The sequence below is a fragment of the Nyctereutes procyonoides genome, unplaced genomic scaffold (genome assembly GCF_905146905.1).
Source record: "Nyctereutes procyonoides isolate TBG_1078 unplaced genomic scaffold, NYPRO_anot_genome, whole genome shotgun sequence".
Lineage (NCBI taxonomy): Eukaryota > Metazoa > Chordata > Mammalia > Carnivora > Canidae > Nyctereutes > Nyctereutes procyonoides.
In genome coordinates, this window is record NW_026575042.1 from 31,599,829 (window position 1) to 31,733,990 (window position 134,162).

General features: G+C 41.8%; 2 protein-coding genes and 1 pseudogene across 10 annotated transcripts; 1 reads left to right on the top strand and 2 right to left on the bottom strand.

Annotated features, from left to right (window-relative positions):
* Positions 1-30,770: 30,770 nt before the first annotated feature.
* On the bottom strand, positions 30,771-37,934 carry LOC129506955 (60S ribosomal protein L7a-like; annotated as a pseudogene).
* A 9,056-nt stretch (positions 37,935-46,990) lies between these two features.
* Positions 46,991-54,826, bottom strand: ANAPC13 (anaphase promoting complex subunit 13). 3 transcript variants are annotated; one of them, XM_055321124.1, is made up of 3 exons: positions 54,749-54,826; positions 51,524-51,649; positions 46,991-47,172 (listed from the first exon to the last, which is right to left on the bottom strand). In XM_055321124.1, exons 2-3 carry the CDS (start codon positions 51,620-51,622, stop codon positions 47,047-47,049), a joined length of 225 nt encoding a protein of 74 aa, XP_055177099.1. In that variant the 5' UTR covers positions 51,623-51,649; positions 54,749-54,826; the 3' UTR covers positions 46,991-47,046. The 3 variants fall into 3 exon arrangements, with proteins under 3 accessions (XP_055177099.1, XP_055177100.1, XP_055177101.1); XM_055321125.1 differs by lacking the exon at positions 54,749-54,826 and adding an exon at positions 54,140-54,738; XM_055321126.1 differs by lacking the exon at positions 54,749-54,826 and adding an exon at positions 53,023-53,308.
* On the top strand, positions 54,756-118,934 carry CEP63 (centrosomal protein 63). 7 transcript variants are annotated; one of them, XM_055321123.1, is made up of 15 exons: positions 54,847-54,917; positions 65,061-65,129; positions 66,221-66,398; positions 73,920-74,015; positions 74,755-74,877; positions 79,219-79,332; positions 90,429-90,662; positions 99,889-100,028; positions 100,871-101,008; positions 102,982-103,096; positions 104,160-104,357; positions 106,823-106,909; positions 111,755-111,960; positions 112,762-113,041; positions 115,222-115,616. In XM_055321123.1, the coding sequence occupies exons 1-15, from the start codon at positions 54,874-54,876 to the stop codon at positions 115,378-115,380; spliced, it is 2,181 nt and encodes a 726-aa protein (XP_055177098.1). In that variant the 5' UTR covers positions 54,847-54,873; the 3' UTR covers positions 115,381-115,616. The 7 variants fall into 7 exon arrangements, 6 of the variants coding, with proteins under 6 accessions (XP_055177094.1, XP_055177098.1, XP_055177093.1 ...); XR_008663911.1 differs by lacking the exons at positions 111,755-111,960; positions 112,762-113,041 and adding an exon at positions 118,470-118,934 and having other exon boundaries at positions 115,222-115,587; XM_055321119.1 differs by lacking the exons at positions 111,755-111,960; positions 112,762-113,041 and having other exon boundaries at positions 54,756-54,859.
* The last annotated feature ends 15,228 nt before the right edge of the window (positions 118,935-134,162 follow it).

A 134,162-nucleotide genomic window follows, 5' to 3' on the forward strand; every position in this document is an offset into this window, starting at 1 on the left:
CTGTAGCTAACAATACTGTACTACTTAAAACTTTTAAGGGGCAGATCTTATGTGAAGTGTTCTTACCACACACATAATAGTAGCAATAACAATAGTAGTAACAATAAAAGGGCAAGAGAAAACTTTGGAAGGTGATGTCTATGGCCTAGGGGGTGATGATTTCACAGGTGTAAACTTATCCCCAGACTTACTGAGTTGTGTATGTTAAAAAATTGTACATGTCGATTACACCTCATTGAAGCATTTCAAAGAAAATCAGGGCCTGAGAACTGGGACCTGAGTGAGGGTAAGGGTGAGTGCTGAGGCAAGAGCACCTATAGGTTATAGCAGGAAGGAAGGCGCTGCAGACAGAGAGCAGAGCCCTGGCCAGAGCGGCTCTGGGTGGCCAAGAGTGGCCTCCTGCCCTCTCCCAGGCTCTTTCTGTGTCCCTGGAGGTAGCTCTCCCCCATGGTAAAATGCTTTCTTATGTACCTTCTGGGAGGAGAGTGAGGGGTGAGCAGTGACACACAAGGCCGTTGCCCTGCTGAGCACTGTCAGGAACAGTCCAGCAAGGGTCAAGGGTGGGTTTTTTCATACTGTGAGTCACCATTCACTAGATGTTCATCAAATCACCTAAATGTAGAATCTTAAAGCACTTTTTAAAATAAAATAGAGAACAAAATAGCCTAGAATAGAGAACAGCAAAGTGCTTTGCGCATAATGAAAGTTTTATGTTATTAAACTTTTGTATCAAGAGTGTGTGTGTGTGTGTAATTGTACTACACTAGGTTGCAATATAAAATGCCTTTTTTTTTTTTTTATTATAGACTGTGGTCAAAGGGTTTGAAGAAACCAAACCGCTGGTCTCAAGATCTTTCTTTGTTTGTTATGTTTGCTTTTCAGAAATGTGGGAAAGTGCCAGCTGAATATAAGCACATTTTATTCTATCAGTCAAGTGAGCACGTACTGAACAGCTGCTACTGTTGGAGACTCAGAAGGGATGTCTGCCCCGAAGGAGTTCATGCTGGGGCTGGAATAAGAACCAACACAGAAGGCAATGTGACGAAAGGGGTGCCATACTAAGGGGCCAGGGTGGGGCTAGATGAGAAGCCAAATATTTTAGTGTGGCCACTCTGAGGCCACCTTCTTGACACGTTGGCAGGTTATGTCAGAGTGTAAAACACTTTTTAAAATCATCAAAATTTGCAAAACAGGATCTTACCACGCCTACTCCATTCCTGATTCCCACCCCAGCCAGGAGGTCTGGCTCAGGAATAGGATAAGAATGTCTCTGTACTTGGCTTTTTTTTTTTTTTTTTTTTTTTTTTTTTTTTTTTTACATCTAAAGTGTAATGGCTGGGTTTTGGACTGAGTCAAAATGTCCCCGCATCAAGACAACTGTGTGCAGCAGCTGCTGTTGTGGCACTCAAGATGCTGCAGGAAAATCCCATGGACCTTCCCTGTGGGCCCCCCTCACACAAACTCTCATTTCTCCACTCTGCCAATTTGAGGTCAGGGTGCCTTAAAAAGGGTGGCATTTGTGTCAGCTGGTCCTGGCCTCCTGGGCGAGAGCTAAGTAAACAGGAGTCCTGGGGAAGACCATTTCTTCACGAGGGCCCACGGTGGATTTTTCCAGGGGAATGAAAGGTTGCCTTTGTACCGAGGAGCAGGGAAACAGAATCTGCTATTTCATGGCTGCCCATTCTCCATGACCTCATCGGTGTTGACTCTCTCGCCATTTCGTCTCTGTTGGAGCCACAGAGAAGGCAGGGAGGAGCCTGGCAACAGTGTCACCTTCCCTGTAGAGAGCAGTCAGGGAAGGTGGAGAAGCCACTGATGGCTGCCCCTCACGCCAGGTGACACGGGCTGAAGGAAGGAGGGGTCAGCCCAGGAGGCCCCAAAACAAAGCTGCCTTGCCTTGGACAAGGTGTGTCCAGGTTCCAAATGCCTACTGGCCAGACATCGATTTTTTGGCTTGCATTATTTTTCTCAGGAGGAAGCAACATGGAAATGACACCTGCCCTGTAATTTAGGCACTTCCTGGAAAACCATAATTACCCATCACATTATAATTACCCGCCACTGCCCTCTTCCATTTGGAAGCCTTGCTTCCGTGAGTTCTATTCTTAAATTCCTTCCCCACCCTGAGAAATGAGACAAAGCATTTGAAATGGTTTCTTGAATATTTTTCTCCTCCCAGGACCTTTATATATTCCATGCTTCCCCTTGAAAATCTATTTTAATTTTCATATAAGTGAGATTATTTTTCTAAGTGAGTGAAAGGAAAAAGAGCAAGGGGTTATTTTTTGTGACCAGCAAAGAATAGAACTGAACATCATCTCCTGATTTTGTTTCTTCTTTAAAATGTCTAGAGAGAATCCGGCTTCTTCAGGTGGAGCCAGCCTGGTGTGGCAGTCAGGACACACTACCACCCAGCTCTTTGACCTTGCACGAGGCACCCATCTTTCCAGGGGTTGGCTTTCCAATGGGAGAAATGAGGTTTAGACTAAATCGGCATTTCCCAAGGGCTGGCGCTCCAACACCAGGGATTTTCGGTGACATAAGAGCAGAGCATCAAAGGACATGGAAGCAAGAACTGAAAGAGTGCTTTCCTTTGGGGTAACCTTTCGGTTTTTTAACCCTATAGAATAGAAGGTCTCCGTTTGATGCTGGCAGGCCTTTAATGCTTCTCTAATGACTTGGATCTTCCTTTATGACAGGTTGTGTAGGTCTTAGGTCCTAGCCATCTGCTGGCAATAGCAGCTGGAATTTAGTAACTTCATTTTCATTTTATTCTTTTTATTTTTTCTGCCTCCCTCCACTTATTTTAACTATATCTAATTTTCTATGGTGAAAATATAGCTTCCTTTTAGTTTTTATTTTCTTGTTGAAAAGGGCTTCCCATTTTAACATGGGTGGGGGAAGCAGGGCCTGAGGTAGGGAGGGGTTTTAAGCAAACCTGTCAGGATTAACCTCTCCAAATATTAAAAAAGACCAAGGAAAAATATACAAAGGGTTTTTTTTTTTAAAGTTTTTATTTATTTATTTTAGAGAGAGACAGACAGAGAGCACAAGTGTGGGGAGGGGTAGAGGGAGAGAATCTTCAAGCAGATTTCCTGGTGAGCATGGAGCCCATGGAGCTCCATCCCAGGATCCATGAGATCAGCACCTGAGCCGAAACCAAGAGTCAGTCATTATATATATATATATAAATGTCCTATAAAAGGACATTTATTATAGGAACTGACTCATGCTGTTAGGGAGGCTGAGAAGTCCCACCGTCTGCCATCTGCAAGGCAGAAACCAGGAAAGCTGGTGGCTTCAGTTCAAGTCTAAAGGACTGAGTGAGGAGCAGGGGAGCACTGGTATAGATCCAGAGAACCAGGAGCTCCTATATCTAAGGGCAGGAAAAGATGGATGTCTCAACTCAAGAAGAGAGCATATTGACCCTTCCTTCACCTTTTTGTTCCAATTTGGCCCTAAATGGAGTGAATGATGCCTGCCCCTGTGGGTGAGGGTGCATCTCGTTACTCAGTCTACTGAATCAAATGCTAATCTCTTCAGGAAACACTCTCACAGGCACGTCCAGAAATAATGTTTTACCAGCCATCTGGACATCCCTTAACACAGTCAAATGGACACATAAAAGTAACCATCACATCCATACATGTTGTTGCAAACAGCAGGATTTTTTTCTTTTAAAGCCAAATAATGTTCCATTGTATGTATATGTTACATTTCCATTATTCACTCACTCATCTGTCAATGGATATTTAGGTTGTTTCCATTGCTTAGCTATTGTGAATCTCAGCCCCAGATTCAGCCTATCCAAGCCCACAGTGCCCCATGTAATAAAGGTCCTGATGAACTGGACCTTGGACCAGAATATGGTGCCCATGCCCTCCAGATAAGGTCCAGCTGTTGTGAAGGAGACACTGTTTTGGCACCTCAGAACTAGAAGGGATTTGAGCCATTATCTACTTGAAGCCTGCCTTTGTTTATTTTTTAATATTTAATTAGTTTACTTATTTAGAGAATGAGTAGGGGGAGGGGCAGAGGAAGAAGGGAAGAGAGAATCTCTTTTTTTTTTAACATATTCATTCATGAGACACACACACACACACACACACACAGAGAGAGAGAGAGAGAGAGAGAGAGAGAGAGAGGCAGAGACACAGGCAGAGGGAGAAGCAGGCTCCATGCAGGGAGCCCGACGTGGGACTCGATCCTGGGTCTCCAGGATCATACCCCGGGCTGGTGGTGCTAAACCGCTGTGCCACTGGGGCTGCCCCAGGAGAGAGAATCTCAAGCAGACTCCTTGCTGAGCATGGAGCCAGATAGGGGGCTCGATCTCATGACCTGAGCTGAAACCAAGAGTTGGACATTTAACCAACTGAGCTATCCAGGTTCCCCTTGAAGACTTCATTTTATAGACAAGAAGGTTGGGGCTCAGGGCCTCCCCCAGATCTTCATGTTCCAGCCGCATGTACTTGCCTGACATTGCTTAACCCCTATCTGGGCTGACTAGGATGCCAGCATTGGGCCCTGTCTGGGGCTCTCACACCACTGGTAGTTGATCCTTGGGCAAAGCTATTAGCCCCCATGACGTTAGCATACTAATCCGTAAAAATGGGGATAATAATCCCTGTCAAAAACAATTGTTACTGTGATAATTTTACTCATTGATTCATTGAACAAACATTTATTAAATTATGAACTATTATATGCCAAGCTCTGTTCTAGATGTTAGGAAAACAGCAATGAATAAGAAATACAGAATCTGTCATCATGGGATGTTTGTCCTACTGGGGGAGAGAGTTCATAAGCAAATCAATAGGTGCACATATAAGCTAATATTCAGGAGTGATAAGCCTATAAAAAATGAGAGACAGAGAAAGGAAGAGACTGATTGAAAGAAAGTACTGGGTAAATCATACAGCACCAAAAAACTGCCTGGCACTTAGAAGGTGCTCAATAAATGCTAATTGCCTTTTCCTGTCTATATTTCTTATTTCCACTGTCCTTAGGCAATTCCATGCTGCTTGTTATTCTCGGGATACCCATAACCCCTATTTGGATTCCTTGCCATGTCCTTCAGCCACCTGCCCAGCCATGCTGTGTTGTTTTCACATCCCACTGCTTGCAGACCCTGTGCCACCCAGCAACAGTAGGGTACCAACAGCAGTAAGAAGTCTGGCAGAGGGAAGGCGAGGGAAGAGATACACATAATATAGTTGTGAGAAAAAAAAATTAAAACAAATACAGCTGTGAGGCATTCCCCTTGGTGTCGGGGCAGCTGCTTACCTGCTGGGGCCTTGTCTTTGCAGGACTGGGAGCTCCTCCTGGACAGAGGTCTCACTTTAGAAAATAAAAGATCCTCTGAAAAATACCACACTGATGACCAAGGGGCAAGCCCAAATTTATATATAATAATAAAACTGAACATTGTTAATTTATCTTGCCCTTTGAAGAGCGTAAAGAGCAGTTCTAAAATATAGAGCAAGGACATGGAAAAAAATTTTTTCTATTTTATTAAAAAATAACAAGGAAAGAAAATGTAAGAAAATTATATTTTTCCACTTGTAAATATCTACTCTGTTTCATTGTACTCTGTCACTTAATTATGAATAACTCCAGAAGTGAATCACTTGTCTGGTCTGTTTTAGAGTTCAAGGTTGAGAATGTCCTTGATCGGTACTGCTCAGAGTTTCAGAGGGACTGCTTACCTTTTGGGAGGAGGAGAGTCTAAACCAACCTCCCTTCTGGCAAAGCCTCCTTTTTGCCTTTTTCTTCTTTCCAGAACGGCCATCTCAAGCCCCCTCTCTGGGCCAGGCACCTACGATCCATCTCTGAGCAAGGCTGGGAGCTGGCCCTGGAGGCCACGCAGGGATGAGAGACAGGGAGTTCTCAGGGAGACCTTGCAATCAGAAGCTCCACTGTCAAGTCCAGCTCAGCCTATAACCACCAGTATGACCCAGGCCTTGGTTTCTCCATTTGTAAACTGAGGGGCTGGCACAGATCCGCATTCGTCCAAACATTGTCCATGTACAGCAGTCCCATGAGATGTTCTGGGGACAATGGTACTCTGGCAGTAAGCTTGCCAGCCGCCAGTGCCTCTAGGAGCAACCCGGGAAGGTCTGTGGTGAAAGGCTAGCGACGCTGCATGGCACCCAGCCCAGGCCACCTGCCCTGGCTGGGACATGGGCCCTTCACTGCTGGGTTCCCTCAGGCAGCTTTCTGGGAAGAGCCAGCTGTGGGTTTCTCCAGGCCTTTCACATCAGAGAGGCCTGGGATATGAGAACACCATCCTGGGGAGGTGGGGGTCTGAGCACCCTCTCGGACCTGTGGCCTGTGGCCGCATGCCGCCCCCAGCTGACTTCTTTGCAGGCCGGTGGTTATGTGGGCAGACACGTCTGGGTGTGCAGCCACTGCCGGCCCAGCCGCAGCCATGAGCAAGCGGGTGTTCCACTGCCTGCTGCCTCACACTCATCCTGGGCTTTCTCACACTCTCTCCCAGTTTTTCCAAAATTCCCTGGGGCAGGTGAGACTCACAGTGAAGCTCAGACTATACCATGGAGGGGAGGGCCTGCCTCGCCTGGTGGGGCCCCGTGTCAAGGTCACTGGCATCTTCTGGCTTCTAGAACTGGAAGAGGGGCAGGACTGTCAGAGTAGATAGCGTTTATCTTTGGTTCTCTTCCTTCTCCTTTTGGTTCCTGGCCAGTCTACAGTTGCATCCTTCCAGAAAGAGGTGACAAATTAGCCATCTTGGCGAAGGAGAGAAAGGACAGCGTACCAAGCTCCCTGTCACCGAGGCAGTGGTGGTGAAGGTCAGTCAGGGAGGGACAGTGACCTCAGCCTGAGCGTGTGCGGTGTCAGGGCCTGGGAGCCCAGCTGGCATGACCAGCGGGAGACGGCGGGAAGTCTGGCTGGAGTGTAGACTGAGTCATCTCAGCACGGCGGAGTCCAGGGTAGTCACGCCTGTGAGTGATGAGCATCTTGAGGAAAGACAACGTCTCTGACGTGTCTGGAAGGTGACTCAGGGAGCCACAGGATAGAGGTCTCTGCATTCCTGGGGAAGGCTTCCTCTGACTGCCTGCTTCTGATAGGTTTTCTCCTCCAAGTGACCTCAAAGGAATGATAGCTTTGTAATTGGCTTTTCTATAGCAAAAATGAGCTAGTCGGTGTCAGAGCTCCAAAGGGTGGAACCTGTGGGCTTTCGGAGGCTGACAGCCCTTCTCTTTACCCTCCTAACCTTTCTGTCCCTCGTTTTTTTCCCTCCTTCCTCCCTCCCTCCTGTCTTCCTTCCTTCCTTCCTTCCTCCCCTCCAGCATGTCTATATTCATCTTACAAGTATTTACTAAACAGCTACTATGTGCCAAGCAGTGTGGACTGGGGACACGGTGATGAATGAGACACAGAGGTCCCTGCTCTCACGCATCCTGTAGTCTAGGCTAGTAGAAGGACACCAAACAATCACGGATGATTACCTGCTATTTGAATCTAGTCCAGGGGCTATGAATGCACCTAACAGAGGTCTTGACAGGACCTGGAGGGCCAGGGAGGTCTTCCTTGAGGACAGTAGAGTTAGGATGAGACAGGGAGGATGGGAAGTTCACCAGGGAAGAGCATTCCTAGCAGAGGGGATGGGGGAAGTGGGGAGCTCGATGACTTTGAGAAACAGGGTAATAAATGTGGCCTAAGCAGGATGGGGTAGAGGGTGAAGGGCTGAGGCAGGATTCAGGTCAGGCAGGGCCTGGAGGCCTATGTTGAGGATCCGGGGCTCTATCCTCAGACTGCTTCTTAGGCAGAGATGGGCGGAGGACTGGTCCCCGTGGGCCCTGCAGGGGACAGGTGAAATCCTGCTTATGGAGTGTTCTGATCCCTCCCCGCCATCAGCCACACCACATACGGTCAGGGAGAGGCTCAGGACCATATTCCTGCTCTAGGAGGCTGGCTTCTAGGCATCATTCAGCTCAGACCCACCATGGCTGACTGTGGGCAGGAGATTTCTGCTCCCCTCACTGTTTCTAAGGATGAACCATAGCAGTGGTTGCCAGGGAGACTTTTGTTTTTTTAAATGGATAGGCCAGGCCCAGAGGGAGGCTGCTGACTACCCCGCTCCGGGCCAGAAAACCCTGGGGTCACAGTTGCATAGCAGCCTGTTCATTCTGAGGTGGCACCTTACTCTAGGAATGGGAAAATCCCAAGGAAGAATCAAGTAGTTCACAGATACTGATACAGTGGAAGGAGTCCAGGCTCTGGAGGCAGAAAGACTTGGCCATGCATTCTGGATCTGCCACCAGCTGTGTGTCCTTGGATGGATCCCTTAGCCTCTCTGAGTCTCATGAGCCCATCTGTAAACAGGGGACACCTGCAACAAGCTACCCTCACCCTGCTGTAGCAGGATTACTCGTGGTGTTTGTAAGATGTTCAGTTCAGTGGAAATAGCCCTTCAGTATCTGGCTGAGTTAGGAAATGCTTAAACCTTCTTAGAGAGGTGGCTTTTCACTCGTATCCTAAAAAAGGATAAGCCTCATCTGCCGTCACTGTTTTGTAACAGTCCTCTGTGAGTCAAACTGGTACTGCTAGGACATCCGACCTGTTGTCTCTCTGAATGGCATCTGGACCCCATCTCCCTTGGTCCACCCAGAATTGAGCTTGGCAGGATCAGGACAGAGAGAGAAGTACCCAGACCCCTGGCCACTTATAGGACCTCTCCCCTAGTTCCCACTAAAGGACTCACAGGTGACATGCAACACTGGTCCTGTTGAAAGAGCAGATAAGCCGCCTGGGCTAAATCACGTTACACACGGGGACAGGTGTCCCTTTCCTTATCACTGTTCCTGGGCCATACACCAAGGCTGATCACTTCAGGCACTAACACTTCCCGGGACCAGGGCAGGAGAGATCAATCCTGAGGTGAGCAAGGGATCAGGATGAGGTTACAGGGTTTCTTGAGCTACGCACGCACACACACACACCAACATGGATGTAACACGATTATGTAACACACATACACAGATGCATAAGGTAACCCCAAGCCCAGAGATACCCAGATACTTGAGTACATGATAACATTGTTTAACTTTTCCATTGGGTCTCTTGCCTGTGACAAGGATGATAATAAAAGGATAATGTCAGATTGTCACAATTATACATAAGGTATGGGGAACACGGCCTGACCCAGACTGAGCACTCAGTGTCAGCTAGCTATGATTTATTACAGCTGGACATCCTCACAGGACACAGGGGAACACAAATACACCCAGACTCAGGATCAGATCCCAGAGGCACACATACCCCATGTCTGACCATAGACAGAATGTGCAGGTGCCCATCCAAGGGAAGCCCACTGGTGGCCAGTGTGGTAGGGCTCACATGGTTTGGCCTGGGCTGAGTTAGGCCCGATCGATTTCAGCCACTCTGCAGCAAAGGGAACGAAATTGCTCTGTACATTCAAATGAGTAGCGTTTTGAGATGGAGCATGGAGGGAGGCCAGGGGGAGAAAGGAGGGTTTGCAGAGAGGCAGGAAGCTGGGTCCAAGAGGTCAAATAGTGTCTTTTAAGCTGTCTGGTGGTTGGGCCTGCAGTGTAGATCTCATCTGTCTCTGACTCTTTAGTGGAAGGTGTTTTGCTAGCAGCATCAGACATGACAGGTGCTTGTCTGAGTTAACGTACCACTGACCACACTCAGAGGCAAGCGACAAGAGACGTGAAATTCAGTGGGAGCAGGAATGAGAGCCAGCAGACCAGGAGAGAGGAAGAGACCTGAGGCCACTACTATTGTAAGATGAGTGTCAGAGCCATTACAATGGCTGAGGGTGCAGGACCCTCCAGGTGGCCAACTCCTGGGTGACAAGCTGCAGAAATATGAGCACTCACGTCCAGATCTTTTTAAAACAATATCCCCACCTGCTAGGGGAGGTCAGAGGGAGGGGCGTGGGAATTGTGTGGATTTAGTAAGAGGAGGCTCAGTGAAAAGTGGGTGTGGGGCAGAGAAAAAAAGCTGCATTGTGGTCAACTTGAAAGCAGCTCACGGTATATCTTGAGCAAAGCCCTCCAGGAACTTTCCCTGCAATTCATCAAGAGATTTCCTGTGACTACACTGAATTCTATTTAAGAGGAGTCTGTGAGTGGCCCTCAGATGATTAGTCCCTATCACCTTTCTTTAGAGGGGGAAACTACCCCTTAACTCCATGATTGACACACAAGGACTCTGGAAGTCAGGGGAGTTTAAGGAGGAGATTGATTGCTTTGGAAGAAAAGGTGGCCATCTGGATGGTGCAGGTGCAAGGTAGCCGGGCTGCAAGGTGGCAGATGGTTTGGTCCTCTGAAGACAAATTGGGCAACCCACATGATGATAGATGGGCAGATGTTGGGTCATTGTGAAAGGGGTTTGCCCAGGCGAAACAGATTTTTTTTTTCTATTTAAATTTGAGCTGAACATAAGGATTTCATCACTATTTATTAACTGCCTTTCAAACTTTGCCCACAAACACAGTAGGAATCTCTTTGTGGCAGATTAGCTTGGAAATTACCTCAAACAATAAAAAGAAGAGAAAGGAGAGGTCAAGCAGATCTATCATCCCTTATCTGCAATTCCAAAAGGAAAAACAGTTCTGAAAACTTCTATTTTTTTTTTTTTTAGGATCTTATTTTTAAGTAATCTCTACAACCAGCGTGCGGCTTGAATTTAAAACCCAGAGATCAACTGGCATGCTCTCCTTCCTGATTGAGCCTGCCAGTCCCCCTGAAAGCTTTAAGCTTTTAAAAATCTCATTTGGCAGCACAACCGGACCTGAGTTGACCTGAAGCTCTTTTTCATCTTTATCCTGGGTAGTGGAAATGTTTTGGTGCAGAAATATTGATGCAATTGACTGTTGAGTACTGCCTCCGGGCTCCACTGGGGTTTTACACAGGATGGGGAATAGGCGCTAGATGATCTATCTAAAATCCAGAACGTTTTGGATTCTGAAACACATTGGGCCCCCAGGGCTTATGGATGGGTCCTGCCCATCTCCAGGGACAACTGAGAATGAGTGTTCCACAGGCTGCGGCATAGTGCAAGTGTGAGAGCCCAAGAGGCTCCAAGGGAAAGCTAGGGCTCTTGGGTACACCTGGGGAGAGGGGAGGGGGCATATGCCTGGGGAGGAGGGAGCTGGGGTATCCCTGGGGAGGGCGGGCCAGGAGTGCATGTCCAGGCTGGTTCCTCTGGATTTAGGATGTGAAACTAATGAAGAGGGAGAAAAGCCCTTAGGAAAGCCATTCTGTTGGATGAAATGATACTTTGAAATAGAGCTAATAATGAAAACATTTTTGATGGCAATCTTTTTATTTCTTATTTTTAAAAAGATTTTATTTACTCATTCATGAGAGACACAAAGAGAGAGGCAGAGACATAGGCAGAGGGAGAGAGCCCAATGCTGGGATCACAACCTGAGCCAAAGGCACATGCTCAATCACTGAGCCACCCAGTGACAATCTTTTTTAAGGACTCCTTCAATTAGGCCTGCCTGCAAAGCCACTCCCCCTCTTTTCAAAACACATTTCAGAAACCTGGAGTGCGACTTTGCTGTCAGTTGACTCACTTTTCTTGTCTCCATCACGTGTGTCCGGGTCCTGTAGCCCCTGCAATGTCCCTTGCAGGGGACCAGTGAAGAGGAGGGCTGAGGTGGGAGGAAACAGAGCTGGGAGGATGGACAGAAGTAGATTCCTCTGTCCCCATTCTCACTGAGGCATCTTTGCGAGCTTCCCTAGACAAGCTGAAGTAGCAGCACAGCCATGAAAGTGTCACTCAGGACACAGCATCAGGTAAGAGAAGGGCTGGCTGCAAAGGAGGGGCAAAGTCAGAGTTGGGTCAGAGCCCCAGAGGGCTTGATGGGCTAGGCTAAATAAATAAATAGCAGACACACACCCACAGAGTTCTCATAATAAAGGAGGAAGCATTTTGGGGACCATTTTTAAGAACAGCTTAATTTAAAAATAAATGTCTCATGTAAGGTTTATACAGAGAACCCTAAGTGATTTGCATCTTTAATAATGGTTTTGCCAGGATACAGAGGTGGATTTTTAATGATTTTTTTGTTGATGTCACCAACAAGAGAAGACTTTAAATGAGGCTCCAGATCAGTGATTCTGTGGGGGCCACTGAGAACGTTTATTTACAAGCACTTCCTAGAACAAAGAGTGCAAGAGCTGGCCATGCTAGGGTCTCCCACAGTGGGCAGCCCCCTTGTTTGGTAGGAGAGACTAAGACTGGATAGGGGACCTGGAGTCCTCTTCACAGATACCACGAACTTCCAAAAGCAGAAGGAATCAGTGAACTGGGAGCAATGGGTGGGGACCCCATAGTCACCTTCTGTCTGACTCCATTGAGGAAAGAATGCGACCTAATGACAGAATGGGCTGTTGTGGTGGTGGTGGTGGTGGGGTAATGCGCACTCCTCATCACCAGAGGGACTTCAAATAGAGGCTGGTAACTCCTTGATGGGCATGCTGCAGAGCGGATTCATGCAGCAGATGGGGTTCAAAATAGACAAGTTATTCTCATCAGGAAAGGAGAGAGAGACAGAGACAGAGACAGAGAGAGAGGTACCAACTCTGAAGGTGGAGGGTGGGCAGAAAATGACCCTTTTCTTCTGGAGCCATCGATCTACCCTCCCCCACCCAAATCTCAGATCCAGTGTAGCTGAAGCCAGTGGGCAAGCTTGTCCCTCTAGCTATTGGGAGGACGGTTGCCAGAGGGTTGAGAGCCTCTGGACTGATGCTCTTACCCGGGGTACCAGGAGCAACAGCAAACACTTGGGTAAACTGTAATGGACTAGAGAAATACTGAGCCAGAGCTTTCTAGGAGGGTTTTAGCCCAGAAAGGCAAGCTGAGCTCACATTTGCAAAAAAGCAGACTTTCCAAGGCAGAAAGTCCCCAAATCTCCTGAAACCGCCTCACCTGGTTATGGGGCTGCTTCTGGTTTGTAGGTTATAGAAAGCAAAAGACCATGGTGTCAGCAAGTATTTAAAACCAGGAGAAATGTGGAACTATCTAATTTATGTCTATGTCTCCCTGCCTGTCCCCATGCCCAGCACAATCCAACTGAACTTTCTGCAATGAAGGAAGATGTTCTCTGCTGTCCAATCACCACCAGCCACAGGTGGCTATTAAGCATTTGCAACGTGGCTAGTGTGAATAAGGAACTGAATTCTTTATTTTATTTAGTTTTTGCTGATGCAATTTAGCCACATGTAAAGTCCACTATATTGTACAGCCTAGCTAGACTATTCTTTGAGAGCTGAAATTGTCTTTTTAAAAATCTTTGCATCTCTGCTCCTTGTATAATGACCATAAGCAGAGATCCGATGAATAAAGCAATGGCCGAAGGTGAGGAAGTTCTGGGAAGTTTCTAGAGAGGGCATGGTTGAAATCTGAACATAAAAGGGTTCTTTTTAGTAGGTTGGTAGAGACAGAAAGTCACAGGTTTTGCAGTTTTGTTCTCCTCCATTGTTTTGGGAATTCATGCCATTTTAACCTCAATTTGATATGTTTTGGCAAATGTACACAAATGTGTAACCAGCACCCAAATCAAGATATAGGACATTTGCGTCTCCACAAAGAGAGTGCCCTTGAACCTGGGGTTGGTTTCATGGGTGTGCAAGCAGTGCTATCACATGGGGGCTCATGCTCAGTGGGGCCCACGTACTTGCTTTACTGCTCTGAGGACACTGCCTTGAAATATTTACTTTTTGAATAAGGGGTTCCCTGTTTTCATTTCACACTAGGCCCTGAAAATTATGTAACCTGTACTACTAGTCCTCCTTTTGACCATCCTACCCGCAGGCAACCACTGATCTGCTCTGTAGCTGGTAGGTGAAATTTATCTTTTTTAGCGTTTTATATAAAATGACTTGTAAAATATGTACTCCTCCAAGTATGATTTCTTTTAGAATGATGCTCTTGAGATTCATTGTGGATCTGTGTGTGTGTGTGTGTGTGTGTGTGTGTGTTTAGCGGTAGTTTGTCCTTTTTTTATTATTAAGTAGTATCCTGTTGTGTGGATATGCCACATAAGTTTATCCACTCATTTGTCCATGGACATTTAGGATGTTTATAGTATTTGTCTATTATAAACAAAGGTGTTTTAAACTTGGGTGTACAAGTCTTTGTGTGCTTCTAGACCTTTTTTATTTTCTAATATAAACATATAAGGCTATTAGTTTTTCTCTCAGTACGCTCTAATTGCATTATGTAAATTTTGATATGTTTTGTATTCATTTTCATCCACTTTGAGATGTTATCATGATTTCTTTGACCCATAGATTATTAAGAAGTTTTTTTCTTTAATTTCAAAATATCTGGGGATTTCTTTTCTAGATATCTTTTTGTTGTTGACTTCTAATTTAATTTTAAGTGGGCAGCGAACATATAATCCAATATTTTTATATATTGATATTTGTTTTATGGCCCAGAATATGGTCTATCTTGGTCAATGTTCCCTCTGCATTTGAAAAGAATATGTGAAAAAAAAAGAGAAAAGAATATGTGGTCTACTGTTTTTGGTAGAGTGTTCTATAAATGTTAATAAGATCATGTTGGTTGATTATTGTTCAAATCTCTTATATACTAGCTAGTTTTCTGTCTACTTGTTCCATAAATTAATGAGAGGAGTGTTGAAATATCCAACTATAATTATGGATAAAATCTATTTCTCTTTCCAGTTCCATTTTATGATTCATGCATTTTGAAGTTTTGTTGTTAGGTATATACATGTCTAGGATTGTCATGTCCTCTTGGTGAATCGACTTATCACAACGAAATATTCATCTTTATCTTTGGTAATATTCTTTTAATGAAAGTCTACTTTGTCTAATAAAATATCTACTAATAGTAGATACCTTCTTATAATTAGTGTTAGCATGGAATATCATTTTCTATAAGAGTTCTTTTTACTTTTAACTTTTCCTTTTCTGTGTCTTAGTAATTAAGGTGAGGTCCTTTAAAACATCATATCGTTGGGTCTGTTTGTTTTTTTTAATTGAGCTCTACTTTGTTTTATCTCCATTTTTAGTTTTTAGCTAAGTGTCTTTGTTTTATTTTTAAATAAAATAACAATAGGTTTAAAACGTATGTGTACCTTTAGGGACACCTGGGTGGCTCAGCAGTTGAGCATCTGCCTTTGGCTCAGGGTGTGATCCCAAGGTCTAGGGATTGAGTCCCACGTCAGGCTCCCTGCATGCTTCTCCCTCTGCCTATGTCTCTGCCTCTCTCTGTGTGTCTCTCATGAATAAATAAATAAAATCTTTTAAAAGAGGTACGTGTACATTTAAATACTATTATATTACTTCTGTATATTATAGAACTTTACAGCAATAAATAATCCTTTGTTCTATTGTTATCACATATTTTACTTCTGTTATAAATCCCTTAATATAATGATATTATTTTTTTCTTTGAACAGATATCTTTTAAGTACATTTTTAAAGGGAAAGATCTTACATATTTATTCAGTCATTTGCTGTATCTGACACATTTCATTCCCTTATGTAGGTACAAGATTCCATCAGAATATTTTTTCTTCAGTTTGAAAAAGTTCTATTCATATTTATAAAATTTTTCCATTTGTATTTGTAAGAAATATTATGTTGTAGAATAGGTCTATTTATAATGAATTCTTTCAGCTTTTGTTGTCTGAAAACATCTTTACTTCATTTTCAGTTTTGAAGTATATTTTCACTTATAGAATTCTAGATTAATTTTTTGCTTTTCAGCATTTTATTTTTAAAGATTTATCTATTTATTTGAGAGAGAGGGAGAGGGAGAGAGGGAAGGGAGAGGAGAAAGCAGGGGCGGGAGGGGGGCGTGGAGAGAACAGACTCCCTGCTGAGCATAGAGCCCTACATGTGGCTCAATCTCATGACCCTGAGATCATGACTGGAGCCAAAATCAAGAGTCAGAGGCTTAACCAACTAAACCACCCAGGAGAATCTCCTCTTAACATTTTAAAGATGTCACTGCATTGTCTTCTTGCTTGCATTCTTTCTGAGGATAAATCTATGGTAATTCTCATTTTGGTTCCTTTATGTTGTATGACTCTTTTTTCTCTATTTGCCTTTAAGTTTTTCTCCTTATCCTTGGTTTTCAGCAATGTACCCTCATGTAGTTTTGTATGTGTATGCTCTTCTTGGGATTAGCTGAGTTTATTAGATATGTGGTTTGAAAATTTTATCAAATTTGGACACATTACAGGCATTATTTCCCCAAGTACTTTTCTGCTCCCTACACCCTTAAGTGTATGCTCAACTACTTGACTTCTTTTCACAGTTTACTCATGGTTTCCATGATTCCAGGTTCTTTTTTTTTTTTTTTTGAATTTTTTTTCTCTATGTGTCAATTTAGAAAATTTCTATTGTTATATTGTCAAATTCATTTGCCTTTTATTCTGCTGGTAATTCCATCCACTAAACTTTTCATTACAGATATTGTATTTTTTATTCCTGGAGTTTTTGTTTTCTTTTATTCTTCTATTTCTTTTCTCTGTATTTCTGTTTACATTAACATATTTATAATACTGTTTTAAGACACCTATTTGCTTGTTTCAAAATCTCTATTATTTCTGGGTATGTTTCTATTTGATTTTTTTTTTTTTTTTGTCCTAGGTGTGGGTCATGTTTCCCTGTATCTTTCTATGTCTAGTAATTTTTTATTGGGTTCTAGGCATTGTCATAGCTACTTTTTTGAGTAAATGATTTCTGTTTTTCTCTTTAAACAAATATTGTACTTTGTTTTGGAACTGAGGATCTCGTAAGGAACTTAGGATCAGCTCAATTTTTTGAATGGTTGCTTTTAAACTGTTAAGGCAAATCTTGTTAAGGGAGCTTTTACTTTGGATATATTTTAGCTCTACTATGAAAATGTAACCCTTCTGGGTTACTGAGTGCCCCAGGTGTCCACTGAGACCCCTCCTCTCTGGCTGGATCCCTGCTATCTCACAGCTGTGTGTAAGCTTTGAAGATTGTTCTACATAGATTCCCAGTGCTTCTTTGCATAGCCTCTTGGAGTTTTACACTGAGCATCTACAGAAGTTTGCAACAATAGACTCAAGGCGATCCCTGTGTGGATTTCTGGAATTCTTTCTCTGCATAGTTCTTTCCTCTCCAGTACTCTGCTCATGGATTCCAGCTGCTTCTGCCTCTCTGAACTCTGATCTTGGCTTAACTTGGCAAAATTTTAATGCTATGCTTGTGTTTTGTCTTCCATGCCACTGCCTGGAAAAGTGGCTCCTGGCAGAAAGCCAGGGCAATTGTAGGGCTTGATCATAGTCATGCTTTGCTTGTTGTCCAGTATTTGGAAACAGCTGTTTCATACATTTTGTCCAATTTTTTCATTTTTTTATAGTGGGAAGACAAGTCTGGTTACTCTATAATAACAAGAAGAGAAAGATTTTAAAGATTTTATTTATTTATTCATGAGAGAGAGAGAGAGAGAGAGGCAGAGACATAGGCAGAGGGAGAAGCAGGCTCCATGCAGGGAGCCCAATGTGGGACTCGATCCTGGGATTCTGGGATCATGCCCTGAGCTGAAGGCAAATGCTCAACCACTGAGTCACCCAGGTGTCCCAGATTTTTTTTTTTAAGATTACATTCTCAGCAGTAGTTACTCTAAATATTTTTCATACAGCCACATACCAAGAGACTTTGGGAACTGGAAAGGAATTTATAGAACCTGAGGTATAGAGACCTGATGGTGGTAGTAGAAGTGAAAGCAGGATGCCAGGAAAAGGACCTCAGTAGAAAATCTGACTGTTCAGGCTAGAACAATGATAATTTCTGGTATGTGGGCTGAGAATAGGATGGGAAAAAAAATTTGAGTATTTTCTATTTAAACATTATTTGCTTCTTTTTGAAGTGGGGAACCCAATATGAGATGGACCAGGGCCTTTTCTTCTAAGAACTAGATCTCAACCTTGGCTACATATTAGAATATCAAGAGAGCTCTTACAAGTCCTAATGCTTAGGCTGTACTGAAAAAAATAAGTCAGTCTTTGGAGTGGGCCCAGGTATCTGTATTTTTTAAAGCTCCTTAGATAATTTCAGTGCGTTGCCAAGGTTGAAAACCACTGCTCCAATGTGCTGTACAGCTAGCCTGAGGGCTGTAGATCTTTCTCTTTGGGGAGCTGTATTGCTGTATCAGATGTGTATCTCACCTACTTATCAACAGCTTCTTTTATTTTCCCAAGCATCTTCTCTCCTTATACTTGTTCTGCTCAGAATCTCAGTTGGTGACAGTTCAATGTCTTCTGCTTACACATCCTGGCTACAATCCAATCCTCCTTTGGGGTGATAAAAAAGGCCCTGGAAGTCTCTTCCTATTTACTGAGGAAGCATGGGCTTGTCTCCTGGGAACAGAAATTACAGCCTTTCTGGAAAGTGCTGTAGGTCAGAGCTCCTGTCCTGCCACCAACTTTCAGAGTGACATGGGTCAGTCACTTCTCTTGTATGTACCCAATTTCCTAACCTGTAAAATTAGGGAATCAAGCTGCATGATCTTCTATCTCTGACAATCTGGACAAGTGAAGACAGCCTTGCATTCCTTTGAGATGGCTCTAGCAGTAGGCTGTAAGACTTCTCCTCAGAGATGTGTCATGTCTGGTAGGTGTTGCCTCTGACCTCCCCTCCTGAGTGTGTCCAACTGTGAGAGGCAGGTTGCAAATGGAGAACTTTGGTGCTGAGATGTTAGGTGGCTTGTTAGATGTATAACAAAGTATGCCGTGGAATTAGACACTAGAATGGCCTTTCCATTATTTTCCTTTGAAACTGAGAAAAATGGCCATTTTGAAAGAGTTATGTTAGGGGCAGACTAAATGTCTATTTTGAAAGAGACCACTCAGCACTCCCACTGGTGGCATGGGAAAAGAAAGACCTGCTCTCTCTGGGCTGAGGGTGTTGTATGCTACAGAGACTCCTGGGGATTTGGTCAGCCATGTGGACAGCCAGATGGAGGATGCTGCCAGAGGACCCTGTCCTTGAAGGTATCTGAGAACCAGGAGAAACCAGAATCACTAGGGACTCTGTGGAAGGGCTGAGCCTGGGAACTCTCTGAGGAAATACATGGAGCAGAAGTGGGAGAGATACCTGCTCATGCAGTAAGGGGCCAATGGGAGGGCTAGGTCTTCAGGCAGGGGCCCCTGGAGTAGTGCTCTGGCAGGGCTCAGCCCAGCCACTAGCAAGAGATACCCGCACAAGGACATTGGGTAGAAGGGATAGCACTGCTATGGCTGAGCGAGGAGGCTATCGGGAAGCTTGTGTCAGGCCTGGCTCCAGAGCCCACCAAAGGTGGCACCTTGATGTTTATAGAGAACAGACCTATAGATAGACCAGATTCCCTGCATTGAGAGGGCAAGGGCTGGGGTAGAAGAAGAAGTGGTCCCTCTTTTAAACTAAAGGACTGCTAAGGCTGGACACATGAGGGCTGCTCTTCATAGCATTTGCACTGCAGCACACAAGGATACTTCACAGAATGGGGCAAAGAGCTGATTACAAGAGCAAAATGTACAGGACTCATGCTTCTGGTATATTCAAGGAACTGCTACTGTGATTATCATCATTGCTAATGATCCACCATGGGAATGTGTTCATGAGCTGTGGCCCAATTTATACGGATCCTTCTGTTGATTTCTGCTTGGTAACTAGGGTACCATTGTCCAGGCCTATCCTTCACATTTGTGGGGCCCAGGCCAAGAGTGCAAAAAGAGGCCTACCTATTTAAACATCATAAATTCAGCTAACAACCAATTTCATAGCCATGTGAATTATTTAATATTGCAAAATGCTCCTTAGCCACCATACATATACAACTACTGTGAGTGCAGTACTAATTAATGACAGTATCTGGAAGCACACATTGGGACACAAAGAGAAGCGAGAAAGTGGATGCTCAGCACTACTGGGAAATTATATTCTGTTATGCAAGAATCTATTGTCTTCATGCTCTCTGAGAAGAAGGGTTGGGTAAGTCTTCCTGTAGTCTTTCTTGATCTAAGTATACTGCCTACCTCCTGTGCCTCACCTTCACAGCCATCAGCAATCACCTTTGTTTTGAGGCTACAGAGCAAAATGTTTGGAATAGTTTTTATTGGGCTCTCAGTGGTGTTCATATCAAGAAGTGGATGTTTAGGTCTTATGTTTGTAATGTGTAGGGCACTTGAAAGCATGGAGTCCCCTTGTTGGATTAACATTATTTTATTTAATTTTGGACCTTAGATACAGAGATTTTAGTTCAGCAAACTGCTCAGTTCATGATACAACATAACCTTCAGTGTATCCCTTTAACACTGGATGTTCACAGTTCAGGGTTAGTTTTTCAGAGAACTACTAAATTAGACTAAATGTACCACTAAGATGATGGTTTGCATCTATTTGAGAAATCCAACTTAAAATCAGTTTAAGATAGATTCAGTTTAACTCTTGGATTTTTTAAATCAAAACAGGTTTCAGGTTTTTTCTTCAATATCAGATAATAAATGATTGAGGATCAAAAGGATTGATACTGTGGATATAGATAAGTGTTTATAGAGATAGGTATCTGGGTCCCCATGAGGAGAATATAGGGGACCAAGGAAAAGGTGTTGGACTTGTGGGTTGGGCTGCCTATGTGTGAGGAGCATGTGGTACAGCTCATCCTGCATCCCCATCACTGGCTTGTCCACTGTGGCTATCCTTGCAGCCAGCCACTTTTTGTCTCCCTGGCCAGTACTCACAGGCCTTCCAATCCCTGTATTGCCTGCCCCCAGCTGTCCATTCAGCCATTGTAGCTGGCACCATTTGAGTCTTTTTTTTTTTTTTTTTTTTTTTTTTTACCATTTGAGTCTTGATCAAGGTTTCTGGTGATTCCTTAAACCCCCCAGGGGACTGTGTGTGCCCTGTGTGCCCACCTTCCCAGTCTCATCACTACTGTCTTTCCTAGAGGCCAAGGCTCTGCTTGTGGAAACTCTTCCTCAGCTGTCAATCACAGTAGACACTGTGAGTGAGAGCACTACCACAGCTGGACTTGGGTGACAGTTATGGTGGTGGTAGAAGGTGTGTGCAACTCACCTCCCCTACAGAAGGGAGCCAGTCTGTAGGAGCTTCCAGCTACAGTACTCTCAGGATCTGTGTCTGTGTTTGAGCCATGGCCACACTCTCCCAGGTGGCGACAACCAATGACTGTGTCCAAGAGGGGCATTAGGGCCTGACAATTTTAGTTCAGTGCAAGACTTCTTTAAAAGCCAATCTTTGTTCTAGAGCTCCCAGTGGGTTGGCCAAGATTTTCTTGGGGCTGGATAGCTCCAAGGCTCTTCCTATTTAATTCTCCTTTGACCCATCACCTTTCAGAAGTACACTGTGGTCTGAAGGCTCTCCTTGCCAACTCCTGCTCATTCCTCCCTGTCCTCCATCATCATCCCCCCAAGTAAATCTCTTGCACTGCTAACTCCATCTTGCTGTCTGCTTCCTGGAGGACTGAACTGACATAACTTGTGAGAAAGTCTGTGTTACAAAGACCATGTGTGGCTTTTCAGCTGTTGGCAGAGAGGGGGAAAATGGTTTGAGGGTAGGGTGAGTCAACAGGGGCCTTCCCAGAGCCACTTGCCTAAAGAGCATGGCTTGAGCAGAAAATGAAATGCAGGAAAGGTGTGGACAGCCTTGGTTTCTGTGCTTTCCTGGATCTAGCCTCTTTTCTGTGCAGAGTATAAGAAGTTTGGGATTCAGGTCTGGTGCTCATCTCCTTCCTTTGCCATCTTCCCCACCACTTGTGGCTTTCACAGGTAGGGTCCAATAGGGAAGAAATAGGCATGGAGGCCGTCTTTTCATTTGACTTTCCTATAAATAAGTTTATATCTGTTGTTAATTACTTGTGCAAGTATCTCTTAAATATTGCCTTCCTCTCTAGAATGTAAGCCCTACTAGCAAAGGGACTCTATTTAATTTTCAGTATTGAATCTCTAGTGTTTCAGACACTCAAAAATAGTGTCTGAAACATAACAGCTACTGAATAATACTGGTTAATGAATACATGAGTGAATGAACAGAGGGTGGACCACATTCTTGTGCTTTCAGCAGCTAAAAAAGCAACCCAAGAAATAAAAGGTGTCTCAACAGTTTAGTGTTTGAGCCAAAAATTAGACCTCCCACAGCCACCTTTCTAATGAATATGGTTCCTGGGGTTTATCTATCCACTCCCTCACTCTGTCACTGAGCAATCCCTCTTGCCCAAATAGTGACCCCAGTCCTGGAGATGCCATTTCCATCCAGATGCTTTTTAAAAAATTCCTTTTAGGAGGCCTATTTTCCTATGCCTGGTATCCAGAGTTTTCCAGTATGCTAAAGCCTCTAGCTGTGTTAGCCAATATGTTTGGGGTGCCCTGCAATTGCTCCCAACTCAGGGAAGCCTGTGAGATGACATTCCAAAGAGTACTCCTCCCACCTTCTTTTATTTAAATAATTACAAGTCTCTTCCTTCTGAAAGAAGTTCACCATGGGGCAAAGTCCTTCGGAAGGCGATCCAAGCCTGGCTTTGCTGATGTTCACGCAGCCTTTAAAAGCCATCCTTTTTCAATTTTCTCAGGCATTGGACACACTAGCAAGTAATTATTTGTCTACACCAAGGGAAAAACAATAGCCAGGCTCAAGGGTTGAGTTTGACTCAAGACTCACTGGCTCTCACAGAGTAGAGGAAGGAGGACTCCATTTATGCTCATGTTCACCAAGGACCAAAGGAGAGACAAGGAATTGAAAAGGCAATAAATCCCAATGGCGAGCTGTTGCTGAGCAGTGGCTCCTTTAAAAAATAAACTTAGCTCCCTCTTACAGAGTATATTAGGTGTGCTCACCAGGGAGGCTGGGCTCTGGATGAAGTCCGGTGTTCCTTTCCTCCTTGGTCACCTCAGGACACTAAGCCAATTAAAGGGCAAGTTCCCATACCAGGGACAAGTCCTTTCAACAAAAGAATCTCTTTCTACTTCAGTCACTCACTTGCTCTGTCTTCCAGAAAACATTATATTATATAGGAGATCTCTCCAAAATCAGGGTGGCAAAGAGGAGGTTTACTCAACCATTTATTCATTCAACAACTTCCATGACAGATGAACCAAGTGCTTGGAATTGTTGTAAGAGCTGAGGATGTGTCAATGGACAGAACAGACAAGATCCCTACTCTCACAGAACTTATGCTTTAATGGAAAGGAAGGACTATAAACAAGCTACAAATCAATAAGTAAGACAATTTCCACTAGTAATGAGTTCTAAGAAGACAATGAAAGAGATCATGTGATACAGAGGATGGGTTCTCTTTAGGTAGGGATGTGTTGAGGATAGGGTTGCTAATTTGGATTAGTGGTCAGGAAAGAACTTACCAAGGATTTGCCATTTGAGCAATACTTGAACAACCCCAAGAAATTGGTCCTAGAGGTAGAGCTTTCTGGGTAGATGGAAAAATAAGAGCCAAGGTTCTAAGATGGGATGAACTAGGTGTGCTTGAAGAATCAAAAGAAAGTCCAAGTGACTGTAGTGTAATATCCTGGAGGAGGAGGTAGAGGTCAGAGAAAGAGGTTATATGGTGAAAATAACCAACCTGCCATAATAATAAAACCGTAGTGGTTTGTGCCCATTTCAATCTCTGGGCACCTGACACTATGTGTGTCTTGATGCACTGATCACAGATTGGCAATAGGATATGGGACCTGAGCTGACTTTAGTCACTTCCACAGCCACACAAACATGCAGGTATATCCAGAATCCTCCATTCCCACCAAACTTCTGGATGGCCTCTTCCATGTTTTGCTCTTATCTTGGCCAAATCAAAGGAAGTGGCTTTGCAAACTCAGTATTCTGTACCAACTACAGAATTCCTACTTAAATAGTTCATGTTTTATGAGAGAGAAGTGTTCAGGTCTCAGTGTTTTCCAATGATTTCTCTGACTTTTGAATTGATTCTGTGGCTATGCAGCATTGAGCTACAGACCAAATCCAATTCAAATAATTAGCACCAGAGCACCTGATCAGGCCAGGGCTCTGCAGAGTTTTACAGTACCTCCACTCACTTTCCCTAGTGATTGTTCCAACTCTTAATGTCTGTTGACTGTTAGAGTTAGTAGAGTCATTTGAGATTCACACTTCCCACCCAGTGAAAGAATCTCACTGCCAACATCCTTGTCAGGCGGTCATCCATCCTGGACTGGATTGTTCCTCTAATGGAGGGTTCACCTTCATCTGAAGGAGTTGGTCCCTTTGTTGGACAACTTTAGTTATTTGCAAGTTCATCTACCTATTGAGTGGAAATTTATCTTCTAGTAACATTTACTTAGGGGATATTTGAAGAGAGTTATTTTGTAGTCTTAGAGTCTTATCATCTCAGAATTATATAACCAATTAATTCCTCACCTTTCTCCCTGATGAAGTTTCTGGATTATTCTAAGCTCTCAGATCTACTTGTATCAGTTAGGACTCCTTTGGTAACCAATGACAGCAAATTCATATCAAATTGACATAAGACAAAAAGATAATTATTGGCTCACGTAACTGAAAAATCCAAGAAAAGCTCCAAGACTGTCTTGGTCCAGCGTCTGTTCTCCCCATGTCTTAGACCACAGGCTCAGTTTTTCTTTGTGTTGTGGTCATTCTAGTGGCCTTTGGAACTCCAGGGTCACAGCAGTTTACAAATCATTACCTGATTGGCTGTTCCTGATCCCATTCCCATTGGTAACACAGGCAGTAGGGGTCAGAGGTACTAGAACAAATGTATTGACAATGAGGAAAGGTGTTCCTCCAGAAGAGAAGCGCAATACAGCTACCTAGGGGGAAAAATGAATAGATTCTTGGAGGTAGAGCAATAGCTCTCCAACTGAACCACAGATTTAAATGCAACCAATATGTCCCACTTTATCTGCTTGGGGTACAATTAAGGTTATATCTCTTTTTGCAGTAACCTAGTTAAAGACCTCAGGTCTCCAATCTCAACTCATCTTTTCTCTCCTCCTGGGGTCTACCCTTCCAGGATAAACAGAGAAGTGTCCAAGTTGTTAATTTGTGTTTACTTGTGTGTTATCCTGCCTCATGGCGAAGTAGAATTCAGACCTATTCCAGAAGCCAGCAATCAGGCATCACAGTGGATGCCTTTGAGGTCCCTAGAGGCTCCTGTTCTGGTTCTGCTGCTGCTGTAGCCCTTACCACAAAGGGTGTCACCCTACTGGTCACAGGTGAAAATCTGTGGCCACTGGGACTGAGTCTCCTATTCAGGTGCTGCTCTGGCAGAGGCAGGGTTGAGGGGAGGTCCTCAGGTTGGAATGGAGGCTGACTGCCTATGCCATTCCCTTTGCATGCCCTGAGCCGTGGGCTCAGCCAACAGGGTCCTCAACAAAGTATGGCCTGGCTTCCAAGCTTGTACATGGACGATTCTTTAATGTTTGAGGGCTTTGAAGATGGAGAAGAATTAGTACTTTTATACTTTGTTTAATGGTTCATTTGTCAATGTTCCAAATTTCTCAAATGACTAACATTCCATTAACTTTAACTGCTCTATATTTCTCTGCATATCCACACAGCACTTACACAGTTATAAATCAAAACTCATTGACTCACAAATTAAATTGCCCCAGTCATTTTCCCACTGATGGAAAATACTTAATCCTATAAACATTTGTCATATTCTAAATCATATTTTAAATCCATTATACCAGACTTTCTTTTTTTTTTAAGGATGTTTTATTTTATTTTTTAAGTTTTTTATTTATTTATGATAGTCACACAGAGAGAGAGAGAGAGAGAGGCAGAGACACAGGCAGAGGGAGAAGCAGGCTCCATGCACTGGGAGCCCGGTGTGGGATTCGATCCCGGGTCTCCAGGATCGCGCCCTGGGCCAAAGGCAGGCGCCAAACCGCTGCGCCACCCAGGGATCCCTATACCAGACTTTCTTAAATGCTTCAAATACATTAAGAAATAAAAACACTCCAAATATTGCAGTCATTATAAAACTGATCACTAGACTTTTATTAAAACCATTTACAAAAGTGCTAATACCTGGATTTATTTATTATTTTTATTCTTAACCTCATTCTTACTTTTATTCTAATTATTTCATAGAAACTCTCTTCCTAAGGTTTACAATGAAGAAAATGAAAACCACCCATGTTCCTAGCTTTCTCTTTGTAGACTGCTTGAAACAAAGGTTGCTTCTAGCAAATTAAGCTTTAAACACAGTGAAGTCTGGAGCGCCTGGGTGGCTCAGTGGTTGAGCATCTGCCATTTGCTCAGGTCGTGATCCTGGGGTCCTGGGATCAAGTTCTGCCTCAGATTCCCCACAGGGAGCCTGCTTCTCTCTCTGCCTCTCTCTGAGTCTCTTATGAATAAATAAATAAAATTAAAAAAAATAAACACAGGGAAGTCTGATTTATTTCCACTGTTAATATAGGTTACACCTAGGGTGTGGCAGCAGGAGGAAAAAGAGGAGAAACTTTAATTTTTCCTGTATATACCTGTGTAACGGAGTATTTTTTTAATAATAAATTTATATTTTATTGGTGTTCAATTTGCCAACATACAGAATAACACCCAGTGCTCATCCCATCAAGTGCCCCCCTCAGTGCCCGCCAACCAGTCACCCCCACCCCCCGCCCTCCTCCCCTTCCACCCCTAGTCCGTTTCCCAGAGTTAGGAGTCTTCCATGTTCTGTCTAACGTTGGAGTATTTTTTAATCAAGTATTTACTACCTTTGTGATGATCAACACAGCTTTAAGAGCTCTGAATAACAAAAACTAAACTACTCGTAGCAAGCACTTTTGATACTCTTTGTACTTCCTTCTAGTCTTGTTTTTTTCCTCTGAGGAATCTCTGTTTCTTTTTGCAAAATAAGAACCACAGCCCATATTTATTTATTTTTTTCCCTCATGTCACAAGTGCTTTCTTCATGTTATCAAATACTCTCTGGAAACATGGGACCCAGAACAGCTGCATGATACTCTATCGTGGGGACGCACCACAATTCACTGAGTCATCTTCCTACCGTTGGCAAAGAATCGCCTCACATCTGGGAAGTACGCGAAAGACCATTTCGTTTGACTTTCTTATTTTCCAGCTGAGAAAGCTGCATTCCCTGAAGCTAGCAATTTGTCCAAGCATGGCCAGCTGGTCAGAGGCTCAGCTGGGACCGGGCACTCCCAGACCCTGGCCTCCGCTCTTGCTGGCGTCACACGCTGCCTCCTGGGCCTCTGCAAGGCACTTTTTGGAACCTAACTGTAGGGCACTGCCTACATTCTTTCTAAATTACATTTTGTAATTTGGGGCTCATTATTCCTGCCTGTCGAGATCATTTTTTATCTTCTGTCATATAACCATTAGCTAATGGGGGACACTGTAGCCAACACAGAAATTGTGGCTTTCTTCTCTCATGATGTGCCTCCTAAGTCATCTCTGTGCCATCGAAGGGGAAATACTGTCATAACTTTTATCAGATAATTCCAATAGTCACCAGCAATTATAGGGAAGGGTGTTAATTAGCATACTTTGGTCCACGTTTCTCAGGGATCCCTTGGGTTCTGACATTCTGGGATCAGCATTCCAGCGGATGCCTGGGCTTTGCCCAAGGGCCAGTGCTCACAGGATGGAAGAGGAATAATTATTGGGTGGGGAAAACAAAAAGAGAAGGGAACCAACATTGGTGACTGACTCTGGACCTAGCTCCGAGTACTGGGGTGTGGATGACAGAAACATCACGGGAGGGGGAGATTGCTGTGATTTTGGAGGAAAGCAGGTGGATTAGGGGTATTTCCCTTTTACTCAAAGTGTTTCATACTGAGGTTGTGTCATTAAACTCTACAGGGAGGAATGTGAATTTCCACTTTTTCCTTGAGACACATTCTGTCCAATTATACAAATTTTACAAATGCATCTTTGATATCAGTGTCTGCCATCACTAGAACAACTTTTTGAGTCATGTAATATGGATTTTTCCAGAATGCCATGTTCATTCTCACCTAAGTTATTTGAGATACAGCTCCTTCAATATCTGTCTTTGGAAATGTTGTAGTTTGGGTTAACATTTTTCATTGTATTGCTTTTCAGAAAACACTAATTTCATACAAATGTGGTTGGCAGGTACCACAGAATGTGATGGTTTCTATTTATGGTTAATGTTAATCCATTGACCATATGGTAGTTTAAATTTCTGGTACAAATTCCTTTTGCATGGTGTTATAGCTCATTCCTGGACTGCTATAATTGTGTAATTTATTAATGTGAAAAATGGACTTTGAAATGTAATAGTCCAGAGCTAATATGGAGAGCTGGAGGGGAATTTAGTATGCTTAGAGAAGAGCCGTTACCAGGGAAACTAATTCCTTTGAGTGAAGTCCCAGGTCCCCAGGCTGCAGGGTGGTTGTGTGGCTGGATGATGCAACCTGAGTCCAAGGCTCAGCTCTGACACAAATCTCCAGGTGCCACAGGCAAGTCCCAATCTCTTTGTTGTTTAACCTTCCCATCTGTGACTTGAAAAAGTCAGACTAGTTCAGTGTTCACTAGACCTTGAAATATTAGTGACCAATAATATATTTGTTTAAAGTTTTTATTTTGGAATTATTTTAGATTTACCGAGAAGTTGTGATGATAGTAGAGTCGCCATATACCTATCACTCAGCTTCCTCTGATGTTAACCCCTTACATAACCGCAGCACATTTGTCCAAACTAAGACACTGACATAGGTGTACCACTGTGCACGAAGCTACAGAATTTCTTTGGATTTCCCTAGTTTTCCCACTAATATCCTTTTTCTGTTCCAGGTATCCAAACCAGGATACTACATTGCATTTAGTTCTCATGTCTCCTTAGACTCCTCTAATCTATGACTATTTCTATCTTTGTTCATTATGACCTTGTCACTTTTACACAATACTGGCTACGTATATTATAGAATGTCTCAACTTGAAGTATTTTTAAAAAGCAAAACAAAATTGGAAGGTTAGTCTAGGATTAGAAAAATTATACAAGTAAGGTGTATGAATGAAGTCTGTGTGTTGTGGGTGACAGAAAATTCTCCCTGAATTGTCCTGTCAAACAGGGAATTTATTGGCTCACATAACTATAAAGACCAAGGGCGTACGTGGCTTCAGCATAACATTTGTTTCCAGTTCCACCTACTTCTTGGCTTGGTTCTTCTCTCCTCTGAATATTCAGGTCATTCTCAAATATGCACTCACCGCAAAATCAATTACAAGATGGTTTCCAGCAGCCCACTTGGCTCTATCCAACGTGTGTGTGTGTGTGTGTGTGTGTGTGTGTGTGATACTCCCCTCTGCTCCACATTCACAACTAAGCCCTCAAAGGTTCTGATTTTACCATCTACACATCCCTAAACCTGTGAGAAAAGATAATCACCTTCTGCTTCTGATATGAGGATCTGTTGCCCAGAGTTTGTGGCCACTGTCTTATGACCATGAATGGAGCAAGCTGACAGCTGAGGAGGACACAAGGGCCTTAAAGAGGGATAAGAACCTGGGTTCTGGATGATGTCGTTTAATTGTGGAATTAATCAGCCCTAGATCTGGGTTGGTTGTAGGAAATAATAAATTCCCTTGTTGCTTAAGCTTCTGTTAGTTGAGTTTCATTTTACTTGCAAGCCAAAGCATCCTAAATGATATAATGAAATTGCAGATTTCCTTGTTGGATACAGAATATTACCTGGATACAGGTTTGCTTGTTTGGCTTCTCTATTTGACAGAATAATACAAACTGGACTTCAACATTTTCTGGACCATAGTTTTCATTAGAATTATTGTTGAAAACTCCAGCTTCACATAGGCATCTTGGCAAAAACAGAAGTGATATTCATCAATTTCACACAATATAGGGTATTTGAGTAGTAGGGCCAATGTTTCTGGTTGCTTCTTCCCATGAAGGCAAGAAGCAAGCTGTGGGGACAGGCCAGGGAGGGGGCAGGAAGGGGTCTTCAGGGTGCTCCTCACTCAGAGCACCTCTAGTACATAGGCTTCTGCTCACCCAGTGGGCACAATGTGAAGTTGGTCAGAAAGGAACACCTTGTCTGGAGAAAACTTTCTCATGAAAAACATTTGGGCATCTGGGCTGAGGTGACTTCTCTAAGGCCTTTTCAACTAGGGCTAGCACTGCATGATGTGATGGTGGGGATGCCTCCATGCTAACAGCAAGGGACTCTTTCTCCCAGTTTAATAATCTCTAAAGTAACGAGCATTTGGATAATAAAGATTTTTTAAATAAATATGTTTATAAAAGGATAAAATAGTTTTTTAAATAAAAGGATAAAAGTGATTTTTAAAAAGGTTTGAAGGCCTCCAGGGTGGCTCAGTCAATTAAGCATCTGCCTTTATATCAGGTCATGATCCTAGGGTCCTGGAATGGAGCCCCGTATTGGGGGGCAGGGGTTCCTGCTCAGTGGGGAGTCTTCTTTTCCCTCTCCCTCTGCCGCTCCGCCTGCTTGTGGTCTCTGGCGCTCTCTCTCTCTCTCTCTGTCAGATAAATAAACAAAATCTTTAAAAAAATAAAAAAATAAAAAGGTTTGAATTGGCCTTTAAAAATCACTGAAATTAAAAAAAAAAAAAAGAAGAAGAAGAAGAATGTAATTACTGAGAGAACAAACACCAGCCCATGGTTTCCCTTTAAAGAGTAATGTTTTCAAGAGCTAAAGGACTGACAATTTGGAAATGCACTGGCGTCTCCCCTCATTACGCCCTATGTACATTCACTTCTTTTTTGAAAGAGAACTTTTAATTGCTTTTATGTACAGAAAACTCAACAGTGTACACTTAGCCCAGTTTGGTGGCCAGTTCTTTAGCCTTTGCCTTTTTGACCTTGGCAATGCAAGCCACCGACTTTGGATGGAGGATGATGCTTCCCCAATGATAGCAGATCTCCTCACATCTGTCGTCATTGGTCCTGACATCTCCCACCTGCTTAGCCAGAGCTTCTTTGTCTTTCGAGTTAACTCGTGTGAAGGCGACAGTGGTCCAGGTCTTCCTGTGGACCAGATGCCCCAGCCCGGCCCTCCCCTGATAATGTAGCAGGAAACCCCATCTGATGACACAGGGCAGGGAGGAGGACAACCAGCTCCATGGGACCTACCTCATGTGCGATCACTACCAGCTGAGCCTTCTTGTTTTTCACTAAGGTGGTGACAGTATTAACCCCAGCTTGAAGGACAGGAGGCCTCTGAGTGGGGACATCCCCTTTGCTAGCAGCTTTTTTTTTTTCATCCAGAGCCAACAATCTCTGCTGCTTCTCTTGCTTTGTCTCTGGTTTGTATCTGTGGGTCAGCTTAAGCAGTTGAGTAGCTGTTTGGCCGTCCAAGGCCTGGGTGAACTGGTTAATCACAGGAGGCACTTTTATTTATTTTAAAAATTTTATTTATTTATTCATGAGAAACCCAGAGGGAGAGGCAGAGACATAGGACGAGGGAGAAGCAGGTTCCCTGCAGGGACCCCAGTGCAGGACTTGATCCTGGGACCCCGGGATCACGACCTGAGGCAAAGACAGACGTTCAACCACTGAGCCACCCAGGTGCCCCTGCAGGAGACACTTTTAGACGTTTATAGTGAATAGCTCTTTGCGACAGCAGCCTGATGTAACGAGGCCATTTAACAAGGTGGGTGAGGTCCCTTTTGGGCTGGATGTCCTGTCTGATGCCAGAATTCTTGGCCTTCCCTCAAACAGAGGATTGATCGCCTTCTTGGCTTCTTGATTCTTCACGACAGCAGGGGCCAGGGCCACCTTCTTCCGCTTAGCCTTCTTTCCTTCTGGCACGTGGATGGCTGGAGGAGAGAGCTGCACTCATTTCTTTAATGATGTATATGCATAGTTGCTTCTTGCCCCTCTAGCTTTTTAAAATGAAAACAATTTCTACTCTGTCCTTCCCTCCCACACACACTTTCTCACGAGCAGATACATACTTACATGAATACTCTCAGACGTCCTGTGGATCTGCATATTTTAGGCATGTACATGAAGCCATTTATAAGGGTTTAATCCATGAATCATAAACAGAAGATTCTCATTAGGAATGAGCAGTGGCCTCCTTAAGCTTGCATAGTACTTATAGTATTTGAAGGTGGAAAACTCTCAACATTTTATAGAAGGCTCATCAATACACAATGGACTCTGCATTTTGATATTAGACATTCAGAAATGGTATTCAGTCCAAGCAAGAGGCAATAAGAGTCTGACGTGATAGCAGCACTGTATTCAGGGCCTGCCATAGAGCAAGCTGTCAAAAACATTTGCTGAGAAAAAAAAAAATGACACGTTCCCTCCCATTTTTTATGACTGAATGAGAGAAACAGTTATTCAGGATAAAAAGTCACAAAGCAGAGCTTTAGGGAGAATCGGTGACTTTGGTATAAACAGCAGATATTCCTGGATTAAGTGCTGAAACCATTTTTAAGTTACTCTGTAAACTTCAACAGGGCTTTGGACAGCCTCATGTGGATTTGTTATTTTTCAGCAAATGAAACTTCTTTTTTAGTGTGAAGCTGGCTCTGTTTCCTGAGCCCATTTTTCGGGGATTGCAGTTGTTCTCAGCAGCCCACATAAAGCCCTCAAGGGCCTGGGAGCTCACTCCATGGCTGAGGCTTACACTTTCCCTCTTAACTCTCAAATTAGTTTTACTGAAACCCTATCTTTATGTGGGTCAGGGCTTCCTTTTTCCTTAAAACTTCTTTTTTCATTTTAAAAACAAACACAAAAAAACACTCCTATTTCCAGAAATTCCTTGCACTTCTTATTTCCTGTTGGCTTATTCAGAGGCATTTTTTGCTAATGAAATTTCAAGATGATTTCTTGAAACCGTTATAGAGTTATATAACTTTGCTGATTTAAAACTATCTTCTTTGCTAAATTCTTAACCGTTGAGTCTCTTTCTCTTTTCAGAGCAGAGGTTCCCTCTTAACTAATCATGGTGGTAACAGCAAAACTAAAATGGATTGTCTTGCCAGGTAGATCTCAGTATTGCAGGGTGCCAATCCATCCTGCACATTTCCCCTCCTCACCCATCCTGCACCCTCCCGTCTGATCCCAGACTTAACAGCCCTCTGCTCCATAACAATTATTATTACCACCTCCTGTTTTAATCCTGCTAATTGATATTATTTCACCTGAACCCCACTATGGACTCTGAGGGTCTACTATGGGCTTGTTTGGGGGCTTCTGGGATGTACTGTCAAGAAGAGAGCCTTGTACTGGCTATGGGGCCCAGTCTTTGATTCTACCTTGGTTTCCCCACCTGTAAAGCAAAGAGCCTGCAGTGGATGTTTTTATGGTTCCTTTATTCTCAAGGCCCTGATCTGTCCAGGCATGATGCCAGCCATTCTAACTACCTCAGAGAAGAAAATTCTAGACTTCATGGTTCTTTAATTTTTCAGCCCACTAACTCTATAAAAATTTCTTCCTTCCATCATATAAATCTTTTTCCACTCAGTCAAGGCCCGCTTCTGCAGCTACATGGATGAGTGGCGTTTATTTGCACACAGGTAGGTGTAGATGCTTTCCTTCTCTGCTTCATAAATGCTGATGACCACAATTACTCATTTGTTTCCAGAATAAAGATGACAGGTATAATGGCATGGTGCAGGGAAGATGGGCTTAGGCTGGGGAAGAAAGCTCCTCTGCTTCTGGATAATCTTGGCTTTCTGAATTTCGTTTCCCCCTCTGTAAGGGAGGATCTGGCCCCCCTGGCTGCAGGGCTGTTTTGAGGATGCATTGAGAGGATGCACTGAAATGCCCCCAGTGGGTGGATGTCCTCAAGATCCGTGATTACACTGGCTTGAGGAGGACAGGGATCTGGCTGTGCACGGAGACCCCTCAGGAGTAGCTTTTACCCCATGGAATCCTTGGTGGAATGAGGTGGGTTATAAACAAATGAAAAGGATAAAGTGGGAATAGAGCCTCTGAGAGACTCTGGCTCCCTGTGACTCTGTGGGGGTCCTGTGCAGGGAGCACTTATCCAGAACACGGTGGCTCGCTCCTGTGCCTTCTCCATCCTTGGGTTAAAAACAAAAACTTTCCCAAACTTTCCCATTCCTCCCTGGCCTGGCTGCGAACGCTGAAATTCCATCCCGTGTTTGTTGTCACCCGCGGGCCCGTTTCCATGGTTACCCAGATTCCAGGCGCTGGCCCAGGGCCCACCACAACCCATCCCTCAAAGTCTCCTTGGCAGAGGACAAACATTCCTCCTCACTGTGACCGCGGGAGCCGAGAGAGGCGCACTCCACCGCCTCTCCACAGACCCGTCCCAGCCCCGTTCCTGTGGGATGTGCATGTTCTAGGTGGTTCTGTTCAGCCTCAGTTTTGGGGTTGTAAGCACAACATAACGATTTCCTCCATTTCTCTTTTCCTCATTTAAGCTGAGGAATTACTTTCTTGTACCAAACATTATACCCTTGGCAAAGACTCCAGATGGTTCTCATTAAAATTCCAGTTCCTTTTTTTTTTTTTTTTGCAATTCCTTTTTCCCCCCCATTCTCCTCATACTGTTATGTCAAAAATAAACACTAGGATGAGGATTGAATGAGGGGTCTTGAGTAGAACAGTTCAAGTGAATGGAATCTTTTCGGAGCCCCCTGGTGTGGCCTGAAGGGGCCCCCAGGTCTCCTTCTGACCAAAGGCCATCTCATCTCTCATGGGGTTCCAGAAATATGCACTCGTGGTAGGGCATATTTGATATTAAAGGTGCCCTTGGCCATGAGCAATCTACCTCTGTAGGAAGGGAGGCAGAGGGCCAGCTGGGTCCTTGCTCCCCAGTAGGTCCTGGCCCTGGCTGCAGAGGGCCTGGGCAGGGGGCTGCTGTCCATCCCAGTTAGTGCACACAGAAGCTTCAGAACATTTCTCAGGAGCCTGGCTCCCAGAGTGAGGCGCACTTGCTCTGAGAAGTCAGTGGGAAGGACTGCCGATGCTTTTTTGCTTTTTTAGCAGTTTTGCAAGCCATGAGATTTGCCCCCATCTCTGAAAACAATCTGCTTGCGCCGGGAAAGTGTGTGTGTGTGTGTGTGTGTGTGTGTGTTCAAGGATGTGTATTTGAGGTACTTTTATTTCCAACTTTTTATTAGGAAAAAAGCTTTAAAATATGGAAAGGTTGAAAGAATAGTGCAAATGAATACCCGTATCACTCAACCTAGATCCAACACATGTTAATTTTGTCATATTTGCTTTCTTCCTTTCTGGATAAATAGAGACATGACAGACAGATCAATGTCTATATATCTTCTAGTTAGGCATTTGAAAATTGGAATCTTGCCCCTACAGTGTTTTATAACCTTTTAATTTATGTGTTAACATAATTACTTAATATATGACATTCTATTTTTTTACCTTTTTGTTTTATTTTTTTACATTTTTAAAATTTAAGTTCGTTTAATACATGACATTCTAATATAGTAATTCTTATTGTAAAATATTCAAACATTGATAGTACAGATGAGAGGGTAGAAGCAAAAGCCCTGCCAAAGGCCCTCCTCTGCCCACCCCCCTCCCATAGAGTAGCTTGGTTCGTGTCCTTCCTGACCTTTGTCTGTGTTTATCCAGACATACACATATTTCGATAGAAACATGTTTTGTTACACGTGTTTTTAAACATAAATGAGATCATGCTATACATGCTGTTTTGCCATTTATTTTTCACTTGGAAATATATCTGAGATCTTTCCATATTAGTGCTTGGAGCTTTGCCTCATTCCTTAACGACTGCAAAATATTCCAAAGAATGGTTGTACCGTAATTTTCTTAACTACCACATATTGATGGACAATTCAGCGATATATTATTATTTTTCCATTACTCACAATGACGCAATTAATATCTGTGGAAAATGTTTTCTTGGGGACATGTAGCGGGATTTCTCATTCACAGATGCCTGGAAGTAGAATGCTGGGTTTGATAGGATGTACATTTTATATTTGGGGAGATCCTGCCAAACTGCTCTTCAAAACGGTTGCAATGACACACACAACCTCCAGAAGAGGGCCCATTTTTCCCTTACCCTCAGTAGCACTGAATTTTAGCCTTCTTTTTGTTTACGTTCTAATGAAAGAAATAATTTCATTGTTGGTTTAATTAGCATTTCTTCGATTTTTAATAAGGCTGACCATTGTGTCAGAGTTCAGCTACAGAAGACAGAAGCCTCTCTGCTTAGTTTATGTAGAAAGCTAGGTAGAAAAGGGTAGGGGAAACGCTTGATTTAAAATAGGGAATTGGGTGCTTCCAATTTTATTACATCAGGTGGAAAAGCAGGACTGACTCTCAGAACTCCAGCTCAGAACCAACCCGCCAAAGGAAACACTCCTTCCATGACCAGGAAACTGGGAATTTGGGAGGCTGTGCATTAACTGCTGACTTGGTAATCTGGAAACCAGGAAGCCTCGGACACACCTGGCATCCAGGATCATACTGCCTCAGCTGCATTGTAGACACCCTACATCCTGTCCAAGCACCCATGAAGCTGGAGACTGCATCTAGACAGTGAGATTTCTGCTATGTTGATACAGGGGCGGGGGTGGGGGGTGGGCGGACGGACAAACAAAAAATAAGGACCCCTCCCCCACCTTAACCCTGTGTGCTACCAAGAGTCAATAGATTTCTTTCTTTTTCTTTTTTTCTTAATGATTTGATTTATTTATTCATGAGAGACACAGAGACAGAGGCAGAGACATAGGCAGCCTTTTCAGGGAGCTCGATGTGGGCATCGATTCTGGGACTCCAGGATCATGCCCCAAGCCAAAGGCAGATGCTCAACCACTGAGCCACCCAGGTGTCCCGAGTCAGTAGACTTCTTCAGGGTATTTCTCCCCAGGGGAACCCAGGTTGCATGCAGAATCTCAGCTCCAGGGAAGCCTGGGGGTTGTTAGGCATTAGTTTTTTAGGTTCCAGTGTGCCTCAAGGCAAGCTACAAGGTAGTAGGCATGGAACTGAATGAATCAATCTGAAATATCTGCCATAATCATATTTTCATGTTTTATATCTTTTTTTTTTCTGTGAGTTGCCTGATTATCCCTATTGCCCATTTTTCATTCAGGGCTACCATTTTCTTACTAATTTATAGAAGCTTTGTAGATTATCCAAAAAATAATCCTTTGTCTCTTATATATGTTACAACCAGCTTCTATTCTTTTAACTTTTTGTTTTTATTATACAAAGATCTTATCTATTAGATTTTTGTACTTTATGGTCCTTTGGTTTTGTAGCTTACTTAGGAAGGGCCTCCCCTACCTCAAGGTTCCTAAAGTATACAACTACATTTTCTCCTAACATCTTCAAAAAAATTTTAGGTTTAATTCTTTAAACTATCTTGAACATGTGATGTGAGGTAGGAATCTAGTTTAATTTTGTTTGTTTGTTTGTTTACCCAGAAAGAAAGCCAATTGTCTCAGCATAATTTGTTGAATGAATTTATTTTTTGATCATACTTTAAATTTGGAGAAAATTTTAAAACATAGTATGACCTCTTAGCTCTCTCTGATGCAGAACCAGGGTAAAGCTTTAAAAAAATCACCTTACCCCTTCACATTTTGGTTCTCTCTAAAATAGAGTTTTGGTGTTTCCTTAAGTACAGATATGACAAGATCATTCCTCCTTGATTGTGTCTCCTTTTCCTTGAGACCAAGGTCTAAGTTCTTTTGAGTAGCTCTGTCTGTTCAACAACCCCTATGGGCCTTTCCAACATGACTTCCTTGCTTCTTCCCTAGAAGGGAGATCACATGATTTGATTTGGGTGACAAAAGCCAAAAACTTGTGTAGCTATCTTTGTCAGCATTTTCTTTGTGACATTGTAATATTCTGTTCCTGATACTTCTCTCACTTACTGGGTATTTCTCAATGTGGTCACCATTGGTAGTTTGGATAGAACAATTCTTTTTTGTAATATAGTTAACAGCCCTGGCCAACATACCACTAAATGCAGCAGTGTTCTCTGATATCCACTTCTCCATCATCCCAGTCATTGTAATACCCCCCAAAAAACTTCCTGTTTCTAAAGATACCAGCTCTACTCTTAGTTGGAAGGAAGAGAGAGAAGGAGGGAAACACTAGTATTGAATTGGAAATGAGAAGGTATCAACAAAAAGGCCCCTTGCCAAGTCTGCTTCTCATCTCTAGATGTATAAATTTAGCCTTTCAAAGGCTGTCTTTTCCATAAGGCTTTCCTGAATTTCCTCAGTTGTAGATTATTCCTCTTCTTAATATTTTTTACTTTTAATTTACTTTTAAATTTAATTTATTTACTTTTTTAAGTGTAATCTGTATTCCCAATTTTGTGACCCTGAGATCAAGGTCACATGCTCTACCAACTGAGCTAGCCAGGTGCCCTGATTATTCCTCTTTTGATTCCCCTCTTCTGTGGGAGAAGATTTCTATTATCAGTTTATTTATCCATCCACCCACTCATCCATCCATTTGTCCATCTATCCAGCAAGTATTTCGTGAGCACTTGCAGTGCACCAGGAACACTGACCCCCCACTTTAAAAAAAGATTGTATTTTATTCATGAGAGACACACATAGAGAGATGGAAACATAGGCAGAGGGAGAAGCAGGCTCCCTGTGGGGAATCTGATGCAGGACTGGAGGATCACGCCGTGAGCCGAAGGCAGAGAGACACTCAACCACTGAGCCACCCCGCTGTCCCATCACTGACCACTTTCTTCCTAGATTATCGCCCTTGGCATATGTGTTTTATCTGGTCTAACATGTCATCTCAGGTAGGATCCCCCATGTGATCCAGCCTGGCATCTCCCACAGTGCTTTGCAAAGTGTTGGTGCTCCTGCTGAATGTCAGTAGAATGAAAGCTACTGAATGCTGACAAAAGTTTTAACCCACATTCCAATTTGTATTTGAAACCTGTGAGAATATTTTTTGAAACAATGCTACTCTGATTTCACAATAGCCACCTTATTTTTTTAAATTACCCATAACCCTGCCACTTTTTTGGGAGATAAAGCAAGATATGACAGTTTCCTTTTTGGTCAGTCTGACCTTTGTCCTCAGACACCTCAGTCTGGCCTTTGTCCTCAGATTATTGGTGACTACCAATAATCTGTTGCCTTTCCTTCCAGACTTTTAAAAGCATGCTTATGCAAATTCACATACAGATACGACTACAAGTATATTTATTATGTTTAAATTAGCATTAAGAGGTTGTATGAAACATGGAGAACAAATTAAAAATTTACAGAGTAAATAAATGATGATATCTAACTTAAGTGATACTACTATAGTTCTTTGTAACTCCAAAACAGTTTTGAGTGCTCTGTACTTATTTTACTTCCCAGCCCTGTAGTGTAGGCTCAGATGATGACAGCAGGCTCCTGGTCACACAGGTAGTGGTGGGGCTAGAACTTGAACCCAGATCTTCAGCCTCCTATTTCACTGCTGTTTCTACTATGCAAAATTTCTCTCCTGAGGACTCTTTTGGGGATGATTATTTGCACACTAAAATTATTCTTTGCTTGACTTCAGAGTACCAGTGTAGAATTCTTTTGAAATGCTTAAATGTTTTATTATATTGAAAACAAACAATAGCTAATGTTTATCAAGCGCTTACCATATGCCAGAAACTGTTCTGAGCACTTTACTCGTGTTTGCTCGTTTGGCACCCCCGTGAGCCTATCACATGAGCAGTACTGTCAACCTTCTTTCGATCCAGAAACCGAGGTTCAGAAAGGTAAATAACTGGTCTGGGAATGGGCAGCTGGTGTGTTCCACACTGGGTTCTGAACCTGTATTTTTCTGCCTTTTTCTGCCTCCACGGTCTGTACTCTCAGCTGCTATATTTTGTAGCAGCCTATATAGGGTGTACTTACATGTAATTTTAAATAAGTAACTCATGTGAAATGAAACAAGGTGCAAACTTGACCTGAGTTCTACTTTAAAGGTATTTGCAACATGAAAGAAGAAAGAGAGGTCTAATGTGGGGTAAGATATTTAGATAAATGCTAAAATCAGAGGCAAACAGCAAGAAAGAGAGGAATAGGAACCCAGGGACATAAAGCTCGCTGCTTGGTTGACAGAGAAGGAGGGAAACTAGGTGAGAGAGGCAGGCAGCAGTCTGTGGGCTCTGGGACCCAGCCCGGGGCTCATTTTTTCTAGATAACTGCAGCCACTGCTGCCCATCCTCAGGCTGAGTACTGAGACTCAGGAGCACCTGGTCTCCCAGAGGGTAGTCCTGTGTGAGCAGGGGCTGTGGGTGGAAGGGAAGGAGGAGCTCTCAGCATGAGCACAGCCCTGATTGCTGACAGCCCAGAAGCTGGCAGGAGGGCAGTGGAGAGCCAAGGGTGAGAAGGATGGGACCGGAGAGAAGGGTGTCCCTAGGCCAGCCCATGTTCCCATCTGCCTGGGCTGAGCTGGAGAAGGCCGTGTGGGGTCCTGATGACAGGGGGTAGGACACTGCCTCCCTTCTGTTCCTCGAGAAGTCCCGCAGTTAGACCATGTGCCAGAGTGAGTACCAGTCTGTGCACATGGTGAAGGGCGCAGGGGTACTTCTTGAGACTTAGATGACATGTGAGGAGGAAGCGTGGGCAGAGATGCCTGGAGAGTGGAGGCAAGATCATGGTGTGGGCGGAGGAAAACCCCCTTTGCCCTTGGGTGGTGGCCCCACGATAAACGGGATCTGACTCACCAGGGAAGGCGGAGAAACTGGGATGGGTTTATACATCAACCTCCCTCACTTCCTTTGGAGTCACTTGGTTGTTTTCAAATTCTCCACCCGTTGTCGGCTCCCGCCTCCCGTCATCATATCCAGTGTGTATATGTGTGTACATGTGCAACTGGCTCTAGGTAAGGATAAAATTGGCTAACAACAGGAAATTGTGCCTATTTTTGCCCTATGAAAACAGCTTTTCCATATGGTTCAACGTGATAGGGTAAATGGAAATAAGAACCAAGGTAGGAACCCTTCATGAGCTAAGGTGTTGACCATTGTTCTTGTATCTTGTTTCAGTCAGAGGCTTTATTCCGAGACAAGTGCATTGCTGTACCTAGTGCAACAGGTACCTTATGTACCTAAGTTCATATAGTAGTTGGCTAAAAGATGGATAAAATTTAGGCACAGAGCGACGCCTGGGTGGCTCAGGGGTTGAGCATCTGCCTTTGGCTCAGGGTGTGATCCTGAGATCCTGGATCAAGTCCCATATTGGGCTTTGGGCTCTCTGCGTGGAGCCTACTTCTTTCTCTGCCTATGTCTCTGCCTCTCTATCTATCTCTCGTGAATAAATAAATAAAATCTTTAAAAAAAATTAGGTACAGACATGCCCTGGGATTGGGTGGTAACTTTGCTTCAAGTTCTCTCAGCTGTCCACAAAACCTGGTCTAATGACTTCTACTGTTTGTCTACCTACCCTCTTACCCCATGGGTCGGATGGGCTAGCTTTCAGGTGGTGACAATGACAGAGGACTCACTCAAGCTCAGGGAACAATTTCAGCAAAGGGTCTGTAGGAGCAGGACTGCCTTTCAGGATGCCTGGAGGTCTGCCCCAGTTTTTTTCTTGTCGCTCCTGCTGGATATGCCTGCTTTTTTGATACCCCAAACACAGAATATTCGTGGCTTGAATTTTCATTCTCAGTCAAGGGCATTTGCTGGGTCCATGTGGTCACTGTTCAACATGGAACTCCTACAGATGGCTGCCATAGTTTTACGGACCAGCTATGTAATTTATCGTGTTCAACAATTGTTAAGAATTTCAAGACAGCCTCAGCAGACTCTTCTGAATGCAACCTGTGTGGTTACACAGGTTGCATGTCCATGTTGTGGATCCTAGTTGGCCCAAGGGCAGGGGCCAAGGCCACCACCAGGGCCTGGAAGGCCATAAGCTGTGAAGTCTACTTGAGACCATTCAGAATGCCTTTCAGTACCATCTCCTTCTGCTCTTCCACTAATTTCTTTTTTTTAAGATTTTATTTATTTATGAGAGAGACACACACAGACAGAGAGAGACAGAGAGGCAGAGACACAGGCAGAAGGAGAAGCAGGCTCTATGCAGGGAGCCTGATGTGGGACCCAATCCCAGGAATCCAGGATCATGCCCTGAGCCAAAGGCAGGTGCTTGACCACTGAACCACCCAGGAATCCCTCTTCCACTACTTTCTATAGGTGCTCACGGACAGGGCACAGCATGGCAAGGAAGTGGGGAACAAATGTAACTGTGGGTAAAACAGGGCCAGATCAGGACAGGAAACGTTGGAAAACTTCTAGAGCCTAATGGATCACTCTAGGATGATGCCTAAATTCTCCAAAATAATTTAACACAGAGAGCTGGGAAACGTAGCTTAATGAAAGAGTCCGCAGGGCAGACTATGAATATGGTTTGGAGTCACAGGCTGGCACAATTCCTGATTCTGGCTACCTTTTTCTGTAATTGAAGTTCCAACTGCCCTCCTGGTCCATGTGCCCTCACTTGCCCCCCGCCCCCAAAAAGCACAAGTGAGGGCCCCACTAAGTAAGTGAACCCATTGAGAGTGGCTGGACAGAACCTCAGGGGTCAACACAAACCCCGACCCAGCACCTCGGGCAACCAAGATCTGCAGAATCACTTCCAACCAAAAGACCACATTTATTCAGGATGGTCAGTCAGTCCGCTGAAAGCGGCCTGCGATTCACTTTGTCAAAGGAATTGAGCGCCCCCTGCTGGGTAGGTAGCGTTGACATTAAGCTGTCCACTTCCAAGGCACCCAAATCAGAAAATACACCTTTAGCCAATTAACCTCCAATAAAACCCAGAAACAGTACGACTCATGGTGATAACGTTGTAAGTTATAAGAGTTATATATGGGATTGGTAATAAGTGGAATTTTATTGTTTCATGACTCCTGGGTCCCTAACAATTTCTTTTAGATCTTAAAGATCTTATAGATCTTTTCTTATAGAAACAAGGCAAACATTTCAAAGTACTAAGTGTTCCAATAGGATTTCCTACCCATTTCAGAGAGAAGTGGTCACAGAAGAGATCTCACAGGGGTGGCCGCATGGTCCAGGGAGAGGACATGGGTTTGGAGATTAACCAGCCTTGGTTGCAATCCATCTACTACTGGAGTGGTTTCAACTTGGAACAGGTTGTTCAATTTTGAGTTACCATCTCGTGATCACGAGGCCAATGTCCACCTTCAAAAGTGGTTGTGAGGGCTAGAGATCCCGTGCCTGAAGCACTCAGAATCGCTCAGTTAACTGCGGGTGTCACGGTTACTGTTACTCTCTTATTAAGAAGTGGGTCTAAGTTGGGCTTCAAAGGATGGGCAGCTCATGGATGCAGATCCTACTTTTCTAGGGGGCGGGAGCTGCATCTAGAGTCCTGCATCTGGCTCAGAGCACCTGCCCCTGGGTCACAAGGACAATGCTCATACTGGGCACTCACAATTTCTTTTGAACCCCACAACCACGATCAGGGTGCTGGCTTCCTGAAATACACCTCTCACTGGGCCCATCTGGATAATTCTCCCTCTAAGAGATATTCCTGGTCCCTCTTAGTCCACCTCTGTCTGGCGAGCTCAAGCCACCTTCATCTCTCTTGAGCCACTGCAAAAGCTTTTCTGCCGTTCCACTGTTCTTAGCTGCTCAAACCTAGAGTAACTTCTATGTGATAAAATAAGATCTCCCCTGGCTTACCTGCCCGCCTTGCTTGTAATGCCAGTCTCACCTCTTGGCTTTATGCAATTCGCTCTCCCTGCCATTGACCCTCATCCCCCAAATTCCTCTCCTGGCTACTCCTTCAGGAGCTAGCTTCTCGCCTTCAGGGGTTAGCTCATAAACTCAAACTGGGTAAGAGAAATAGCAAACTTTGTTTTCTGCAAAGCTGCAAAGCAAATGAATTTTTTTTTTTGGCTCCCCTCCGCTGTGCTGCAGCAGAAATTAAATCTGTGGTCACGGGGGGGGGGGTTTCCTCCTTTTAGGGTCTCACAAGCCTTGGGATGTTCATGAATGACCTTAAAGGTGGGTGAGGACCTCTCACCCAGCTAATTCCTCAGCTTATCTGGGTCACTGCTGCTGTCCTCATGGCCAACTCTGAGGGGCTCCGGAAGGGGGTGGCTCCAATGCTTGGGGGGGTCTTTGCCTAGCTTGGAAGACACTCCAAAACCATGAGCCTCTGAAGTTCATCTCACTGGGTACCACCAGTGACTGGGGCGCAGCTTTCCACTACTCTCAAGAGGCTCCTCCTCTCCTTCCCTCCCCTGCTTCCCAAACAAGGGGTAGGGTTGTTTTTGAACTCATCTATTCCCTGTTGGGAACAAGCAGCACAAAGGATCCAACCACTTGCTTGGGAGTAGGAAAAACTCATAAACAAAATAAATATTTGAAGTCATGTGCTATAAAGGCTACCAGTTACAAGGTCTTGTCTCAATTATCGAATCTAAGTCAGGCCTCCCAGTCCCGCTCTCCATACCCTGTGGTATAGGGGCCCCACTGTTGGGGCCCCCATCTGGTCTGTCTGTGCACCCATGCCTTGACTGCCTGCTCTGTGTCCACAATCAAGAGCTCATGGCCACACTGTCTTCTAGAGTCCTCCTCCCTGGACAATGCCTGGGTCTGCCCTCCCTGGAGGATGGTGGGAGGACTATGCAATGCACTGAATACAAATGGCCTGGCCACTTGCCTCAAGGTGGGAAAACTCTTGAGGACATCACATTCCATAGCACCTGTGGAACCTGGCTGAGCTAGACTTGAACTTGATGCCATCTTTGCTCACTTTCTTCCTCTGCTCTATCCTGTTTCCCTCACAGGCTCCTCCTGAGACCACAACCTTGACAAACCCCTTACACAAGAAACTCCACCTCGGGCTTTGCTTCTAGGTACCCAACCTAAGTGATAGCCTATTATTTCCCTTCCTAGCACATGTCACAACTTAAAATCATGTATTTGTGTAACCATTGGCTTGATTCTTGCTCTCCCACTAAACATAGACAGAAGCTGTATTTTTGTTCACTTGTCATATTCCCAGCCCCAAATGAGGTGCCCTTTACAGACAGCAATGCGCGGGTTTGCACAGCCTCTCAAACCTCACTCCGCACTTTCCTCTTTGGGTGCTGTGGCACATTTGCTTGAAAACCCACCCTACAACAGCCACCTAGCAACTCTTGTGGCCACCAGCATCCAGCCAGTCCTACATAGGCAGATTCTAAAGCTGCGGTGGACAACGTGGCCCATGTTTGGTCACCTAATTCCTGACACAGTGCACTGTGGTTTTGGCACCTATCATAGGTCAGACTTGGCATGGGGGGGGGGACAGTTTTAGATGAAGGTAGAAGCCAAGCAGATAAGTCAATAGCTCTCTATTTTACAGGCATTATACTCTGATTCAATGGAAATCTAGACAACTTTCACATTTTACTAGTCTATGTTCCTGAGAAAGGCTGGATTTATATGAACATCCCCTGGATTTCTAGATGTCAGTGTCTTAGCTATTACATACTTCAAGTAAAGTTGTAGTAAAAACCATCATTTAATTAGAATGTATTGGAACCATGGCATTCTAAGTACTTTCATTTTTTGAAAAGCTTTGTTTTCTTAGTACACATCTTTTCTGAACATCGTAATTTTTTTTTGAAGATTTAAAAAATTTTACTCATGAGAGACACAGAGACACAGAGAGGCAGAGACACAGGCAGAGGGAGAAGCAGACCCCATGAAGGGAGCCCGATGTGGGACTCGATCCCGGGTCTCCAGGATCACACCCTGGGCCGAAGGCGGTGCTAAATCACTGAGCCACCCAGGTTGCCTGTAATTCTCTTTTCTATAGGGTTTTCGTTATTAAGGGACTGGTGAAGGACTTCTAGGCAAGACACTGATCCATAGGGAGATTAGCCTGGATGTGTCTGGACTACAGGACAGTTGCTACAACCCGGTGTCTGATTGAAATCCTAAAATTAGTTTATTTGTGATATACTAATTCCTAAGAGCTAGGTAAACAAAAAGACCCCCCCCCAAAAAGAAGAGGGGCACCTGGGTAGCTCAGTTGGTTGAACGTCTGCCTTTGGCTCAGGTTGTGATCCCAGAGTTCTAGGACTGAGCCCTGCATTGGAAGGAGTCTGCTTCTCCCTCTCCCTCTGCCCCTCCTCCTGCTCATGCACGTTCTTTCTCTCTCAAATAAGTAATTTTTTTTTTTCAAGGAGAGACTTTAATTGTGCAGTGTTTCTAGTTTTTGAATGAGGGACACAGAAATATAAGTCAGGGTCTTTTCCAGCAGTTCACAACCCAGGTAAGAAAGTAAGAGACACCACTTAACAGAGGCAAAGAATTCCAGAAGACAAATGTCCATGGATGTGTTTTTCAAAAAATTTTTAAAAGATTAATTTGCTCGAGAGAGAGAGAGAGAGGGAGAGTGAGTGGGGGAGGGGAGAGGGCAGAGCAAGAGCATCTTAAGCAAACTCCCCACTAAGCATGGAGCCCGATGTGACGCTGGATCCCAGGACCCTGAGATCATGACCTGAGCTCAAATCAAGAGAGCTTAACCTCTCTGAGGAGCACTCTGAGCTGCAGTGTATAGTGCCTGCAGGTAGGATGGATATTTGGATAACCCACCCACTGACTGCTGGGATTCTTAAGATTCCCTGTAGCATTTTCAAACTTTGGATAAATTCATAGTTTAAAGGTTATCTACCTGCAGGCACTATACACCACAGCTCAGAGTGCTCCTCAGAGGGAGGCAGGTGAGAAATTAATACTCTCCTCACACCTGGCTTCTCTGTCTTTGCCCGCTTTGTTCATTTGTTTCATGGGACATGTGTTAAAAGTAGTTGGGACACGTTAAACTCTGATAGTACAGAAAAATCAGAGTTAAGAGGTATATGTTGAACCAGTCACATTCAAACACAGATGTCAGTGTTTGACAGTGTTTGTTTGAGCCTTTTGGCTCAAAGGGCCAAACATTCTGCATTCCTGAAAAATCCCAATTAGTTTCTCATTCTGGTATTTTCACATTGCACTTTGCTGCCACAAAAACTAGGTGTACATTGTTGAGTGTAGATCTATCACTTCAAGATCTGAATTAGGAGACTGAAAGAAAACATTTTGTATCTGTATATTTTTCAAAAATCTGTACAGGCAAAAGGAGCCAGGTTTTAGTTTCCTATAGGGGGAACATTCTCATGGAGATACTGTAAGGCCAAGTCAGTCCACTTCATTTCTTGTTCTTTAACAGATTCTGTGGTGCCACCGTTGTCCTGTTCAGGTTCAGGAAGCTCATTCTGCAAAGGTACAATGCACATTCAGAATGCTGGTACACTCTGCATTGACAACACGCTTAAAACCAAGAGTACTTAGAATTCAAACCTGTGAGTTTGTAGAAACAGGCAGCATAATTGATACCAATATATCCTAAAGAAAGAACTAGGAGCAAGGGATGTGAGGCAATCTTATAAGTATTACTCAGACGTGCCCTGGTCTATCTCCGGTAGGGAATGATAGCATGATGATACTGGCACTTGTGCAAGAGGCAGTCTGGCAGAAGGACGAGAGCACAGGCTTTTGGAAGCCACTGGGATCCAAGCCCACAATACCTCCATTTGCTGGGTTACTTGGGCAAGGTATTTAATCCCTCGGACCCTTGTTTCCTGTTTGGCAGTGAGAGGAAAAAGCCATCACCTCATAGGACTGCCATGAAACTAAACGAGGTAATTGAGATCAAGTGCTCGCCACTGTGGGTGGCCATCCGATGCTCAAGGAAAAGCTGATGTTATTACTAGTGGCTAGGATCACTGAAAAGGCCCAATACCGAATCCTTTTTTGGGAAGCTGCTTTAATTTAATACATTTGCTGGAATATTCCTTAAGCACAAGAAATGTATTTAAAAAAAACCTTCCCCGTACCCAACATGCCCGAATTATTATGGAGGTGAGTGGAGAGCACTGAAAATACAACATAACAGGTGAGACGCACCCCCCCCCCCCCGCCCCCAAGTGATGGAGCACAGCAACATAAACCCTGGTAAATGACCCTTTCATACCCTGACAGCAATTGTCACAGAATGGTAAGCCATGGACCACTTAGTATGGAATCTGACGTTTAGTGTTTTTTTTCAGCTTGTAATTTAATTTACATATAACATTGTGTGAGATTAAGGTGTACGACTTGATGATTTGACATATATATATATATTGACTATATATATATATATATATATATATATACACTGTGAAATGATTATCAGGATAAGGCTAGTTAACACACCCATCGCCTCATATAATTAACCATGTTTTTACATGTGTGATGAGAACTTTCGGTAGTTTCCTTGTATTTTAAATTTATTACTACCAGGTTTCTGCTTTGTAGCAGAGTTTAATGATACCAATATATTTCTTTTCAATTATTTGACTTTACACTTTTTTTTGAGGGGCAGCAAACTCAGTATTGAGACTTTCAATTTCCCACTGACTCCAATGTGCAGTATATACGTTTTTCTCCATTTAAATTATGTTCAATATATATAAAATGATTCACTTATAATATGTATACATATACCTGAACCATATACATTGTTTTCCAAACATAATACTGAGATTCAAACATATCTGTACAAATTGCAAAGAGCTATCATTTACTGTAAAGCAATCATACATTCAAACTTAAAGAGAAAGTTCGGTTCCAATAATTATTTATAGCTCACAAAGCACAAACAAGTCCTTAGTGCTGAATTATTTCATTCACAGGCAAGCAACTTTACTTAATTTATCGTATCCATGGTATGTGTTGTTTTAAAAATATTGAGAGAGAGGGAGAGAGAGAGAGCGCACGAGTGCACATGTGCACAGACTGAGCACACTGAGCCTGGAGCCCCACATGGGGCTCGATCCCAGGACCCTGAGATCATGACCTGAGCCAAAACCAAGAGTTGTACACTCAACCAACTGAGCCACCCAGGTACTCCACTGTGGTGTATGCTATAAAATAATACCTCTCATTTGGCCACTACTGTCTCTTATGCTAAATGCCAAAATGAAAAATATGTGTATGTGCTTAGAAACCAACACAAAGTATCATAAACACAACAATCAATTATGGTATCCTGCAAAATGGCCTCAATTCTTGGCAGCTACTCCTATGAAAAAGCCTATTTCCTCCTATTTCCCCAATTTCAGGTTGGGACTGGCCAAGTGACTTGCTTTGGCTAAAAGAGAGCAACGACAATGTCCATGGACCCATTCTTGGCTAAGCTCCATGAAACCCTGAGATGGCCATGTGCGGTGTAGGCTAGACTAATGGGTAATGAGACTTAGGCCTAATCACCTCATCATCCCAGCTGACCTGAAATCTACCAGACATGTGAAAAGTCTCCCCATCCCCCAGGTGGCCTGCTGACTGCACAACACCAGCAAGTCCAGGAGGGATCAGCTAAGCTGGCAAAGGCTGGAAGACCCTCTCAGTTGAGACATAAAATCACGAGATAAACAGCTGTTGTTTTAAGTCACTGTTTTTTTTTTTGGGGGGGGGCGGTTTGTTAGGCAGCAAGAAAAGCTAACCAGTACACACTGCCTTAGAATCACAAGGTAGAGGAAAAGACACAGAATAGCAAGATGGCCAGACTACAGCATGGATATTATTCCCTTCCACAGTAGTGGTCCCCAAATCCTGCCATAAGCCTGTCCAGAATTCAGCAGTTCCCCTCCACTAGTATGCTTTTGTTCAGGCCCTGCTCCCCTGCCTATACCACTGTAATCGCTTCCTACCTGGCCCCTCTGCCCTGTCACTTGCCCTTTTCTCCATGGTACACATTCTCTAACAGTGTTTCTGAACAGATGTTCTAAAACTCAAATTTCGGCATAGCAGATTTCTATTTTGAAAACCACTCATTCCTAGTTATCCTCAGAATGAAGTCTAAGCATGGCATCAAATATTCCTCTCAAAATCTGGTCCAAGCCCATCTTTTCTGCCTACCTTGGGTGACAAATACATTCTCTATCCACAATGAATGTCTCAGCGTCTCCCAAAGCCTTTCAGAACTCTGAGCCTTTGTACACCTGTCCCCTCTGTTGGAGTGCCCTCGTCCACCTCCACTAAATTTCTGTGCTCCCTTATGATCAGCCTAATTATTACATTCTCTCTGAAGCCTTTCCTGATGCCCAACAGGCAATCAGCCACCTCCTTTCCTATGTAGCTATTCACAACCCCACTTATAACATTTATTATTATAATTACTTATTTATATGTGCTGCCTCTCTAGACCCCCAGGAACAGGAACTGTATCTTATGTTCACATAGTCTTATGGCACACAGTAGGCTTCAAAGAAATGCCTGTAAAATGAAAAAAGTTTATAAGACAGGATCTGGAGCCTTCACACAGACCTAGGTGTGAAGTTCAACTATCAGCTATCAGGCTTTGCACACACTGCCCTACAGTTTCTTGCTGTAAAATGGGGATAACATCACACATCACCCAAACACCCATGCAAGGGTGTTTCAAGGGTCAGAGATAATGTATGTCAAATTTTAACCTCAGTCCACATCATAAAACTAGTATTAAGTGGCAGCTAGAATTCTCATTGCATACTCTTTTGATGATTTTTCTAAACTTGAACTAAGCTGTGAATTATTATCTGATATGTGTATTATTTGTTGAACAGATTATCATCTCTTAGCCTTTTTTTTTTGATTTTTATTTATTTATGATAGTCACACACACACACACAGAGAGAGAGAGAGAGGCAGAGACACAGGCAGAGGGAGAAGCAGGCTCCATGCACCGGGAGCCCGACGTGGGATGCGATCCCGGGTCTCCAGGATCGCGCCCTGAGCCAAAGGCAGGCGCCAAACCGCTGTGCCACCCAGGGATCCCTCATCTCTTAGCCTTAAATGAAAACGTGGGTGGTTGGAATTTTACTTCTCAGTAAATAGCAGCAGCAGTCTACTTGGAAGCTACGTTTTATTAACAGCTCTTCTCAGGGCACTCGGCATGATCTGATGAAAAACAGTCCATGGAGCCTATTCTCCTTGTTGTTAGGCCTTTATGACATAAATAGGAATTTAAATAAGCATTTACAAACGTACAACTTTTAGATCCTTTATTACAGGAGGTTCAACAAACTCCTTGCAGGAGAGTTCTCCAGAGATCAGGAAAGAAGAGAGTATCCTAGGACCCTTTTGGTCTAAATGCAAAAGAAAAGCCAGGTGTCCTCCAAACATTTTCCAGGGAAACTAGGATAGGTGTGTTTCAAGAATATGTCTCTAAAAATACCAAAAGATCAACCACAGACAGGCAAGTAAGAAATACAGTGTAAATGCCATTACTTCTTGTTCCTCTCCATCTTTTGTACATTAAACTCTCATCATCTGGTTTACTAGCTTTGCTGTGGTGGACAGAACATGGCGCAGAAGTCTTGGGTCCAGTCCTGATGTGACCCCTAACTGACTCATCATATCAGCTCTTTGGATCATATTTCTCTTCAAATAAAAATTCAAGTTACCTCCAATCTTCCCGAGTTAGAGGACTACATGGCTTTGATTTCTGTGCCCTACGAGTTTATTTGTCCATTGACATCCTTCTACTAGGGCTCACCAGATCATACCTCTAACCCACCATCCTTGGCACAAATTATAGCCTACCAGTGGTATTGCAACATCCTCATATGGCAGCTTGTCTTCTCGCCAAGCATCGTCAATCAAATCCAAGATCCTTCCATCTCTCTGTACCTCACTGTCCATTCTCCTGCAGCTTTGATCTTGTCAGATCTGTAAGCCAAAGAGATTATTTCTTAAACATGACGACTCAGGAGGTGATGTAATCTACCATTAGGATTCCCCAGGCCTTTTAGCCTGGATGTGTCTTTTGGTGTAACATGACCCTGGGAAATGGGAGACTCCTCTTCTCATCAATAGGATCACAGCCTCTCCCTACTGCCTATCCCCTCTCCTCTCATGGACGCTTTATAACATATACATGTATATATATACATACATGTATATATATGTATGTATACGTGTGTATGTATATATATATATGGCCCCATTGACAGATCAGTGTCATAGTGTGACAGATGCCTTGTGTGCAAGGCCAGTGTACCTAGAATGTAGCTTTTCTCTCCTAATTTGCATATTCACCTTTCCCTGTTCAGGATGCCTTTCCCTGGTTCACAACCAAGTGTTCTCTGTCCCCTTTAGCCTTCTCTTGCACAATTTTTTACAAGTCTCCACCTGCTTTGGCTCTAGTATTAGCATTCTTAGGCACAGGAGCTAAATGAATGTACCAAGACAGTGAAATGGGCTACGCAAAGTGACCAACTACAGAGCTGACAAAAATCCTCAGCTGTATTTGTAAAAGAAACTGCCTCCTTTTTAAAAATAGTGCCCCCCCTCCATAAAATAAAATAGTGCCCAACACGAGTCCTGAAAGGAGCATCTCTAGGTGAACCATAGTTGAGGGATTCCTTGCTTCCTATTTCCGCTTCCCTTTGGGGTCCCTTCCTCTGATTTTTAATGTTGTATTCCTTTCGATGCCTGGACCAAGGGGTCAAGATGTTACTTAGCTACTTGGCCATGGCTGATTCTCCCATTTTTTTTTTCCCTCCTAAACAGCAGCAGCCAGCATGGGTATGTCTGGATTCCCTGTTTCCTACTTTGGGTTCTGCTGCTTCATCATGAGTGAAGCACAGTACTAGGGGCATTCCCACCCAGCCACAAAGCAGCCATCCTGATGGTTTGGAACCTAATGGCACCAAAGACACTCCCAGGCACTCCTGGTTTCTGAGGCTACAAAACATTCATAAAAGGAACAATCTTTAAGGGTGGATTCTGACTCCTTCATATGGGCTGTGCTTGGCCCCAAAAATATGACTGCATGATGGCCCTAATGCCTGGGTCATTAACTACACAGTTTGGGGTGGGATAAGTGTTTTTACCCCCATGGGAAAGAGCCAGGCGAAACTGAAGCAGAAGGTACCCAGCTATTTTCGGTCACCAGTGAAATAGCTGAGGCCTTGGTGTTTCGGTCAAGAATTAATCCAGTACTACCGAGTGAATAACTCAAGGCCAGTAAAAGGATATTGCTTTTAGGAAATCTCCACACAGTTCCTGTTATATTTTTGGAATCCCTGTCCTACACGAACCTGTTTTCCTGCTGCCATTTCTTTGTCCCCTGGGATATCCTCCTCCTTTTTCTTGTTGATCGGAACTAGCTAATTTCCCCCAGTCACGTAGAGATTCCACCTTCTTGTAAAGTTCTTTCAAATCACTCCAGCTTCAGCATGCGTTCTGCTTTTGAACGTTTCCTTCTGGTCTTTATGATCCACCTAACGAGCTGGGTCGTCTCTGTAACAGATTCTATCAGTGTCTACAACGACTGTGTGTCCATCCTGCAGCAAGGATCCAGTACATCCTTTCCAAATTTGGCCTCCAGCTTTCTTCACTGTCCCTCTTCCAAATACCACTAACCCTGCTATACTTCCCCGGCTTTGCACTTAAAAGCCTCCCCACCCCACCACCACCCTCCCCCAATCACCAACGCCTACTCTTCCTTCCAAACTCAACACTGGTGTCAGCTCACCGGGTCAACAACTCATTTCCAGAGTCAGGCACTAAGGTGCCTTCACTGAATCTTCAGGGGCTGAAGAATGGAAACGATCAAGACCCCAAAGATTCAGATGCAGTGAAACGCCGGGACACCTGCACCCCGATGTTTCTAGCAGCCATGTCCACAATAGCCAAACTGTGGAAGGAGCCTCGGTGTCCATCGAAAGATGAATGGATAAAGAAGATGTGGTTTATGTATACAATGGAATATTCCTCAGCCATTAGAAACGACAAATACCCACCATTTGCTTCAACGTGGATGGAACTGGAGGGTATTATGCTGAGTGAAGTAAGTCAATCGGAGAAGGACAAACAGTGTATGTTCTCACTCATTTGGGAAATATGAATAATAGTGAAAGGGAATATAAGGGAAGGGAGAAGAAATGTGTAGGAGATATCAGAAAGGGACACAGAACATAAAGACTTCTAACTCTGGGAAATGAACTAGGGGTGGTGGAAGGGGAGGAGGGCGGGGGTGGGGGTGACTGGGTGACGGGCACTGAGGGGGGCACTTGGCGGGATGAGCACTGGGTGCTATGTTATGCTATATGTTGGCAAATTGAACTCCAATTAAAAAAAAAAAAAGACACGGCCACTGTCCCGAGCACGTGCCACACTCGACAGAATGAGACACTACTACCCTCCTTAACGAACCTTCTCTTACACACGTGACAGCCCGGGGCCTACGGGGCTCCGCACAATCTGTTTCCAGCCAACCCCCCGTCAGTCTACAAGACTCGGCTCCCGGGTCATCTCCCGCAGGAGGTCGGTTCCTAGACCCAGGCGGGGCGCGGTCCTCGTCCCTCCTGGGGTCCCTTAGTTCCCTGGACACAGCGAGTGGTCCCAACGCGGAGCTCGTCACACTTTCCCAGACCCGTGGTGCGTGTGTCCCCCGGAGCCGGGGCGCGTGTCATCCCGTTTCTGTGCTTTGCAGATCCGCAAGCAGGCGGCTAACGCGAACTAAGCGGGCCCGCCTTCCCCCGCGCTAGAAATGACCCTCGCGGGCCACCACCAGCCGTCCGCAAGCAGGGGGCCGCCCCGGTCCCCACTTCCGGCTGGAGATACCAAGTGTGGAAGCGGGGGAGGTCCGGAGCCGCCGCGCAAGTGCCTTTCCACCCTCCAGGGCGAGCGGTGGGGACAGTGGTTGCGAAGATGAAGTGAAGACATCGGCCTCCACTGACGGGAGCGGGGGGAGGCGACGCTGAGGAACCAACGCGTCCTCGTCCCTCCAAAACCGGGACTAGGGGCGCGGGAAAGCCTTACCCGCACCGGACGCAGCGCCGCACCCGCCTCCACCGGAACTTCCACCACCCACCCCGCTCCTCTGAGGATCACGTGACCCGCGCGTTCCTGCGCTCTGATCCCCGGATGTGGGTGAGCCCATTTGCATGCGCGGAGGGGCGTCCTGGGAGGACGCTGCTTCAAGGAAGAAGTGAGGGGGCAGTGGGCGGAACGAACGTGCGGACGACGGAGGCAGGACGTGGGGTCGGCGGTGACGCGCGTGCGCGCCCCCGGCCGGAGGTAACGGCGGGAAGGCTCGGGGGCGCGCGCGCGTGCGCAGCGGCCCAGTAACCGCATGTGCGCCCGGTGGACGGGCGAGGGGCGGGCGCGTCCTGGTCCGGAGGCGGCCCTGGCTGCCGCGGCGCCGCGGGCCGCCCGGCCGCATGGCCCGGGGCTGGCGTCCGCCGCCGCCCGCTGGCCACCGCGCCCGCCCTCGCCGGCCCGGCTCCGCTGCGGCGCCCCGCCCGTCGGCCTCGCCGCGTGCGCCCCGCGGCCCCGCGAAGGCGGACGTGGCCCTGCGGGGCGCGCCGTCGGGGCCAGCCAGGTGGTGTGCCCCTCCCCCGAGGCCGGGCCGGCGGGAGGGCGGCGGGGGGCGCGAGCTGCCGCCGAGCCCTCGTCTTCCGCGGCGGAGCCAGCTGCGGGCCGCTCTTGCTTTGCCGAGGAGGGACCCCCGGCACAGCCCTCCCGCCTAGGCTGCCAGATCTGCTTAGCTTCCCAGCGTGGGTGCCGCTGGGGCCGCGCCGGCACTGGCGCCGATTCGCCTGGGGGCGGGGCGGGGGGCTCGAGCAGTTTTTATTTTTATTTTTTATTTTAAAAAACAATTTTTTTTTTTAGCTGTTTTTAAAAAGTGAGTCAGTGTTCGTCCAAGAGGTACGGAAATGCAGGAATCGTGAAGGACTGAAGAAGCTGGGAAACCCTGAGTTTGCCGATTGTTTCACATACATCAGGGGCGCGAAAGAAATGATCGAGGGCTTAAAAGGGACAGTTCCTTAGGAGCACTTTAACTTATTTATTTTAAAGATTTTATTTATTTGTTCCTGAGAGACAGGCAGGGACACAAGCCGCGGGAGAAGCAGGCTCCATGCAGGGAGCCCGATGTGGGACTCGATCCCCGGTCCCCAGGATCACGCCCTGGGTCAAAGGCAGGCGCTGAACCGCTGAGCCACCCAGGCACCCAGTGCCTAAGGGGCACTTTAAAATTTTTTTTTTTTTTTTTTAAGATTCTACTTATTTATTCATTCATGGTAGACATAGAGAGAAAGGCAGAGACACAGGCAGAGGGAGAAGCAGGCTCCATGCAGGGAGCCCGACGTGGGACTCGATCCCGGGACTCCAGGATCAGGCCCTGGGCCAAAGGCAGGCGCTGAACTGCTGAGCCACCCAGGGATCCCCCCTTAGGAGCACTTTAATCGTGAAGATACTTGAGGGCCCTAAGTCTAGGGCACATACTGTCTTTCTTAACGTTCCTTAAGAGTAAAAACGAGTCCAAGGTCATTGACTAGTCTTGATTTGTAGATAGAGTAGCCGTATTTGCAGAGTAGTTTTCCTTGAGCCTTTCATCCGATTCCTTAAATTATTTCACACTTAATAATGAAGTATTATAGTGTAGGTACACTACGGTAATACAGAGTTCCCTAACTCTGCATTCCATTTTATTTTATTTTATAGACGCGAGAGGAAGCCCTAGTAAGGACCATCAACTACATGTAACATCCACATGTTCACATTTACACTTACAGCTGTAGCGTAATCATATAATAAACTTCTGTATTTTCTTACTTGAAATGCAGTACCGCCTTTAGTTTGTAATCAGCTTCTTGCCCCTCTGGCTACACCGTTCTCAGTGATCAGTATAGTAGAAGTGAAATTCTCTTGGGTTACAGACTCATAAACATTTAGACATTCACACTGCCCTTCAGTGCATGTAGGTTCAGGTTTTAAAAATTATTTGTAATAAATGTGTATGTTAAGTGTACTGTGCCATATTCCTCCCATTAGAAGGTAGAAGATCTTTGCTTTGTCCTTCCTTTTCTCAGTTAACATGGTAGTGGTGGCCAGCTGTGACAAGATCAGTAAACCACTCTATCAGAGTTCCCTACTTTAAAAAAAAGTCAACTTGATTTGAAATTCATCTGAAGCCAACATGAAATTCATCTGAAGCTAACATGATAGGGATTGCAAGGATTTAATTTATTTTTATGTAAGGGTACCCCCCCCACCTCGCCCCCCCCCCCGCAGCTAAATTTGCTTTTTTGGCTTTACAAAACCATAGTCCTGTCATCACACTTACAAAAATTTATAAAAATTCCATGATGTCGATATTCAGTCTGGGTTTAGATTTCCCCAAGTGTCCCTTAAGTCACTTTTTACAATTAGCTCTTTTGAAGCAAAATCCCGTAGAGATTTACATGTTGCATTGGTTGATACATCGATTAAATCTTTTTAAATAGAGCGGTTCCCTTGTGTCCCTTGTCCCCCTTAATATTCTAGATTTAGCTGATTGCATCTGCATGACATCCTTTTAACATGTACATCTTTTCCCTTTAAACCAGTAGTTAGATCTAGAATTGCACTGTCCACTATAGTAGCCACCAGCCAGCTGTAGCTATTAAATATTATCATGATATAAAACTAAAAATTCAGTTCCCTGGCTTCATTAGCCACATTTCAAGTGCCCAGTGGTCACAAGTGCCTGGTGGCTACCCTTTGAATGGTGCAGAAGTAAAATATTTCAATAATTGCAGAAAGTTCTGTTGAATAGCACTGATCTAGAAGATCAGATTTGACTTTAATTTTGTGTGTGTGTGTGGGGGGGGGGGTCAAGACGATTTTCCAGGTGGTACAGTAGACAATCTATTGCATTATCAGAGAGGTATGAAATGTCAGTTGTCTCTCTTCTGTTAAGATTGAGCGATGTAATAGATTCAAATATTGTTAGCCCAATCCATCCATTGTGAAATTCCCCAGGAGCTTTTCACTTAATGGTGAAACCTTTTTTACAGGTTTATATCGCCTATATTCATTATTGCATTAGGGATTGCAGAATAGTGATTTTCCCACTCCTGCCATTCCTTCAGTATTTATTAGCTGGAAATCTTTTATGAGAAGAACTCTACCCCAGCAGCTATTTGACTGTCATCAGCTATTTGAAATATATTTTGTAGAGGAAAGGCAAGGAAAATGCTTAATTCTTTCCCTCTATTTTCAGACTACAGTAATGAGTTGGTGGCCTAGCAACCTCCAAAGGTAACCATGAGGGTTTTTGCCTTTTTTTTTTTTTTTTAAATCATCATGGAGTTGAATATATTTAAACTGTTTCAACTTATTGCAGTCTTTTTTTTTTTTTTAGTACTCAAATTGTCCTGCCTTTGGTCAGTGGCTTCCCCTTTAAGTTGGTTCCTGTCCACCTTGTTATGATTAGTAGTCTTTGATAATCAGTTTACCTATTTTCTGGTAAAACATGTTCCTCCCTCATTTATACATAATGGCCACCAAAATGCCCTGGCTCTTTAGAGTAGGAACCAGTATTTAGAGACCACAGTCTGGGTGCTACAGGTGCTCTTATTGTTAGGTTGGTCAATGGTTCTAGCATTCACAGTGGCCAGTTAGGAAATATATATAGTTTTAAACAAATATACAGAATTCACACTGATATTTACATTTTATTTTATTTTTTATTTGTTATTTTTAAAGATTTTATTTACTCATGAGAAAGAGAGAGAGAGAGGCAGAGACACAGGCTGAAGGAGAAGTAGGCTCCATACAAGGAATCTGATGTGGGACTTGATCCCGGAACTCCGGCATCACGCCCTGAGCCAAAGGCAGATCTCAACGGCTGAGCCACCCAGGAGCCCCTGATATTTACATTTTAATTTAGGTTTTTATATTTTTGTCTTGCTGAAAATGTTGAAACCCAATGTCATTAACGTAATTACTTTTAGTTATGTTATATATATTGATTTCAAATTAATAATAACAATATGATTCCTGACTAGTGTTTAGGATTTCTTTGCAGTTCTTTTTTTTTTTTTTTTAATCTTTAGTGTTTATCCCACTTGGGATACATACAGTTAAAATTATTGCATTTTAAAGACATATGAAATATTTCATTATATGATTAGTTTGTCACCTTGATAATCTAGTTGATTTGTTTCATTTTGTTTCCAATTTTTCTATACTGCCTTTTTTTTCCCCATTTGGACTTGCTTTTGTATGTAAAACATTGGCATAAAACTAGTAGTATAAAATGCAGATATTCAGACAAGATTAGCTTTCATTCCTTTTTTCTCTACCCTAGTTCCCTTTCATATAGGTATCATATTTCCTAGCTTTGGGCTTATTCTTCCATAAAAATAAATGCATTATCTACTTGCTTTTCCCCCTAGTGACATATGCCTTGTAGATCCCTCCTAAGAAGTATGTTATCCGTTTTTATAGCTTCATAATATTCCATTGATGGATGAATTGTCCCTGTTGATAGGCATTTGTCCTCCTGTTGTATATAGTGCTGCACTGTGTGTCTTTGTTCATATGTGATTTTATATTTTTGCCAGTGTATATTGTGTATACACAATATATTTTGCCAGAGTATATTGTGTATTTTGCCAGAGTATATTGTGAAACTTTTTTGAGTTTGGTTAATCTAAATGTAAAAGAAAGGGTAACTTAGTATATATATTTTTAAAGATTTTATTTATTTATTTATGACCGACACAAAGAGAGAGGCAGAAACATAGGCAGAGGGAGAAGCAGGCTCCTTTGAGGATCCTGATGTGGGACTCGATCCCAGGATCACAACCTGAGCCAAAGGCAGGTGCTCAACCACTGAGCCACCCATGTGTCCCCTAACTTGGTGTATTTGAAGTTTGTATTTCTCTTCTTGTGAGCAAGATAGAGCATCTTTTCATATGTTTTGTTGTGTGTGTTTTAATTTAATTAATTTTTAGTTTTCATTTTGATTCCAGTGTTAATTCCAGTAAACATATAGTGTTATATAGTTTTAGGTGTACAATACAGTGATTCAAGACTTGCATACATTATTCAGTGCTCATCATGACAAGTGCACCCCTTAATCCCTGTGACCTATTTCACCCATTTCCCCATCCACCTCTCCCCTGGTACCATCAATTTATTCTCTATAGGTAGGGATCTCTTTCTTGGTTTGTCTCTCTCTCTTTTTTCCCTTTGCTCATTAATTTTGTTTCTTAAATATATGAGTCAAATCATATGGTATTTGACTTTCCCTGATTGACTTATTTCACTTAGTGTTATAGTCATTATACTCTCTAGCTCCATCCATGTCATTGCAAATGGCAAGATTTCATTCTCTTTTTATAGTTGAATAATATTCCATTACATACCCGCCGATATATACACATACATATATGTATATAAATCCATAATGGGTATAATAATATAATATGTTTTCTTCTTTACATATTCATCAATTGTTGGACACTTGGGCTGCTTCCATATCTTGGCTATTGTAAATAATGCTGATCTTTTTGTATGTTTAAGGTCATTTGCATTTCTTTTTCTGTGAACTACTTGTTCACATCTTCTGCCCATTTTTCTATAGATTACTACCCCCCTCAATTTTTGTTTTATTATTATTTTGTTGAAGATTTACTTATTTCAGAGAGAGCGAGCTTGGGGGAGGAGTGAGGGTGAAGGAGAGAAAAACTCAAGCAGATTCCATGCCAAGTGCAGAGCTGGACATGGGCCTTGATTCAAGACCCATGAGATCATGACCTGAACCAAACAAAACCAAGAGGCAGGCACTTAACTGACTGTACTACCCAGGCAGCCCTCCTCCATCAATTTTCAGGGGCTTTTTAAATATCTGGATAAAACTTTCAAATACTGTTGTTGTCTTTAGACTTTGCTTATGGTATTTTTCCCCTGAAAGTATATTGTAATCTATTCTGATTTCTCAGTCTTCTCCTTATTCTTTTTGGATTTTGAGTCATAGTTTGATCAATGTTTTAGAACTTAATTATTGGGACACCTGGGTGGCTCAGCGGTTGAGCACCTGCCTTCAGCTCAGGGCACGATCCTGGGATCCAGGATCCAGTTCCACATCGGGCTCCTTGCGGGGGAGCCTACTTCTCCCTCTGCCTGTGTCTCTGCCCCTCTCTCTCTGTGTCTCTCATGAATAAATAAATAATCTTAAAAAATTATTATTTTGGAAAATTTCTTTGATACTTTATCTGTGATTTTTCCCCCCTTAAGTAGGAACTTTTCTGGCAATGGTAAATTATATTGATTGTTTATTGGAACAGCCATAGAACTTTGTAATCTTAGTGGTGCCAAGACAGGTAAGGAACAGAGCATCATTATCCTCCTTTATTTTTATTTTTTTAAAGATGTATTTATTTATTCATGATAGACAGAGAGAGAGAGAGAGAGAGAGGGAGAGAGAGAGAGGCAGAGAGGCAGAGACACAGGAGGAGGGAGAAGCAGGCTCCATGCTGGGAGCCCAACGTGGGACTCGATCCCGGGACCCCAGGATCACACCCTGGGCCAAAGGCAGGCGCTAAACCGCTGAGCCACCCAGGGATCCCCCATTATCCTCCTTTAAATGAGACTTGATGAGTAGGCATATCCCTTCTATTAGTACACATTAATTCATAGTTGTATCTAGAGTTTTTATTTTCTTCCTGTGTCTGATTTTGTGAGTAATTTGATCATGGGTTTATACTCTGAATATTTTTCCTGATCTACAAAACAAAGAGGCTAGTTTTTTTTTTAAAGATTTTTATTTATTCATTTGAGAGAGAGAGAGAGAGAGAGCATGAGCAGGAGGAGAAGCAGAGGGAGAAGCAGACTCCCTGCTGTGCAGGGAGCCCAGCACAGAGTTCGAACCCAGGATCTGGACATCATGACCTGAGCTGAAGGCAGATGCTGAATTGACTGAGCTACCCTGGCACCCTATAAAACGAAGAGGTTCAATTGGAGGCCTTCAGATCGTTTCTAGCTCTTAAATTCCAATAATCTAATGAATTTCAAAGCTTTGTGTATTATTAGATACCCTATCTGGAGTCGTTTCCCCCTAAGATTTAAAGTGTGTTTTCCCTGTTTCCCACCCTGTATTTCCTTTAACAGTCCTATTCTAGATGTCACTGATTTAAAACAGCCTTCATTCCAAAGGAGAGTTATAATTAATAACTTACGAGGAGAGTTACAACAACTTAACATTTGTTGATGTCTTGATTTAACTGCAGAAATGACAATGGTAGAGCTACATTGTTTTTATTTTTTTATTTTTTCTTGTGCTACACTGTTTTTATTTAATCACCTTAGCATTCTATGTTAGTGACAAGGAGTAGCAGATTATTAAACATTAAGTAAATTTGTATTTAATATGAACAAAGAATATCTAACTTTACATCAGTATCACATGGCACAGGCAAAAGAAGAAAGCAAAGTGACAGTAATACAGAGTTGAATGAGGCTTAGTTTTGGTTAGGAAGGAATCAGTGGTGTAGCTATGAGAAACTCACATGAGAAAAGTACACAGAAAATCTGAGCCCTTGCTATTTACCTGATTCTAAGGAATGAGAACTGATGGTATTTGGCAGCTATTCAAACAGATAATGAAGATATTAGTAAAGAAACACATTACACGTCAGTAAGATTATTTTCTAGAGAGAATGTTGCTGGTCCCCCACCCTACCTCCTCCCCCCCCCTTTTCCCTTTTTTTTAAAAACAGAGATCTCTTTGTTTTATTAGTCTTAGACCATTATTTTTACTTCTGAAATAGCAATCTCCCCAGATGTGGACTATTTTCACTATCGCGTTACTGCCATCTGGTGTCCATGGTGGGGAGTTCGCATTTTTTCCTATATCCAGACTTTTTTGGTTTGGTTTAATTTATTGCCAAGAAGACACTATTAAACCAAAAGAAAACATGAAGGTATTTTAAGATCTGGAATCCTCTATGATTTATAAAGATTGTACATTATTTGTGACTTGGGAGTCACACCGCCTGTTTGATCCTAGGACTATAATGTGTAGTTTACTGTAGTCAACTTATTTAACCTTCCAAGCTTCTGTTTCCTCAAAGTAATAGCATCTGTCTTTTACAAGTGTTGTGAAGGATGAATTAGACAGTACGTACGAGGCAGAACAGTTAGGCACTCAGTGACTGTTGCCTTCTGTCAGAAACACATTGCTAATTTTGAACAATGTCCTCCAGAAAATATATTAATATATATTATCAAGTGTGTGTCACTAATATATATTGCTAAATATATTAAGGTTTAAGAATGATATGACCTAAAGAAGTATAATTTTACTGATAATTTTGAATGACTGTAGTAGCACTGTCCTTAGGAATAGCACTTTGTTACAGATTTAATGAACATCCATATACAGTAGTCAAGAACATGCTACTTACAGCAGACATTTAATTGGCTCCTAGAATCCCATGAAACCTTGGAGATTATAGTTCATACCATTCATTTTACAGATGCAAAAACTGAAGTTCAAGGGCACAAAGCTACTTAGTTGCAGAGCAGGATTCTATCCTGGGTTTTCTTCTACATGGTACTGTGGGAACTGTGCACTGCCTTGCAGCTCCCCAGAGTGTAATAAGACATGGAGTCTGGATTGTGCTATAATTGACCATATCATGGTTTGAAAGAAAGTGGATTAGAACATGCAAATCTCTTTAGGTTTTTATTTTATTTAATGTCAGTGTAATGTGAAGGATAAGCCAACTGGAGAAAAAATGTCTCTGCCATATTTGTGCACAAATAGTTTAATACTCCTGTTAGTAACTTAATTTTTTGTTTTGTTTTTTAAGATTTTATTTATTTGAGAGATAGAGTGGAAGCACAAGCAGGTAGAGGGGCAGACACGGAGTAGGGAGCCCAATGCTGGTCTCAATCCCAGAATCCTGGGATCATGACCTGAGCTGAAGGTAGACACTAAACCGACTGAGCCACCCACGCACCCCTCCTGTTAGTAACCTTAGAAATGGATGCAAATAGCATGCAGTGATTGTATTTTCCAGTCTTCCAGGACACCCTATCCTCGCCTCTGTCACTACTAGGTAATATTTTGGGTTAATTCTTTCTTTCCCATACTGGACTAATAATTCCTTGAAAAGAAACATGTCTTTCATCACTATGTGTTTGGTAGTACAACACTGAACTGATGATGAATCAATTGATGAAGGAATCCCCTTCTCAGAGCAATGTAATTTTTAGATGAGGCATTAGGACAAAGGGACAGAACCTTCCACCCCAGCCTTTGAGAATTACTTAAAGACTAATTCAGGGCTGAGCCTTTGAAGGCTTAAGGAAAAAAAGCAGTGTCTCAGGAGAGAGAAGTAGTTTGACAATGGTTAATATTGTGTAGAGGTGAGACATCACCGGCAGTTACTTCCAAATTTATGAGTAATCTTTTACCTCTCCTTCTCACCTTCCTTTCTTTATGATGTATCTTTCCCTTTCTATGCCAGTCTGTTCTGTCTTCTTTCTCTACTAGACACTTTATGACCAGCTTGCACAGAGGGATAGGGAAAAGGGAGGGGAATTGTGAGAAGTTCAGCCAAAAGCATCTAAAATATGCCATACTGAAATGCTACACTAAGCTGGAGCTGAGTAGGTGAACAAAATTAGATTTCTGCCCTTGAGGGTTGAATGGTAGGGAAAAAGAGTGTGCAAAAACCTTATTCCCAGTACAGTGTAACTCCTGTGAAAGAACTTGTTAAAGACTAACAGTGGGGAAGTCCAGAGGAGGGAGGGAGGGCCTGTGCAGCTGCCTTTGAGCAGAGGGAGGATGTTCGAGGAAGCTTCTCGGGCCTGTCATCTGAAGGGCGCATATAAGATCTCCATGAGAGACCAAGGAATTCAAGCTCAGGGCATTTAGTCTTTTTATAATATCTCTTAAAAAAAAAAAAAGATATACTTTTCCTCTGATGCATGTGACCCCTAATTATTTCCCCTCATTTTGTGATATGCTTTGTGCCAGTGTCCCTCTGTTTCTAGTACCGCTGGTTCAAGGAATGAAGTGTGATTTCTGTCACATGGGGAGAGTTATCAGTGGCAATTCAGATCATTGTTAAGTTATTTTCTTTCAGCCTGAAATGTATTTGGCTTTAATATTTCTGGAAGTGATGTTCCTTGACTGCTTCTCTAGTCACCCTAAGAAGTGCTGTATTTTCTCATTGTTATTTGTTATTGTAGGCTTTCACTCAAATTCTTAGCTTTGTAAGTTGGAATGTTAGAACTTAAAAATGAATTTTCTCCTGAATGACTTTTTTTTTTTTTTTTTTTGCTTTCCCAGTTGCCAAAACAAAGGGGATTTGGCGATGGAGGCTTTGTTGGAAGGAATACAAAATCGAGGACATGAAGGGTGAGTTCACTTTTGAGCTTAAGCTTCTCAATGAGTTTATAAAGCATATCCTCCAAGTTATGCCTCTGACCATTGTGTGCTTTGGGTACAGAAGCAAAGGTGCTGAGTGGAACTTGGCTGATTCTTGTGTTGTGGACAGTATCTCTTTGGGGCATCGGCCTCATCTCAGCAGTGTGAAGCTGGCCGCTTGCTTTCATCCTACTCTTAGTTTTTTCCTCTTCAAAAGCAAAAGTAGAAGTTTAGAAGTTTTGTACACTAAGAATAAATGCTTTTATAAAGAGATATTTAAACCTTTGTAGCTATAGCTTTCTGTGGCCATTCCTGCAAACTTATTTGAATTCAGTAAATCTCTGTTTACTTCTTTTTTTGCCTCTGATATCTGGCATCTCCTATAACTGTGAAGGATATCAGTCAGTTTACAATAATAAGGTCAGTTGCAGTAAGTTTCTAATAATAATGTGGGAAGGAATAGTTGAAATAAATGTGGCTCAAGGATGATTTTCTTGAAACAGCTTCTAAAATTGTATTGTCATTTTCCCAATTGTTCACTTCCAGGGTTTTTATTTTGGTTAGCTAAGAATGTGACAGACTTGCCTGATTCTTCCTGAGAGCTTTCCTAAAACATTACAAAAGAGCTGCTTGTTGGTTGTGGAAGCCTCGCTCACAAGCCAGACTTAACCATCAGTCTTGTGTTTGACCAAATGACTTAGGCTTCAGGGTTGGCTGTTAGAGGAAGACAAAATATACAGTGGAATAAGTAATCACCTTAAGATGAACATTAAGAGGATAAGCTCAGGGGTGCCAGGGTCGTTAGTTAAGCATCTGCCTTTGGGTCAGGTCATGATCCTAGGATCCTGGGATTAAGCCCCACACCAGGCTCTCTGCTTAGCAGGGGTCTGCTTCTCCCTTTCCCTCTGTGCTCTTTCTCAGGTAAATAAATAAAATCCTTAAAAAAAGGAAAAGCTTAGAGATCCTTTTCTTTGCCTCCAACAATTTCTTTACTGACTTCGTTCCACCTCAGGTGGGTTTACATCTGCTATATTTTTACACGGAAAACAGGAAAAGTCATGGGCATGTGTTCTTATATACAGGGGATTTTTGACATCCTGTGAAGCTGAACTACAAGAGCTGATGAAACAGATCGACATAATGGTGGCTCATAAAAAATCTGAATGGGAAGGGCAGACACATGCTCTCGAAACTTGCCTGGACATCCGTGAACGAGAACTTAAGGCTCTTAGGGGTCAGCTGGATATGAAACACAAAGAGGTACAGCTGTTTTGATATCTTGACCTTCAGTTTTATATTAACTGTGTTTCTTAAGTATTTAAGAAAGCATTTGTGTGTCAAGTTAGTTTCTATATTATCTTTTAATTCTAGTGGTTTCTTTTAGGAGAAAAATTAGTTGTGAAAATACATAAGAATATTAATATTTATTACAAGTATCATGTTAGCTTGGTCACACGTAATACATAACTTCTTCAGGAAAATGTGAAGGTGTCACATGATCTTTGTATAACCCTCATCCTATAACATGCCCATGTTAATGTTGACTGAGTTTAATGAATGTTGTTTTTGGCCTCATTGTATGACTAGGGTAAAAAAGTTAAGCCCAGAATTCGATAATATTGGGTATAATTTGATAGAAAATTCAGAAAACCCTTTAAAAATTTTTATTTGCCCTTATTGAAAATTAGGGGAAAAGAAAGAAAAGGGAAAAATAAAAATTACTTGCAATCCCACCATCACTAGTTATTGGTGATTTGAGGGAAAAGTTTGATAATATGCTGACTGATTTCTCATAGATTAGCTGGTATAGTAAAAAGAAGATCGTGGGATATTGGAAGGGAAGCAGAAAGCACTTCTCAGCCCAAGAATTGCTTCTAAATGTCCGGCATAAATTTCAGCATGAAGATTGGAAGAGTTGTAGGGAAGCACTGGTCCCAATCCCCACTCTGCTGGACTTTCCTACCAGTAGGATCACCACATATTAGTGCTGTTTCTCAGCTTACTTAGGAACACACTTACGCTAGTATAGTATGCACACTGACATTGTGATTCTTTTGATGATACTTACCAAGAGTATTTTAGAAATATTTCATGTAACAAGGAAAGAATTAGGCTTGATAAAAATGTTTTTTTTTTTTTTAAGATTTTATTTATTTATTCATGAGAGACAGAGAGAGAGAGAGAGGCAGAGACACAGGCAGAGGGAGAAGCAAGCTCCACGCAGGAAGCCTGACATGGAACTCCATCCCGGGTTTCCAGGATCACGCCCTGGGCTGAAGGTGGCACTAAACCACTTAGCCACCCAGGCTGCGCTGGATAAAAATGTTTTATGCTTGTCTCACTGGCTGACCATTTGCACTTTGAGTCAAAGCAGTACGGGGTAATATTGGCCATGTCAAAATCAGTTTTCTGTGAATGTCATTTGCTAACTGGAACTTATTTTAAAATTTGGGTAGACCTTTGAGAATGTATTTTAAAATTATACTTCATGTAGAATGTAGAAGGTGGTAAAAAGGTACCTGAAATGATAATCATATTTGATTTTTTTAAACATTTAGGTAATTTAGGTAGGGTCAGTGCTCCTTATCTGGTAAGCTACTTTAGCTACCACTTCTTTATTTCTCCTGGGGTAAAACAAAAGTAGTTTTAGTTAGTAAGTTAAAGTGATTATGGTTTCTTAGCCAAGAAAAACACCGTATGTATATATAGATATCTAAGTCGTTTATTTTGTTAGAAACCCATTAAAGAAATTCCCATGTGTGTGATTATGAGAATATTTAGTCACTCTGAGGCGGTTTAAACTTATTCCTATAGCTTAGTTTTGATGTCAAGGGCATTACTGCCATTACTTAATACCTTAAAAAGAAATTAAAGGGATTGAATGGATAGGTTCCATGGTAAGGGTCTGAAGATTACAATTTTGGCCTGGGGACATAAAAGAAATTTAGAATTGTAGCTGTCTGGTCAATTTACTGCTTCATTGATTGGGTTGCTGAAAGTTGATTAAGTTTCTAGAAGTAAAGTGCTTTTACCAAACGCTAGTAATGGGAATCTATCCCATTGAGTTCTTCTGTGAAATTGTGTTGATATTAACACATTCATAATCTACTTTGATATAAGAGTTAGAAAATAGGGCTTTAAGTTTTTATCATTCTTATGTGTTTGAAACTTACAGGCCTAGAAGCAGCCCTGTGGTATGAACCGGTGCTACTCAAATGACAGGTCCATGGTGAGATAGAAAGGTTTCACTAGAATGTAAATCAATATATCGCATCCTTCACTTCATAGAAAGTTTTGCCACATAAAAAGTGCCAGTTGCACTACACAGTGTGTTTGGTGACATCATTGCTTCACATTCTGCCTCCTTATCTTCTGCTGGGGATTGCTGTAGTGACTAGCTCTAGCCTGTGTGCAGATCATGCTTGGAGGAGTACTAGTATAAACAATTCAGTTTGTAAGTGAATACTTTATGTGTTTTCTGATTATATTGTTGGGATTGGGTTAGTTTTAATGGCCATATCTGTTAGTGTTAACTGCTAATGCTGCGCAGAGCAAGTTGGCCTGATGAAATGAGTAAGGAATTTGGAGTCCTGGCTCTGCCTCTTTTCAGCTGATTGGCCTTGGACAAAGTCTAACCTCTCTGAGCCTGTTTCATCATATGTAAAATTGGGACATGATGTCTGTATCCCAGGGTTGTTGTAAAGAATGACTTGCTATTTAAGAAAGCTCTTTGAAAACCCTCAATCGTATCTAAAATGATCTTTATTTCAGCTCTTTCTTGTGTCATCCATACTGACAGTTTCAAACCTTGGCTCCCATTTCCCTGCCCAATGCCATTCCTCACTCTCAGCATTTAACATCTTTTTTTCTCCTTTTTTCTTTAAGAAATTTCAATATTGTTGAATGCCCATTATGAACCAGACCTTGGTACATAACTAAAAATTTTTTTTTAAGATTTTATTTATTTATTCATGAGAGACACAGAGAGGGAGAGAGAGAGAGAGAGTCAGAGACATAGGCAGAAGGAGAGGGAGAAGCAGGCTCCATCCAGGGAGCCTGACGTAGGACTTGATCCCAGGTCTCCAGGATCATGCCCTGGGCTGAAGGCGGCACTAAACTGCTGAGCCACCAGGCTGCCCCTACATAACTAAATTTAAGCAGTCTTTTCTTCACATTTAATATTTATGCTTGCCATGTGATGTAAGCAAAAAGAACAATGGTTCTGTAAGGCTGGTAAGAAAAAACAGTAATCACCTGCCTGCCCTTCCAAAGCTAGGATTCTGGTCTCTCTGAAGCAGTCATTTCAGTGCCTTTAATTCTTTTTTTTTTGGTATTCTCCCCATGTTTTTAGGTAACATTTGGTAGTGATTTTTGTTAATTTTCAGTTTTAGCTATTTATCTAATGACTTGCTACTATGAAAGATAAGAGTTTTGCATATAATTTCCATCTCGTTATCCTGCCAGGATCATAGATCTTAATTTCTGGTTAGATCAGTATTTAGTATTTACATCAATTAAGATGGTAAATATTATTCACATCTGGGTCAGATAGTATAATGATAAATTTAATTCTCATACAACTTTTTTGTTTTCCTGGGAATTAATAATGATCTCATTTTCATTTGCTTTTTAAAAATGTATCTACTACTGATCCTTCCCACACCCCTGATACAAGTGTAAGTCTTCTCTGTGTCTGCAATATATCAGGTAATCTATCCATTTTCTTCTTCTTTTTCTTTTTTTTTGGAGCCATTCTCAAATAAGGATAGGATGTTCTCTACGTTAGCTAGCTAGCTGTCATTTTGGCAGCTCCTTTCACCATTATTCTGGAGTTTCCTATGCTTTTCTCCTTTTTGTCTCTTCTGTCATCTTTATTTATTTCTGTTTTTGGTAGAACATCCTTTTGAGATTTTATTTTTTATTATTATTTTTTCTTTTGAGATTTTATGTGTCTAAAATATCATTATTCTCTTTTTATATCTGATTGAAAGTTTGATTGGCTGTAGAATTCTTCAAAGTAAATTTTACTCAGGATGTTTTTTTTTAAATTTTTTTTAAATTTATTTATTTATGATAGTCACAGAGAGAGAGAGAGAGAGAGAGAGAGAGAGAGAGAGGCAGAGACATAGGCAGAGGGAAAAGCAGGCTCCATGCACCGGGAGCCCGATATGGGATTCGATCCCGGGTCTCCAGGATCGCGCCCTGAGCCAAAGGCAGGCGCCAAACCGCTGCGCCACCCAGGGATCCCTACTCAGGATGTTTTTTAGTTAAATACGAATCTTTCAAATTTTAACATCTGGTAATGACAGACTGGTTAATTTGGACCAGCCCACCCACTGAGACCAAGTAAGTAAGATTAAAAAAAAAAAGTCTGCTTGAGGTAGAGTGCTAAACAAGCTAGTGAAGAATTTACCAGGCCAGGATTTTGGCTGACTAGAGGTTGAGGGAGGAGCCCACAGCTTGAGACAATTATTAGCTGAAATTAGAGAAGATAGCTCAGAGGATAGCTGAATGGGGTTTTTAATAACTTAAAGATGCTAAGAGAATAAAAAGTTTGGTGTCCAAGGCAGCTCTGAACCCCTCCTCACTGTAGATTAGGACCCTAAAAGGCAGTACCCTAGGAGGAAGGATGGGCTGGATTTAGAACAGGCTTCTTGAAATTGCCACTGAGCCACACACATTTAAATATCTGAAATCAGTTTGAGTTGATCCTAGAGTGCTGTTTTCCCCAGGCATCTCCAAAGTGCTGAGGTTTTTAGGAATGTGGAAAAAGCAAACTTAAATTTTCTCCAAAGGGGAAAAAACCCACCATTCTGGGGCTTAAGTTATGTCTTCAAATAATTTTGCAAATTATGTGCTTGATACCCACTCAGGATATAACCCCTGACACACAGGAAGAAAGCAACAAGAATATGAAAAAGCAGAAGCAATAGAAGATAAGACACAGATCCGTGGCAAATCTAGATATTGGCATTACCGTGCTCTGACTTTGCAATAGCTATGTTCACTGTGGTCAAGGAGATAAAAAATAAGATTAAGCACTTCAAGAAAGAATTGAAAACTCTTAAAAAGGATCCCTGGGTGGCGCAGCGGTTTGGCGCCTGCCTTTGGCCCAGGGCGCGATCCTGGAGACCCTGGATCGAATCCCACATCAGGCTCCCGGTGCATGGAGCCTGCTTCTCCCTCTGCCTATGTCTCTGCCTCTCTCTCTCTCTCTCTCTCTCTCTCTCTCTCTCTCTCTCTCTCTATCATAAATAAATAAAAATTAAAAAAAAAAGAAAACTCTTAAAAAAATAAAATGAGTGGAAATTATATCAAAAAGTAAAATAACTGAAATTAGGGCCTTAAAGATTAGGGGATAATTAGTGAACTTGAAGATAGGACAGAAGAAAATATTTAGAATAAAGCATGGACAAATGATGGAAAATATAGAGGATAAGAGAAAGAAGATGAGTGAGAAGGTTTGGGGATTCCCTGAAGGAGAAAAGCAGTGTGCTAATGGGCAGAAGCAATATTTGAAGATAAGATTTTGCCAAAAATGAGGAAGGCCATGTATTTAAGAAGTCTGAGAATCTCAAGTGAGATTAATAAAAAAGTATTTACCTAGGTTGAAAACTAAAAACAAAGAGGAAGTCTGAAAAACGATCAAGGAAATAAAGATTATTTAACAAGAAGAAAAGACAGATTATCTACAAACAGTTCTAAACAGCTGACTTGTAAGCTAAAATAGTGAAAAGCCAGAAGATACTAGAATGATCCTTACAAAGAAATTATTTTTCCTTGCCAAACCATCTAGAGTTAAGATGAAATAAAGACATTTCAGATCAATAAAAATTGAGAGAATTTGTCATTGATAGACCCACACCTAGGAAATACTAAATGTTCTTCGGACAGAAAGAAAGTGATCTCAGATCGAAGCTCAAGAGGGAGGAAGAAATGAAAGGCAACAGTAGATATTTGGGTAAATCTAAATGAATAATGACTCTATATAACAACAGTAGCTTTTTCGGTTTAACATATATGTAGAATTATAATGGCATTTACATGGTTGGGGGATAAATGGAATTAATCATTTCCAAAGAAGGCAAGAAAGGAGAGAAAATGGATAATAGAGCTTATTAAGTACACATTGCTTTTAATAGCGTGATAGATTTAAATCCTGATGGATGTTTCTGCGCTATCTAAAAGTTCGCCTTACACCACTTTGCTTTTACCAAAGACTTTATATTAGTACCTGTTTTTACTAGCTGAAAGAAATCTGAAGAGGATTTTTACTTTTATGAAGTGATCGTTGCTTCTTGTAGCCATTTTGAGTTGCAAAAGGTTTCATAGGAACACTCTACTTTCAGATAATGGGGGGAACTTTGTAGGTCCATTAAATGTAATTGCATACAATGGCCTAATTAAAAGGTGAAAATTGCCCAACTGGGTAAAAATAACTAAACTCTCAATTATTTAGTGTTTATAAAGATACAGCAAAATTGGATTGTTCTTATAAGAATTGTGTGGTTTTTTTCACCGAGATAAAACATATTAGTTTTACGTGTAAAATGTAATGACTCAGTATTTGTATATATTGTGAAGGATCACCACAATAAGTCTAGTTACCATCTGTCACCCTATGTCCTTACAAAACTTTTGTTTGTGTGATGAGGACTTTTTTCCCCCGAAGATTTAAACGCCTCTATTTTCTTCTTTATTGATATTGCCTACTAGAATATGAGTTTCTAAGGTATTTGGTGATTGATGTTTTTATTTTAAATTAATACATACAATATTAGCTTCAAGTATACAACATCTTGATTTGATATTTATATACATTGTGAAATGCTGATAAGTGTAGTCACCATACAATGTTATTATAGTATTATTGACTATGTTCTCTATGTTGTACTTTTTATCCTTGAGAGTTATTTATTTTGTAATTGAAAGTTTGTAGCTCTTAATTCCCTTCATCTATTTTGCCCATCCCCCTGCCTTCCTCACTTTGGGTAACTGCCGGTTCTCTATTTATGAATCTGTTTCTGTTTTGTTTTGTGTGTTTGTTTTGTGTTTTAGATTCCATTTATAGGTGAGTGATGAGAACCTTTAAGATCTGTTTTTTTTGTTTGTTTTGTTTCTGAAATTACCTTTATATATTGTGATTATTACCTTGTGTTCCCCATTCTACCTCTCCCTCCTCACTTATTAATAGATGAAATTCTGATCAGTTATGGAGAGACATAGTGAGAGAGTGATGGATATTGATGGAGGTGAGGATTGGTCATGAACCAGCTGTGGCTGCTATCAAACCTTTGAAAAATAGGTTAGGATGATGTCCTTACTCTTGTTGGTAGAACTGATTTCTCTGAAGTGAGGTAAATGGTAAAGCAGTTTCAAGTCTCCTACTGTGTTTCCATCTGACATTACTATTCTGTACTTTGATTTATATAACTTTTTCTTGAAGTCTCACTGACTTTAGTTCAATATTTTTAGTTTCCAAGGTTGTTATAACTTTGTATGTCTTAATTTCCTATGAGTTTTTTTTAATAAAAAATATTTGGGAAAATAAATCAAATAGAGCAAGTTTTCATCTAAACCTAGAAGTTTTAGAAAGGTTGTGTTTTCTATTTTTTGGCAGTTATGAATTATTAAATAATTAGATGTTTGACTTCCTAAGAAGTGGGATATTGCCATGTACAGTTAAGAACTTGTTTTTACAGATAAGTACAAAGGTTATTTCCTATTTTTATGTTGTTTCAATGCCAATAATGAAAAATACTACCATCTTTTGGCTTCTAGGTTGTAATGTTGCATCAGCAGATAGAAGAACATGAAAAAGTCAAACAAGAGATGGCCACGGACTATAAGCAGGAGTTAAAGAAAGTACATGAAGAAGTGAGGTTTTAATTTTACTATGTGTTGTATAATTCTGTCTCTTAAACCCTTAGAGTTTTGTTAATGGGCCCATTTCTACTTGATAAAGTGGGAAGTGTATATTCCATAGGAAGTACAGGAGTAGAAATCTATTTTTCTGTTCTTTAAGTCCAGGCAAAGAGTCTTGTCTAATTATATGTTTGGTATTATCTAAACAGGGATTCCAAAATGTGTTTCTCAGTTGAGTACCTGAAAGAAATAAAACTATTTTTGTGTAATGCTGGGAAATATTGATACCAGTAACCTATTTTAAATATTTTAATTTTTGAGTTAAATCAATGACTAGATTTTAAATATTGGAGAGTCCAAAGTATTCAGAAGAGTTTGGGGATAAATAAGAAAAGTAAGAAAATTCTAGCGATTGAGTGTTATTCTTCAGATTGGGGGAAAAAAAAACCCTGCTCTTACTTTTATTTAATTCCAAAGTACTCTTCTTCTGCTTACTGAATATCAGTGTTCCATGGGAGAATGGCACAAGAACCTGGGCCTAGAGTAGAGGAGGTTTTTTTTGTGTGTGTGTGTATTTCTTTTTTATATGCAGGTATGAGTTGTTCTGTTTTTAATGTATAAATCTGACATGCTCAGTCTGTTTTCAGTAGTACTGTTTAGCACTGCTCTTGCTTTCACGATAACCAATTTGTTCCACTACTACTGTTTACAAATTCTTAAATTTTAAGTCTAGAAATAACTGTGTCTACAGTTAGGCAGACTGAAGAGAAGCTATGAAAAACTACAGAAAAAGCATATAAGGGACTTCAGAGGAAATGCCAAAAATCACAGGGAAGATCGGTCTGAAATTGAGAGGTTAACTGGAAAAATAGAGGTATGTGCATAGTAATAATTTCTTCAGCATGGTCGTCAGCCTTCCTGTAGGAAGGTGCTGTTTCTAATTGTACTAGTTCTGAAACCAATTTTCTGCCATCTCCACTGCCGTGGAGCTATTTCAGAGGCACATCCTGTCATCACTTGGTCTTCTGTGGTTGGTGGGCTTACTAGCTATCGGTAGTGCTCAGTAGGGCACTTTGAGGACATTTCAAAATATATGGAGACATTGGTTTGGTTGTTCAGATGACAGAGTGAAGCTGATGTTTAGGAGACAGGAAGTAGGGACACTAAACATGCCCAGGGCCATTCCACACAGGAGGGATTACTGTACCCCAAATGCCAGTGTTGAGAAACATTGAGAAACATTGACCACCAGTTACCAGTGGTCCTCCATGGGCAGTGTCCTTATCCTATTTATCATCTGATAGAGTAGAGGCTCAGTCAGTGTTGAAAGTAGATGGCTTTTTGTACAGAATACTGTGCGTATCAGATTGTTTATCCTCATCCTCAGTTTCCATTTAGATATAGTAAGCCCTCTTTGCTGACTTCATTTTTTACTAAGGCTGAGTAACTGTGGTTATTGTGCATGTTGATTCCTGAAGGATTTAAGGGAGGTGGCAAGTCAACAGTGCCAAAGATTGATGAAACAGTGGTGCAAAGCTGTCACTCTTTTCCCTTGTATCTGCTGCTCCCCTTCTCTGTCTATGCCCTTGGTTCTTCAGTGTACCTGAGAATCACCAAGGTCCTCTTCAAGCTGTCAGAGATTCTACTCCAGTATTATGACATGGGACCTAGAAGTTAGTGTTTTAGTGTTTTATCTACCTTCGTTGTCTGATTGTAATTTGAGAAATGTTCACCATCTCTCTATGATTGCTTACAATTTGTCTACTCAGAGTGACCTTTCACCCACAAAAATGCCATTATTACTACTTAGAATTGTAATTTCTATGTTTAATGTTCTTTTACATCTTAATGTTTTTATATATTTGAAGAGCTTAGACTCAGAGGACTATGAAGATACTGCTTCCTCTCCAGCCATCTTCAGTGATACCTGGGTTTTTTTCTCCCATGCCCCTCATCTTCCTCTTGCTATTCATTACCATTCTCTTTTCTTTCTACCTCAAAACCCCATCTTTGATTTTCATGTCATCAGCCTGTACCTCCAGCCAGTATACATACGACCAAAGTAACCACCTTCTGATCCCTGGATTACTTCCCTGGCCCAGAAGTTTCAGCTCCCAGGACATTGTTACTTTCTCTAGAGTTACACTTGTCATAATTCTTGAGGGTTTCAGTATCCACAGGATGATACTCATAACACTCTGGTCTTTGAATTCCTTGGTATTCTTTCTTCCATGGATCTCTTGATCTCCTCCTTGTCTCATCCACCCATTCCCACTGCCATTCTTTGGGTTCCATCATTGCCAAACTTGCAACCTTCCTGGAATCACCTTTTTAATCATCTCATTCTTTGACTGCCATCCTTCTCTTTTCAGCTCACTCCCTCCAATCTCAATAATATCCTGTCAATAATCGTTGGACTCCATCCCCAAGTGATTGAATTCTGCCTCCTTTTCATGGCAGGATGGCTACCTCATGTCCTCACTGTCAGTCCTTACCCAGCTTAAATTCCATGGTTATGTTCCTTACATTCCCCTTCAGCTCCTGTGTCCCCCTCTTCATCATATTTGCTTGGCAAAACCATAACTAGTTAAATCCAGCTTCCTGCCCTCTCTCTACTTAGCATTTTTGGCAAAATGTGGCTGGAGAAAAGCAAGCATGCTGATTGGCTTCATTTTAAATTCGTGGCCACTTACCTCAAGGAGTTTCTAGTGCTTCCCAGAATCATACTACATTTCCCCTCACTCTGCTACTTTCCATAATGACTATCTTATACTTTCTCTTTTCTCAAACTTTCAACATTTTTTCTGACATTCTCACCATTGGGTGATGGTGTTGCTTTCCATTTCATTGAGAGAATGGAAGCAATAAAAAGAGAATTTTCACAAACTTCCAATGCTGTGTCTACCCACCTATTTGCATCTGTGCCCATCTACTTTACCTTTGTGCTAGTGGAACTGTCCATAGTCTCCACGGCCCCTACCCAAGATGTGGTTCCAATGATTCTTCTCTCTTCTGCTTCCTCCCTTCCTCCCTACTGGATGTTTTCCACCACCATCTAGATTTCTCCCTTCTTAAATATCCTCTCTTGACCTCTCTCTGCCTCTGGATGCTGCCTCATTCCCCGCCCCTCCTTCAACTTATAAGTAAACTACATTAGGCATCTGTACCTGTCTCCAATTCTTTTTTGTCCCTTTTTCCTGCACCTACTCAATAAGGCTTTTGCCTCCTCACTCTATGGAAGCTATTTACATAAGGGTCACCAATGAGTTCCACCTTAAAGCGCTTTCTAGATTTGACTTAGAGAACTAAACCGCACTTTCCTAGGCTTTCTCCTGCCTTGTTACCTACTCCTTCTCACTCTCTTTTGCTCCCCAACCTTTTAATATTGGAATATACTCAGGGTTGTATTCATTGAACCTCTTCTTTTTTGTGTCTGTGCTCATTCCCTTGGTGATATAATTCAGTCTCATAGTTTTTAGCATTGTAAATATATTGATAATTCCACACTTATAATCTGGTATTGTCCTTTTTTGCTACAGAATTTCCACCTGCCTGTTTTCACCTATTTCACAGTTCCACCTTGATGTCTGAAGCTGTGTCATACTTGACATGTCCAGAATAAACTTCCTGGTTTCCTCTTCCCCATATCCCAGCACCATTCCTTTTCATTTAATGGCAACTCCATTCCTCAGCTTTTCAAGCTCAAAGCCTTGGAGTGACCCTCAACTTCTCTTTTCTCCACACAGCAGCCAGAATGATTCTGTTGTAAGCCAAAAAATGTCCTCTCTTGTACAAAAACCTTCCAGTACCTTCTTTTATTTATTTATTTTTAAAAATATTTTATTTATTCATTCATGAGAGAGAGAGAGAGAGAGAGAGAGAGAGAGGCAGAGACACAGGCAGAGGGAGAAGCAGGCTCCATGCAGGGAGCCCGATGCGGGACTCAATCCCAGGTCTCCAGGATCACACCCTGGGCCGAAGGCAGACGCTAAACTGCTGAGCCACCCAAGCATCCCTCCAGTGCCTTCTTTTAAAAGCCAAAGTTATCCTGATGACCTATACAGTCTTGCTCCTTGATAACTGACCTTTCTTTACCGACTTTTCCCTTTACTCCATTCAAGCCACACCAGCCTCCTTGCTTCTACTTCAAACATTGGTACTTGCCTTTTCCTTCCCAGAATAGTATAACTTCATCCCCATCTCCCTGGGAGTTTACTTAAATGCCATCCCTTTTTAAAAATTGCAACCCCCAGCTCTGAGCACTCCGTTTTCTTCAAAACAGGTATGATCATCCAGTGTATTATACATCGAATGTGTTGTCTATTGCCAATGGAGTGGGGCTTGACTTTTTGTTTGTTTTGTTAACTGTTGTAGCCCCACCACTTAGAATAGTTCCTGGCATATATAAGAGAATGAATGAGTGAGTGACTATCAGAAAGCTGGTTAACAGTGATTACCCCATACTAGCATGAGATTGCTGGAGTTGAGGGTCCTGGAGGACAGTGATAGAAACCCCTTTGATTACTCCATTTTTATAAATTTGGGCTCATTTTCTTATTGACTTGAAGTGATCCATCATTTATTTTTACTATTTGGCATTGGGTGACAAAAGTCTGTTAGAATTTAGTACAGATCTCCCCTTGTTATTCAAGTCTTTGTAGTTCTTCTGTTGAGATAGTAAAAATTTGGATATCAAAAAGTACTACATTATATGAATCTATTTGTTCCTGAATTTCAGATACTGAGAGGTAAGACTTGGGCTACCCAGGGACTCATCTGAACATTTTTTTGATCTGTTCAATTTCCGGGTTTGGATATCAAGAATTTGAGTAGTGGGATCTCCCCATAATCATATTTTGAAATTTTAAAATGTTCTCGTAAGATCAGTTTCCTGAAAAATCACTAAAAACGATAACAACCTTTAGGTGGCAGCAAATCTATGAAAATCATCACGAACCCAGGATTTAGCATCTGTGTTGCATACTCTTCACCATTAGGGTGTTAAATTTAGAAAGACAGATATCCAGAGGCACAGTGTGTTAGGAATAGTATTGCTCTACAGTTCTGTCGGCTAAGTGAGTAATGGGGCTCCTGCTGGGGAGAAAGTTGCCTGTGTACCCAGGGAGGAGGGGGAAAATAAGAGTAAAAGGGAATCTAGGAGCAGGGACAGCCAGGGGAAGCACTTACAAGTTAAGTACTTTAATTGCCTCTTCAGGAATTTCGTCAGAAATCACTGGACTGGGAGAAGCAACGCTTGATTTATCAGCAACAGGTGTCTTCTCTAGAGGCACAGAGGAAGGCTTTGGCTGAACAGTCAGAGATAATTCAGGTAGGTGTAAGCCGTTTTAAAATAACAAGAGCAGAGAAGTCTTGATGGCAATGATGCTAGCTTAGTGTAGTGCACGTGTGCTCATTCATGTCTCCGCGTGTCTTTGTGCCATGTGCTCCTTTGCTTGCTTGCTCCTGCCCTCGAGCTCTGTCTCACTCTCTCTGTCTTGCATTCTCTGGCTCACTCCATGCTCACCCACGTCAGTCTCCTGAATTTGGTCTTCCCTTTTTCTCCCCTTCTGTCCCTCCTTTCTCTCTTTCTTCTTCTGTTCTCTCTCTGTCTCCTTTCTCATTTCTTTGGGTCTCTGGCTTACTTGTCTGGCTGTTTCGGGCTCTTGCCTTGGCTCCACTTCGTGTCTCGCTCCATTTCTAGTAGCTGGGGTACCTTGGCCGAGATGCCTCAGCCAGGGAGCTTCAACCCGGCTGCCTGTTTGCTTATAGATTCCAAGAGTTTCACACTGCATTGATGTGCATACTAACTAAAAGCAGTATCTTAGTGGCAACAGAAGCACTTTAGAACTCTAGTAAAAATCTTTTTTTAAAATGAACTAGTTACTAGTTTTTAAGCAGACTTAAGCAGAACCAAAAAATAGCTATCTAATTTGGGGATGTTTCTTCTTGGATACTCTGTTTGCCTTTTCAATGAAAAACCAAGAACATAAAAGGAAAGGAACGTAGAAGGGAATAAATATTTGAGACCATCTATGGTGTGCTGGACACAAGCTCAATACTTTTTCTAGACTGCAGTTCTCTAGAATATGTAGTTTTATGTTGTCTGTTTAATATCATGATAATCTGTCAAGGCTAGTAGTTATCTCAGTTTTATAGAATGAAGGAATTACTGGATAAGTTAAAAGAGCTGACAGGAGGCTTTAAAAAATATTTTTCAGAAACAATGTGCATCATTTGCTGCTTTAACTCTCAGTAATGTTTTGACTTGTAATCATTCCCCTGAAATATCAGCTGGCTGATAAAGTACTGCGAATGGCTCTGCTATGAGTGACTCCACTCAGGATGGTCAGGAGGGGCCCATAGCAACCTCAAGGAAGAAAATTATTTACTAGGCTACACCGAGCTATGCAGTCAGAGTGGGCCAATAAAATCCTAGATGTCTAGACTACAGTTTTTTTACCTGAATGCTAAAGCACTATGCAAACATAAATAGCTATAAGATATTGTTGTAGTCTTCAGATTGGAAAAAAAAGGAAATCAAGTCCTACTTTTCAGTTCTCAATTACTCATCTGTGGAGTGTGCTTATTATTGATTGCAAATCCTGTTTTCAAATTACTATTGTGATTACTCTGCATAATTAAACTTCATTGTTAGTAAAAGTGAGATTTTTATTTACCATAATTCAGCTAGGCCAGAATAAGAAGCCTTTAAAAAGCCAACATTTGTTTTCCCTACTAAGGGCATTTGAATTATTCTTCTGATAGTTTGTTTAAAACTACTTTGCCTGCTTAACTCAAAAAATATTACTGGTAATATATTTCTCTTTCTCCCTTAGCAAACTAAACAAAATTAAATCTTTCTGTGGTTTAGTATGTAGCAGTATTATATAATCATCATTAAAAAAAAACTTTAAAATAAATTTCTGTATAGTTGTTACCCAGCATTAATAGATACCATCATTTTGCTGGTCTTTTTTTTTTTTTTTTTTTTTTGTGGTAGAAATCACAGTAAAATTTACCATCTTAACCATTTTTAAGAGTTTAATATAGTAATCTTACTATATGCAGGTTGTTGTGTCATAGTAATGTAATTATATGCATATTGTTGTGTAACAGAGCTCTAGAAATTGTTCCATTTGCAAAAGTAAGACTTTACTGATTGAACAACTCATTTTGCCAGTCTTGTTTCATCCTTCACCACTTTTTACCTTTGGCTGGAATATTACAAAGCAAATCACAGAAATTGTCATATTTCCCAACAGATAAGGAAGGACCTTTACAAATTATAATATACCAATATTACATTAACGGAGTAATTTATTACTAGAACTTAATATTCAGTCTGTTCAGACTTCCCCAGTTGTCTGAAATTATGTCTTTTTACAGTTGATGTTCAAGTTGGAATCTAGTCAAGGTTGCTACGTCACATTTTGGTGATATGTAAGTCACCATTAAACAGTCAAGGGAGAAGATCTGGGAGAGAGGATAAATGGATATCAGCATCCACACTTCCACCCCATTTTTAAGAACTCAATATAAACTTCTTTCTTATATATTTTTTAACATCTGAAAGTGGAGTTCACAATAACTTCTCAATTTTTGAGTCCTGTGCTTACTCAGGTTTCTTTCTTTTAGTCAGCTATTAAAGTTATAGAATACATGTTCATTTTAGAAAAATGAGAAATTGTCAGTGAGACAGGAATTAAATGAAATCACCCCTAATTCCATCATTTAGAGATTTATCATGATTAACATTTTGTTGTAAATTTCTTCCAACTTTTTCTATGCTTCTATGCAATGTAATTATAGTCATGTACATTTATTAGGAAAACACTGTTGTATGGGGGAGAGAATATGTATATTCGGTTTTTAGATTCCACATACAAGTGAAATTATACAGTATTTGTCTGACTTATTTCACTAAGTATAATGCCTTCTGAGTCCATGCATGTTGTCACAAGTGGCAAGATTTCATTCTTTTTTTTATGGCAGAATTATATTCCATCATAATAGAATATAAATACACACCAGCACCCATACCCCACATCTTCTTTATCCATTTATCTGTTAATGGACACTTGGGTTGTTTCCATATCTTGGCTATTGTAAGTAGTGAGGCAGTGAACATAGGGGTGTGGATATCTCTTTGAGTTGGCATTTTTGTTTTCTTCAAATAAATACCCAGAGGTGGGATTAGTGGATCATATGGTAGTTCTATTTTTAATATTTTGAGGTGCCTCCAGACTGTTTTCTATAGTGGCTGCACCAATTTACATTCCTACCAACATTGTATGAGGTCTCCCTTTTCTCTACATCCTCACCAAAACTTTTGCTTTTTTGTCTTTTTGATACTGGCCATTCTGACAGATGTGAGGTATTATGTCATTATGGTTCCAATTTGCATTTCCCTGATGATGAGTAATGCTGAGCTTCTTTTTATGTGTCTGTTGGCCACCTGTATATCTTATTTAGAAAAATGTCTGTTCATGTCTTCTGCCCATTTTTTAAATCAGGTTTGGTTTTTTTCATATTAAGCTGTATAAATTCTTTATATATTTTGGATTTTAATCCCTTATAAGATGTATGACTTGCAAGTATCTTTTCCCATTCAGTAAATTGCCTTTTTGTTTTGTTTACAGTTTCTTTTATCATGCAAAACCTTTTTAGTTTTTTTTTTTTTTTTTTTTTTTAAGATTTTACTTATTTATTTAAGAGAGACACACAGAGAGAGAGAGGCAGAGACACAGGCAGAGGGAGAAGCAGGCTCCATGCAGGGAGCTCGATGTGGGACACTATCCCCGGACCTGGGATCATGCCCTGAGCTGAAGGCGGATGCTTAACATGAGCCACCCAGGCATCCCAAAACCTTTTTAGTTTGATGTAATTCCATTTGTTTATTTTAGCTTTTGTTACCCTTGCCACAGGAGACTGGTCCAAAAAAATATTCCTACACCTGACTTCAAAGAGTACTTATGTTTTCTTCTAGGAGTTTTATAGTTTCAGTTCTTGGGTTCAAGTGTTTCATTGATTTTGAATTTTGTATATAGTGTAGGATAATGACCTAGTTGCATTCATTTGCATGTAGCTGCCTAGTTTTCCCATTGTTTATTGAAGAGACTGTTTTACCCCATTGTTGATTCTTGCCTCCTTTGTTATAGATTAATTGACCATATAAGTGTGGATTTAGTTCTGATCTTTATTCTTGTCCATACTATGTTAATTACTATAGCTGTGTGATATAGTTTGAAATTAGGGGGCATGATACCTCCAATTTTGTTCTTTCTCAGTATTGCTTTGGCTACTTGAGATCTTTTGTTGTTCCATACAAACATTAGAATTTTTTGTTATAGTTCTGTGGAAAATGCCTTTGATATTTTGACAGGTATTGAATTTGTAGATTGCTTTGGGTAGTATAGGCATTTTAACTATTAATTCTTTCAGTTCATGAGCACGGAATATCTTTCTGTTTATTTGTGTTGTCTTCACTTTCTTTCATCAGTGTCTTATGGTTTTCAGTGGACAGCTCTTTTACCTCTTCGGTTAAATTTATTCTTAGGTCTTTATTCTTTTTGATGCAAAAGTAACTACAATTATTTTGTAATTGCAATTTTCTGATAGCTCATTATTAGTGTACAGAAATACACTAATAAGTTAGTATGTTACTTTTGTATCCTGCAACTTTACTGAATTCATTTATTAGTGTAACAGTTTTTTCTGTAGTCTTTAGGGCTTTCTACGTATAATATCATGCCATCTGCAAATTTTCATGGCTTTACTTTTTCCTTTACAATTTTGATGCCCTTCTGTTTCTTCTTCTTGCCTAATTGCTGTGGTGAGGACTTCCAATTCTATGTTGGATAAAGTGGTGAGAGTGGGCATCCTTGTCTTGCTCCTGATTTGAGGAAAAGCTTTCAGCTTGTTGGGTATGAAGTTAACTTTAGATTTGTCATTTATATCCTTTATTATGTTGAGGTATATTCCTTCTATATTCACTTTGTTAAGGGATTTTATCATAATTGATGTTGAATTGTCAAATGCTTTTTCTGCAAATATAGAGATGATCATATGATTTTTATCTTTCATTTTGTGGCGTATCACATTAATTGATTTGCAGATGTTGAACCATCCTTATATTCCTGGAATAAATCCTATTTGATCATGGTATATGATCCTTTCAATGTATAGTTGAATTCAGTTTGCTGATATTCTGTTGAAGATTTTTTACATCTATGTTCATCAGGGATAATAGCTTACAATTTTCTTTTTCATGGTGTCTTTGGTTTTGATATTAGAGTAATGCTGGCCTCATGAGTTTGGAAGCATTCCTCACTCTTCAGTTATTTTAGAATAATTTGAGAAGGATAGGTACTAACTTTTTTTTTAAAGATTTTGAGAGAGAGCACGAGTGGGGGTGGGGTGCATTGGGATCAGTAGACTTCTGAGTGTGGAGCCTGACTTGGGGCTCTATCCCAGTCCCCGGGATAATGACTTAACAAAAGCCGGGTGCTTAACTGACTGAACTACCCAGGTGCCCCAGTACTAACTTCTTTAAATGTTTTATAGAATTCATCTGCAAAGCCACCTGGTTTTGGACTTTTATATTTTGGGAGTTTTAAAATTATTCAGTTTCATTACTTGTAATTGTTTGGTTCAGATTTTCTATTTGTGTGTGATTTAGTCTTGGAAGGTTTTCTGTTTCTAGGCATTAATACATTCTAAACATTTTCCAGTTTGTTGGCTTGTAATTGTTTGTGGTAGCCTTTTATGATCCTTTGTATTTTTGTGGCGTCTTGTAACTTCTTTTATTTGGTTCTTCTCTCCTCTCTCTCTTTTTTTTTTTTCTCTCTTACCAATCTGACTGGAGATTTGACAGATTTTTTTTATCTTTTCAAAGGACCAGTTTTTAGGTTCATTGATCTTTCTGTTTTTTAAGTCTCTATTTCATTTATTTCCTCTGACCTTTAGTATTTCTTTCTTCTACTAACTCTGGGCTTTGTTCTTCTTTTCCTAGTTCCTTTGTGTGTAAGGTTAGATTGTTCATTTGAGATTTTTATTGTTTTTTGATGTAAGCCTCCATCTTTATCAATTTCCCTCTTACAACTACTTTTGCTGCATTGTTTCCATTTTCACTTGTCTCAAGGTATTTTTTTCTTTTTAATTTTTTCTTGTTGTTGATCCATTAGTTGTTTATAGCATGTTATTTAGTCTCCATGTGTTTGTGTTTTTTCCAGTTTTCTTCTTGTAATCAATTTCTATTTTCATAATGTTGTGGTCAGAAAAGATGCTTGATAAGATTTAAGTCTTACTGAATTTATTATGTTTTTTTTTTTTGTGGTCTATCATGTGATCTGTCCTGGAGAATGTTCTGTGTGCACTTGAGAAAAATGTGTATTTTGCAGTTTTTGGATGACGTGTTTTGTTTATATCTATTAAATCCATCTGGTTTAATGTGTCATTTAAAGCCAGTGTTTCCTTTTGATTTTCTGTCTGGATGATCTATTCACTGATGTAAGTAGGGTGTTAAATTCCCCTACTATTTAATATATTACTGTCAATTTCTCTCTTTATGTCATTTAATATTTTTCTTATTATTTTGATGCACTAAGCACTTTATAACACAATATTTATTCTTGGGGATTTAAATCTATTTGATATCCTCCTTTCACATTATCATAGGAATCAGGTAAAAAGGTTTTGGTTCTTGACACTGGAATCTTGATCTGTAATTTATACAAACACTATTTGTTTCTTTGCCTTTCTCCTTTGAGCATTCCTCTGGCTTGTGGTCATTATTAAGCATCTACTTTATGTGGCCACAGTATAGGATTTGGGTCCTGTACAGTATACAGTAAAAGCTTTAATCCATGGCAGATTGACTTCCCAGAGACATTTCCATTTCCATTTCTAAAATAAAATTGGATACTTTTACCTTTTAAAAATATTTATAATAAGGTGAATTTTTCTTAGATGATTCATGTCCATCTTCAGTATTTAAATGAAATATGTATCTGGATACAGAATTAAAACTTGTGAACACTAGAAAGTTGGGAACTAAAAACCAGGAGAGCTGGGATATATAGCCTAGGAATTATCTAAGTCTGCAGGAACTTTATACTATAGGTCTATGAGATAGTCACTAACCAGTTTTATTCGCATGTACCTCAGTAGATAAATCATTGGAAGAAACTAATTTGAGATACGCTATTATTTGGTTAAGTCTCTCAGCTCAGGGAGTGTGTTAAATATTGAAGACGGAACCAATCTTTCCTTCAAGCACCTTTTTCCTCAAGAAGCAAAATTCTCCTAATTCCCTCCACCCCAAATTTAACCATTTTGTGGTTGATTTGAATCATCTGAATATGCATGTCTGTAATGTATCTGAAAATACAGAATAATTAACTACATGCATGTAACATGTTCTGGGGTGGGGAGAGAGGACACTTTGACCTGGAAACTTAAGAAGTTTAGTAATTAAAAAACCCTAATTTGAGCTTCCATGGAAATAAAATAATTCATTATAGTTCCTATTTCCTATGTTGTAAAGAGGAGAGAAATCCAGTTTTCCTGTGTGATGACTCAGATGCAGGTAAACTTCTGCACACATAGGTAAAATAATGCAGCTGTTTTTGCAGTAGGTGGGCAGCATCTCTTCTCCTGAGGAGTCTCTTTACTTTCTTGATTCTTTTTTACTCCTTCTTCTCAAGATATTTATTGTATAATTTTTTAAGATTTCATTTTTTTTTTAAAAAAGATTTTATTTATTTATTCATGAGAGACAGAGAGAGAGAGGCAGAGACACAGGCAGAGGGAGAAGCAGGCTCCATGCAGGGAGCCCGACGTGGGACTCGATTCCCGTCTTCAGGATCACGCCCTGGGCTGAAGGCGGCGCTAAACCGCTGAGCCACCCAGGCTGCCCCTAGATTTCATTTTTTAAGAGCAGTTTTATGTTTACAACAAGGAGAGGGAGGTACAGAGATTTCCTTTATACTATCATATGTGCATGACCTCTTCTGTTCTCAACATCCCTCACCCGAATGCTACATTTGTTACTAGGGAGGAACCTACACTGACACATGATAGTTTACTTTAGGGTTTACTCTTGGTATTGTATGGTCTATATGGGTTTGTATAAATGTATAATAACATATACCCATCATTGTAATAGCATACTGAGTATTTTCACTGCCATAAAATTCCTCTGTACTCTGCCTTTTCATCTCTCTCCTGCCCTACAGCCCCACAATCACTGGTATTTTTGTCTCTTTGGTTTGCCTTTTCCAGAATGTCATATAGTTGGAAGTATAGAACATGTAGTCTTTTCAGATGGGCTTCTTTCCCTTACTAGTATGTATTTAAAGTTCCTTTGTGTCTTTTGATGTCTTGATAGCTCATGTGTTTAGCACTGAATGATATTCCACTGTTTGGATGTATCACAGTTTATTTATCCACTCACTTACTGAAGGACATCTTGGTTGCTTCCAGATTTTGGCAATTATGAATAAAACTGCTATGAACATACATGTGCAGGTTTTTGTGAGAACGTAATGTTTTCAATTCCTTTGGGTAAATGGCATGAAGCACAATTGCTGGATCATATGGTAAGAATATATTCAGTTTTGTAAGAAAACACCAAGTTGTCTTCCAAAATGTCTGTAACATTTTGTATTCATACCAGCAATGTATGAGAGTTCCTGTTGCTCCACATCCTTTCCAGCATTTGGTATCATCACTGTTCCAGATTTTGGTGATTCCAATAGATATATAATTATTGTATTAATTTGCATTTCCCTGATGACATATGATGTAGATCATCTTTTCATATGTTTATTTGCCATCTGTATATCTTTTTTGGTGAGAGGCCTTTTTAGGTCTTTGGCCCATTTTTTAATGGAGTTGTTTTTTTCCTTATTCTTGGGTTTTAAGGATTCTTACTGTATTTTGTATAATGGTCCTTTATCAAGTGTATCTTTTGCAGATATTTTCTCCTGGTCCCTGGCTTGTCTTCTCATTCTCTTGATATTGTCTTTCAGAGAGTGAAGTTTTTAATTTTAATCAAGTTCAGCTTGTCAGCTATTTCTTTCAGGACTTATGTCTTTGGTGTTATGTCTAAAGAGGCATTCCTATACCCAGATTTATCTAGGTTTTCTTCTATGCTATCTCCTAGGAATTTTATAGTTTTGCATTTTACATTTAGGTGTATGATCTATTTTGAGTTAATTTTTAAGAAGAGTAGAAGATGTCTAGATTTATTTTTTTGTTTGTGAATGTCCAGTTGTTCCAGCACCATTTGTTGAAGAGACTGTCTTTGTTCCATTGTATTGCCTTTGCTCCTTTGTCAAATATCAGTTGACTCTATTTAATGGGACCCATTTCTGGGCTCTCTGTTCAGTTCTATTAAATTGTTTGTCTTTTCTTTCACCAGTATTATGCTGTTTTGGTAACCATTGATTTATAGTAAATCTTGAAGTCAAATAGCATCAGCCCTCCAACTTTTTTCTTCTTCAATATTATGTTGGCTAATCTGAGTCTTTTGCCTTTCCATATAAACTTTAGAACCAGTTTTTCAATATCCATAAAATGATTTGCTGGGATCTTGTTTGGGATTGTGTTGGATCCATAGATCACATTGGGAAGAACTGACATCTTGACAGTATTGAGTTCTCCTATCCATGAACATGTAGTATCTTTCCATTTATTTAGTGCTTTGATTTAATTCATTAGAGTTTTATAGTTTCCCTTAAATAGATTCTGTATTTACTTAGTTCTATTCATACTTAAATATTTAATTTATTCAGGCATTAATGTAAATGATACCCTGTTTTTAATTTAAATTCCACATGTTCAATATTGGCATATAGAAAAGTGAGAAGTTTTGTGTATTAACCTTATGTCCTACAAATTTGCTATAATTGCTTATTAATTCCAGGAGAGATGTTTTTCTTTTCTTTTTAAAAGAAGTTTTTATTTTAATTCTAGTTAGTTAACATATAGGGTTTTATTAGTTTCAGGTGTACAATATAGTGATTCAGCAATTCCATACATCATCCGGTGCTCATCACAAGTGTACTTCTTTTTTTTTTTTTAATTTTATTTATTTATGATAGGCACACAGTGAGAGAGAGGGGGGCAGAGACACAGGCAGAGGGAGAAGCAGGCTCCATGCACCGGGAGCCCGACGTGGGATTCAATCCTGGGTCTCCAGGATCGCGCCCTGGGCCAAAGGCAGGCGCCAAACCGCTGCGCCACCCAGGGATCCCCACAAGTGTACTTCTTAATCCTCACCACTTATTTAACCCATCCCTCACCCACCTCTCCTCTGGTAACCATCCCTTCTCTATAGTTAAGAGTCTGTTTCTTGGGGCACCCGGAAACAGTTGGTTGTTATGTCTGTTGGCTCAGTTGGTTAAACATCTGCCTTCGACTCAGGTCACGATCCCAGGGCCCTGCTACATCAGGTTCCCTGCTCAGCAGAGAGCCTGCTTCTCCCTCTTCCTCTGCTGCTCCTCCTGCTTGTGCTCTCTATCTCTGCCAAATACATTCTTTTTTTAAAAGAGTATGTTTCTTTCTCTCTCTTTTTCCCTTTGCTCTTGTTTTGTTTCTTAAATCCACTAATGAGTTAAATCATATGGTATTAATGTTTCTCTGACTTATTTCTCATAGCATTATACTCTCTAGCTTCATCCATGTCATTGGAAATGGCACAATTTCATTCCTTTTTATAGGTAATATTCCATTGTGTGTATATATACATATATATCATCTCCTCTTAATCCATTCATCAATTGATGGACACTTGGGCTGCTTCCATATCTTGGCTATTCTAAGTAATAATACTATAAACACAGGGGTGCATGCGTCCCTTTGAATTAGTGTTTTTGTATTTGTTGGGTAAATGGTCAGTAGTGGGATTACTAGAAGGTAGGATGCTATTTTTAACTTTTGAGCAACTTTGCAAGAGAGTTCTTTGTTGCTGTTCATTCGATTTTCTATGTAGATGATCATGTTATCCTTGAGCAAAGACCACTTTATGTCTTCCTTCCCAATCTGTATACCTCTTGTTTCCTTTTCTTGCCTTATTGCATTAGGGAGGACATGCAGTTGATATTGAAAAGAAGTAGTGAAAGGGGATATGTTTGCCTTGTACCTGATCTTAGTGAGAAAGCTTTGAGTTTCTCACTATTAAGTATGATGTTAGCTGTACAGATTTTTTTAGGTCATCTTTAGCAAGTTGAGAAAGTTCCCTTCTAGTCCCAGTCCTTATCATGAGAGGCTTTTTTGTTTCTTTGGGTCATGAGTGGGTTATTATAAATGAGCCAATGCTTTACATTTTTATGGAAGTAAAACTCAGTTTTATTTTAGTCTTCCTTATTCATAAATTGTCCTTTTAGAATTTCACTTCTGTCTATTGGTAATCTGTGTTTCTAGGCTCAGCTTGCCAATCGGAAACAGAAATTAGAGTCTGTGGAGCTGTCCAGCCAGTCGGAGATTCAGTACCTGAGCAGTAAGCTGGAGCGGGCCAATGACACTATCTGTGCCAATGAGTTGGAAATAGAGCGCCTTACCATGAGGGTCAATGACTTGGTTGGAACGAATATGACTGTTATGCAAGAGCAGCGGCAAAAAGAAGAAAAATTGAAGGAATCTGAAAAACTGTTAGAGGTTTGTTTTAAAATTACCATAGCTGGGGAAATGTGTATACGCACGTTTTTAAGAGAAAATAATTAGCCCAAAAGTCCATCAACTGAATGGATAAAGATATTGTGTATATATACAGTGGAATATTACTCAGCCATCAAAAAGATGAAATTGTGCCATTTGCAATGATTTGAATGAAACTAGAGTGTATTATGCTAAGCGGAATAAGTGAGAGAAAGACAAATACCATGATTTCACTCATATATGGAATTGAAGAAACAAAACATATGAACAGAGGGAGAGGGGGGAAAAAGGAGAAGGAGGAAGACCATAAGATATTCCTAAAGGTTGAGAACAAACTGAGGGTTGCGGGAGGGGAAGAGTGGGTGGTGGGAAGGGATAATTAGGTGATGGGCATTAAGGAGGGCACTTGGTGATATGCACTGGGTGTTATATGTAAGTGATGAATCACTGAAATCTACTCCTGAAACCAATATTACTAATATTATAATATGTTAACTAACTAGGATTTTTTAAAAATTTATTTTTATTAGCTTCCGAGGTATATATCATATATACACACATACAACAGTGTTCAATGGTTCCCCTTTCTTTGCATCCTTACCAATATCTGTCATTTCCAACCTTGTTATTTTTTACCATTCTGACTAGCATGAGGTGGTATCTCATTGTGGTTTTGATTTGTAATTCTCTGATGCCAAGTGATGTGAAACATTTTTTTCATGTATCTGTTGGCCATTTGGAGAAATGCCTGTTCATGTCTTCTTTTCATTTCTTGTTTAGGTTTTTTGTTTTTTGGGTGTTGAGTTTGATAAGTTCTTTATGGATTTGGATTACTAGCCCTTTATCTGATAAGACATTTGCAAATATCTTATCCCATTCTGTGAGTTGTCTTTTGGTTTTGTCGACTGTTTCCTTTGCTGTGCAAAAGCTTTTTTTCTTGATGAAGTCCTTATAGTTCATTTTTGCCTTTGTTTTCCTTGCCTTTGGAGATGTGTCTAGCAAGAAGTTACTATGGCTTGGAAGTTCCTTTGGTCATAGAGGTTGCTGCTTGTGGTGTTCTCTAGAATTTTGGTGGTTTCCTGTCTCACATTTAGGTCTTTCATCCATTTTGAGTCTATTTTTTGTGTATGGTATAAGGAAATGATCTAGTTTCTTTCTTTTTTTTTAATAAATTAATTTTTATTGGTGTTCAATTTACCAACATACAGAATAACACCCAGTGCTCATCCCGTCAAGTGTCCCCCTCAGTGCCCGTCACCCATTCACCCCTACCCCCCGCCCTCCTCCCCTTCCACCACCCCTAGTTCATTTCCCAGAGTTAGAAGTCTTTATCTTCTGTCTCCCTTTCTGATATTTCCCACACATTTCTTCTCCCTTCCCTTATATTCCCTTTCACTATTACTCATATTCCCCAAATGAATGAGAACATACACTGTTTGTCCTTCTCCGATTGACTTATTTCACTCAGCATAATACCCTCCAGTTCCATCCACGTCGAAGCAAATGGTGGGTATTTGTCGTTTCTAATGGCTGAGTAATATTCCATTGTATACATAAACCACATCTTCTTTATCCATTCATCTTTCGATGGACACCGAGGCTCCTTCCACAGTTTGGCTATTGTGGACATGGCTGCTAGAAACATCGGGGTGCAGGTGTCCTGGCGTTTCATTGCATCTGAATCTTTGGGGTAAATCCCTAATAGTGCAATTGCTGGGTCGTAGGGCAGGTCTATTTTTAATTCTTTGAGGAACCTCCACACAGTTTTCCAGAGTGGCTGCACCAGTTCACATTCCCACCAACAGTGTAAGAGGGTTCCCTTTTCTCCGCATCCTCTCCAACATTTGTTGTTTCCTGCCTTGTTAATTTTCCCCATTCTCACTGGTGTGAGGTGGTATCTCATTGTGGTTTTGATTTGTATTTCCCTGATGGCAAGTGATGCAGAGCATTTTCTCATGTGCATGTTGGCCATGTCTATGTCTTCCTCTGTGAGATTTCTCTTCATGTCTTTTGCCCATTTCATGATTGGATTGTTTGTTTCTTTGGTGTTGAGTTTAATAAGTTCTTTATAGATTTTGGAAACTAGCCCTTTATCTGATATGTTATTTGCAAATATCTTCTCCCATTCTGTAGGTTGTCTTTGAGTTTTGTTGACTGTATCCTTTGCTGTGCAAAAGCTTCTTATCTTGATGAAGTCCCAATAGTTCATTTTTGCTTTTGTTTCTTTTGCTTTCGTGGATGTATCTTGCAAGAAGTTACTGTGGCCAAGTTCAAAAAGGGTGTTGCCTGTGTTCTCCTCTAGGATTTTGATGGAATCTTGTCTCACATTTAGATCTTTCATCCATTTTGAGTTTATCTTTGTGTATGGTGCAAGAGAGTGGTCTAGTTTCATTCTTCTGCATGTGGATGTCCAATTTTCCCAGCACCATTTATTGAAGAGACTGTCTTTCTTCCAGTGGATCGTCTTTCCTCCTTTGTCGAATATTAGTTGACCATAAAGTTCAGGGTCCACTTCTGGGTTCTCTATTCTGTTCCATTGATCTATGTGTCTGTTTTTGTGCCAGTACCACACTGTCTTGATGACCACAGCTTTGTAGTACAACCTGAAATCTGGCATTGTGATGCCCCCAGATACGGTTTTCTTTTTTAAAATTCCCCTGGCTATTCGGGGTCTTTTCTGATTCCACACAAATCTTAAAATAATTTGTTCTAACTCTCTGACGAAAGTCCATGGTATTTTGATAGGGATTGCATTGAACGTGTAAATTGCCCTGGGTAACATTGACATTTTCACAATATTAATTCTGCCAATCCATGAGCATGGAATATTTTTCCATCTCTTTGTGTCTTCCTCAATTTCTTTCAGAAGTGTTCTATAGTTTTTAGGGTATAGATCCTTTACCTCTTTGGTTAGGTTTATTCCTAAGTATCTTATGCTTTTGGGTGCAATTGTAAATGGGATTGACTCCTTAATTTCTCTTTCTTCAGTCTCATTGTTAGTGTATAGGAATGCCATTGATTTCTGGGCATTGATTTTGTATCCTGCCATGCTACCAAATTGCTGTATGAGTTCTAGCAATCTTGGGGTGGAGGCTTTTGGGTTTTCTATGTAGAGTATCATGTCATCGGCGAAGAGGGAGAGTTTGACTTCTTTGCCAATTTGAATGCCTTTAATGTCTTTTTGTTGTCTGATTGCTGAGGCTAGGACTTCCAATACTATGTTGAATAGCAGTGGTGAGAGTGGACATCCCTGTCTTGTTCCTGATCTTAGGGGAAAGGCTCCCAGTGCTTCCCCATTGAGAATGATATTTGCTGTGGGCTTTTCATAGATGGCTTTTAAGATGTCGAGGAAAGTTCCCTCTATCCCTACACTCTGAAGAGTTTTGATCAGGAATGGATGCTGTATTTTGTCAAATGCTTTCTCTGCATCTAATGAGAGGATCATATGGTTCTTGGTTTTTCTCTTGCTGATATGATGAATCACATTGATTGTTTTACGAGTGTTGAACCATCCTTGTGTCCCGGGATAAATCCTACTTGGTCATGGTGAATAATTTTCTTAATGTGTTGTTGGATCCTATTGGCTAGTATCTTGTTGAGAATTTTTGCATCCATGTTCATCAGGGATATTGGTCTGTAATTCTCCTTTTTGGTGGGGTCTTTGTCTGGTTTTGGAATTAAGGTGATGCTGGCCTCATAGAATGAATTTGGAAGTACTCCATCTCTTTCTATCTTTCCAAACAGCTTTAGTAGAATAGGTATGATTTCTTCTTTAAACGTTTGATAGAATTCCCCTGGGAAGCCATCTGGCCCTGGACTCTTGTGTCTTGGGAGGTTTTTGATGACTTCTTCAATTTCCTCCCTGGTTATTGGCCTGTTCAGGTTTTCTATTTCTTCCTGCTCCAGTTTTGGTAGTTTGTGGCTTTCCAGGAATGCGTCCATTTCTTCTAGATTGCCTAATTTATTGGCGTAGAGCTGTTCATAATATGTTTTTAAAATCGTTTGTATTTCCTTGGTGTTGGTAGTGATCTCTCCTTTCTCATTCATGATTTTATTAATTTGAGTCTTCTCTCTCTTCTTTTTAATAAGGTTGGCTAATGGTTTATCTATCTTATTAATTCTTTCAAAGAACCAACTCCTGGTTCTATTGATCTGTTCCACAGTTCTTCTGGTCTCAATTTCGTTGATTTCTGCTCGAATTTTAATTAACTCTCTTCTTCTGCTGGGCGTCGGGTCAATTTGCTGCTTCTTCTCTAGCTCCTTTATGTGTAAGGTTAGCTTTTGTATTTGAGTTCTTTCCAGTTTTTGAATGGATGCTTGTATTGCGATGTATTTCCCCCTCAGGACTGCTTTTGCTGCATCCCAAAGATTTTGAACAGTTGTATCTTCATTCTCATTAGTTTCCATGAATCTTTTTAATTCTTCCTTAATTTCCTGGTTGACCCTTTTATCTTTTAGCAGGATGGTCCTTAACCTCCACGTGTTTGAGGTCCTTCCAAACTTCTTCTTGTGATTGAGTTCTAATTTCAAGGCGTTATAGTCTGAGAATATGCAGGGGACGATCCCAATCTTTTGGTATCGGTTCAGACCCGATTTGTGACCCAGTATGTGGTCTATTCTGGAAAAAGTTCCATGTGCATTTGAGAAGAATGTGTATTCAGTTGAGTTTGGATGTAAAGTTCTGTAGATATCTGTGAAATCTATCTGGTCCAGTGTATTATTTAAAGCTCTCGTTTCTTTGGAGATGTTGTGCTTAGAAGACCTATCGAGGGTAGAAAGAGCTAGATTGAAGTCACCAAGTATAAGTGTATTATTATCTAAGTATTTCTTCACTTTGGTTAATAATTCGTTTAAGTATTTGGCAGCTCCCACATTCGGGGCATATATATTGAGGATTGTTAAGTCCTCTTGTTGGATAGATCCTTTAAGTATGATATAGTGTCCCTCTTCGTCTCTCACTACTGTCTTCGGGGTAAATTTTAGTTTATCTGATACAAGGATGGCTACCCCTGCTTTCTTTTGAGGACCATTTGAATGGTAAATGGTTCTCCAACCTTTTATTTTCAGGTTGTAGGTGTCCTTCTGTCTAAAATGAGTCTCTTGTAGACAGCAAATAGATGGGTCCTGCTTTTTTATCCAGTCTGAAACCCTGCGCCTTTTGATGGGGTCATTAAGCCCGTTCACGTTCAGAGTTACTATTGACAGATATGAGTTTAGTGTCATCATGATATCTATTTAGTCCTTGTTTTTGTGGATTGTTCCACTGAACTTCTTCTTAAAGGGGAATTTTAAGAGTCCCCCTTAAAATTTCTTGCAGAGCTGGTTTGGAGGTCACATATTCTTTCAGTTCCTGGCTGTCTTGGAAGCTCTTTATCTCTCCTTCCATTTTGAATGAGAGCCTTGCTGGATAAAGTATTCTTGGTTGCATGTTCTTCTCATTTAGGACCCTGAATATATCCTGCCAGCCCTTTCTGGCCTGCCACGTCTCTGTGGAGAGGTCTGCTGTTACCCTAATATTCCTCCCCATGAAAGTCAGGGACTTCTTGTCTCTTGCTGCTTTAAGGATCTTCTCTTTATCTTTGGAATTTGCAAGCTTCACTATTAGATGTCGAGGTGTTGAACGGTTTTTATTGATTTTAGGGGGGGATCTCTCTGTTTCCTGGATCTGAATGTCTGTTTCCCTTCCCAGATTGGGAAAGTTTTCAGCTAGGATTTGTTCAAATACATATTCTGGCCCTCTGGCCCTTTCGGCGCCCTCGGGAACCCCAATTAAACGTAGGTTTTTCTTCCTTAGGCTGTCATTTATTTCCCTTAATCTGTCTTCATGGTCCTTTAATTGTCTGTCTCTTTTTTCCTCAGTTTCCCTCTTTGCCATTAACTTGTCTTCTATGTCACTCACTCATTCTTCCACCTCGTTAACCCTTGTCGTTAGGACTTCTAGTTTGGATTGCATCTCATTCAATTGATTTTTAATTTCTGCCTGATTGGATCTAAATTCTGCAGTCATGAAGTCTCGTGAGTCCTTAATGCTTTTTTCTAGAGCCACCAGTAGCTGTATAATAGTGCTTCTGAATTGGCTTTCTGACATTGAATTGTAATCCAGATTTTGTAGCTCTGTGGGAGAGAGGGCTGTTTCTGATTCTTTCTTTTGAGGTGAGGTTTTCCTTCTAGTCATTTTGCTCAGTGCAGAGTGGCCAAAAACAAGTTGTATTGGGAAAAGGAGAGAAAGAGAGGGAAGAAAAGGAAAGAGAAAGAGAAAAAAGAAAAAGAAAAGAAAAAGGAAAAAAAGAGAAGAAAAAGAGAAAGAAAAAGAAAGAAAGGTGAAAAAAAAGGGGGGTGGGGGAAGCAATCAGAAATCAAAAAGAAAAGAAAAAAGAAAAAAAAAAAACAAAAAACACGGGGGAGTATCTTCTGAATCTGTATACTTTAAGTCCCTTGACTTCCCCTGGAACTGGTCCGTCTAGCTGGTCTTCTGGGGGAGGGGCCTGCTGTGCTGATTTTCAGGTGTTAGCACTTGGGGGAGCTGCTCTGCCCCTGCCTGCTGCAGGGCTCAGTGGGGGTTGTTTACCCCGTGAGGCCCCAGGAGGAACAGCCGCAGTTGCTATGGCAACTCTGGAAGCCTGGATTCAGCCTCCGCAGGAACTACGGGGCTCGGGGCTCTCGGCTCTCCGTCCGCAGGGCCTGGAGGCTCCGGGGCGGGGCCGCTGATGTGCTCAGCTCGGGGCAGGAGCGTCCTTGCTGTCCTGGGCCCTCCCGGCCTCTGCCTGTCCCGGGGGGAGGCCGGATCCTGGGCTGTGTCCCGGCGCCCTGTGCTCCCGGCCTGCGCTGTTGGATTTGCGCTCCTGCCCCGCAGCCCCCTCCCTGGAGCCGCTCCCGAGCCCCTCCGAGCTGCTCCGGTGCGCGCTGCAGCCCTTAGGGAGCTCGGCGCACTCTCCTGCGCTCGCAGGTGTCTGTTAGTGTCCCCGGGAGCCCGAGGGCATCCCCGCCCTCCTGGGTCCTGCTCTAACTCCCTGCGAGCCCCTTTCCCCCGGGAAGGTTGGTGCAGCTCCTGCTCCTCCGGGACGGGGCTCTCCTGTCCTGGGGACACTCGCCCCGGCCTCAGCCCGGCTCCTCGCGGGGCCCCTCCCCCTCGGAGGCCTTTTGTTCCTTTATTTCTTTTTCCCCGTCTTCCTACCTTGATAGAAGCGCAAACTCTTCTCACTGTAGCATTGCAGCTGGTCTCTCTTTAAATCTCAGGCCGAATTCGTAGATTTTCAGGATGATTTGAAGGTTATCTAGGTAATTTGTTGGGGACAGGTGATTTGGGGACCCTGCTCTTCCGCCATCTTGCTCCTCCTCCTCGGAAATGATCTAGTTTCATTCTTCTACATGTGGCTGTCCAGTTTTTCCAGCATTATTTACTGAACAGACTGTCAGTAGATAGTCTTTCCTGCTTTGTCAAAAGTTAGTTGACCATAGAGTTGAGAGTCCATTTCTGGGTTCTCTATTCTGTTCTACTGATCTGTGTCTGCTTTTGTGTTAGTTCCATACTGTCTTGATGGTTTGAGCCTTGTATTAGAACTTGAAGTCTGGGATTGTGATGCCACCAGCTTTGATTTTCTTTTTTTTTTTTAATTTTTATTTATTTATGATAGTCACAGAGAGAGAAAGAGACAGAGGCAGAGACATAGGCAGGGGGAGAAGCAGGCTCCATGCACCGGGAGCCCGATGTGGGATTCGATCCCGGGTCTCCAGGATCGCGCCCTGGGCCAAAGGCAGGCGCCAAACCACTGCGCCGCCCAGGGATCCCAGCTTTGATTTTCTTTTTCAACATTACTTTGGCTCTTCAGGGTCTTTTCTGGTTCCATATAAATTTTGGGATTACTTCTTCTAGCTCTGTGAAAAAAGTTGATGGTACTTTGATGGGGATTGCATTGAATGTGTAAATTGCTCTATATAGCATAGACATTTTAACAATATTTGTTCTTCCAATTCATGAGCATGGGATGTTTTTCTGTTTCTTTGTATTTTCCTCAATTTCTTTATGAGTATTCTATAGTTTTCTGAGTACAGATCCTTTGCCTCTTTGGTTAGGTTTATTCCTAGGTATCTTACGGTTTTTGATGCAATTGTAAATGGGATTGATCAACTCTTTAATTTCTGTTTCTTCTGTCTCATTGTTAGTGTATAGAAATGCAACTGATTTCTGTGCCTTGATTTTATATCCTGCCAAGGTGCTGAATTCCTGTATGAGCTCTATCAATTTTGGGTTTTTTACATAGGGTATCATATCATCTGTGAAGAGTGAGAGTGTGATATCTTCTTTGCCAATTTAGATGCCTTTTATTTCTTTTTATTGTCTGATTGCTGAGGCTAGGACTTCCAGTACTGTGTTGGATAGTGAACATCCAGGCCATGTTCCTGACCTTAGGGGAAAAGTTCTCAGTTTTTCCCCATGGAGAATGATATTCACCATGGGCTTTTCATATCATTGTGCTTTGATTTGTATTTCCCTGATGCCGAGTGATGTTGAGCATTTTTTCATGTATCTGTTGGCCATTTGTATGTCTTCTTTGGAGAAATGCCTGTTCATGTCTTCTGCCCATTTCTTGCCTGGATTTTTTGTTTTTTGGGTGTTGAGTTTGATAAATTCTCTATGGATTTGGGTTACTAGCCCTTTATTTAATAAGAGATTTGCAAATATTTTCCCCCATTCTGTAGGTTGCCTTTTAGTTTTGCTGTTTCCTTTGCTGTGCAAGCTCTTTATCTTGATGAAGTCCTTATATATAGTTCATATTAGTCTTTGTTTCCCTTGCCTTTGGAAATGTGTCTAGCAAAAGGTTACTGTGGCCAGGGTCAAAGAGGTTGCTGCTTGTGTTCTCTTCTAGGATTTTGATGGATTCTTGTGTCTCATTTAGGTCTTTTATCCATTTTGAGTCTATTTTTGTGTATGGCATAAGAAAGTGGTCCAGTTTCATTCTTGTATATGTGACTATGCAATTTTCCCAACACTGTTTGTTAACTAACTAGAATTTATATAAGAACTTAAAAAAAATTAACCTAGAACCCAGTTCAAGAATCCATGGTTTCTTTTCTACTCTGTAGCTAATGGATCAGACATTGATAGCCTTATTAACAATAAGGGTTCTGTACCTTGTACCTGTTATAGTCTGACTCCCTGGCTTCCTATTCTCATGAAATGGAAACATTGTAAATGACATCTGACTTTTTTCTGAGTATTTTTTAGATTCTTCAGGAAGAAAAGAGAGAATTAAAAGCAACTCTTCAGTCTCAAGAAAACTTCATGCATGAGGAAAGAATGCAAAAGGAGAAGCTACAAGCAAAGTTAAAGCCAGCTGACACTCAACACTCAGTAGAGGCCATAAGGTATATTTAATCTTAAATATTAATTGTAGCCACCTGGTGGTTTGGCATTGAGCACCAGTTTTAGTATTACATATTCATAATTTTGTGTTTGATCATGTTATGGGTTTTCTTATTCGGTTTTAATTTCTGAGTTAAATTTTTATGGTTTTATAAAATTTTGTGTGATTTGGGTTTTTTTTTTTTTTTTTTGTCTCCAATTTGGGTCCCTAACCAAAAGACTGTAATGTTTAGAAAACAGAAACCAGTTGATCAAATCTGTACCCTTGGTGAAACTTCAAATGTGAAAGGATTTGGAATCCATGTCTCGTGGAAGGTCTCTGTTTCTCGGTAGAATAGGTCATGATTAGTAACTGCTTATCAACATCATTAAAAACCAGCTATAGAAATAGCCAATTTTTAAAAAAATCCTAAAACACATTTTGTTCCTATATGTGAATTATTTCTCTGAGGTTTGTAGTGGAAAGTAATAGAAGGAGCTATGCTCCTTTTGTTTGATTTAGGTCTGGTACATGTTTCTATTCTTGCCAGAACTTTCCTGTAACTTTTCAGTTTCTTTGGCTCAAGGTATCAAGTGGAAACAAAAGTTTTGTCATTTTGTCTTTTTCCCTTGAAAAATGGGCCAAATCCTAGTTGAGAAAGGAGTAAACTGCTGCTGACTTTTTTGAGAAGCATCATTTCTTCACCTCTTTAGTCTAAGTGTTCTTTTCATGAAGCAGGAGACAAGCTGAAGAGTTCCAAAGAGTTTCATTACCAAAAACAATAGGAAAATATGAACTAATTGTGCTTTGTTTTATTTGCAAAGATCAGAGACCTTTAACCATCCTCCTCTGTCCTTTTTTTAGGTCACTGCAGGAGTCACAGACAGCACGGAGGTATACCTCACAAGGACAGGGGGACTTAGGCAATGTGCTGTCCCAGCTGGATTTCACCCACAGTAGTGAAGAACTTCTGCAGGCAGAAGTGACTCGTTTGGAAGGCAGGTAGATAATTACATGCCCATTTCAAGAATGTTCAAGTTGTTAAAAATGATTTTTGATCATCATATTGATAAAGTAAACTAATATAACAGTCTTAGGGAAGGGGTGTCTCATTGGTTAAGCATCTGACTTTTTTTTTTTTTTTTTAAGATTTATTTAGTTATTTATGAGAGATACAGAGAGAGAGGAAGAGACCAGGAAGAGACTCCTTGCAGGGAGCCCATTATGGAACTTGATCCCAGGATTCCGGATCACGCCCTGAACCAAAGGCCAGATGCTCAACCACTGAGCCACCCAGGCTCCCAGCATCTGACTCTTGATTTCGGCTCAGGGTCATGAGATTGAGCCCTGAGTCAGGCTCTACATTCAGTGGAGAGTCTGCCTGTCCCTCTCCCTCTGCTCCTCTCCCCACTTGTGCACACTCACTCTCTCTCTTAAATAAATAAATAAATAAAATCTTTGAAAAAAATAATCTTAATAAAAAAATAAGTTTTTTTTTCTCTAGCATCCACAGATAAAACAGAAGCAGTGAAAGGAGGGCTTCCTAATTTTTCTACCACCAAATCTACCAGTCTGTCTGCATCTGTGCCCATAGTCTGTTAGAGTGGATGAGTTGATGATGGATGACATGTCTGCTCCCCTAAGACTTCAGTCATGTCCTTTTGCACAGTTTTTTATTTTCTTTTTACATCATCAGGTTCTGCCTCACTGCTAAATCATTCCTACTGATATAAAGTAGGCTTTAATATTTCCCATATTGTAAAAAAATGGAAACCATCCTTGAATCCTATATCCCTATCAAATTATTTCCATATTTCTCTGCTCTCCTTCAAAATCAGATTCTTCAAAAGAGTTGTCTATACTGACTATATTAATTTTAATTTTACATTTTCCTGTGTAGAACATCTTCAGTTAGGCTCTGCCCTCTACCAGCCACCTCACTGGAGCTGCTCTCAGCAAAGCCATACCAGGCACATGGTGGTCCTTACTTCCATCCCAAAGTACTGTCAATTAATTCCTTGGCTGCTGGTTGAATCCACATCTCTGCTATAGCATGCCCAGCTCACTTGCTTCGTCACCATACTTGTAAATGTCTGTTTTGTTTGTCATACCTCTAAACTTTGTGACTGGGAAGAGGTTGATACTTTGTTTTAACTGCAAATTGTGCTCATTTGTACACTAACATTTTCTATGAGGATCATTTTCAAGAGGATCTGTGATTCTTCTTCTTGCTCTACCTCAGTGTTTGACACACTAATGTACTAAGTACTAAGTACTAGTACTAATGTACTAAGTACCAAATAAGTGGGCATTCTAGGATATTTAGAAATAGGTAAAATTGAAATACATGGAGACAAACACCAGTGTTCAGTTATTAATAAACAATGTCTTTAAAAATATTTTTCTATCAAAAGGCAAATAGGAAAAGGAGTTCATTTTAGGCAGTTTATTTGTGTTGTTTAGTTTGAGCAAAATATTCCCTAAGAAAGGAGCAAAAGGATTTTATTAGCAGAAATGAGTGGTGAGATAAGAGAGTTATGGTATCCCTGAGGTTCTCATATCTCATGAGGGATTGATTCTTAAGTAAGGGTGACAAGTTGGAAGCTGCGTGTAGGGTAGAATTGTAATTAAGTATGGTGGAGATTAAAATTACGATAGTAACTGCTGTACAATTTGAGAGAGAAAAGTAGTGAAGTTACTGTAATCTTTAGAATTTAAGAATTCTAAATGAAATTTTAAGCAGAGGGAAAGAATATTAGGTAAACATAGAAATCAAAAGTATCTCCAGAAGTTTGAATTGGATTTAGTTACCTCTGGTGATGATGAGGAAATTAGAAATCAGTTTTAATTTGGGGTGGGAGGTGATATTTAAGATGATTCTTGGACATCAAAAAGCTAAGTTAGACAATTGAGTCTGTGGGTATTTTAGGATTTTTGTTTTAAGTTCTGTGATCATATTTATGTCATACATACAGCTTGGAGTCTGTGAGTGCAACATGTAAACAACTGAGCCAAGAACTAATGGAAAAATATGAAGAATTGAAGAAGATGGAACTACATAACAATGAATACAGGGCAGAGATTAAGAAGGTAAAAATATGCCTGCCTGCAATTGCCAAGTTGTATGTATTTAAGGACTGGTCTGTGAGTTGAGAGGTTATAGGAGTATATTTTATGAGAGGAAAATGTGGTCCAAAGAGCCACTTGATATTCAGGAGTAGACATGTACCTGGAATTGCTTAGGGAGTCTTTGTTATCCTCAGAGATGCCATATAAGTGTTTTCAAGATAATTGAAGCCTATCCTCTTTGAACTCTAAGCTTTATTTTAAACATGTTTTGATGAAAAACTTTCTAGACGATTTAAACTTCTGCTTTCAAAAAGATATTGTAGGGATCCCTGGTGGTTCAGTGGTTTGGTGCCTGCCTTCAGCCCAGGGCATGATCCTGTAGTCCCGGGATCGAGTCCCACATGGGGGCTTCCTGTATGGAGCCTACTTCTCCCTCTGCCCGTGTCTCTGCCTCTCTCTCTCTCTCTGTGTCCCTCATGAATAAATAAATAAAATCTTAAAAAAAAAGATATTGTATGAACTAGCATTTATTTTTGCTTACTGACTGGAAGTGGTTATGGGTATGTATTCTGTGCTATGGTATAGTTAATATCTGCACTGGCTATTGAGGTATGCAGAGCTGTTTGTGTCTACATTAATGGACCCTGGCTGCTGTGTTTGACTCATAATTTTTATTACTTACTCGAGATTACTTCTAGCTTCTTTCTTCCTCTTGCCTTTCTGTTGTCTTCTGTGGACAAGGAAGCCATAAAACAAAATTTTTAGCTTTGCAACATAAAAAAAGAATGAAGGTCACAAGTGCTGTCCTTTAAGTAATGTGTGCATGGACTTTTGACACAGGTTCTCAGCATTTGAATAACTCATCTCTCTGTTTTGAGATTAATAAATTATTAATAATATAGCCATCTGACTTTCAGTGTAGACATACAATTTGGTAAATTGCTTATTTCCTGCTGACTTAATCAAGGGAAAAATTCATGTCTTGGGGGTAATGTAAAAATTACCTTACTATTTTAACTGTTAACATATTTATCTATCATGCTTTGTCTTTGTTTTTTATGCTTTCCTGTCTGTTTCTTTGTAGTTGAAAGAACAGATTTTACAGGCTGAACAAAGTTACAGTTCTGCATTAGAAGGAATGAAGATGGAAATCTCACAGCTAACTCGGGAATTACACCAGCGAGACATCACTATTGCTTCCACCAAAAGCTCATCCTCTGACATGGAAAAGCGACTCAAAGCAGAAATACAAAAGGCAGAAGAAAAAGCTGTAGAACATAAGGTGAAGCTTGAACAAAAACTCTCTTCATTTGAAGTGTTTTTGAAGATTGAATTTAGTACAGATATAATTTTCATAGTATTTAATTCAGCAAATTTTTATAAGACTCCTGCTTTGGGCTGGGGTGTGCTGGTTAACATTCTATGAATATTGGTGGGGAGGTGAGAATGGGTACAGAGTAGAGAGGCTGTGTCTATTGTGCAAGCTGAGAGTGTGACGTGTTCGCTGGGACAGGCTAGAGTACACACAAGGTGAGTGCAGCAAGGGATGGGACTAGAAAGCAGGGACTGGCTCTTGAAGGGCCTTGCCAGCATGTGAGGGGCTTAGTGTTCTCTTAAGGCCAGTGGAGAACAGCTGTGAACAGGCATCGAGGGTCTCTGTGGTTGTGCTATGGAGAGTGCGCAAGGAGACAGACCACGTGGATACTCTTATAGCAGTAAGATGGTGGTCTGAGCGGTGGGCAGGGGAGGTGGAGGAAAATGCAAGAATTCTGAGTTATCTGGCTGGTAAAATTGAGTGGGCTTTGCATTTGATTGGACAGGGAGAGCGAGTTAGACAGTTAGGGAAAGGTGTCACTCTGGATTGCAACACGGGCAGCTGAGTGGAGAGTGATACTCTTTAGTGAAATAGAGAAAAGATAGGGAGCAGGTTAGGGCAGATACTGAATTTGTATGTAAGTTATACAAAATAGAGAAGCTGGTGGAAGGGACACTGGTTTGAGATTAAAGTTGGATGTTGGTGTGGAAATAACTAATAGTCAATTCCACAGAAGACCTGGAGTTCAGGATTAAAATCTGGGTGAGACATTTGGCTGTGGGCATCTCTGTGTGGAGTTGGCATTTGAAACACCTTGAGAGGGGATCCCTGGGTGGCGCAGCAGTTTGGCGCCTGCCTTTGGCCCAGGGCGCGATCCTGGAGACCCGGGATCGAATCCCACGTCGGGCTCCCGGTGCATGGAGCCTGCTTCTCCCTCTGCCTATGTCTCTGCCTTGTCTCTGCCTCTCTCTCTGTATGACTATCATAAATAAATAATTAAAAAAAATTGAAACACCTTGAGACATCTATGCTTGAGAAAGCATAGAGATGAAGACAGAGATTGAACCACACTTAGGAAACTGCCTTTATGGGAAAAAGGTGTTGGAATAGAGCTAAAGAAAAAAAATAGCAATAAGGAAAGGAAACTAGATTGTTTTCATAAAGGAAGCAGGAAACCAAGGAAGGGCAGGAGTCTTTTCAGGCAGACAAGCTGAGGAGAATGGGGACAGAGAGTAAGTTACAGGCACACCTCCGTTTTTTCTACTTTGCTTTACTGAGCATTGCAGATGTCACCTTTTTCACAAATTGAAGGTTTGTGGCTACCCTGTGATGAGCAAGTCAGTCAGCACGATTTTTCCAACAGCATTTGCTCACTTCATGTCTCTGTAATCACATTTGGGTAATTCTTGGAATATATTAAACATTTTCATTATTTTTATATTTATCTGATAATCTGTGATCGTAATTATAACTCACTGAAAGCTCAGGTGATGGTTAGCATTTTTTAGCAAAAAAGTATTTTTAAATTAAAGTACATATTTTTTTAGACTTAATGCTATTGCACACTTAATAGAGTACAGTATAGCATAAACATAACTTTGTATGCACTGGAAAACCAAAATATTCATTTGACTCATTTTATTGTGATATTTGTGTTATTGTGGTGCTCTGGGACTGAACCCACAACATCTCTGAGGTATGTCTATATTCTCTTGTGAAAGGAGTATAGTCCATATGATGTTGGAGGTAGAAGCCACATGAGAGGAAACAACACTGGAGAGTGGGAGAGATTGACCAGTGAACTCATTCATCATAATCTTTTTTTTTTTTTTGGTAAAGATTTATTTATTTATTTGAGAGCAGGAGGGGCAGAGGGAGAGGGAGAGAATCTCAGGCAGACTTCTCACTGAGTGCAGAGCCCTTATGTGGTGCTCAATCTCAGGACCCCGAGATCGAGTCAGCCGCTTAACTGACTGAGCCATCCAGGTGCCCTGAACTCATTCCTTAGAATATTTTTTAAATACATTGTATTAATTCATCTTGATGCATCTTTTTAAAAAATCTTTATTTCTTTAGCTTTTAATTTTTTTTTTTTTTTTTTTTGTGAGAGAGAGTATGCATGAGTGGGGGAGAGAGGTGCAGAGGGAGAAGGAGATTCCCTCTGTGATCAACTTGGGGCTCAATCTCAGGACCTTAACTGACTGAGCCTCCTAGACATCCCTAAAAAATCTTTTTAGAAAGGTATTTATATATAAATATATTTATTAATATATTAATTTACATATAATATATAACATATAACTTACATATATAGTCTTCATATATTTATATGAATGAAAAATGCATCTTTGCCTGATGAAAATTATATATAGAAAAATTTTGAAGATGCATTTGATTTATGTGTTCATTTTTTTCTGCTTTCCCCTTCTCAGGAGATTTTGGATCAGATGGAGTCACTCAAATTAGAAAATCGTCATCTTTCTGAAATGGTGATGAAATTGGAATTAGGTTTACATGAGGTACGTAATAGAAACTTCAGTGTTTCTGTTATCCAAGCCTTTTAAAGGAATCACTTTGTAAATATTGCTGTTGTAAAGAGAAAGTTAAGATCAAACCACAGAATGAACCTTGTGCAGAAACTTGCTCAATAAAACAGTCAAGACAATGTTGTCAAGAAAATGATGGCAGTGAGCAAAATATCACTCTCCACTTCAGCAGTTGGAAGATTTTTTAATGTTATGTATATGACAAAATACATGTGTAGTCTGTGTTCTTACTAGGCAACATGTATACAAAGTGCTTAATGTAGTGCCTGGCATTTGTTAATACACAATAAATGTTAGATGCTATTATTATTATTGTTATAATTACTATGTTCATAAATATCTTTTTCTTATAAAATATATCATCTTTTCCATAATTTGGTTTTAGTTACATTTATATAGGATATAGTTAGTTTAGTCAAATATTATAGAATCTTTTATGTTCAAAATATTTTAATAGACAATATAACGGACACAAGGATGAATAAGATAGGATTCTTGCCTTTCTAATAGGATAAGAAGTGTGTGCTAGCTCCTGTGAAACAAGGAGAACACGCTTAGTTAACAATGAGTTTATTAACTGTGTATGGATGTCCTTTGAGCTATTTTGTTATAAAATTCTTATAATTTGCAAAATGACCCATCAATTCTGACCTATGTCTTTTTGGTGTTGTTAAAAAGCCCAAAGATTGTAGAAATTCTTTCTTTCTGCATTTCCAGAGACTGTGTGTGTGCCTCCAGAGAGGTTTGGTTATACAGTGCTCCTATTTGCTACTAAGTAGTTTTAATTTCACAATCATGGACTAGGGAGGCTGGGCTGGGAGAAAGTGCAAAACACTAAATGAATACTTTATTTCAAGTAAAAGAAAACATTGAGGACTCTCTGAGAAAGGGTTGTGGAAGGGGAGGTTGATAGGGGGATGGGGTAACTGGATGAAGGGCAATGAGCCAGGGTACTTGATGGGATGAGCACTGGGTATTAGGCTATATGTTGGCAAATTGAATTTATTTTATTTTAATTTTTTAAGATTTTATTTATTTATTCATGAGAGAGAGAGAGAGGGAGAGAGGCAGAGACATAGGCAGAGGGAGAAGCAGGCTCCATGCAGGAAGCCTGATGTGGGACTCGATCCTGGGTTTCCAGGATCGAGGCGGCACCCAGGCTGAAGGTGGCACCAAACCGCTGGGCCATCAAGGCTGCCCGGGAAATTGAATTCAATAAAAAAATATAAAATAAAAATATTGAGGACTATTTTTATAATTTTTTGGGGACAGTAAGATTCGCTTACCATCATGAAGCCATAAAGAATTTTATAATATAAAATTTTACAACATAAAAATGTAAAATTTGTGGGTGGCAAAAGATCCCATAAAAAAAGACTGATAGACTGGGGGAAACAATCTACAAATAGACAGAAATTAATATAAAATATTAATATAAAGATTTCCTGGGAAGATAATAAAAGATAGGAATCCAGTAGAAAAATAGACAAAGAAAATAGATAATGCATAGAAGTGATGCAAAATTAAGTAAATGAGAAAAGCTTTTCAGCCTCCCTAATAATCAAAACTAAATAAATACTTTTTAGCTAACTGGCTTGACAATGATTTTTTTAAATGATTTATTTATTCATAAGAGACAGAGAGACAGAGAGAGAGAGACAGGGAGAAGCAGGCTCCATCAGGAAGCCCAGCGTGGGTCTCGATCCCAGGTCTCCAGGATCACGCCCTGGGATGAAGGCGGTGCTAAACCACTGAGCCACCCAGGCTGCCAATGATTTGACAATGATTTTTAAAAATGAATATAGCCAATATTGGCAGGGATATAGGGCAACAGACTCTCATGCTCTGTTAATGAGAAAGTGAATTGATACAGCCTTTCTAGAGGATAATTTAGCAATATCCATTAAACTTGTAAATATATATAGCCTATAAACTCCTGGGTCATGTGCATTTCTGATTTTGATAGTCATTGCCTAATAGTTCTCCAGAAAGGTCATATCAGTTTGCATTTCCAAAGAACCCATCCTGTAGCAGCAGATGTGTGGAAATGGTCATTCTGGTGTTATTTGTAATGTACAAAATTTTGAAATAAACTAAATGTTAACCTCTAGGGGGATGGGTAATCTGTGGCTATACTATGAAATATTATGTCGTCATTTAAGGTGACAGATGAAAATATGTATCTAATCTTGCTTCTTCCCAAATCCCTCTAACATGAAAGGATTTTTTTAAGTGCAAACCCACAAGGGATGGGAAAGAGAGGAGGGGAAAAAGCAGCTAAACCCTTTGTAAGGGGGAAGTTGGATGGAGAGAGGGAGGAAAGAAGGAAGACTTTTATTTGCTCCGATAAAGCCAATATAAAGCTAGTAGTGGAAAAAGCCAAGAACCAATCTGATTTTTACTACAGAATCTTCAAAAGGCTCAGGATTCGGCAAAACCTGATTGAGAGAATCTTATGTAGTGATTACCCCTTCATATTTAAGTTAGGAACTCTCAGGAGTGCTTAAACCAGACGAGGACCAGAGATTCTGTTGAACATCGATTTCTCCTCAAACTCTCATCTAACAGTTGTAGTCCTGTTCTTTCTTCACATAGCCCAGCATTTGCTTGGCACCCAGTTTTGTTTTTTTTTTTTTTTAATTTTTTTAAGATTTTATTTTTTTTCTTTTTTTTTATATATAAATTAATTTTTATTGGTGTTCAATTTACCAACATACAGAATAACACCCAGTGCTCATCCCGTCAAGTGTCCCCCTCAGTGCCCGTCACCCATTCACCCCCACCCCCCGCCCTCCTCCCCCTCCACCACCCCTAGTTCATTTCCCAGAGTTAGAAGTCTTTATGTTCTGTCTCCCTTTCTGATATTTCCCACACATTTCTTCTCCCTTCCCTTATATTCCCTTTCACTATTATTCATATTCCCCAAATGAATGAGAACATACACTGTTTGTCCTTCTCCGGTTACTGTGGCCAAGTTCAAAAAGGGTGTTGCCTGAGTTCTCCTCTGGGATTTTGATGGAATCTTGTCTCACATTTAGATCTTTCATCTATTTTGAGTTTATCTTTGTGTATGGTGCAAGAGAGTGGTCCAGTTTCATTCTTCTGCATGTGGATGTCTAATTTTCCCAGCACCATTTATTGAAGAGACTGTCTTTCTTCCAGTGGATCGTCTTTCCTCCTTTATCGTATATTAGTTGACCATAAAGTTCAGGGTCCACTTCTGGGCACCCAGTTTTTATATTACTTCTCACATTAATTTTTCTGTAATTGTTGTTAATAAAATAATAAATTTGAGAAAACTTTAAAAGATGCCTGGCAAAGGCAAAGCAGTATCTTTTAAAATTATATATATATATATATATATATATATATATATATATATATATAAATATATATATATATATTTAATGATCTCAAACATCAGACTCTGGCTGATCAAAATCCTGTCAAGCAGTTTAAACCTCCTCTGGTTTTGAAGTTACACGTAGTGGGAATATACTGTAGGTATTGAGAATAATTTTTAGAAAGTTCTGCCTTGCATTTTACCACCTAGGAAGGTAGAATTACTTTCACAAATGAATGTTTGGATTAGATAACCATTTTAATGAAATTATCTAATTATCTTAATAATCAAAGCAGTAGCTCTGATAAAATTCTTTTCCTCCTTTAAAAAAATCGACCATAGTTTGTAATTTAACTTCTATGTCTTGCCATATTTTTTTTTTTTTTTTAGATTTTAACTGGCATTGATAGCTTATTGAAAAATTTTGTAACTTATTGTCACTGCTGGTACACAGGTAGTTGAAGACTGCATTTTAAAGTTTATGTTTTAATTGTTGTTAAGCCACTTTTGAACAGCTTACTTACAGAAAATCTTTACAGAAAGAGACCAAGCTAAAAATCATATTAAATTCCAAAGAAAATTACTAAATTTTTCAGAATGTTAATGAAATATTTTGTCATTAGAAAAAAGCGGGGATCCCTGGGTGGCTCAGTGTTTTAGTGCCTGCCTTTGGCCCGGGGCATGGTCCTGGAGACTTGGGATCAAGTCCTGTCTTGGGTTCTCTGCTTGGAACCTGCTTCTCCCTCTGCCTGTGTCTCTGCCTCTCTCTCTCTCTCTCTCTCTGTCACTCAGGAATAAATAAAATCTTAAAAAAAAAAACAAAACAAAAAACAAAACATGGTCCAGACCATCGTTTTTTTTCAGGTAGTGTTACCAGGAAACACCTAGAATTGAAAAGCTATAAAATTAATGATCACAGAACCCAGACCAGATCCCAGTAGGAATTCCTACTGTTTTACCATGTATTTCACGTTGATTTCACATACTAGAATAGGTACTGATATTATGTAAAAGTCCTTAAGACCAGAAAGTACTAATTTAAAAGTTGTCCTTGCCAGCTGGAATTCCTTTTCAGAACCTTTTGTTCACATGTCTTTCTTTGAACTAGGTCTCGCAATTTTCTTTCAATTTTCTTCCATAGATACTCTGGAAGAACCCATGACTGCTATTTTCTTTCTTTTTTCTCTTTCTGATTCTCACTTACAGCTTTCCTCCATCTGAACTCCAGCCTTCCTCTAGCTCCTCAGATATTCCCTGACACATCAGGGAAGCTCACTGCACTCCTAATTTTCCAAAAGTGTTGTAAGAGACAACACTTTTTTTCTCATAGGGGGGCAAACACAAATATTTACTTTTTCCAAAGTAAAGCCATAGATGAAATAGATACAACTAAAAAGAAAAAAAAATGTAATTTCCCACCAGGGGTATCACAGATCCAGGTATTCTTATTTAACTCTGGTATTCTTTTTTATTAGGCAAAAGAGATTTCACTAGCAGACCTCCAGGAGAATTATATTGAGGCATTAAATAAATTAGTGTCTGAAAATCAACAACTACAGAAAGATTTGATGGATACTAAGTCTAAGCTGGAGATTTCTACTCATATATGCAAAAAAAACCATGACAGGATCTTTAAACCAACACACAACAGAGCACCTGAGTTCAAGAATACAGAGTTCAAGTAAAATTTCTTCACGGTTTACTTAAAATGTGTACCATTATAATTCTCATTTCTTTGAGAATAATTTCAGACTTCCAGAAATTAAATCTTCCTCAAACAACTTTATGTTTGACTCTGAAGTACAGGATATACAAGTAAAGCTACTGTGAGGTTAATAAATGGCAGGGGGTTGTATAGCAGTTTTTTTAAGTTTTAGTTTCACACACTCTAGACATATGTATAAACAATGTCCTTGCTTCCCCAAGCCTTTCCATGCTGCCTCCCACCTCTCTAACCCCACCAGTACCATGAGAAGTAGAAATTAGCTTTTCATATTAAGAAAACTTCCTTTGTATTTTTGGTCAATTAATTATAAGCTGTTACCATAGGAAGCCAACATTCCATGGAAATCCACCTGGCTTCAGCTCTTATTATAAGGCTCCTATGTTTTCCTACCTACCAAAGCCTCTGCTGACACCTCACCTCCACCGCCACCTCAACCCCAGAGGACGTTAGGCACCCTTCTGTATGCACAGTACTTCCCTCTGGCCTAGCACCAAACACACTAGGTTACTCTGGCAGCTTGTCTTCCTTGCTCTATTGTACTCCTTTGAGGGCCGGGGCCTGGCAGTGGAGATTAGATATTGGGCCTGAATGGATGGAAAGAACATGTGGTCTAAGTGGGCTGCTCACTTTGTAAATTACAGACTTACTGATTAGCCTGTTCCTTTATTTTTAAGTGAACTTCCTGCAACAGTTCTATGTTAAAAGAGAAAAGTTACTACAATTTATATTTGTTTTGTTTTCTAATCTGCTATCCAGGCCAACCCATGGCCCGTACAGACATGATGGAGTAAAGACTGAGCACTACAAAACAGGTCTTCATTCTCCGAGACGACAAGCGTCGGATAGTATAGAGCCCATGTCCAGGGTCCTCAGCCCCCTGAGTTCTCAGATCACCCCTTACAGTTCCACCGTCTCTTTGCCTTCTAACTTTCTATGTAAAACTAACTCTTTGCCTTCAGTGCTAGATACAAACGAAGCCAATTATTCTGACACTATCTCTGAGAGTATAAATGATGAAGAAGAGTTTATATCTTCGGTATGGAAACTTTCTGATCTTACTAGTTTATTAAGTCTGTTTAGTTTGGTTTTATTTTTTATTTGAAGGGAAAGGGAGGGTGATGGGGTGTGTTTGTTTATTACTAGTTCTCTATCTTAAGTACTCCATATTATTCTCAGTTCTCTATCTTAAGTACTCCATATTATTCTCATGTATTTCTGTCTTATGATTTTGCTTGTCAAGACACATTGAGCCATGATTACTTTTCAAAATTCATTTTAGTTCCAAAAATTAATAGCTATTCCTTTATTTTTAACCCTAATTTGGAAATTCCTTTCCTTTTTCAGAGAGGGTTGATTTTATATTGGAATGGTTGGTTCAAGAAATATTTCTGGATGCCAAGATAGTACTGAGGTGTAGACAGTGAAGAAGGAAGGAACTGTGGGAAAGGGACACAGAGGGTGGGTGGAGGCAGAGGAAGGAACTGCATTTGACGTGTCCAGAACATGGATTCGGAACCACACAGTGTGACACGGTGCTGGCCCCATGTTCCTGCACCTGCTATGCAGACTTGAAGCACTTGCCTCTAGCCATTCATTGCCTCACCAGTTAATGGTCCCACACCTGTGAAAGTTCAGTATTTTTTACTTTTTAATGTACTGACAAGTCCACGGAAAGGTTTTCTTTTGTTTTTAAAATAAGTCTCCACTTCACTTACATGTGATTCAGAAATTCAAAAACTTTCTGAAAACTTCCTTCCTATGTTTAGCAGCAAAACTTATTTGGCACGAAAACCTGCCCTGAACTGAACCAATGTCATAATATGCATAGACTTTATTTAATCCCATCTAGCATTTTCCTTCAGAAATATCAATATGTTTGATTATGGGACATTACCTCAGATTCCACTAAGGGAATATAGTTGATCTTTGTCAGTTATGGATTCTGGTTTTGTGAATTGCCTACTTGCTAAGCTATTTGTAACCCCCTGTCAATACTATAGGGACTCCTATATTCGCTTGTGGTCATGAGCAGAGCTGGGAAAAATTTGAATCCCCAGGCTTGCACATTCTCTGCTGAGGTTGGCCAAGGTGCCTCCAGTCCAGCTGTCACACACAGGTGACCAGAGGGGGAGGAGTTGGGGACATTGCAGTGTAGTGCCAGGAGTGTGAGCTCTGGCGCCTGCTGAACAGGGTTGGAATCCCAACTCTGGCACCTGTTAGTGGAATGGCCTTAGGCAAGTCACTTCACACTTCTGAACCTCGTTTTCTTTTCTGTAAAATAAAGAAAATGGAGCCTACCAGGATGAGTTGTTTTTAGGATGATAGTCTGTGCGTGTGTGTGTGTGTGTGTGTGTGTGTGTGTGTTTCCCCAAGGAGCAGTAATTCGTTATTCACTAAATCAGTGTTTGAAGTGACTCTAGAAATAACTACTGCAAGTGAGGAGGGACTGTGTGTGGTGCATGTCCTATATTACCTTTCTGAGGTCTGGTTTCTGAAATACCATGGTGGCCCCTGGAGTTTCAGATGAGGGATTATGGATTGAGGTTTTTGAAGGAGAGAAAGTACTGATTTCACAGTAGATTTGTTCTGCTTTAAAATCGAAGTAACATATTCAGAGTTTAAAAGTGAATCTTAAATAACAGACCTTGAGTATACTCTCTTCTGGGGTATTAAAGGTTCTTAAAGGCTATTTATATACTTCATACAAAGTCTAAACAGAGATATTCTTCAGACCCATAACTAATATGTTTATATGATACTTTACATCTATATAATTTAGGTCAGCAAGGAAGAGGGCTGTGATAATTTTTATGGAACAACTTCTTTTTTTCCCCTAAAGATTGTATTTATTTATTTTAAATAGAGAGAGAAAGAGAGAGAGAGAGAGAGAGAGAGAGAGAGAATGAGCAGGAGGGAGGAACAGAGGGAGAGGGAGAAGCAGACTCCCCGTTGAGCAGGGAGCGTGACTCAGGGCTTGATTCCAATACCCTGGGATCATGACCTGAGCTGAAGGCAGATGCTTAACTGTGCCTGAGCCATCCAGGCACCCTCTTTTTTTTTCTTTACTGCCTTACCATTAGGATAAAAACAAATTTCAGAAAAAAAGTATTTTTTAAAAAGTCACCTTTTAATATTTCTAGTTAGAAAATAGCATGAAATTGCATCTGAGAAGTATACTGCTCAGTTTACATATGTCAAAATTTGTTTCTCCTCTAGTGTCCCTTGCCTGTATCTCCTCTTGGTTCAATAGCTACCAGATTTTTGGAAGAGGAGGAGCTGAGGTCGCATCATATTCTAGAGCGCCTGGACGCCCATATTGAAGAACTTAAAAGAGAGAGTGAAAAGACAGTGAAACAGTTCACAACACTCAAGTAACCTCTTTAAAAAATATCACAAATCTGGAAAGAAAAATGGACCCTGGAAGAGTTGTTGTCACCAATAATGTCTCTTCAAAATACAAACAGAAAAATTGCGAAGATGAGACATCCTAACACTGTTGTGAAGAAGTCTGAAGAACTGATACTTCTCTAAGGCATTGTCACTGCACTGGTTTGTTGGAAGAACTTTTCCCAGCAATAACCTGTAAGAATAAACCACTTTGCTTGACTTTTTTTTTCCCTCACATTAATATTTATTATAAAGTGATATTTTCTCTTGACTTAAATGTGAATAGCTATAGACTAAAGATTTTATGACACAAGTTGAAAATAAAGCAACTAAAGAGGCATGTGGTAGGAGTATGGATTTCAGAGTCAAACTGATCCAGACTGATGTCCTGGTGTTGCTGCGTACTAGCCAGTTGTGCTGGTAGCATGTACAAGGGCAAAATAGCTTGGACAGGAAGCTCTCTCTTACTCTGAACACAAGTATGAGAGAGGGAAAAGGAGAGGATGGGCTGGTTTGAGGTGTGGGGTGCCTATGGAATGTCAGATGGAAATGGCATCTGCATTACTGAGATGTTTAAAGGGCAGACAAAGATCTCAATGTGCAGAAGGTGTTTGAAACCATGGAGAGCTGATAAGATCCACCTGATAAAGTCTACCAAGGAGAGTGTTTAGGGAGAGAGCAGAATGCAGGGCCAGGGGTGCTGAAGGATGCCGGCATATGAGGATCACAGGAAATGGATCAGAAGAGTAGCTAGATCCCATACCTACATGTCCATGCCATTGGGAGGTCCTATCAGTTCGGCTTCCAAAATCTTTTTTTTTTTTTTATACCCAATTTCTTTTTTTTTTTTTAATTTTTATTTATTTATGATAGTCACAGAGAGAGAGAGAGAGGCAGAGACACAGGCAGAGGGAGAAGCAGGCTCCATGCACGGGAAGTCCGATGTGGGATTCGATCCCGGGTCTCCAGGATCGCGCCCTGGGCCAAAGGCAGGCGCCAAACTGCTGCGCCACCCAGGGATCCCTCGGCTTCCAAAATCTATCTCAGATGCAGCCACTCCTCTCCTCCAGTTCCACCACCCTGATCCAAACTAACTCAATCTCTCACCTCGATTCTGGCAGTAGCCTCCTACCTGGCATTACTTCTACTCATGACCCCAGTAAATGAAACATTGTCACCTCTACCTCCCTCAAAACCCTTCAAAAGCTGCTTACTGCACTCAGAATACCTCCAAACTGCTTTGCAGAGCCTACAGGGCTTGGGGTAACAGGGCCTGCCTGTGCCACCCACTGCATTGTCTTTCCTCCACTGTGCTCCAGGCACACTGGCCTTTCCGGTTCTGGTATAGCCAACTTCAGCCTTAGGATCGTTGTCCTTGTCATTTGCTTGGAATCCCTCTGTCTCACCTCACCCATGGTTGGGGTTTCTTGTGGTCAAGTGTGCACTCTAACATTCCATCTTCAGGAGACCTCTGACCTGGCTTCTTTCAGTTTCTGTAGCTCACTGCCTTGAGTTATTCCCTCTATGGTACTGCCCACCCTGCAATCATTTTGTTACTTGATTTACATTTTTTATTTTTTTTAAAAGATTGTATGTATTAGACACACACACACACACCACACACACACACACACACAGGGAGAGAGAGAGGGAGAGGGAGAGGGGCAGAGACACAGGCAGATTCCAGGCGGGGAGCCTGACGTGGGACTCGATCCCAGGTCTCCAGGATTACGCCCTGGGCTGAAGGCAGCGCTAAACCACTAAGCCACTGGGGCTGCCCCGTTTTTTGTTTGTTTTATTTTATTTTTTTTTTAATTTTTTTTTTATTTATTTATGATAGTCACAGAGAGAGAGAGAGAGAGAGAGAGAGAGAGAGGCAGAGACACAGGCAGAGGGAGAAGCAGGCTCCATGCACCGGGAGCCCGACGTGGGATTCGATCCCGGGTCTCCAGGATCGCGCCCTGGGCCAAAGGCAGGCGCCAAACCGCTGCGCCACCCAGGGATCCCCAGCGTAGAGCCCAACATGAACCTTGAACTCATGACCCTGAGATCAAGACTTGAGCTGAGATCAAGAGTTGGATGCTTGACCTGACTGAGCCACCTAAGGGCCCCTAGATTTACGTTTTTATTGTTTCTGCCCATGTGCTCCTTGAGGGACCCTCTCTGGTTTATGGTGGGGTCCTTGTCACCAAGCACAAGCCCAGCACTATGCAAGCACTCAGCCCATGGATAAATCTCTTTCCTTGGATGCACCACATTTTCCCTTTGTGCCTTGGTACATGCTGTTCCTTGGGTTGGCCTCCTCTTCCCACACTTTTACATGCTATTATTATCTTGCTCCGCAAAGCCTTCCCTAGCCCCTGACCAGACTAGGAGAGCTTCTCATTTCTTACAGCACCCTGTGTGTCCCTCTCAAATCACCAACCACACTGTGCTAATTTTTGTCTCTCACAGTCAACTGGTTAAACTAAAACTGAATTGGGAACTCCTTAAAAGCAGGGGACAAGGTCCTGTCTACATCCAAGGTGGTGTCCCACACATAGTAGATACTAAGTAACTACTCAGTCAATGAAAATCACTACCATTCTGGGCTTCAGTGCACCCACCTGTAAAATGAGGATGAGAGGATTTACTGAAAATACATTTCTGAAAGGGCTTTGCAGACTCTAAAAATATTGTACCCATCCGAATCGGTCGGTATACGGGGATTTCTGAGTTTCAGACTGTCTGAAGCTTCCAATTAAAATATGTAGGGTACAATCCCAAATTTCCATGGCCCATGCCAACAAGGAGGGACAAGGACAGACTCTAGTTGCTGGAGATACTTAAGGAATCATGAGGTACTATGTACTTCCTTAAACTTCTACTGCATTGTTAAAGTTGAGGTAAATGGTCTAAATTTGTCAGCATGTTTGATTATAATTTAATCTTCCAACTTTGTATTTCAAAAAAAAATATGCCAAATATTAAAATGTGTCAAACTAAATTTGAGCTAGTTTCTCTGTCCTCTCTGTGCACAGGATACTCACGTGAGATGGAAAGGTAAGGGTGCTCTCCTGTACTTTTGGTGTTTACAGATGGTGTTGTGTTGGATGAGTTGCCTCATTCCTCTTGGCCAGCATTCCCAGTGAATTTTGGTCTGGATTTCTAGCTGAAGAGGACAAAGTTGAGTTCTCACTGTGAGTAGGACGCTGCCTTTCTACGGAGCCTTTGATCTCAATAAGCCTAGGAGGCAGTGTGTGTCACTGTTCCAAAGTAACAGGGAGGAATTAAGTGGCTTGCCCTGGATCCCAAAGTGCAGGCTCTCTTTAGCTGAGCCTAGGAATAGAGAGTGTGGACTCTGCAGGCAAGCAAGCCAGCCTAATCCTAATCCTAGCTCTACCATTTACTGGCCGTGTGGTCTTGGGTAAGTTAATTAACCTGTCCATACCTCAGCTTTCTCATCTATAAAACAGGGGAAATAAAAATCACTTCCCTTACAGGGTTTGTGTGAAGGTTAGTATTTGTAAGGTACCTGGCCTAGTAAGTGCCATGAAAGTAACTCATTGAATAGAAACAAATACACTATTTCTTTTTTTTTCTTTTCTTTTGTTTAAGGTTTCGTTTATTTGAGAGAGAGGCAGAGAAAGCATGAGTGGGGTGAGGGTACAGAGAGAGAGGGCGGGGGAGAAGCAGACTTCCCTCTGAGCAGGGAGCCCAACATGGGGCTCAATCCCAGGACCCTGAGATCATGTCTTGAGCCAAAGGCAGACGCTTAATCACTTAACCAACTGAGCCACGAAGGGCCCCCCAAAATACACTTTCTATTATGTCTCCTCAAAAAAATTCTACCTTCCCTAGCATACACAGATACATAACACCTAGTAAACTCTGGGTAATCTGTTTGCAAAACACTCCTGAGTCTGGAAACTAAAGGTTACATATGAGAAAAATAACTGTAAAATAAGTTCTGTCGTTAAGAACATACATCCGCAAACAGTCGTCACGAATGGCAGTCAAGCGTATAAAGGCAAGGTTAGAGATTTGTTGACTTGTTCTAGAAATAGTTTCAGATAGGATGTAAAATGTATCAAATAGAACCAACAGTGGAATCAAGACAAAGAGAAAAATGAAGGCCGGACATGTCCATTCACACACCAGCATCTAGTTCAGGTGCTAGGGGCAGGTAGAAACTTTCCCTCTGAGCTTCTTAAGGGCAAAAGCAGAGAAGGAAACATTACTTAAAGGCTTCATGGCACCCACAAGATCAAAACAGACCATGGGTTCAAGAGAAGCACATCTTTTTTGAGTGTGCATATGAGCATTTGGCTAGGTGTATGAGCATTAGTAGAGGTCCTACAACACTTCTGTATTGGATAAAAATAAGAGAATCTGCACAGCTTCTTTACAGTGGGCTTCAGTGCAGGCTGATGGCAAAGGCTGACGTGCAATCAGAGACCAGTTCTAAGGTGGTCCCAAATGTGATGGTGTAAAGCTCTTGTGGTCTGGCCTGACCACAGGGGAAAATTTAGAGAAATGATGGACTGCAGCCTTAAAAAGCAATCTTCTTTAAAAGCTATTTCTCCACAGTGTGATTTCTATAATCTGACAACCAGTTCACTCATTTTTCCTCTGTGGGAACCTAGAATTTGGCCATTTTATGTTGCCCATTAAGGCCAGGTTCAAATGATTTGACAATACAATCAGAAGTAAGAATATACTCTTCTTATGAAAAGAAAACCTTATTAAAGTGATGCTTGAATGGTGGAAGGTCCAGGAACTCTCTGATATTAAATGCAAAGTAGATAAATTTGCATGTGTCCACTTTTCTGTCGGAAAGCATCCATCAGATTCTCAAGGATATCTGTGAGCCAAAAAAAATTATCAAGAACCACAACTTTAGAGACCAGAATTTTCCCAGAATTGTCTTCTATTTTCTGGGGGGAGATGGAGAATTGCAGGAGTCCAACCAATTCCTATTGGGGCTAAGTTTTAAAATGCAATTGAATAGTCATTAAAAACTCAAGCTTTTCAATAATAAAAAGGTAAATAACCAATTTTAAAGTGGGTGAAGGATCTAAATAGACATTTCTTTAAAGAAGATATGCAAATGGAAAAGATGCTCTACATCACCTGACCAGGAAAATGCAACTTAAACTCATGTGAGATACCACTTCACAGCCACTATAATACAAAAGATGGACAATAGCAAGTGTTGCTGTGGAGAAATAGGAAACCTTATAGGTTGCTGATGGGAATGTAAAATGGTGCAGCCACCCTGGAAAACAATTTGACAATTCCTCAGAAAGTTAAACTTAGAGTTACCATTTACCCAGCAGTACCAGCCCTTGGTACATGCCCAAGCTCAACCAAAACAAGTCCACACAATGAGTAGCACGTGAATATTCGTAGCAGCATTACTCGTGGTGGCCACGAGTAGAAACAACCTAAATGTCCATCAACCAGTAAGTTGATAAAGAAAATGTGGATGCTGACAATGGAATTTGTTTTGGGAAAAGAAAGGGATGAAATACTGCTGCCATGATACCGAATGACCTTGAGAACATTCTATTATGTGACAAGCTGGTCACAAAAGACCACGTATGCATGATTCCATTTATATGAAGAAGCTATGATGGGCAAATCTGCAGAGACAGAGTACGTTGGTGGTTGCTAGCGGCAGTAAGAAGGAGGGTCTGGGGGGATGAAGACTAAAGAGGTTTCTTTTGGAGGGTTATGAAAATGTTCTGTAGTAGATTGTGTGATAGTTGCCCAACTCTGAATATCACACAACCAAAATCTATTGAATTATACACTTTACATGGGTGAATTATATGGTATGTGAATTATATCTTAATAAAGCTGTTACCCAAAAAAGCCTCCCTGATGCGTAGCAACGCCTAAAAAATTCAAGTTTATATTCAGAAAACATCACAGCATTTAACAGCACATACATATCAAAGTCTCATATTTTCCACTCTGCACTCACATTCAGGAGTAACAGCGGTGGTCCTCTTTAGAGAAGGGGTGACCAAGCTCTGTGTAATTGCTTGTGAGCGGAGCAGTCCTGTACTGCGAGGTAATGTGGGCGAGGGCTTTGCCAGGGGCTGGGCACACTGCAAGGCCCCAGCTCTTTCTCCAGCAGAGCGTGGTCTTGTGCTGCCTGCATGGGGAGCGGTTTCCAGGATTACTGAGGGTCCTGGCAGCAAAGTCCATAATAATCAGCCAGGCAGAGTTTCTTGGCTAAGCATCCTGTATGGAGGGGCTGCAGGAATGCCTGGCACTAACCTCAGTGGTGAGGAGGACTGCGTACAGAACGTTTTAGAGAGCGTTACAGACCAATGATAGGGAAGTGTGTGAATATGGAACTTGTGCCCTAAGACTGCCTGGCAAATCCTCCAGTATCTCTCCAAGCATGACTGGGGAAAAATAGAGAAAGAAAAGCCAGATCCATTACATAAACCTGCTCATTTCTTCAGCTATGGAACACAGATCAGCTAAGACCATCTGACATTAGTTTGCCCAGTGCTTTTATGGAACAACCACTCCTTTGGGAGGCATCTAGTGTGACTGAGCTAATTGTCAGTTCCCAGAGCTGTCCTAATCCATGGCACTGGCTTGGGGAAGCAATGAGGGCCTCTCGATAGGCCATCTTTTGGGTTTGTCTTGCCCCTGATGGATCACATGAACTAAAACAACTCACCAGTCCCTCACCAGTCTATTGGAATTAAGTCCCAGGTACTGGTAGTTGCTTTCTGCAATCTAGAACACGTGTTTCAGGTCCTCAGTCTCAAATTCAATGTCATGAACAAGACAAAAAGTGTTTCCTACCAATTATTTTCTTTTTTAAAAAATTAACTTATTTTAAAAAGAGATTATTTATTCATTTGAGAGAGAGAAAGAGAACAAGCAGGAGGGGCAGAGGGAGAGGGAGAGGGAGAGAGAATCCCAAGCAGGCTCCATGTGGAGCGTGGAGCCACATGCAGGCAGGGCTGGATCTCATGACCCTGGGATCACCACCTGAGCTGACACCAAGACTTGTACGCTTAACAGATTACACTACCCAGGTGCCCCTCTTTTCTCTCTTTTTAAAAAAGATTTATTTTAGAGAGAGCACATGGGGTGAGAATGGCAGAAGGAGAGATAATCCCAAATGGACACCCTGCTGCATGTAGAGCCTGATGCGGGGCTTGATCCCACAACCCTGAGATCATGAACTGAGCTGAAATCGAGTCAGATGCTTCATTCAGCCTCCCAGGTGCACACACAGCCCCCCTCCCCCAGTTGGTTTCTTCAACCATGGTGGAGTATATAGCCCACTCCCAAGTACTCTGTATGTGCGGGTCCCCTTAAACCCAGGAGTGCTGTGGCAGGGCAGGAGACAAGTGATTTCCCCAGTGATCCCCCTGACAGGTCCTCAGCCCAGCGTGGGATCCTAACCTGTTCATACTTAGTCCTGGACCGTGAGCAAAGGATAGGAAAGTTTCTAGGTGGCTGGCATGTTCAGCCTGCTACCGTCTGCATGAGCTACCGTTTGTAGACTAAGAAGGCATCACCTGATCTTTTTGTTTTGCTCCAAAAAGTCTTAATACTAACACATTTTTAAACAACACTAGGCAATTCCAGTATCTTCTCAGGCTGTCATCCCCTAAATCCAAGTTTTTCAAACTATTTTCCAGAGATCTGAAATTTTTCAACATTAATACGTGCTCCTTAGAAATATGCCAAAGCAGAATGGGAAATGCTGCATATCATATCCATTAGGGCCAGGATGAAACTGGGAGAACTGCCTCTTTTCCTTTCACTGGCCAAGATCCCTCCTCCCCTCCATCCCTCTCCCTGCCTCCCCTATTGCTTTCCAAACCACTGGGAGCTGGTGGCCTTAGACACTTAGTGTTCTTAACCTTTTGTGTGCCAGGGACTTCTGTGGCAGAGTGGTGAAGCCTGTGGACCCCTCAAAGTAATGCCTAAGCGCATAAAATAAAACATGTAGTGTTAAAAGGAAAACCCAACCATTTCAACGGTCTGTATCAAAACCTAAGAAAAAACAAATTTATGATATGGCATTTTATATGCTTCTTTATTAACTCATTAAATAACAAGACCAAGTGGCAGGTCTGTTGCTGACTGTGCTTTTAAAGCAGTGCTGCATGAAAATAGTATTTTGAGATGTCTACAACAAGTATAATGAGCTCTGAAAATATCTGTGATTTCTACAGGAATAAAGCCCCAGGTACTGGTAGTTGCTGTGGTTTATGGCCTATATTCCTAATGGAAAAAAAAGCTAAATTTCAGTTAGGGCTTATTGAGAATTAGGATGTCAATTTTTCCCATCCAAGTTCACGGAGCCCTACATTCTATCCTTGGACTCCTTGGTAGGGGTGTCTGTGAACTCCAGGTTAAGAACGTAGAGGCTTAGAGCTTTTTAATGGTTTCCTTCATACCTGGGTCAGTCTGGTTTTCTGCGAACATTCACTGTTGTACAGGGGGTAGTATTTGTGCTTAGTGTCACCAACTTAGGGGAACATTCTTTCCTTTTTTTTTTTTTATTCATGGCATACCTTTGGGCATCTTGGTGAACTGCTGTTGTGCGTTGGTAGGCCAGAGCATTCCACCTGGGTTATTGCGGTCCCTGGGTCCTTGGAAGTCCTCGCATTTGGGGCAGCCTGGTCAAGCCTGGGGTGGGCATGTGACCAGGGAGAAGCTGGACCACTTGGACATCTTCGACAGAGCTGCGGAGGATGCCACTGTGGACAAGGGGCCAATGGAACACTGGAGGAACTGGTGCTCTGTGCCCCGAAAGAGAATTTTGCAGCCCAATTGCAGCCACCTGGAAACTGTGGGGCAAGGGACATGTTGAGGGTGGTTGATGTAGGGGGGCCAGGTGATGTTCTTGTAGGTGTATCTCTGGACAACAGACCAAAATCTCTGTCTTCAAAAAACAATCCAACAGCCTCAATCTTTGTGGAATCTCAAGACATTAAATACTTAAATACTATGAACAAGGCAAACTATCCAGCAAAGGTCAGATAATCCTGTCTGCTATTATACCCCTTACCACGACTTACCCGAAGCTAGCTACAAGTTGACTGCTCCAACTAAATTCAGAAGTTACCCAAATTAGTGTTTTGCACTAGACCTAAAAATGTTCGATTGGGTTAAAAGTCTATCTATAATATCACTAGGGACATCAACAATAAATCTGTCAATGAAGGAAGAGAAATTGCAACTAGACTTTTATTTTTTTTGCAACTAGACTCTTTAAATACGATCTATATTGTTGTAATTTTCAAATTAATGTTGTAAAGAATGTTATCACTACTTTGCAAAGTTTCTCATCAGGGTGAACGGTGATGAATTTAAAGACATTGTTAATTAAAAAGACCTTGATCGGGAATTGTGTGTAACAGTTTCAAGCATAAATCCTTATGTAAAAGTTAAAGTCACAAAAGAAAGCTCAGGGTTTTCATTAAATTCTTTAAAAGATTATATTGGAAGTTTTATATAAATTCAATGTCTTTTCTAATACTTGCATTTTATTTTTATCATCATAATTACATATGGCAGAGAAACTTTAATGAATTTTGTCCCATATAGACACCTTTAAATCCTCTCCATTTTTACCCCAGAGGGTTGTGCAAGTATTACTGTCTCTGCTTTTCAAGCCAAGTCCCCTCCAAAATATTCAGCCACAAGATGAGAGGAACTCATGGTGGGGCTTGGCATGGGTTCTGGCACGTTGCAGGCTTGCCCTTCCTCTTCTTTCTTTATACGCCTCAGCTAAAATATTTCTGCAGTTAAAATCTATTTTGATTAATGGTCAAACATATGTGGCCTACTCAGATGACAGCTCATCCATTTATTAGTCCATTCATCAAACATTTAATCAAGCAAACCCCTCATCTTAGAAGCCTGAGCTCCTGCTACTCCCTGCAGATGCCAGCGCAGGTGATACAATCCTCAGCTTCCTTCATGCTCCCAGAACCTCTGACAGGTGCGCACCACAGCCTAGTAACACAGCTGCGCCCTTAGCAATTTGCATCACCAACGCCTAAAGACAGCCCCAGTGCCCAGGGCGATGGGGCCCAGGAAATGAGTCTGGGAGCACAGGGGGAGGGCCTCAAAGCCAGCTAGCCCCTTAGCAGCTGTATGCCCCTGGGCAGATTCCTCCTATGCAGAGTGTGGACTCTGATCCTGGCTCAGCAAGGCTGTCAGGAGGCCAGGTGAGCTGCTGAATAGGGAAGAGGATGGAAAAGCTGTAGATGGGGCCTTGCAGGTAGCATCGAAGAGGGCAGCTGACCCTGGCTGGCCTCAGGGCCTGGGAGACAGTTGGAGGGGCAGGTGTGCGGTGACCTGGACAGCCAGCTTGTCCAAAGGGGGCGCTGCAACTCAACCCCCTGTGGGATGTTCACGGGCTTCTTGAGAAAAGCTGGCCAGTCAGATTTTGATGGGATTTTCCTGATTTTTAAATGTTGGCATTAACTTTTTTTTTTTTAAACACTGTGCATGCCAAGCAGTAAAGTTTGCAACCTCTGCACACCAGTGTTGGGGTGATAAGGTTGGCTGGTGGAGGCGGGGTCCATTATCACAGGCAAGGCCCCCTGGAAAGGGGGTGGGGAAGGCAGCAGGAGAGGGACCATCTTCCTGTCTGCAGGGCTCCAGGGCAAACAGATGCCATAGAGGTTGGTCTCCCGCCATGTGTTCTTTTTATCCTCCATGGAGAATGGGGCTCATCTTGCAATAGAGTGACTTCCATTAAGAGCTAAAACCATAAAACTTCTAGAAGAAAACAGGAGAAAATCTTTGAGACCCTGGGTTAGGCAAAGATAGTTTTTAAGATTTATTTATTTATTTATTTATTTGAGAGAGAGAGCAAGCATGAGTGGGAGGGGCAGAGGGCACTGAGCACGGGGCCCAATGTGGGGCTCAAACTCACAACCCCGAGGTCCTAGCCCAAGCTGAAGCCAAGAGTTGGATGCTCAACCAGCTGTGTCCCCAGGTGCCCCTGTCTTTTTAAAAATAGCGACATGGATGATTTCTTTCCCCCTGAATTTAACAAATGCCAACATTTCGTCATACATTCTTCAAAACTTACATAGAATAAAAGATTACTGAAAACGTCTTTGTTTTGGTCTCATTCCATGCCTTTCTTCTGTTTCCAGAAGCAAGTGCTATCTGGTGATGGTGTTAACACCTCACAGCTATATTTTTGGATTTGTACACATCCACCAAGAACACACAGCACGATTTCATGTCGTATAACCCTATGTCTATATTCTAGCAACAATTAGAAAACGCACTTTAAGATTGATACCATTACCACATCATGAAATCAGCCCCTGTAAATACCTAGCAATATGCCTAATGAAAGATATGCAAAGCTCCACAAAAACCTACTAAACATTACTGAGAAAGGAAGAATTTGCTACCTCGTCCTCAAAACTGGGAGACGGGAGAGGGGGCCGGGGCTGCAATGACACGAGCTATCTAAACACAGCATCTGCATCATCAGTACTTGACATTTACATCAGTATGACCGTGTAGATACCCACGTATAGCATCCTATGGTTCATACGATTTGGGGGGTACAACCTTTCCACGTGAATTTAGCATTTGCTTTGTTTTCAACATAGCTTTCACCAAATAGTCCCACAAACTCCTCAATGTCATTAAAGTAGCCCCAGTGAAGTCAGCTGCATCGGGTAACCGAGTCATTGGTCCCGTTTGATTTTTTCCCTATGACATGCCTCCTGGACCAGCCTGCCCTGCTCCTTTCTACACTGGGTCCATCGTCCTTGCTGTGAAGCTGTTCTCCCGATTTATCCCATTACCATCCTCCTGGGTGTCCCCTTGTCCCTCCTTTCTGTAGGAGCTTCCTGGTCCCAGTGCACCCCGTTCTCGGTTTACAGGAGGAAGCGGTAGTGCCGTATACATCTTAATCTTGAACATCACACACTGTGATTTGTGTCACATTCTATCTGTTAGAAGAGAGTCACTAAGTATAGCTCCCACTTAAGGGGATGGGAGCTAGGCTCCACCTTAGGGAGGGAGGAGTACCAGAGAATCTGTGGATGTATTTTAAAACCACCGCAGATGCGCTTGCAAACTGTGTGTGTGTGATTTCCGTGTGTATGTGTGTGTGTGCATGCCTGCGTGTGCATGTGTGTATGTGTGTGTGTCTGAGGGATTCCTAGAGGTGGTCCAATGGGGTCCTGGTCCTGTCACTGGAGTGCTGGCCGCAGGTTGTGCCTGTGAGTCTTTTTTCTTGGGTTGGTCCGTTTTCTCGGAGAAGAAATGCTTGGAGGATACAGGCCGGGCAGCCAGGTGCAGGGCATGCTGTGGGCTTAGGGCTTGGGGTTCGTCTCACCACACAGTGTGCAGATTGCATACATTTTGTGACGCTCACCTTTCTTCATGTGGTTTCAGGTGCTGATGTGCAGGCTCCCTTGAGTGGGAGATTTTCCTTTTCTCTCCCTCTCTTCGGGCTCCCCTTCCTCGTCTAGGTAGATTAGAGCTGTTGCGGTCAGCTCCCAGAGCCCTGGATGAGCTGGGTTTGGCCCTGGTGGCCCAGAATGCCTGCATGGGGTGATCGCGGAATATTACAGGTCTGTCCACGGACCAGTGGGTGGATTGGCTCAACTGCTTGAATTTCAGGCAGTTACAAATAGAGAGGGTCTTTCAACAGAAGCGTCTGGTAACGGGATAGCTGTTTCACGGAGTGATGAGCTCCCAGTCTCTGGAAGATTCTAGGAAGGGCAGGTGGCCAAGGATCAGAGACAAGATTTCTTCTTTTAGAGGCTGGCATCAGTGACGGCTGTGATGTCAGGAGGGGCCCGTGACCTTTTAGATTCAACACACAGCCCCGGGAACAGCACATGGCACTTCAGTACCATCCTCAGAATGCTGGGGACACCAATGGTGTGGCAGTGATGGCAGCTGACATTCACCGAGCAGGTGCTACGTGCCAGGGGCTACTCCGTTCGCTGTACTCACGTGAATTCAGGGCAAACTTGCGTGGTGGGTGCACACGTTATGCCCAGTTCACTGCTGCGGAAACCCAGCCGGGGAGGATCAAGTCATTTGTCAAAGGCAGAGGGTGGCCGAGCTGGGACGGGACCCAGGGGGCTGGCTGGGGGTCCGTGCTCCTGTCGCGCCTGATACTGGGGACGGGGCAGGGCTGCAGGCCTTCCCTGGCCTCGGGCCGCCTGGAGCTCGACGAGGAGGGGTCTCCTGCTGGCCGCGGGGCTTCCCCAGCTCAAACCAGTGTTTGTAGAAAGAAACTGAGGCTTCAATCCTACATCAATGGCTCCTGGCGGCGCAAGACAGCTTTACAGTCAAACAGGGGAGCAGCAGCTCAGAGGCCATCTTTCCAGAAAGAGGCCCATTCTCTTCCTTTTAAAATGGACTTTTAACTCTCTTGCTGAGCTTTAAAAATGTCAAGTGAAGCTTTTACTGACAGAGTGGATTTCCTCCCCCGATCAAGTTAACATGTTTCTCTTCTCTGTGTCTCTCCTGGGAGGTGAGGAAGGAGATCGGATGCTAAAGAAATGGATGCTCAAAGGGTTCATGGTGCCCACGCTCGCCACCAGTTCCCAGGGGCGGGGGGGGGGCATCACAAAAGATATGGGCAGAGGAGGGGACAGCCTCAAAACGCCTCCGGCATCTTGGCTACATTTAATTTTTTTACAGTGTAATAAAATGCTAATTTGCCCATCCCCTTGGTGTTCACATACACACAAACACATCAGCCAAGTGTTCAGGGAGCAATTTGTAATCCTGCAGTCATTTCAGTTGAAACAAACGTCTCCTCGTTGTCCCTTGTCGCCATTCTTTGTCCATGTGGGAGCTGCCAGGGGCCCTCACCCCCAACATCTGTCCATCATTAATCATGCAGCCCGGTTGTTCTTGGCACCTTGTGGTCGCGGCTGCTCCGTGCGCCTAGGCCGCAAGCCTCTCCACGGTCGTCCCCGCCACCCTGGAGCGGGGCGCCACCGCCTCTGTCCCTGCACAGCCGGGGTGAAGTGATGGCTGATTCCTTGTGTCAGAGAGGCAGTCAGCCGTCCCTCCTGATGGGAACAAAGCAATCCCCGCACACGCCGAGGGCAGGGTGGGGGGGTTCCTTGGGAAGAAGGGCAGTCCCCTCATCGATCGGGTGCCCTGATGGCCTCCTGGCGGAAAGCAGTGCCAGCACTCCCGGCTGGTGGCAGTTTCTGTCATCCTGTAAACATACATTTCCCACGGGGGCAGAGAAACTCGCTCCCGGGCATCTACTTTGGTAGCTAGTTGAGAAAAAAAGAGGGAAAGGACTATTGAGGATGATGTAACTCAACGGCCTTTTTGGTCGACAGCCGTGTAAATAAGTCCCGAGATCTATGAATTCATTTTTGAAATGACAAATTGATGTTCACCTCAAAACTGTATTGATCATTTGTTCTAAACACAGGTGTCATTTAATTGTGGAGATGAAATAGCAAGCCAGTCCGGCAGGCACATACCTGGAGCAGTGTGCCTGCACGCATTGGGTGTCGGGAGGCCTCCAGACCACCCTTGGAGCTACGGTTTGGCAGCTGACCGGTAGTCAGTGGGCTGGTTTGCTCTGGTTGGACGGGTGTGGGCAGGACGGGCAGGTGCCTTTAGCTTTATTTCTGTGCTACTAACCAGGAGCACCAGGCTTAGGTTATAGAATCTCCTTCAAACAGGGCAGGAACCACAATTAGGTAGAGGAAAGCAACTTCATGAAGTTACTCAGGGCCAAAGAGTCCTGGCCGCCCCCTGCCACCTGCATTCACAGACAGAGTGGTCATTCTTCTTGGAAAGCTCAAGCCCTGTGTTCAAGTCCTGTTCTGTGGCACAAGCATGTGTCCTCTTTTAGAGCCTCATAAATAAGTGTGGGCTGCTGGTCTTGGTGAAAAGCCCACCTACTTCCTTAAAGACCACCATAAACTACCACCTCAACACTCCCCAGGGTGGTCATTCCAGGATCTCACCCTACCCCAGTTTCCCAGCCCTTCCTGAGGTGTGGCCCTCCTGGAGAGCATCTTGGGTGCTCCTCGCAGTTCAGGCTCTGGTGTCCAGAGCCGGGCGAAAGGCACAGGGGCCAGTCTCGGTGAAACACATCAGCAAATGTCAGTGAGTGTCCTTGTACTGCTGAGTTATGTTACTTCGCTGGTCCTGTCTTCATCATCCCTTACTGTTCTCCCAATGAAACACTTGCCAAGCATTTACCAAACCCCTATTTTGTGCCATGGAGAAAAATCAAAGTAACTGTGGTCAAACAACTCATAACCAAGTGTGTGAACTAAGTACCCTCTGGATCACAGGAATCATGCAGAAAGTCCCTGGTTAACAGATGAGCTAACAAAGTGCTAACTGAATGTGGAAGGTGGGCAGATAATTCCACATGGGCCTGGTTAGCGGAAAGGCCAAGGAAGGGCTGACAAAGGATCTGGCCGGGCTTCTCCAGAGAAAGAGGGAGGGAAAGGCTTTCCAGTGAGAAGGAACAGCATGTGTAAAAAGCACGGTGTCTGGTGTCATGCGGTTGAGTTTTGCAAAAGGAATCTCATGGAGAGTCATGAGAGACAAAGTGGAGAAAGCAGTGCGAAGCCAGAGTAGGAGTTATAGATTGAATGTTTGTATCTATCCCCCCCCTTCCCCCCGCCAAATTCATGGGTTGAGACTGAATCCCCAATGATGGTGTTTGGAGGCGGGGCCTTTGGAAGGTGATTAGGTCAAGAGGGTGGTGCTCTCATCAATGGGATTAGTGTCCTTATAAAGAGACTCCAGAGAGCAAGCCTGCCCCTTCCACCACGTGTCTCTCAGATACCTGAGAGCTTTCAGCTGGCAGTGCCTTCACGGTCTGCCTTAGCTTTTATACATTGTTGGATTCAATTGGCTAATTTGGGGGGGGGGGTTTATATCTATGTTCACAAGAGATATTATTAGTCTGTTGTTTTCTTTACTTATAAATTGTGTTTGGTTTTGGTATTAGGATAATGCTGGCCTCAGATGAGTTAGGAAGTAAGCCCTCGGCTTCCATCTTCTGAAAGAGTTTGTAGAAAATTGGTATAATTTCTTCCTTAGGTGTCTGGTAGCATTCACCAGTGAACCTCTCTGGGCCTGGTGCTTTCTTCAGAGAGGGCTATTGATTATTGACTCAATTTCTTTAAAAAGAGGGGCCTGTCGGCCAATTCAGATCACTATTTCTTCTTGTGTGAATTTCAGCAGATTGTGGCTTTCAGGGAATTGGACCATTTGATAACGTAGGTTATCAAATTTGGGTGCACAGAGTTATTCATTGTATTCCCTTATTATCCTTTTAACATGCATGGGATCTGTAGTGATACCCCTTCTTTCACTTCTGTTATTTTTTTTTCCTTCTTTCACTTCTGATATTGTAATTGTGTCTTTCCTTTTTTTTTTTTTTTTTCTTAGCCTGGCTAGAGGCTCATAGATGTTACTGATCTTTTCAAAGAACCAAGCTTTTGATTTTGCTGATCTTCTCTATTGATTTCTTGTTTTCAATTTCTTGATTTCCACTCTTTAAATTATTTCTTTTTTTCTGCTTACTTTGCTCTTCTCTTTTCTAGTTTCCTAACGTGGAAGCTTAGATCATTGATTTTACGGCTTTCTTCTTTTCTAATATATGCCTTCAATGCTCTAAATTTCCTTCTAAAGAGAGCTCTTGCTGTACCTCTCAAATTTTGATAAGTCGTGTTTTTGTTTTCGTGTAGGTCAAAATATTTTAAAATTTCCTTTGAGATTTCTTCTTTGTCCCGTTAGCGGTTTAGAAGTGTGTTGTTTAATCTGCAAATATATTGGGATTTTCCAGTCATCTTTCTGTTACCTATGTCTAGTTTAATTCCACTGTGTCTGAGAGCAGACATCGTGTGACTTCTATTCTTTTCAGTTGGTTTGCGGGGGGAGGTGGGGGGGTTGCAGCCCAGAATATGGTCTATCTTGGTGAATGTTCCATGTGCGCTTGGAAAGAATATGTAATCTGCTGTTGTTGGATGATGTAGTCTATAGATGTCAACTGTATCTAGTAGTTTGGGGGTGGTGTTGTGTTTAACCATGTCCTTACTAATTTTCTGCTTGTAGATGCGTCCATTCCCTTCACTCCAGAAGCAGGGATTTTTATCTGATATTCACTGTAAGACCTGGTAGAGATCCAGGAGCTAAAACTCACAAAAATGTGGGGGTCCTGATGATTGGGTTCCCCTGGAGGGTTTTCAACTCTCAACGTTGACCACATTGAGCCCCAGCAATTCATCAATTTACAATTCAGGTTTTCCCACCCAGGCTTTGGTTCCCATGGAGGTTTCTGCTCTGGTGGGTTGTGATTCTCTGTATCATCTGTCAATCTCTCCAGTTTGGGGGAGGGGACAAGTGGTTTACTTTGTGACTTCACTTTTATAGACAGAGGAAGAGTTGTTGATGTTTCAGCTTGCCAGCTTTTTACCTGATGGTGGGAGTGATGGCTTCTAGGCTTCTCACATGATGGATCAGAAACCTTATGCTGTTTTTGAGCTGAGGCCAAGCTCTTTCCTGGTCAGCCCCCAGCCAGTGACTGAGCAGACTGGGGTCTCTAGGGCCTGGCTGTTTCGGCACAATGGGATTCTTCTGTTGTCCGGGACTTGGACCATGGTCGAAGTTCTCTCCACCTGATCCTGCTTCCTCCTGCTTTATCTTTCACAGGTATTACCCTCTGGTACCCCACTTGCATTCCTGTGTCTCAGCATCTGCCGGCCAGGGAGCCCACCTGGCGCATTTGAACGTATGATCAATACTGTTTTGGTTCCAGGAGGAGAACAGGCAAATCTATGAGCCACGGATGTGGATAATCTGATTTACGAGGTGTCGCTCACTCACCTTCAGGCTAGGCTCCACCACTCACCCTGTCACAGGTCCTCCTTTAGCTGTGGTGCTGCGAGCCACCCTACACAGCACTGCCCGTGAGTGAAGACCTCAGCACCTGGCCTTTCAGAGTCCAGGAAAAGGAGGAGTTTCTGCCTCTCTGTTAAGACTGGTGTTTGTTTGAAGACCTACCTTTTCCATCAGCACCTGACACAAATGATACTTTCACCAGAGATGGTGAACTTCTTCTGGAAGGCCTTCATGGAAACCTTGTCTTAGGTTTCCAACAGTCCTGGTGATTTTACAAGACGAAACATGGAGTCGTCATGGGGCAGTGGTGGTGGTGGGGCCCTCATGTCATCATGGAAAGCAATCACGACAGCGTAGCTGAGAGATGATGAAGGCTTGGATTATGGCAAAGGCTGTGAGAGTGGAGTGGGTGCGGGGCTGGGGGAGTGGATCAGAATGGACCAGGTTTCATCACTGAGGGGAATGAAGGGGTCACTAGTGACCATCATGAGTCTGACTTGGGGACTCGGGGCATGGGGATGTATTTACTGTGTTGAGGACCCAGGAGGAGGTCGAGTAATTTGGGGGAAGAGAGTGACTTCGGTTCAGTATCTTTTGATTCGGGGATGCCTGTGGGACATCTAAAGGAAGGCATCCCAATTGCTGCCTGACTTTTATTTTCTTTTGTTCTGCTTGCAAAATCAGAGAGAAGCCGCATCCTGTCAGGGGCTGTTGCTTTCCCTTTGGTCCCTCTGCTGGGTTTTCTCCAGCCCCTTGCCCTTAGGCAAGAGAGGAGCCAGCAGCGCAGTCTGCTGGGGGCTGCAGGGCAGGCTCTTAACACAGCAGGGCCCTTCAGATGTTCCGAAACTGACAATCCCAGGTCTACCACCTGCCAGCATTTGTTCACAGAGACACAGCATCACAAACTC

Bases quoted from the DNA above. Each gene is read 5' to 3' on its own strand.
- ANAPC13 (XM_055321124.1), bottom strand. From the start codon at position 51,622: ATGGACAGTGAGGTACAGAGAGATGGAAGGATCTTGGATTTGATTGAC. The intron at 47,173-51,523 runs GTAGGCTATAAT...GTACCTTTGCAG, and splicing joins AGGATGTTGCAATACCACTG to AATGAGCTTCCTGAACCTGA.
- CEP63 (XM_055321123.1), top strand. From the start codon at position 54,874: ATGCGCGGAGGGGCGTCCTGGGAGGACGCTGCTTCAAGGAAGAA. The intron at 103,097-104,159 runs GTAAAAATATGC...GTTTCTTTGTAG, and splicing joins ACAGGGCAGAGATTAAGAAG to TTGAAAGAACAGATTTTACA. The intron at 104,358-106,822 runs GTGAAGCTTGAA...TCCCCTTCTCAG, and splicing joins AAAAAGCTGTAGAACATAAG to GAGATTTTGGATCAGATGGA.